The sequence below is a fragment of the Lonchura striata genome, chromosome 3, assembly GCF_046129695.1.
Source record: "Lonchura striata isolate bLonStr1 chromosome 3, bLonStr1.mat, whole genome shotgun sequence".
NCBI classification, from domain to species: Eukaryota; Metazoa; Chordata; class Aves; order Passeriformes; family Estrildidae; genus Lonchura; species Lonchura striata.
Genome location: NC_134605.1, coordinates 37,581,673 through 37,725,851, shown reverse-complemented (window position 1 = coordinate 37,725,851; position 144,179 = coordinate 37,581,673). Strand labels below are relative to the sequence as shown.

The 144,179-nt window shown below is 39.9% G+C and overlaps 3 long non-coding RNA genes across 4 annotated transcripts in view; all 3 read right to left on the bottom strand.

The window, feature by feature from the left end:
- Positions 1 to 7,632, bottom strand: part of LOC116183393 (uncharacterized) — an 18,706-nt gene extending 11,074 nt beyond the window's left edge. The window contains exon 1 of the long non-coding RNA XR_004148014.1: positions 7,529 to 7,632. This is a non-coding gene — a long non-coding RNA (uncharacterized LOC116183393). The remainder of the gene's footprint in view (positions 1 to 7,528) is intronic.
- Positions 7,633 to 40,229: 32,597 nt separating this feature from the next.
- Positions 40,230 to 139,611, bottom strand: LOC110477926 (uncharacterized). 2 transcript variants are annotated; one of them, XR_013339703.1, is made up of 6 exons: positions 139,522 to 139,611; positions 99,667 to 99,746; positions 76,505 to 76,735; positions 74,463 to 74,624; positions 62,332 to 62,534; positions 40,230 to 40,242 (listed from the first exon to the last, which is right to left on the bottom strand). It is a non-coding gene; the product is annotated as an uncharacterized LOC110477926 (long non-coding RNA). The 2 variants fall into 2 exon arrangements; XR_004148012.2 differs by lacking the exons at positions 40,230 to 40,242; positions 62,332 to 62,534 and adding an exon at positions 72,670 to 73,450.
- LOC116183392 (uncharacterized) lies at positions 114,946 to 121,517 on the bottom strand. Its single transcript, XR_004148013.2, has 3 exons — positions 121,495 to 121,517; positions 117,906 to 118,160; positions 114,946 to 115,618 (listed from the first exon to the last, which is right to left on the bottom strand). It is a non-coding gene; the product is annotated as an uncharacterized LOC116183392 (long non-coding RNA).
- Positions 139,612 to 144,179: the final 4,568 nt, after the last annotated feature.

Below are 144,179 nucleotides of genomic sequence, written 5' to 3'. Positions count from 1 at the left end.
AAAGAGCTCCTGACAAAAAGGCATAATTTTCACACAAACCAGAAAAATGAAGAGTTGCCTCTCGGATAGCTCTAGCTGACTACAGGGAACACCAAAGGTAGCAGCCTATTTATTATATTGCATCTGACATTATGAGAGCCTGTGTAATGTAATTATCCATAAAAGTCCCAACAGTCTGCCAATTGTTCCTCATAGGTACACTTGTTTTTAAGACAGCTTTTCTAGACATTCATTACTTACAGCTTTCTGCTTGCCTTTATCTGTTCTGTAAACATTATTTTGCCATGAATAACTGAATGAAAAAATTTTGAAACCACACAAAATCTACTGGTTTAAAAATATAGATGTATTGTTATAAATTTTTTTAATTTAACTATCTGTTTAGATAGGATACTTGATGTATATATAACCTATCCTCTTCATTGTTATGCTGGTATGGGAAAGTTCATTTGCAGGCAGTGGGCTTTTCTCTGGACCCAGAGAAACATGGGGGCCTGGCCTTTATTCTACTGGCCTCTGTAGCTTTACTGAGAAGTAGAAGGAGCTGTGCTTTTGCATGGAGAGAGGGATCTCACCCCACAAGGTTTGACAGTACACCTCCTTAGGGTTCTAGCTCTCTAATTCACAAAAGAGGACCATCACTCTTCAAAGATGAATACAAGGGAGAGGATTATGATCAACAACAGACTGAGACACTAAAGGCCCCAAATGGCACCCATTTAAAGAAGCTTTGGATGGTGAGGATGTTTTGAAATTTATGAGTAACCTGCTGTTGGTTTATAATATTTCAAACTGTCTTTTTTCTACATTTTATGAATTAAAAGACACCACCACTACCTCCTCTGTGTCATGTTCTCTTTGTTCAGGTCCTGCTTCCCCTTCAGTATGCTGCCTTTTGTGGATCTAATTCTTATGAAAGCCTTTATATCTTATAAGAAGCCCATATATTTAAATCGGAGTTATAATTCATTGTTGGCCACTGATAAAAGTATGCCTAAAATTGCACTATATTGCAACTGGTACTTAAGAGTTGTCCTTATGAGACCCACTGGATATCCACTGTGTGCTTGTACTAATCCAGCTGCCCCACATCCAAAACTGGATGGGCTTTTCAGATGCATAGGCCTTGCTACATATTAACAGTGCAGAAGTCATACAATCATAGAATGGTTTTTGGCTGGAAAGGACCTCAAATTTCATTTAGTTCCAATTCCCCTGCCATGAGCAGGGGTACCTTCCATTAGACCAAGAACCCATCCAACCTGGCTTAGTTGATCTTTGAATTCATTCTCTGCTTTCCAATTATGTTTCTGCTTTTAAGAGATATAGAGAGAGGACTCAGATGTTTTTTGCTTCACATATTGTTATGCCCTTGTAAACCACACCTGCTGTGTGAGCTGTGCTTTCCAACTGTAGGAGGACATTGGGTAAGATTACTTTCTGAACACAGCATTGGCACTAGCAAAGCCCCTCTTAGGACCGAAAGAAAATACAGCAAAACAAAAAGATATTGAGGGAGGAAATCTCCCAGCAGCAACTATGGGACCTGAAGCATGCTATTTCATAAGGCATATGCTTCTTTTGGTACGCTGTGTGCTAATCCCTACAAGTGTTCTATAAATGGAATGATAGCTAAACATGAGCAAATCTTAAGAATAATTCAACTGTTTCAGACTCTCATTACATTTTTAACTTGATTTCAGTCTTGTTCAAACTCCTTTCCAAAAAAGCCAATTCAAGGCTGCTGGCAGCCTTGAAAAACACTTAAAACCAGAAGAACATGGGAGACATATAACAAAAAATTGTTCCAAAAGGCAACATTTCATTCATCTATTTTATCCCCAAGTATTTCAGAGGCAGTTCTGTCTAGTGCTAGGAAGCCATAAACTCAAGTAGGAGCAGGGCTTGACTCAGCCACTTGGCAGTGCCTTCCCATAGCCAAATGACTCCATGGTTTACCTGTCCCACTCTATTTCAGACTCACCAACACAGACTGATAACCTTCTGGGGCTGGTACTGCCTATTTTCATGTACCTGTCTGTCACAGTGAGCTCATGCACACTCTATTTCCCCTTCCCCGGGACCCTGTGACTCTGATCAAGATAAACCTGGACCTCTCCTTCCTGCCCAGCGGGGTTGGCGGAGAGCCAGGGAAGCCCACCCTGCCCAAAGTCTATATAGACCCCTGATATTTCCTGTTCGTCCTCTTTTGCCCCACTCTCCACATGGACATCACAGAATAAAGAGAGCTGAACCAATATATATCAGGGTAAGAGCCTCTTTTGGAAATCTTTGCCTTCTCCTGATATTCCTCCCCTCAAAGCCTTGGATCTCTTGGCTAGCCTGATATTCAGGGGGCTCGAGGCGGGGAATGTCACCTGTCCTCTGTCCATAGGTGCATTCCTATGGATGTATGCACTGTTTTTCCTTATAAGACCTCTTGTTTCTCTCAGCTATGGAAAAGAGGAGCTAATGTAAGAACAGAGGAAATGTGAGATCCAAAAGGTATCCAGAAGAGTTACAGGAAGGGTAGCAGCTAATGTCACAAAGCCATAAGGCTGTGAGAAATAATTTGTTCCTAGTTTTCTGTAATTTGTTATGTAATAAAACAAGACCATAGGGAACAGAATTTCCAGGAAAAGACAGGAAAATAGGAACAGCCATTCTAGAAGACACACTGGTGATGATTAGCAGCTCAAAGCTGCTAATCTGTTAGATGGTATAGCAAGAAAGAAATTACGTACAAAGAAATCTATATGCAGACAACCTACCTAGTTTGGGAGATTACGAATCTGACATCTCTTAAACATCTACTGCTTTGAGCAACCCATATGTTTTATTTCACTAGGGTTTCTATCTTAGAAACCAAACCACTACAACCTATTTGTTAACTTAGTTTGTGTTCTGAGAAATTTCTTATGTCAAAAGTCCCTGAAGTTTGTAATTAACCACAACAGAGCTCATGCACTTGAAGATGGATGAAGCTGAAAGAAGAGACATAGCCACAGGGAGAAAAATATTGTACTGAAGGCAGTTAACAGGGAAAAATGCTGTCACTGTGAATAAAAGCCTGTATAAAAGCAAAGTTCAGGAAGGGATCCCTGTCTGGTGTCCCTTAGGCTTTGCAGGTAAGCTGTGTGAAAAGCCAACTTGAAGGGGCAGCTCTATCTTCTCCTGCCAAGGCCAGGAAATGCTGTTATAAAATCTAGTATTCTTCCTGGAATATTTATTAGGAGTTTGGAAAGATTGATTTGGCCACTGAGGATAGATATGTGAGCATCTGCTGTAATGGCAGTAAAAAGAATTAGACTCATCAGGAATAGTAATTCATAATGATAGTGGCGGTGTTTGCTCTTTGAATATAAAGAATCTCCTAGGCCCTTCAATCCAAGTGTAACTAACAGTACCATATGCAAGGAAATCCTCCTATTTTTTTTTCCCCACAGCAAGAGTTACAGTCAGAAAAGGGCCCAACACAGGAGTGAGACTGTTAATTGAGGTGTTTCCTTTTCTGATCACCTCATACAAACAGAAGGGCATGTCATCACATTTGCAAAGACACTTGAGAAACTATTACTGTCTGAAAAATTGTAGATGAAGGAATCTGATGTACAGATCTGGTAAAACTCAACACCATTTGCTGCAGTACTGACATAACTGGATTTTGGTTTCCTAAGGAAAGAGGAGACATGAAGTAGAAAAGGTGGATGCCTTCTCTTCTCCACCTGGGACCCAGGGAAAGGAAGCCTGAAGATGGTTTATTTCTTTGTATGCCATTAAGGAAATAAAAATCCTGTTCAAAATGCTATATTTCTATCCTTTCTGAAGTATGACCAGAAAGTCATCCTAACATCCTTAGTAAAGATGAATCACATTCATGAGGAAATCACTCAGACTGGGTGAACCTCTGCCCCCTCCACCTCTGTTACTCAGGTGAAGCCACAGTACACATTTTTTAAGAAGAATTCTCCATGCTTACTCTTAACAGTCTTTTACATTTACCAGGAATAAGGAGTCCTAAGGAAAGGTGCTATAGATCTTAGTAGAAATAAACCCAATATTGTATTGTTAAAATTAGAATTTAAAGTGATATTTAAAATGCTGAACCACAGATCTAATTCTCCATAAAATTCTACTCAAGATTTTGAATAAAACTGCAGAAAAGATTGCCTTTTTAACTGTAGAGAAATTTGCTGTAAATGGGTGCAATGGTGTACTTTAGAACCCTGGAGGCAGTTAATTGAGCCTTCCCTCCAATTTTAGCCTGCATATTCTTTGCTAAGCCCACGCACGCAGCTGAAAGAACAGCTCCTGGAGTACCAACCTGATCTAAAAATGAATTTCTGTGTGGTCATGCGCAATGATATAGCCAGGACAGAATGCTTGTGACAAGTGTTGTATACAGGATGTTTAAGAATACGGCTGCAAAAGATTAGCAGCAAGCAGGTTCTTGCTTAAAATCACATAGATGTGGGAAACAAATAACGTGGGAAACAAATGGAAAAGAAAGTCTTCAAAGACCATTGAAAAAACTCTTCACTCAAAGGAAACAGCCCACGTTACCAATTTAAAAAAAAGACCCATATTTATTTTGGTCATCATCGACAACCTTCTTCCGTTGTGTAGTAGTTTCCTTCTCAAATAGTCAGGTGCAGAACACAGTCCTACTCGTCAGGAGCAAAGTTGACAGAATCTGCCTCTCACTTTGGCACATTCAGCATTTCACAGACTTTATACTGTATATCTGGTGAGTCAAACACCCATTCTGCCAAGCCTCCATATGTAAATGCAGGCTTACCCCCATTGGAACAGCATAGGAGAAGATATTCCCAGACTTATTTATTATTTATTGAAGAAACATGTTTATTAAACAACCATGCTTCAAAACACAACTTTCTTTTTCTTTTCTCTCCTTTTTCCCTATAGCCTCCTAGGATCTCTCTGGCACAAAATTCCCCTGCAATTAAAGCCAACAACTGAAACTCAACCTGAAGTCCAGATATAGATTTCACACCCCTCTGGAGCAATCACTGAGAATTTCAGGGATTTAAGGAGTTTCAAGAACTGCCTGCAAAGAGCTAAATCTTATAGAAGTATTGCTCGTTCACCGCCTGACACATTGGGACTGTACTTTTTATTTTAACACTCATAAAACATGTACAAGGGCTGAGGTGTTTTTGACACATAAATCTCAGGTGCTGAAAGTTCACTCTTGTTCTGCTGCCTCTTACAGTTATTTGAGGCAATGCACCACTCCCAGTTTTTCTGGAAATGTAATGGCACACTTCCCCCTAAAAGCCCAGAGTATCACAATTATACTGACTTTGGAAGTTTAACTCCTTTTGTGGATTTTTGATCCTTTTCTTAAAGTTCAAATTTCACTTTCCTTGCCAGTCAGCCAAAAACCATATTGAAGAAACCCCAAAATTTTAGAGATACGGGCAGAAAAATGGACTGCATGTACAGCTAGTGCATATTCAGTGTGAGCTAATTTGTCCCAGGCACTGGCAAGGTTGCGTTCACTGTGTGACCATGTGCCCATTTGCAGAGGGTGAAACAGGTTCCTGGCTCCCTTCCTCCTGGCCCCTGAGGAAGAAATATCCAAGGACAGCTGCTCTGCTTAGTGGAGGTCTGAAGCCCCTCACCACTCATCTTCTGGGTCACCACGCTGAACATCTGCCAAATGTTTCTGTGGTTGTAGGAACATGCAGGAAAATGTAAGAATATTCCTTCCCTCTTCCATTTTCATATACAATAAGTTGTTTAACATAAAACAGTGAAAAAAATATACATCTGGCTTTTTATTTAGTGGTAGTTTCAGCCCATGAGCTCTGGTACCAATCCCTGGTGCAACTACATTGACTTCATCAGACTCAGCCAGAGGTCACAATGTGCTATTAAGAGTTGAAATAAGACAAGATATGCAGTCCTGTTTCTTTCCAGCCCATAAAACCAGTCTTCATTTTATCCAAGATCTATCAAGAATATTGAGTTCTATCTTTGTTTTTGCTGAAGGATTGCTGAAGTGGAAAAGTGCTTTCTTTAATTACAGGGAAAAGGGGCTTAATCTATAATAGAAAGACAGTATTTTCTACTTAGTTTCCACATATTTTAATTCAGTAGGTGCTAACCAAGAAAACCCAACATGTTCAGGATGTTTCAAAAAAAAAAAAAAAAAAAAAAGAAACCCTTCCATTCATATTTTCTTAAATTTAGCATTGTGTTACATTTTATTCAAGCACATGTGCCATACTTAGCACTATCATCATGACCTCTTTCCAGAAGTGTATCTGACAACACAATTAACATTTTTACGTGTTGTTTGAGTTTTTGCCTTCCTCAGGATAGGTTTATATGGAAGAATGTCTTATTTTCTCCTTTATTTGTTTTTAAAACATCTCTCTGTCTGAAAGAAGGGCAAATAAAAGAGGAACAATTTGCACTAGGTAAATGTGGTCGACTAAATGAACATAGCCCTGGAGCTTTTCCTTTAGAAGTGGTTGTCTTCTGGATGCTTATAACTCCTTGAATAGGAAGGGCCTAAGAGAGGGAAGATACTGCAGTCTTCCTCATTCTTCTTCCAAACTAGCATTAGTTAACAAAGACCTGCTACACTCTGTACATCAAACCCAGAGACAACCCAACTGTGACAGCATGACATTGCCTATGGCTGCTATTTTATAGCCCTTTGCAACATGGAGTAAAAAGTTGCTCAGTAATACTTTTCTAAGCATATTTTACAGAAGTTATTCATTAAGGTTATATATCTTTTGAGAATAGCTTAGCAACCCAAGTCACACAGGTGACTGGGAATTTCAATTTGGAAAAATAACACAGTTTATATAATGGTTGCCTGTCTTGTAATTGCCATGTAAACTTTTCCGTGCAGAAGCAAGCAACCAAATAACAAATGAAAAACATAATGCAACTCCACTGACGATCATTCTGCAATCTGAATTAGGTGTCACAGTATGTGTCAACTGACATCTACATTGGAGTGGCAATGGGCAGGGGAGGAAAAGTTGTCTCTGGTTTAGATTCCTGAGGCTAAATGCAATACAAATATGCCCTGAAGTCAACAGACTTTCATGTGTTATACATCTGCACTGAATTTGCTTTCCAATACCCTGCTTCCTCGATTTGATGTGGGCAGATGGTGGAAGAGATCTCCCTGGAAGCAGCATGTTCTCCCCGCAGAAGGAATGCCCTCATGTCTCTTGGACATGAACTGTCTGGCTGATTAATAAGCAGTGCTGTTTGGCTTAGGAGAAAGTTCAGATTTGCTTCTTTTGCCTGCAGAGCGGGACTTTACTGGTGCAAGGGTATTAAACTGGGACTGTCAGAGAAGTTTGGAGCAGGTGGTGAAAGTGAACAGAAGAAGTGGAAGGGAGCAAAGGAGGATGCTCTGTGCCCTGAGGGAACAGCCTGTTGCCTGTGGTGATTTTGTCTGGCATGGCACTGAGGATGCCAATGCCTGGAGCTGCAGAGATGCCCTGTCTTCTCAGCCCTCACTGCCTGCTAGGCTTACCAATGTGATGTGACCTCTCCAGGGCATCCAAAAGCCCCATGACTCCTGGCAGAGAACCTGGTGCAAAGTCGTGCTCTCTGAAAAGACTTCTTTCTTCCCCTGGATAAGGAAAATCCTTCTGCTCCTAAGGGAGACAAAAGTAACCATTCAGTTCAGAGCTGGGGCTATTTTCAAGGCTTCCAGCAAACACACTGTACTTCAGTACTGCTGATAAATGTATTAAATCAGAACACATGCTTTTAGAGGGCAAGTGGCTACTTTACCTAAATGCTATTTACATGTGAGTGTTAATCAAGAAATATGTTCTAATCCAATTCTACCACAATGTTATTTTTCCTTCCTTTCCCTGACCCAGCATCTATATGAACAAAGGGCATGAAATACAGAGCTGTCATTTGATTTATGCTACTAACTGTGTTTATCACTGACTGTCGATTTTCTTTAACTTTACATAAAATCAGTGTTTGGGACACTGTAAAGTTAGAGACTTTTAACACAGAACTGTTTACCGACTTCACTGACTTTACCAAACACACCAATAGAGAAGAACCAGAGAAACAACACAAAGTAATATATTCACACCAGAGAGAGAATTTAAAAAGTGGTAATGCAGGCTCTTCTGCAGCAGGACCTATCCCTGCATTTCCTACAGATACACAGGAAGCAAGGGACTGTGGTAAAGCCTAGCAGTCCTCCCCAACTCATGATGGACACAAGGATGGGACTGACTCATTTTTGGAAAAATCTCACAAGTGGCAAGATCTGAGAAGAGGGGGTTGAAAGGCCTCTTGGATAAAACCTAAGAGGTCCTAGTAAGTAAACTGGAGAAATGAGCTTTTTGGGGTATGTGTTGACAATAGCAAGTTGAGACAAAAATGCCCCAAATAAAATTCATTTTTTCTGTGGCTGCTTGAAGCCTGCAGTTAAAAATGCAAGCCTGAGACCAGTAGACTACATTAAAAGACTATGTGAAAACAACACAAGATTTCACAGGGCTGTACTGGCAACTTTGTTTCCACAGAGTCTTTACTCAGACCTGTCAGTATTTACAAGGATATTTCTGGATGCCTGCAGACCTCAGTGTATGACAAATGGTACAGAATGAGAACAATTAATTTCTTGGCTTTTTCTCAAGATACTGTAAAGGTATTAAAAAATTATTAGTAATATTAACTTGATATGCCTCAGAACATTAACTCAAGAGACATTTTTTTCAAACAGATTCACAATATTTATAATAACCCTTATGCTATGCTGCTTCTTGCCACCCACGTGAAGGAGCTGCCATACAATGTTGTCTTACATTATTTGCTTAGCTGCAGAAATTTTGGCATGGTATTGTATAGAAAATGAGAGGAATTAACTGTGTGCTGCTGATATATTTTCTCCTCCTGCAGCTTCATGTGGTTACAGCTCCCATGTTGCACCCCAGAGGCAACTTCATTACAGTAGGTGAATGCTTTCCTGTGTGTTTATAAAATATTCCTTGGAATTAAAGATACTGGGTGGATTTCTAAATTGGACATTTAGTACAGCTAGTTGGCACATTGGTGACAGCTTCATTTAATGTATACAGCTTAATTGGGTAGCTCATTTGCCATGCCCCAACTGGCAGCAACAAGCACCAGGTTCTGCACCTAGATGTCCACTTTTAACATCATCTTGAGACAACATCCAAAACCATAGAGAAACCAAATCAAACTGTGAGAACACAGTGAGCAATATATTTCCTGCTCACAAGGAGTGAATCAAAGAACACATTATTTGGGAGAGCATAAAAGCAAAGAGGAAAAGAACAGCACAGAGAAACAATAGGTCCCTTTGCTGTCTGCTTGAGTCCCTTCTACTCAAAGCAGATGAATAATAATTCATGCTTTCCTTGTTTTAGCATGATGCTTCTTATTGCTTTCCACAGCCAGACCCATCACTTCCTGACTATGTAGATACTGAATTGTCCTAATTTAGACCTTTTGAGAAAAATCTCAGCTTACTGTGAAGGAGCTAACATCTCCCCTTATAGCCTGCTCTGCTGCTGTTTCCACTTGTCACCAGGAGTTAAAAAAACCCAGACAGCCCATGAATACCTCACCTAAAGAAAGGAGCTTCCTTAAAAGTAGGGTCCTTTCATGCTTACCAAGTTTCTTTGGTCCAGTTCTTTCTTCTCCAGCATTAGATCTGGGCATCTGGTCAGGTTCAGTAATACTTCACTGGTTTCAAGGAAAATTCCATAAAACTGTCGTAGAGGTCAGGGTTAACAGTGTCTCTCAAAAAATTACTAGAGCTTATAGGAACAAGACCCAAAATTTGATCTAATCTTCAGTTGTCTTTGCTCTCTGGACACTTTTGCTTTTAGACCACTGAGTAAGTTCTGTGTCTTCTCATACTCCAACTAGCAAAGTTCATTGCTGAGAGAACAATCTCACTGTTGTGTACAGGATTTGCAGAATCACAATCTTCTCTCTTAATATTTTTCATTGATTCCAGTCCACATATTGATATTCTTATGGAATATGATATTTTGATCAGTATTAAACTGAGTTGTGTGGCATTTTTTGGAGATAAAAACACTGTAGAAGTGTTAATATGATTGGCTAATGTAACAGTAATGCCAAATGTGCAATTTAAACATCTCTTTCCTGAGATACGTTGCTTGCTCATATTCTTTAATTTTACAGAAAAACTTTTTTTTAAAATCTGTGTGGCTAGGTTGAAAAACATGGATATACAGCTTGGCCACATATTCTTTCAAAATAAAACCAACAATAAAATGTGTAGTTAAGACTGAAATAGATGATATACAGCAGACAGAGATGAAAGACATCTCCTGCTGAAAACAAAGGCAAATTTATAATTGATTTCATTTTAGTTGGGATGTCAGCCAAGGCATGTACATGTCTCAGACCTCAATCACAGGAAGGTCTATGTGTGCAACACCCCCTCCCCCCACTACACCTACTTCCATTTCTTGTCATGGTTTCTCCATCACCAAAATCCAATGTTTTGGATTATATGAGAGACCTGAGAGTCCATCCATTCCAAAAAGCAAGCTCCAAATAAAGGACAGCCTGATAACCGTTGCAGTTCTACTTTCCACTGACAAAAGTCACTGTTTCCAGCAGAAAACTATAATACCTAAATGCAGGTGGAAGTCAGATCTTTAGTAGAACAGTACAGCTTTATTAATGATGAATATGAATGACTACACTTATACCAGTAGCTCATCTGATTGATGAGTAGAGTCTCACCTTGCAAGACTGCAAGAGGGGAATGGAAGGAAGGGAAGCATTTTCCTGTGCTCCAATGTGGAGTTGCGTTATGTATATGTTTTATTATCCCTGTATTATGTATTGGTTTATTCCTTTGTACCCCCGTGTGCAACTTGGTTTATCCCCAGTTTTCCCGCCTTGTCCGCCCTTCCCGCCTTCCCAGTATCTATCCATCACCCTGAAAGAGGCATTTTACCCCCCCCGGGTGCCTTGTCTATCACTCGGTGCCCCTTCCCATCCATCCAGAAGCTTCTACTCAGGGCACCGGGTGATTGGGTGAGGACCTGGGGCTCCCCCCATATCCTTCCCCCATTGGACCCCACCATATCCCCCCATCCCGGAGCCACCCCCTATCCCTATCCCCATTGGTCGTTGGATACCCCTCCCTTACAGTTTATAAGCCAGTGCAAGCACCTTGTGCTTGTTCCTGTTGGCTGGCATCGTTTTAGGACATTTGGCCCCGTTGGGCTACAATAAACTCGGACTTAGCCCCCAGCAGGATCCGCTCTTCATTTACCATCGCGAGGCTTGCTAGCGCTGCCCGGAACCCACAAAGGCACTCTCCAAACCCCAGCTGGGAGCGGCGGAGGGTGCCTCCATCGCCCGCCCTCGCCCCAGGATGAGAGCTAGCCGGGGCTGAGACAAAGGGAACCGGGGCGGGAGCGCGGCACTCCAATAAGAAAGCAAAGAAAAAAATTGGTATTAAATGGACCATGGATGCTAATGTGTGATGCTGACTGTGGATGGAGGTTGCAGCACTTGTAACAACATTTTCTGAGCACCCAGATCAGTGGCAAGTTTTGAGGTCCATTTCTTTGGACTGTAATTTAGACCTGATTGAGAACACTTTATCTCAAAACTAGAAACCTCCTATATCTTAATTGAGCTCACCATACCATCAACTGGACTACAATTGAATTTAACGAGATGAGAGTTGAAATGGGAACAAATTCCTTTCCAAAGAAGTCAGCTATTGCAGAAATGATTCTGGGGTAGGCAGAACTGGCTTTCTGGTACTCAGATCTACTTACTCTATGAATGGGCTCTTTCAATTAAACTCCTTTCCTCGAGACATTCACAAACCTCTCTACTTAGACATGCAGATGCCAAACTAAACAGGAGGTACTGACTCCAAGATGCACTGTCTTCAACAGTGGTGAAGACTTATTTTGGTGGTGCCTGTGTGGGATGGAGCTATTAAGGAAACTATTTACTCTGAGAAGGAAATTAATACGACACAAAAAAAGAGGAAGGATCTTGTTTGTGAAATGCTTTTTCTTCTCTTTAACCAGAGGAAAGAAAACTCACCTAAAGAATGAGCCATTTAGAGGGTTTAAAATTTATTATGTGCAGAGAAATAACCTTGGCAAAACCTGTTTTCCTGTGTCAATACCTTGAGCAAGAGCAGATTCAGACAAATGTAGCAGGAAGTACTGAAGGAAGGAGAAAGATTTAAGAGCAGTGGGATGCTGCTGTCTTGTAATGCTGAGCTAATTCAATGTCCCATCAAACATCCTGGCACAAGCATACAGCTCTCTGCCCCATAATCCAGACGGCAAACAGAAGCAAAAGAAAACATTTCAATTAATATACCACTAATGGTGACAAGATAAGCTTGACTCGTCTGAATTTACCCTTTAGCAAAATACATATATAAATAAATAATTACTCTCATTTGTAGTCTTAATAAAACACATTGTGTTCTGTATGGCGAGATGAGACCTCTCCTTCCATAGTATTTTCCTCCTCCACATTTATCAATTTACTAACTCAACCATGTTTTCTCCATGACCCCAAAATTCAGTTCTATGTTATTTTGTTGCTGATGTTGATAATTAACCACATTTAAAAACTCCTCTGGCACTCTAGTTTAGTGCTCACGTTTTCAGGGCTGTTTTCAGGTATCATACCCATCTCCCGCAGACGGCATGCTTGTCCCAGCCTTGCTCAGTCTTTAGTCCTCTTTGGGCTGTCCTTAGACTAGCTATGGGTTCCATCAAAATCTTGAAATGTTGCCAGGATCCAATCCCAGATACACATCTTTCTTCACCCTGTAAGACTTGTGGCTGATCCAGTGTTTTAAAGGGAGTGAGATGTGCTCCAGAGTGCTGTGCACTTGAGTGTGTATTCAATGTGTCAATATCAGCAATATGCACAGCCAAATACTCCTTATAGAATTAATCTATTTTATCCACCAAAGGGTCGTAACTGTCAGCTACTAAAGACGTGTCCTAAAAGGTATAAGCCTAATCCTTTAGCATGCCAAAGAGATCTGTGTAAGCAAAAGTTGCTGATGCTCTTTAGATATGTCCAAAGCTAGATATATAGATGACTTGGCCTATTATTTTCTCTTCCACTCTCCAGGGAACTCATCGTGCTTATCTTGGTTAAGCCATCATTGAAGCTTATTTGGACTGGGACCCAAAACAATAGCAATGTCACTATAAGCTGTGTGATTTTTTGAAATATTCTCACATTTTCTATCTTCTTCCTTTGCTAAGGAAAAAATGACCTTGCACCTTATTTCCTTGTCTTCATTAAAGAAGGTGAAAAATTGCATTTCTCTCTTAGCCATTCAGAGAAAACTCTTTTAAAATCACAAACTAAACTGATGTCTACATAATCTTCACACTTAGATGTTTTCCCAGCAGGGATTCAAATGCTTCTGCCACTTCAATGTCTCAACAAGATCATGTGAAATATTGCCTTTCTGAAAGGAAGACTCCACAGGATACAGGGCCAACCAGTAAAAACATTTTGTCTGCACTTTGTTCTAGGATAGTAATTTAAATCTAATCTGCAAGCAACAGCTTCAGAGTGCTACAAGCACATCCCATGTCCATTAGCAGAATTTTCGAGGGGGAAGATCACAGGTCTCTGAACTCCTTAGCCAGCTTCTAAAAGGCAATTGTCCAACAGAGGAAGGTTTCTCTTGTCTTGCCCTCTCTCTTCTGATGAGTTTTCATCACAGGTGAGACTTAGAAAAACCTGCAGCCTGTCTTTATATTTCCATGGCCAAATTCCTTCCTCTCAGCCTTCTGAGAGCAATTTACTCTCAGTTCCTCACAGGACAGTCAAAATATCAGCTGGAGAATTAACAATTCTCCACCTGCACACACACCCACCCTCAGTGTACTACAGCATCTAACAGCATAGGAGAACATAACTAATGACACTCACAGTCCAGAAAAACAGAGGGAGATAGAAAACATAATGAGTTACCATGGAACAAAGCACTTATTCTTCTATTGAGGAAATGAGTCATGAGAGGTACGGTCAAGGCCTGGGGTTTTGTACAACTACATACTATTTCTGTCCATATTCATTTTAATTCAGCTGAATCCTTTATTTAAAATATTATTTTTAATTTTTGGTGTTTAGGAATAACTATTAAAATAGGCTGCTTTTTGCCTTTTTAATAAACTATACAGAAATCCAAATGTCCCATCATTCTCTAAAACTAAATTTCTAAAATAGTCATAACTCCTGACGCTGCATGGGAGAAAATGTGCATGAAATCAGAGTTTTATACACAGAGTTTATAACAAAACAATCTACATTTCCTACCACCTGCTATTAATGATCCAACTCAATATGTGCAACACAGCGAATAGATTTTCTCACATGGACTCAAAAACAAAACTATTTGAATATAGGTATAGTTGTTTGTGGTTTTTTTCTTTATACTGGGTTTCATTTGATTCCTAGCTTACGAAGATTTAGCCTTCAAAATTGTTTTATTCCTGTATTGTGATGTGATAGATCACAGCCCAGATCACAAATGGGGTTCTCCCCATTGTTCAAACAATTCCCAGTTTGCAGAGTAGTGCCCCCAGTATCTGGATATAGCAGCTCTGGGCAGTGGGTTTTTCTGACAAATAGCACTTCTCCTTCTGAAGCACTTTTCAAGTCACCCATCGCAGTCACTCAGGTCTGACAACCATTTCCCATGCCAGGGAGGAGAAAAAGACTTAACTGGCTACTTGCCCATTGCTGGCAGACTGATTTGTGCAGCTCAGCATGGCTCTATTAATCTCCTGAGCTGTTAGAGCCTGTTCTTTCCTCCCTCTTTCCTCCTGCTTGCTCCTCCTTCCTACCCCACAACTTTCAAGCCTTCTTGATCTTACTCTGTGACTCCTCCGCCAGCTGTCTGGCAGCTTCTTGCACTCTGCCAACACGACTTCATAGCCTTTGCTCTTGGGCAGGTCATCAGGAACTGTCCCCTCAGAGAACAAGGTTTCCTCAGAGATTCTGCCTCCGCCTCAAGCTTTGCTGCTCAGTCCTTCCCATCCTCTGGGCAACACCTCCAAATACAGCCAGATGTCGCACAGTTCATTATGGGTAGTTGAGAAATGAAGTTTAAATTGTAATCAATCACGTAAAAAAAAAAAAGAAATGCATGGGCTACATTTGAAAGAGTAAATGTAAATTATCATTGTATTTTTTTATCTCTATGAAATCAATTCTCAAATTCATCTTGTGATTTCACCAGCCATTTGATGCATTATTATCCTTTGTGGGATTATGTGAATATAGCCATTTCTTTGGGTGATTATTTTTAGTATTTTTACTTAGGCAATTTTGAAAGGCTCCATAAGACTATAGCTTTTAAGACAGCGTTTCTTTAGGAATGATTAAGCATAATCATGCAACTATAATCATGCATTGCAGAGAAAAGTAGAATTGATACAGTCTCAGTTGTGGTTGCTATGTAATTTTTCTTTTCATACTAATATTGAATTTTATGCATAAAAGAGTAACTGATTTTTAAAGATTGAGAGAGAAAGCCTTAACTCAGAATTTCCTGTCTATTCAGTGTCCGTTTATTTTTGGAAACTGCATTACATATGTCAACTACTATGTTATTAAATATTATTTTTCCCTGGAAATTAACTTTTGCTATAATCAGATGATACATTTTAATGACAACTAGCCTATTTATTATATACATATATTTGTATATCTGTATATCATATCAGATATATAACAGCCTGGGAGGAAAAAGTGATGGTGATACTTCATATATTGAAATAAAAATTTATAGGAGGGTATTTTCAAACAGAGCTTTCTTCCCTGTTTGAGGACCTAGAACCTGGATATTCATGTTGGAAATTACATAAAAGCTAAGAATAATTGTTCTCTGCCTCACCACTTCCTCCAGTATGCATCTAGGCTGTTGGTTCCAACTGGAAGAGTTTTATTATAACTAGTGTAATTGCACCAGTTTCTTTGACAGGGAACCTCATTATGAAATTGTTGTCTGTGATCTCGAAGGAAAAAGTTATAGCAACCTTTTCAAGTTAATTTTTCTGTTTTTCAGTGCATAACAATTAAGTATTTGTAACTTCTAATATTATCTAAATATTGAACACCTTACATTTCTTTTTCTTGTTTTATGCAAGAGTCTTCCCTTAAGCTTTCATTGTGTTAGTTGCACATCTAGTTAGTTGTATTGGAAACATGCATGGAAATGCACCTACAACAAAAAATTTATGCTGAGATCTCCACCAGCTAAAAAGCATTTGAGATGATACTGAATATACGATTTGAACATATACATAGCATGTTGGGAAAAAATGCATAAAAAAAGATTTTAGAGAATTTTGTAAAGCTTTGGGTGGGGCTAGACCCATTATTCCCAAGGAAGGAGTCATCCCTGCAAACATGTAAGAGTATTGCCTTTCTGTGAAAGTACTTCACTTTCTGTGAAGTATTAAAAGCTCCCAGAGTCCCTGCAAAAGCTAGCATGAGTTAGAGCTGCCATGCCACATTTTGCACAGAAAGTAGAAAAGTGCTTGTTATCACCTTGTTTGTTGTTTTCTGTGTATAAAAATAAAATAATTTGCTTTTTAAAATTACGCATGTGAATCTTGACATCCATCAAGGACCCTAAACATCTTTACAACATAATTGCACATCTTACAAATGCAAGCTATGTTGTATACTCTCATATTGCAACTCTCTACCTAATCTGTATACCTAGGGATACATCTTTTGCCAACTATGCAAGAGGAATTGATGAGTTCAATCACAGCCCAAACCTCTACTAAAGACAGCTCACCAGTTTGTAGTAGAACTCATCACAAAGTCACACAGGAGAAAGTCTCCCTCTTGCCTCCTTTACTCTCCCCCTTACCCAGTGTAGATGGTACATGTGGGACTGCCTTTGTCACTGGATTTGGAGGACCTATGGCTATTTACCTCTTCACAACAAACAGCTGGAAAGTTTTGCCTTTCTATTTCTACACCCTGGATATGGGACATCCCTGACAGCAGAGAACTGCTCATGTCACCCTCTCAGGTCTTGTCTTCAGAGAGGAACAGAGCTGTGTCCAGGGACTGTAATGTGAGTATGGCAGACCTTGAGTTTGACTGGGGGTTTAGGCAGCCCTCTGAAGTGTGTCAGAATATTGAAAACCTCAAGCAGAAGAGATATCTCTGCATTTCTTCTTCCTTCTCAACCTTCTTGCAAGCCAAGAAGAATAATAACTGAGAAGCAGGCTCACTGATGCCAGAAGTCCCTGCTACATTAGTGAAGACTGACACAAAGAAGAACTATTTAATTTAATGTTGCAGACTTCAAATTGCATTTTCCAACTTGAGAATTGCCAACCTGACTTGAGGCTTGACAGTTCTTAATAGTCAGTTTACAAATTAATAATTTTTTATCTAGTTGAGTGCACAGCATTTTGATAAATTGTCCATTTGCCTGTTTGCTTTATCCAGCCATGCCCTATTTCCTTTCTAAATCTAAGGAAACTCTGTCCATAAGTTGACTAATGGAAAAAGCTATTTAAAAATCCCAGAAACCCCAATGTTTTTTACATATTTTATTATAAGTATTTCTGAGTCTCTGAATAAAAATAACATTGTATGTATAGATAGTTTCCTCATTCTTTTTTGGTCTTTTTTCTCATGTTGTTAGAATCTTTAATTTTGTTCAACATCTTTATCTTACAAGTATCTTTCACTGCTATCCCTTGGCTCTTGTGGGGTATTTCAGTCCATCTCATATGTTCTAGAAAACCACTCTTACTGTGCCATCAGTAGCACAAACAAAGGAAGTTTTCAGTGACACATGAGAGACTTTCCCAAATAATGCTCTATCTTTTGGACAAAAAGCCTGGAATCATTAGCAGTTTGAGGTTAGAAAGCCATGATCCTTTCCTTTCCTCACCTCATTTTTTTTCCCCTGCAGCTATTTTTGCCTCATTTTCAGTCAACTATAAGGACCAGATCTTTTTCTGTGGAACGAATGCAGAGAAATTAATTTCCTACCTTGTACTAGTGTGGTTCATTATTTCTGTGCAATACTCTAAATGTAGCACTCCACACTTACTTTTAGTGACTTAATTGATTTTTTTTCTTTCTCAGACCATTTCTTCAATTTGTCATGATAAACTTGAGCTTTCATCCTCTACTCCACTGTGTTGCAGCTTCTCCCAAGCTTGTATCATCCCCATGTTTAATAAATTTAATCCATTCCATTCTCCATCTCATTAATGAGACTACTGAATAGGAGACACCTTGGTGGCACCAGCACAGGGAGCATAATTTCAAACTGACAGTGAGCCTTTAATAATTACTTCCTTTCAGTACCATCTTTGTGAAGGATGAGGTGCCTGGTGCAACGTGGAGCCTGGAGAAACATCTGCCCTCCGTGAGCTGCAGAGCTTCCTGCCTTCCAGGGCGGGCAAGCTGCATACTGCATAACAGGAGGTTTATTTTGCATTAGCAATTTAATGCACCTGCTCTAGCACTAAAGCCAGCTTTGCCCAGGAACAAGTACACTCTTGGCTAACCATAGGCATGTGCATATATGCTCCTGGTACAGAAGGTCCATCTTTCAGACCCAAGCCCACATGCATTTCCTGAGCTGAACCAACATGGCAGGTGCTACGTACCACTCGGTTTGCATTTCAGTTAATAGGTTTGAGGGAGAACTTTCTCTTCCTGATGTGCTGCTTCACAGTGTTTCTCAAGTGTGGCTCACAATGGAATAGTACAGCAGTCACAAGTGAGATGACTCACACTCATGAGCTATTTTCATCTGGCTTATATTGCTTCACTCGTAATGTTTTCCCTCTGTATTTAGAAGTCTTTTTCAGAGAAAATGAGGTCTGCTGCTATGAATCCACTGCTGCCAACCCCAGCTGGTAGCATAACTTCCTGACCTTCTCTGACCTTCTCTTTTCCTCAGTTTCTCCATTGTGAACACAAAATTCACCTAAAATTGTGAAATATTCTTCAATCACTTGTAGATGCAAATTAGCACCTATTAATTTCTATTTGTATTTTTATGGTGATTTTTCCCATAATGTCCTGGAGAAGAAAATCTGATGCTTTTCATCTTCAGACCACCATGGTATGTAATCATCCAGTGAGATTACCCAGTACCTATGTGTGACATTGGAGTCAACTTATTTCATAACATCTTTCTGCCTCTCTGACACATTTTCCTTACCTTTCATCTACTTAGCAGCAATAGAAAAGAATTTAGCAAGTGCAAGACAACGGGTAATCCCTCCCTTTTTGGGGAAGTTGAGGCTGACGACTTGGTTGAAGAATTCAGCAGTAGCAACTGTGCCAGAGGCAAAAGGAGGTTTTTCTTCCTCACCTCCTAAACATTTCTGAAATGACATCCTTTGTAGGTGTGTGTCCATGAAGGTTTCCACAAACCTGCCCAAGTCAGACATTTGTCTCCATTAAGTCATATGTGAAGATAAGGGCATTCCTGTAGTCAACAAGACGGCACATTATATTTTAAAATGAAGGATTCACAGGGGTGGCAGCTCATTTGCATGCAGCAATGTGAATCTCACGGAGGAGGTGGTGTAAATCACCAAAGAGCTCCTTGACAGTGCCACTCTGTGAGTCTGGTTCAGAATTATTAATTAGAGCAGGCTAAGGGTGGTTTGTTTGCATATCAGTTGCCTAAGCCATGTTGGAATCCCTGTAAATAATAAAACAGGCTGATTAGGCCTAGTCATTAATTAAGTGTCTTCACTGTGAATAAACAGTGAAATCTTTCAGTTTGCCAGGGACCTCTATGACACTGTGATAAATATGCAGTCACAAGAGCTTCTATAACATGGTTTGACATCTTCATCTATTAAATTGCAGCTTTCTCCCCAGTGACAATGGGTTCAAATCCCACAATGGATGATACATCTGCCTGATTTTGTTTGTTAAAATATATTACTTTGGAGATTTTGGATAACCAGGGTTGAGAACCTGATATGAAAAAAAGGAAGGAGAAAAAACTTGTTAATACTGTAAAATGCAGTGTTAAATCATTTGTATGTGTGACTTTTAATTGATGTAACAATGCAGAAGATGATATAAAATCTTGTTTTATTGTTACATGGATGTATAAGTCAACTTTTATTTGACTAAAATGGTATACATTTAAAACTTAATTAACTCCCCTCAGAAGTTGGTGTTTGAGCAGTGTTTGTGTTGCTACTGTCTACCAATTCTCAGTGTGGAGTAAAACCAAAGCTGAAATCATTTTTACAAGTATACTTTTTTAAACTACAAACAATGTTAAAATCAATTACATCTCATGCCCCTAGGCATGAAATGACCAGGTAGGTTATCAGCTAGCAGATTTTATCTCATTATGCAGTGCCACACAATTGGTGAGGCTCCATATTGTAGGGATCTTTCATCTTTGAAAAGTTTGAATATTGTCAATGTTTGCAGCCAGGACATTGGACTAAAAGACAGGTGAGTGTGCTGAGCAGACAGTGGCAAGTTCCATTTTGCTGTGTAACATACATGTGCTGCAGGTACTGGCTGAACATAATCTCCTGGAAAACAAGGCAATCTTTATTGGTTCAGCAGAAGGGCGGAGACCAACCCCATGCCTGTGAGAGCTGACGACCTTGTTCCCAAGCATCTCCCCTCTGCAGCATGCTCCCTGCTGCACTTGGCACAGCGAAGTGGTCTAGAACAGCCTTATTTAGAAAAAGGGATGCAGACATCATTTTGGTATTCTGGACATGAGGAAGAGCTTCCTGACTGTGAGGGTGACTGAGCAGTGGAACATGTTGCCCAGAGAAGTCATGGAGTCTCCTTGTATGGAGATATTCAAAAGTCATCTGAACACAATCCTGAGTAGTGTGCTCTAGGGATCCTGCTTGAGCAGGGAGGTTGGAATAGAAAACCTCCAGTGCTCCCTTCCAAACCTGAACCATTCTGCAACTGTGATTTTCTGATACTCATTCTGATACTCTGATACAATTCCCAATGTAAAGGTGCTGAGATAATTACAGTGCTGAGCACGAATATTTGAGTAGGTGGGAGACAGATGACTCAGTAAAATCAATTTATTGATCTCAACATTTTCTAAGTATTTAAGTGCCATGCAACAATTAAAGGTAGTTCTGAGTATACAGTAAATGGCTTTATTCTGACAAGCTCTTTTGTTTCTTTTATACATAATAGACAATGAGAATGTCATTGAACTTGGAATATCTTTTAGGAAGCAAGTGTTCAGCAGCCTGTTTGATCCTGACAGTTTTGTGCAGTGGTAAGCAATCAGCCAGGTGGCAGGAGATCACTGAATTTACTGCTGTGCAAAGTGGCAACTTCCTGAATCCTCAGGTTTACTTGGATGGGATCAAAGTTTATAGACCTCAAAAGGAAATTAATAGTGATATGAAAAGTTTGGAATATCTAGATTAACTCCCACTAAGTACAAAGAGACTGAATCCACAGTGGTTCCTTGAGGAGGATAGCCATGAGTATGAGGTTTGATTACTTATTCAGTCTCCCAGGAGTACATGGAATTGCTCTCTGAAGCTGTCGCCTTCATGCTCCAGCAGCACCCTAACAGGTAGCCATTGGCAGCGTTCCTCAGTCTACAGCGATTCCAGAGAAGTAACATGGGAAAGGCTGGTGATAATGTGTGCCAAGAGACCTGGCTTGTGCAGAGATTGGTAGCAATATTCAGTATGCTGATGTCACCCAGCTGGCACAAGGGAAGGGATTAGCCAATGTCTAGACACACTTGAGGCTTTCAGGGGAGCTGGCTATTTGCAAATGAGTGTGGAAGAGACTGAGACAACCTTGGTGGGATGAACAGAGGCAGGGAGAAATCTTGCCAAAATTTCCATCTCTGCTGCTTGCTGAGGGAGTGCACAACTGCTGTTGGTGAGGCAGAGAGAATTAGCTCAATTTAGGCTTGTGTTGAGACTGAACTTCTTCTCTTAGACATTGCCAAAAAATCTATTTTAGTTTTTGCGTGAGGAGTAGACACAGGTCTTCTCTTTTCTGTTAGATTTTCCTATTAGTATCAGCATCTCCTTTGTCTGGAGATGTGGCTATAATCCTGTCTCAAAACTCACTGCAGACTCTACAGCTGTTTTTATCCCTTGTTTCCACAGAGGGATCCTGTGCCCCAAGTTGCTATTAAATGGTTCCTTTGACCTAGAGCTCCTTTGTTACAAAAGCAGGAAACTGCTGAAGGAGTAGGCATCCTTGAGTTTGTCGTTTTTTTCTTCTTCAATGCCTTTGGGACTGTGACAGTAGTAAGTTATTAACCCTTTGTCTATGTCACAAACTATGTCCTTTTTTCCTGGATTTGCAGAACAAAGAGTCTGAGAACTGGAGAGGATGGAGTTTATTTTATTGTCTCCTTACCTTACCAACATGCTAGTCAGGTGAGATGAGCAGTCCTGTTTGTGGCTAGAAATGTGAGTTTCACACAGGGCAGACAGTGACCCCAAAGAACCTTTTGCAGAGCTATAGAAATATGCAATTTAGAAATCTTCTCCTTCCCCAAATAGGTCAGCTAAGCCTTTTTCATCTCTCATTAAAGCTGATGGAAATCCTCCTAGGTGCTTCAGTAGTATGGAATCAGGCCTATTAATTATTATACTTCACCCTTCCTGGGAATAAATATCTATGATGCACAGTCATCAAAAAAATATGCTACAGATGGCTGTGAGAGTTCATGATAACTTTATTTTGGTTGATGGAACAAAATGGCAATAAAGAGAAATTTCAAGGTGTCTTGCACAATATTACGGCAATTAGCATGGGATCACTTCAGCTTGATCCTCCTCCACGTGAAATCAAGACTTTCCACAGTGTCTCTGAATTTAACATTTCCACATTACTCATACACTAAAGATGTGGACTGGAGTTTGATTTCATATACAGCCAGAGCTTCCAAGTAAACAAGAAAGTGCCATGTCTTACAGGTAGCTTTCTCCAGAAAAGGAGAGCAGAGGACCATATTTCACTTTGTGCAATAGTGCACACATTTGGCACTCTAACAAAAGGAAAACATTCACTGCACTGCTGAAAACTCCACAAAAAGTGCAGCACTTCCTTTGTTCTCTAGATCAGCCTCCTCCTCTTCCAAGCTTAGTCTTTTTTAACAGAAAAGATCTCTAACTGTGAGAATAGATTTCCCAATGCACAAGACACACAGTTTTGCTGAATTTACATCCAAGCAGACAGAGGGAAAAATACACCTGGTGAGCCAGGTCTAAATCTCTCAAGCAATACTGAGAGTCCTATTGACTCTGGTCCTTGTTGAATCAAACTCTGGAAAAAAGTGTACCATTCCACAGTTGCCTTAACAGGGAGTAATTTTTCTGATGCCTAAGAACCATTTCTACACCTCAAACCACTGTAGAACACTACACAATGGCATACTAATCTCACTAATAGATGCCCATCCAGTGTGGCTGGCACATCCATTTAATTGTGTTTTGTCAAAGGTTTGGTATAGCCTAAGTTGAGGCAACAGAGGCACCTCTTTGTCAGTGTGTCCCTGATAGCTCTGCAAGGTTTGGGATAATTCTACCACCTCACCAGAGGTCTAATCCAGTGCTGGAGTATGTTCAGAAAAATAGAAGAACTTGGATGTCTTCCTGGAAAAAATCTAGGAGAGGTTCAGACCTGTGTGTTGGGAGTGGATTTTTTACTGTGGGCCAGGTGTTTTCCTAAGTGCTTGCTCTTGAGCTGAACTGCAGCATAAATAAGAACATGAGGCATGAGGGCACAACATGTGCACAGGGCATTTTAAGACAGGGACAGCTTGGACTTCCATCATCTGCTCTTTACAGTGTGTGTGCACTTTCATCAAGCCATCAATGGCCACAGAAGCAGGGGTCAGTCTAGAGTGAGGAACCAGCATCCCCATTCTGGTATCCCTTCAGACAGATATCCTAACTCCATACAGAAAATCCAGAAAGCAGCACTATGTCCTCAACCCCACTAAAGGAAACATTGTGTTCTTCAGTTTGGAATTATTTCTGGGACAGTGTTATTTCTCAGTTAACTCTCTTCAAAAAGATTTTAGCAAATAGAAACCAAAATGTGTACTTTAAAAATCAAGACATTTACATCAGTATAATTTTTAGAGTAGATTTTAATTTCTAATTTTGATTTGGATAAAGACTATTTCTCAAAATTCTCACCAACTTGGAAGTTTTCTGTTCGCTTTTATTTTGATTAATTTTTTAATCTCCATGAAAGGTCATTTAATCCAGTCCCCTACATGCAGACTACGTTTTTGTAAAGCTGTATGACTGCATCTCTGAGTGTGTATATGTGTGTGCATGAGTGACTATGTCTGTAACCACTGGCCTCAGAAACAATAAGACACTACTAAATTCAGAAAAATACAAAAAACTTTCTCTGAAGCCAAAGAGAGGGGGACAAGCAATCTGCTTTTTAGTACACTTGCAAAAATATTTATGCCAGAGTATAAGTATTATAAAACAGTCTAGTATATCTCTAAAATTTTTGTAAAAAAGCCCATTGAATTAAACAAAGCTCATTTCTGACTAACAGTTAGTAGTAAAATAAGATGTGCATTCTGGGTGCTGGAAAAGGAAATCAAGCACATTTGGAAAATCTAGGAGCAAGAAAAAAATCATTATGATTTTTTTCAAACTTCCCCGAGTCTCTAAGAGCTGGTGACTTTACTGAAATATGTATATTATAGGATGGTTTTATGAAGAAATACAAATTGTGATTTTATGGAAAAGAGAACCAGCCTGATGAATCACAGAAGCAGGTGGACTGACTCTGGTGTGAAATCCTAGATCAGTGCCAGTGGCATGCCATAATTTAAAATGACAATTTCCCCCAAACACTGGCCCTCTTTCCAATTGTGCCTAAACATGTGTTTACCTTGACATAGTTTGCTGTTTGCATCTCATCTCAGAGGCACCAATTACGAAGTATGATCAACACTGAAAAGTTTTTCCTGAGTTCTAAGAAATGCAATTTCAGTATATAAACTTTAAGTCTATAATTCCCCGGAAGAGAACTATTTGCCCTACATATGTTTGAGAACGTTGAGACCTCTTACTTGTTCATGGTGTTAAACAAAACATATACACATCTGCAGGTTGGTTGTACTTTTGCCTATGTTTGAGAACGTTGAGACCTCTTACTTGTTCATGGTGTTAAACAAAACATATACACATCTGCAGGTTGGTTGTACTTTTGCCTCTGTGGTTTGGGAAGCTGAATGGAGACAGGAATCTCACTAAGACAGCTTATTGCAAAAATGTGTCCAGCAGAGCCAAACTCCATCTTTACTGGCCACACTGACAAGATTTCAGGCATATGAAATTTTGTCAGAATACCTTCCACAGCATCCAGGTCTGATGGGGATGTCACCATCAATCTCCTTGCAAGCATATCAAGGTTGGTACAAATACCCCAACCCATGTCAAGGGAGAAGCCAGGTCTGTCTGTGGATGTGGAAGAGCCAAATCCTGGAGCAGATGAGGATGTTACAAGAAATGAACTAATGAAGCTCTCTCTGAAGCAGCAGACCAAAGTTCTTATCATTCTTGTAGGTGGAGTTTAGGAATGTTGTGAATATGATAATCTGCCTAACTACAGATTTAAGGTGCCCTTTCCCAATGTTATCCTGGACTACAGGCACATTCCAGAAACTGTATTATCTGCTGAACTATGAAAGACAGGCTTACTAGCAGCTCCCAGGTGTGAGGGGAAGGTAGTTCAGTGGAGAATCCTCTTGTTATAGTGGTTAAGTTCAAGGGTAGTAATTGTGCTCCTAAAGCTACTAAGCTACTTGACATACACCAAACTGATTCTAAGGAGAGGCATTATTCCATGGCTCAGGTGAAAACTGGTATCTGTGACTACAACGTAGTTTGTTGTTTTGTTTTTTAAGGTAGTTTGGAGAATATGTCCATGACTTTACCAGAATGAAAATCAGTGTCTATCTGAAGAACTGCTATATTTATCAACCTCTGGGCTGACAGTTACTCATGTATTTTCATAATTTCCCTAGAAGAATCTACCAGCTAAGGATGAGAATACTTTTTACTTTTCTTCTGAACTGGCTACTGGAGCCATGGTCTCCTGGAGCAATGGTCTCCTGGAGCTGATCTCCAGAACATTTTTGCATAAGTACAGATAATTCTGTTTTTCTCCCAGAGGTCCCTGCTGAGGCTGAGTTGACATCCTGGTTATATATCAAATGAAATAATTAGCCCATGTGCAGTTCTGTTAAACAGTTTGATGTATCCTGGAAAGCAACTTTGGAATATTTTCAATTTTCTGACACAATAACGCCATATGATGGTAGAGAAAGGTTTATCTTTATAATGCAAAATCTTACTGGACTTTCAGCAAACAGCAAAACATTACAATAAATAAAAATTACAGGCAAGTTAAAATGAAATCCTAACATTATCACAAGGATCACTCAGCATCAATGGTTTGTATGACAACAGAACTAAGACTGTTTCTAGGGTTTAGACATGATTCTACAAGATGCTGTGGACATCTTCCAAGATGCTAAACTCCTCCTGTCCACATTGAGGAAGATCGAAACCTTGCATAATGGCATCAGCACGTAATAAACACTAACATAGCCAGCAAGAGTAGAGCTTACAAACACAAGTGTTTTGAAAGGTAACAAAGCCATGAATCAGAAGACATTTCTGTCACTGGTTTCTGAAAACCTAGCAAGGATTTGAACTAGCTTCAACTAGAAACTCTACTGTAAAAGAAAACCCAAAAAACCCAACAAAAACAAAAAAAAAAATTACTTTTATTTTTAAGTTAGGTAGATTTGCTGCCCTGCTTGCATAAGGCAAACCCTAAGGTAAGGGTGGAGGGGAAAGAAGGAGGATTCATGGTGGAGTATAAGTTAGAAAATCATCACAGAAGTTGTGATCGTATTTAGAAGACTGTCAAGAACTGCACAAGCTTCCCTGAATATGCAAATTTGCACTTTAATTTTACAAAATGCTTATCTTTCAATGAAGGGAGAGACTTAGTGACACAATTTATTTTCAAATTAATGGAAAATAAAGACTTTCTACTTCAATGTAATGAATTAGATTACAGAGCTCTAACCTTTTACTCATAAAAATCACTGCCATTGAGAAGTCAAAAAAGGAAAGGGATTTATAAGAAAGGGTACAATATCATGTCACTGAAAAATTTTAAATAACTTAGTCATACAAAATGCTGTTTATGCACTGTGTGATGCAGATATACTTGTTTTACTGACTATTTAAAGTCACTGTAATCAACAATAAAACATAAAATTATGGCTCAGGAGCTGGAGGAAAAAAAAGGGTTATCTATAATTTTTATCACCCTGATTTACATATTTACATAAATATTTGGAGTTTATGCATAGAAAAGGTAGAAGTGGACTGCTAAAGCAAAAAAGAGTAGTGCTATTGATACATCTTGACTATCACACCTGTCTAACCTGCTATTAAGATCTGACCCATTCATCCACATTAGAAATACAAATACATAGTTTCCATGGTAAGGCCCATATGAAGTAAACTTTCTTCAAGATGTAATTTGAATTTAATGGTTTGCCCATGAAGTAAACAAAATGTCAATAAAAACATTTTTAATGATTTACAATGAATCAAGAAAATGTATGATGTGCCAAAGGACTCCAATCTTAACAGGATCCTGCCTATATTTTCTGTGACACGTAGAAAAGCCGAGCTCATCATGCTACCTTTTCAGTAAGACCATGATGTAGAATTTTAACTGGAACAATCAATTGTGATTGCTGCTCCCCACTGCTTCATACTGGACGGGGAAATATGTTTTGGTGGTGCAAATTACTTTGCATTATTTCCTTCTTCGCACTCTGCTTTGCAGAGTGATCTGTATCTCTTCTCTTCTTGCATGCTGAAAAGGAGTTCATCCTGCTTTTATTGGTTCAGGTGTAAATCTGTATTTCCCCAGAACAACTGAAAAAGTAGAATTTGTCCTGACTTGGGAAGACAAATACCTTTCTCTTATAATGCCCATGTTAGATATTCTCCCTAGCTTGTCTTAATACTAGACTCTGATGCTATCTCTAAAGTGAAATGAAAATAGTTTTTTTATTTCCCCTGCACTGTATGCCACATTAATTTCCATAGTGCAATATTTTTCTTTTTTTTTCTTTTTTTTTTTTTTTTTTTGTTTTGTTTTGTTTTGTACTATGGAGGAGCATAATTCAGACCTACTCAGATTTCTGACTTTGTTGTAAATTAATCTTGCCAGTGCATGACTAGCACTTGGAACTAAGCTTCCACTTCTTTGGTAGCCTGAATGACATCAAAATGCTACTCATGCTGTGCACTGCTGTTTTATCTAGTTTATGATGATATAAAGAAGATCAGAAGAAAAGGTAAAATACTAGAAAGTCACTCTGTGGTGTTTTCATAGCTTGTTGCTATCCTCCACCAACTCAAAAATCCATCTAAAAGAGCTCTTAGCTGTCATGGACTCTGAGGATGGGTGACAAGAAAATCTATTTGCCTTGGCTGAAATGACAGCTTAAAACTCTGGCTCTTTTAAAATATGAGCACTCTTATGGATATAATAGAACTGATTTTCCTCTCAGTTACCCGAGTATAAATCAGGATCACCTCCTTGAAATTGTACCAGCTTAAAGCAGAATCAGAACCATATTCCATATGTTGATCTGGTGAAAAACATGTCTTCAGTAGTTACAGTTCCAAGTATTAAATATTGTAGGTTAGATAGAAAACAGAAATAAGCTCCTGTGGGATCTAGTTTATCTTACTTCCAGAACTCTTGATCCATATGATCTTCAAAAATATACCCATTTCAAAATCAAAAGAGTGCTAGTGTGGTCATGCCAGAAAACTGCTTTCAGTTTTACTGTACTTTGAAGGCAAAACCTGGCTTCCATCTCTCTGCTAGCCTGAATCAACATAGCGACTCAGGGAGCTTGTACCAGCAGAGGAAAACCCTTTGTGAGCACACTAATGCTGAGATAACTCCAAAACTCCCCCAACACAGACTGTGGAGAGACTGTGGTCAGACAGAGGGAAAGTTTGTGTGTTCCTGTGCCCCAGGGAAACCCAGGAGCCACCAAATCTCCTTCAGGAAGCCCAGGCAACCATTAGCATTTTCATCTTAACTGTGCTTCAACAGTAAAGATGAAAAATAGTTTTCAGGATACCAGCGTAAGTAAACAGGAACTTAGAAAAATAAAGAGTGGCTTAAAATCACCTTTGCACAGATCTAATATCTGAATTCTGCTGAGCATTTCTTTGTACTAATATGGGACCTCTTCTACAGTATTCCTAGAAGATAGCTGTTCTAGGGAAGGTATTTTCAAGAATTTAATTGCAGCCCATTTAGTGTCAAGGCATCCACAATAAGTAAGAGAAAATATATGTTGCTAACAAAAAACCCAAAACATTTTTTGTGGGGCTGTGTGAAGGGAAAAGATAAAGATGTCAATGTCAATGTTGGCATTTTTCTTCTTTTTAATGCTTCACAAGAAAGTTTCCCCAATGGTGAACTTTTTAGAGGAAAAGTAGACTCGCTGCTGCAGAACAAATTAAAATTACTATTTATTTGTGCTCCCTTTTTATACAGCTACAAATAACTGTGAATGATGAGTCAAATGTCAGGCATGACGCTTGGAGCTATGGCTCTGCATTAATCTTCAACTTGGAAATTTTTTTCCCTTTCTTCCTTCAAATTTGTTTCATCTGAAGGGTTGTCCTCCTCAGCTGCTCAAGTGCAAGATTGGTTACCCAGTTTCAGCTTCTCTGTAATCCCTCTATTTAAAGGTGAGATAATCCACTTTTGTCTGGTTGACTTGGATCTAAGACAATCTCCGGCCTAAAGACAAAGAAGAGCCTACATGAAGAGAATGCAGTCTCTGCTTGCCTGCAGAGAGAGGAGGTGGCCTATTATGCTCTTTCCAACACCGAAAATTCTCATGCCCTGCAAACCCCAGCAGTATAACTTAGATCATTACCCACAGACAAATGTTCCTGTTAGGAAGTGAATATTATTTGGATAGCAGGCTCAAGAACGTGCCAGAATATTTGGCATGGATGATCATCCCAAGAGGGAGAGAATAAACTCTTTGTTCTTTCAAGTGATGGCACACAGTGCTGCTTGGGAAGCTACCTCCCAATTTCTGTTGATTGTCACTTTCCTTTGATAATTGTGTGTATTGTGGAAGAAAGACAGACCAACCTTCTTTCCTTTTTTTTTCCTTCTTTCCTTCTCTCTCTCTACACCTCCCCCAACATGCCTCTTCCTCCTGAATTTAAAGCTATGAAAAATCATGGACAGAAAAGTGGTGAGAACAAAGTGGTTCATAAACACTGAGGTTGTGGAGCCATCCAGGCTACCTCACCAGCATGTACCAAAATGTCTGAACAGTGGCTTGGCATTTAGGAAAAGGTATTCCTATATCCCTTCTGTTTCTCCTGTCAGAAGAAGCCCACAGAATTGTAAAATGCACACAGAGTTTAGGCTTTTCCCCACTACAGACTGTGATTCCTCAGGAGCTACATTTCAGCCAGAGATTCTGGGCCACAGGAAGGAAGAAAAATACAGGATATTGGAAAAAAATCCCCTCAAGGTGACAAGTGTCTTCAGAGACTGACTAAATGAACAGTTTTGTTATCTACAAACATATTTTACTCTGCAGTTCTATTTCATGCTTTTGATATTTCAGGGTTTGAGGTCTATCTGGGAGTAAACAAACCCTGCTGCATCAGAATTTCAGCAAGACAGCAATTCCCATTTTAGGACTAGGTTAGGGAAAGGATCTAAAGGAAGAATGTTTCTGTGTCATGTATTTCTCTAGGAAACTGATGGCATAAATGATTAGGGAACAAATAACTTTGTTCAAGCCCCTGGAGTAGGGTTCCAGATTCTGGCTGGGTCCAGTAGAAGTTGTCATACTCTTGCTCTTCACAGCATAAAATAGGTCCGTAACTCTGTAGCTGTGAGAGGCTAAGGGAAAATGCATCTGGAATTGGCAGAGAACTGGTAAGTGTTGCTAAACACATGCTAATGAACTCACTGAACAAAGCAACACAGGTCAGATCTGATCCTGTATGCAAGCTTCTAGAGGCTCGTCTGTAAGTGGACAGTATCAGGAAGAAATTCAGTAGACTCTCTGAAAAAGAGAGGCAGAAGAACAGTCCAATGTTCCCCCCCCCCCCCCCCCCCCCCCAGCGCAGGGACCTGCTGCAGATCAGATGTGGGAGCATGGAGCTGGTAAGGAGGTACATAGGAAGGGATTGCTTCCAAGGGGTAGGTGAGAGGGATGTGCCACACCCCCATTCATCGGAGTCTTATGATTTCACTATTACAGATTCAAACTTGGCATATGCAAAAGTTAAAGTTCCCATGGCAACAGTTACTTCTACCACAATTCATGCCTTGTATACTTATCATACACATTCAGCATCAAAGACATGACACATTTAACAACGTAAAATAGAAAAGAAAATACTCCAGCTGTAGAATGAAGCCAAGTTAAAGATTGCTAGAGAAACCTTGATTTTTGCACTACTTGACCTTTTCAATTTTAGCTGTAAAACTTTATGGTTACATTAACAAAGATTTGTACTTATTATCTGTTCACCTCATCCCACAAATGGTAAGAGCATTGTCCAAGCAGAAGAAATGTTCTATTCTCTAGATAAAAACTCAGTGCTTATTGTCACTTTCCACTGGCCAGATGAGCTTCATTTGTAGTCTTGCTGAGACAGAAATTAATAAATATACTAAGAGAAAAAGAATGGTGAAAAAAATCAACTGTGTGGTATCAGTTCAGGCAGCTGTTTGCTTTAGTCATTTTCTAGTGCCCTAATCTCTCAAAAAGATAAGCAGAATTGAAGTTATATGATTCTGGTATCCTAGTCTTGATGCAGAAATTGTATGTGAGGGGAAAGTGTTGGCCTTTCACCATATATATAGCAATGCACTTAACAGCTCAACCCAAAATTCAGCTCTTCCAGCCTCATGATATGAACAGCAATTGATAGCAAGTGTCTATGGAAGACTATACAAACAAGGAAAAGATAGAAAGAGACTTCACAGAAGTTTCTTTCAGCCTAAAGCAAATTTGGGAACATCATGAAACAGATATAGTTTGGGTTTTTTTTTAATCTCTTCCTACTCTAAACCTGTCAACTGATTAATTCATTTTATGCAAAATGCATCAGAAATAATAATGGGCTGAATTTATCCCTGAAAGAAAGAAGTGGGTATCATTCTACCCATTTCAATGGAAGTACTTCAGGGACAATATTTTGCTATTTGACCTAATTTTTTCCTGGTATCCTTGCAAATGCAAGCAATTTTACTGATACAGTAAAAAAGGAGGATAAGTAAAAGCAGAATCTGTTGGATGTTCAGGGCTTTCTGTCTCCATGCACTTGTGTCTTTGTTGACAGCTGCTCAACATCACTATATACCACTGTCAGAACAGATTGGCATTGCCTTGCACATTAAATCCACATTTCAATGGTGTAACCTGTCATTGCACTGTTCATGTGAATTGATGTGAACTGATTTGTTCTAACCAGAGCTTGGAGCAATTTGATGGCAGGGCCTGTTATTCCACAAAACACGAGGCAGTGCCAAACAGCACAAGCAGACAATCTAATTCAATTCCTCAATTCCACTAACTTCACTGTCACAGTAAGAGTGGGAAAGTAGGTTTTTACAGCTATTTTGACAGCACTGTGCTGTGGTTTCTTTGGAGTTTCACTAATTTCATGTCTGTAAAATATTATTTTCCCATATGGGAGTTTTGCAACACAACACATATATGCAGTACCTGCCACACACCTGCCATATACCCTACAGCCTGCCCTGCTGCCCAAGATGTGCAGTACATATGAAGATATGGGAGTGTATATATATGCAAGCTATACCAAACCATACAAATGTTTATTTACCTGTTCTTTACTCATGACTCCACTGAAAGTGAGATATAGACATTTCTCATACAAGAGACTTGCTGTTAGGCTGTTATGCTACTTGGAATTAAAAATTACACAACCACACTAACTACCAAGCCCCACAACAGCTGTTATACAAGCAAAAGGCATAGAAATACAACCCTAAATATCATCAATGCACTTTGTGAATAGATTCATAGTTCAGAGTTACAGTCATTGTATGCAACAGTTATAGTGCAGTTTATTTGAAAGATAAGTTTTGAAACAGCATCTCATTTAACGGGACCATCACATCTCTAAAGGAGAAATGTTGGAGTTATTTAATACCAAAAAAAGAACACAGATGTGTACCTGCCAATACGAAGATTGTTTTTGCCCTAAGGTTCTCATGGGTTAAGGACTCAGAGTGCCTGAAAAGCCTCACTAAATGAAAGCAGAGAAAATTTGTGACACTTAGCTTTTGACAATTAATTATCTTCATATACCTGCAGTAAAAAAAATACCTGAATTTCTCAGATAGCCAAATTTAACATACAGAGAGCTTCGACTCAGAGAAGAGAGTAATAAAAATGCTTAAGTGTAACAATTTGTGAAAATCTGATGTTTCAATTATAAAAATTTTCTTCTTGTAGTATCATATTTCTGACATCTTGGTCTATAGATTGGTAAATCATTTCTTTTCTCCCATCCTCAGTCAACAAGTATCTTTGCTGGTGGAGGGTCAATATTATCATTAAAATTGCCTGACATACACAAGAGGAATATCTGACAGCTCTGTCAAGTCTGAGGCATGCACAATATATGCCTGATGCCTGCTATTACTGCAGTTTCTAACCTAAGAAAGAGTTTCTTCCTTTCTCTTGAAGCCTGCTCACAAACACACAAAATCTCAACACAAGCCTGGCAATGGTCTCCTTGTCATAAAGGCCTATGCACCAACCTGTTCAGTCTGTACTCAAATTAAACTGTATTCCTGATCAGAGAACTTTTTCTAGTTGAAAGCTAGAAAGTTGGAACATAGGCTGGCTTCATCCCCATTCCTGTATCAAAATTAATTCAGAAAAGCATGGGTCCCAGCAGGGGCCCTGTGGGATTCAATCCAGCCCCATTTCTCCTCTTTGTAAGCATGTCAGTTTATCCTTAATCTTTGTTACTTTTCTTTTAGTCATGTATTAAACCATGTGATGGGACCTCCTTTTTATCCCATGACTGTTTAATTCCTTTAAGGACCTTTGGTAATGTGAATCACTATGTGGAAACCCAGGTCCACTGTATATCAGGCAGCATGCCCTTAGTCTGATTCTCATTAACTCCCCCAAAGGATGATAATGGATTTGTGAAGCATGTTTGCGCTCTAAAAAATGATGTGTTTACCAATTCTATTTTCTATGATCACTACCAATTTGTCTGTTACAGAAATCAATTTTACCGGTCAGTAGTTTTTCTGTTCTGCTCCTTAAACTTTTTTTTCCTTTTTAATAGCATCATATTTGCGACTTGCCATTTCTCCACTTTCAAGAGTGATTTCAGAAATTAGTAGTTTAGCAGTCTCATATTTTAGCTTCTTTAGAATGCTTGGTTTAATGCTACCTGGTCCTTGAGATTTGCTACTGCTCATTTTATTGAATTGCTCTGAAAATCTCCTCTGTTGACAGTTCGATTTCTGAGTGCTCTTCAGGCTTGTACCTGTAAAGAATGGCTCAGGTGTGGAAACCTTCATGACCTCTTCTGAAGAGAACATTGATGCAAATAATTCATTTAGCTTTCTCACCACAGCACTGCTTCCTGGAGTATCCTATTTGCACCTTAATCATCTCTCAGTCCATTGACTTTCCAAAAGGCTTCCTGTTTCTGAGAAACTTCTTATTAGTCACTTTTATGCCTGTAGGAAGTTGCTCTTCAAAATCTTTTTTTGGCTTGCCTCATTAGAGTTCTGTGTTCAACAGGATGAATTTAACTTGTCTTTTATTTTCCTCTTTTGGACAGGATTTCCACATTTAAACAGATGAGTATTTTACTTCTAACAGCCTTCTCTATTCTGTTGTTTTAACATGCTGCCTTTTAAGCATTTGATTATTTTCCTCTATTCTTCTATTTCTCTTCACTTTCAAGTTATTCTCCATTTTCATAGCTTTAACATGATCATCATTAACTTTTTCATATTTTTGGTACTGTTCAGATGATGTAAATACTTAAAGGTTGACACAGCACCCATTCACTGATCTGAGAAACTTTTTTCCCTGCTTTTGGGGTTTTGAGTTACTTGTTCCAACAACTAGCTATTTATTGACTCTTGGATTTGTACCTCCAACTCCGGGGACATTTCTACTACTGGAAGTGGGCTCAAATTTGAAATTTACTGTGTTGGAATTTTTCTTGGAAATAAAAATTGCTTTCCTGTATCTTTGACAAGGCAGTTGCAAAAAAAAGTAAAAAAAAAAAAATTAAAAAGGTTAAAATATTGTATGTCACTGTAAATCAGAACTTTCAAATCTAAATCATTAGGACAAGACACAAGGACAGTGGTGATTACCTAATATGTGGAAAATTGATAGCACTCATATCCTTAATCATCTACAATTATCTATGATGAGCAACAAATGAAGTAGACTGAATCTTGAAGGCAAGTCAGTCACTCTTAATAAGCCAATGCATTTAATGAATTCCCTTGTTTATCTCCTAGGTCCAGAAAGGGCTGTGAGGTTCATAATGATCTCTGCAGCAGCAAAGTGCTTTATCACCTGAACTGGCCAAATTTCATCTGGCTTAGCTCATCTCCTGTTGCTTAGGGATAATGTTTGCAAATTGGTGCCCTGGCAGGAGGAATGAGGTGGCCAGCACTGCTTCTGTCTGGAGGTCCTTGCACTTAGTGCAGAACCTGGGACAGAAGTCACACAGCCTCTCCTCCCCAGCACGTGGCTGGCAATATCCATTTGCACCATGCTGACTTCCCTCTTCATCCAGGGCTGGGAGGCTGAGCTTTGGATGCATCTCCATATTTCTCAGAGCACCAAATTCAAACGCAAGTAAATGCAAGCATGCTCAAGGGCAGCTGCTCATCTTGAACCTTCATAGCCAGATCAGTTCCCAACACACAGGACCCCTGACAGCAGCAGCTGGGGAAGGAAGTTTTCCCAAAATACTTAAGACTGCTTCTCATTGTGCTGCATTGAAGGGCCACTTTGAACTCTGTAACTATCACATTAGCAGTATTCCCATTGACTTAATCACCATGGTGTTACCACAGCTCCTTCAGGCCTTTCAAGGTGCCCTTAAAGGACCAGGTCTGACATGCCTTTCTGTAGCTCTGGCTGGTTCAGAGAAAAGTGTTGCACTTTTCCAGAGCTAAGAGATATGATCTCATAGATTTTTATGACCAGAAGAAAACAGAATGTTCATCTGTCACCCTCAAATACTATCCCTCTTAGCATCAGGCACAGATATGACCCTGACATTGAAGCTTATTAAGCTATGTTTATTCAGCTTATAATTTAAGTTATTTTCAAATCTTCTTCTCTACCAATGAGAAAAATTCTCAAGTCAAAACTCTTTTTCATTACATATTGCCTTATCAATATGTTTGGTTTTGGGGTGACAGGAAAGGTAACTCGGAATCTTGTATGTATAAATATTCATAGAGGTGAGAGGATTAAGCAGTTGGAGTATCGTTTGAAAGAAAATTTAGATCTCCTTTGCAAACATCATCATGGTGATAGAAAATCATTCTTTTCCCTGTAATAATCTACTTTAAAAACATCCTCTTTGCATTACTTCCAGCTATCAGAATCAGCTGGCAAAGCATAGCCTGAATTCTGATAAAGGGCAATTGCAGTAAATGGAGAAACAAGCATAAATTATACCACCAGTGAGCCCAAGAAAGAATTGCAGAGATAAGGGAAGATGAGCCTTACGAATAATTTCTTTTACCTTACATTCTCCTGGTAATAAAATAAAAATCATTAATTATAAATAATCATGTTTAAAAAGAACAAGTAATTGCTATGCCTTGTCCTTCCATCCTCATAGAAATTTCCCACCAGCCAGGAGCAGCAGTTGACTTCACACCAGCTCATCCACTGGACATATGACTGGATCTATCTCATGTGACTTTGGATCCCATTCAATTCCTAAAGTTCAGCTGTGTGTATCAGGAAAATCCCACCCTTTCTGCAAACAGTCTCACTTGAGGCTACTGAACTGTCTTCACAAACAAGGATCTGCACAATCACATTGTTAGTGGGTAAGCCACTGAACAAACTAGTATGGACAGCAGGGAAGTCACTGCATTCCCCAGAGCCAGCTGGGACTGCAGTTCCTGTACTTGGATCCATGCTTCCATGGTTTGTCTGTCCATTGACAGAAAGCATCTTTCATCAGTGGTCTCCACAGCACAAATCTTGCAAATCTTGTGCAAGCATTTTAAAAAGGGAGGCTTGGTGCATTTTTGTTTCTATGGGCGTGTTCATGGAGCCAAGAGTCATGATGCCAGCCAGCACAGACATCCTTGCACTAGAATTGAGGAAATCAGTTTGGGCAGTGGCAGCAGCGCAACGTGGTTCTGGGAGTTCGGGATAAATTGGACCGATCTGCCTGGAAATGGCAAGTGCATGCAGAGGTAGGTGCTATGTACTAAGAACCACATGCAGAGCATCCTTCTAGTGGCACCCCAAGGGCAGCAGTGTCTCTGCCCTTGCTGCAATGACACCTCTGATTTCAGTGTGGGCATTTTCTGCTGCTAGATACATCAGTGTGTTGAGACTGTGCTCCTCTAGGGACTTGATGCAATAGTAAATAAACATTTACCTATCAGTTTAAATAGGTAGTAATGGCCACTAATTATGTGAGTCAAATAAAATAAGTGGTATTTGAATTATTGACCTTTAATTTCTATAACTCAGGGATCATATATTTGCTACAATGTTCAAATATCAGTTGTTGCCACATGGCTAAACATGCTTTAATTTTTTAGCAAAGTTTATTATCATCTCTGAATTTTAACCTTATGATACAGGGCTGATGAGTGGGTGCTTTAGAGTGATTTCTTTTTTCTGTTTTTCTTTCAATTTTCCCAGGAGCCTGGTGTCTAGAAGAAGTTGTTTTATGAAAGAAGAGCAATTAAAATAATTATTTAAATAATTATAATAATATAAACAGTATAAAAATATGAAATTATATAAAATTTAATAAATATATATTTTAATATACATAAATTATGTTGTTGTTAAAATTATATAAAATATTAACATTAAATAAAAAAATCTATAAGCTATTTCATGGAACTTAAGGAAATTACTTATTTAAGGCACTGTGACTTTCAGCAACTAAAACTGCAGCTATTTTGCAGACATGAAATTCCTGCTGAGTAACAATTTACATCAACAAATTAATTTTATTTCAGAGTTGTTAACAACCTTGTCTATTAATTTATGTGTTCATTTAAAAACTACTAAATAGAAGAGCATTCCTGAATAAATTCTAATCTTACTTTTGGGGGTAAGTTGTCACTCAATATTTATTATAAAAAATACCACCAAAACTCCCACATTGTTTAAGGAAATAAAACCCAGACACTAGCATGATTGTAGAGAGGCTATTGACAGTCAGAACTAGGAGTGTTTTTTGCATTTCTGTCACCTGCATCAGCGTAAGTGCTTTCAGTTTTACCAGGTGGGCTGCCTTTGATTAGATAGAGGTCCAGCTCTTTGCCCAGTGGAGCCTTTGAGCAGGATAGCAATGCCAGTGGTATTGCCATAATTCTAAGATCAGTCACTTAATCCCCTTGGGAACTCTAGTAAAGATCCCCCACAATGTAATGCTCTATTCCCCTCCATATATTATAAACAGTTATTCAAGGGGTAGCACATCTTATTTTTTATGCTTTCTAGCTTACCTAGGTTTAGGTATTCACAGTACGAATGGCCAAACTTCTGTCAAGTTCAGGAGCCCAATGAGAGCTGTGTGAAGGACAGAGAAATACCAGAAATCTGCAGTTTTGGCTGCTTTTTCAATTGCTGTCATTCACATGCACTTCCACATCTCTAAAGCAGAAGCATCTAAAAGGTGGGAAAGTAGATCTTCAGGGAGAAAAGAATATAAGCCTTGGTTTAGCTCTGTCTGTGAATACAAATTTCATCTGTATGCACATAAACAGTAGAAAAGACTTTATTTTGAGAGCTAGATTAACAACTGGAAGAATGCTCCTTCAAAGACAGAACCATTACAAGGAGATACATGACCTTAAAATTTAGACAATTTAGAAAAAGTATCTTTCCATTTAATGAACAGCTGGTTGAATCAGAGAAGTATAGTAAATTTTCTTGGAAATGGATTTATAACTACTAATATTTTCATGCTAGCAGTATCTTCAAGCAAATGCGATGTGTTTTATGATGTATTGTTGTTTTATACACACATTTAATTCTTGTTATTCCTTGAAAATGAAAAAACCACAGTAAATAAGAACAAAAAATGTGGAGTGTAAAAATACTGGATTTATCTGAAATCCTAGTAATAATATGTCAGAAGATTAAAATTTAAAAATAAAAAGCCTTAAAGTGTAAACCTCTACTCAGTAAAGACACTGACTGAATGTAATAAACCATCTGAAAGCAGAACACTGAATTTGCATCCAGTCATTAACTGCCATACTTACATCTTTTGGGCAAATATAAAGCTCTCAAATACGACAAAAAATGGAAGTATTATGGCCTCACCATATAAAATAAAACCCCAGTGTAAGATAAAACATATTTCAATGACTGCAATTAATTGCAAAATAGAATAAATAACTATACAAATTCATCTGCATCAAATATCATAAAAAAAAGCCATTAACACACCAAAAGGAAACTGGCAGCTTGAAAACTTTATGACACTGAACAGACTGCAATGGTGTGATTCTCACTTCATTTAAGACAATGATAAAGCTTTCATTAATTTCAGCTAGTGAGAACAGGAGTGTCAATAATTTTTCATTTAATATAATGTATTTTTCTTCTGCAATGCAAAAGAAATTTACAACTCTAAAAAGTCTGAATATACTGACATTTGGGCTGGTTTACATATGCTTTACATACTTACAGAAATGAGCAGAATAATTTATTATATCAGGCTTGCAATGTCAAACAACTCTTGCACTACAAAATCCCGTTATGTTCATCTTTTCCTCAGATCAAGAAAGTGCATTAAAAACCCTCATGTTCTTCTTGGGTGGCTTGAGCCTGTAAAGCTAATATAAAAAGAGATATGACTTAGGAGAAGCTATTTTGTACTGTTAGTTTATCAAGTCCAATCTTTATAACGAGTGAAACGCAATCTAAAGTCAGGGGCAGTGGCTATTTCTCATGTTTATACAATTCTTGTTTTGAAAATGTTGTGCATAACAAAAGTAGAATTTATGCTGAGAGCAACATCCAAATGAAGAAGGAGAAGTGGGCACCCAGTGTCTGAACTACTGGTGCCTGGCAGGTGGACAGTGGGGCAACCTTCTGCTCTGCACTTCAGTGACAATGACAGTGATGGAAAACCCAGGGCCATCACTGTCCCATGGTGGGAAAGAACCAACAGCTCCATCCCCACTGGAGGACAGAGTCACAGGCTGCCTGAAAGACCAGATAGGAGAGCATTTCTGTCCTGAGCAAAAGGCAGGGAGTGGTTAGTGACTCTAAAACACAAGGAGTCCCATCTCTTACCCAAAACCCTCTGCCCATTCATTGTGAGCTGGCACACTGGAATGAAGGCAGAGACATTCCACTTTTCTGTGCTAGCTCCAGAAACAGGGGCTGGCTCACCATGGGCTTCCTAGGGCTCATTCTGCCACTCTGTGCATGGAGATGCTCACTGAAATGAAGAAGACACAGCCTGCTTTTCCCTTCCCTCTCCTGCTTACCACCATTTCCAAAATACACCATCACTGGCTCCTTGCCTAGTCCTGCACTCAACCCCTCCGCAGGAGCGAGGGCTAGCAAGGATCTCCTGGGGGATAACTAGTGAACAGAAGAGGAGGAGATGCTATTTGGTGGATAGGAGTGAGGGAAGGGGCGCTTCATGAATTATTACTGTCTCCTGAACTGAGTTTAATTTAGCCCCTAGGACCATAAGCTGCTTTTGAGCTACTGCTAGGCAGTGCTCTCTGTTTGTATGTGTCAAACACATGGCCCCTTCCCAACAAGGGCCCCAGGCAGAGGTTGGTGAGACAGTTGGAGTGAGCTAGCGTTGGGGAGCTGTTGCATGCCAACAGATGGGCTGGAATGAACATCTTATGTCAGAGATTGCTCTCCAGAGGCTATTTCTAGCCTCTTCAGGCCTTTTGTGTTGCTGGAGGGCAACGGAGCTACAACATAACACAGAATTAGGCCTGCTAGTTCTGAATGAGGAAGGTGTTTCCAGCATTTGTGAAGCAAGTGCAAGTCAGCAATCTCAGCATTGGAATGATAATTGTCTTGCAATTTGACTAATTACCATGTGTGGCAATATAGGTGCGCTGTGACAGCATTTTTTAATGTATCTATTAGTGTGCAGCTATGCCACACAGCAACAAGACCTCATCTGTTTCACCAACTTCTTAGAGTTTGTGAATAAAGTTAAGCACATCCCTCAGTTCCTTGCTGAGTCAGGGAGAGATTAGTTACAGCATTAACTCAGCTCTACCAAGGTGCATCTTTATTCCTCAGGGACTCCTTTAGCTAGCACAGGAATTGCTTATTTCGAATTATCTCCTCCCCATCCCTGCTTACCGACTGGCGGACAGCTTTTGGCATTTATTGGTGCCCTGCGCCACCGAAATTATCATAAGGTCAGAGAATTCATTGAACCCGAGCAGCACTTAAGCACTGTTAGACTCATTTGTGGCTATTCAGACCAAACAAGTTTTTCAGAGGGAGGCTATTGGCTCCGGGTAAAAAATTAATGCAAAAAGCACAAAGAGAAAGCTAGGCTGTTTTAATAAGCTGTCTTGCTGCTATAGCAGGGATGGGTGGGAGATAATTCGAAATAAGCAGCTTGCTGTGCCAGCTAAAGGAGTCCCTGGGAAGCTGATAGGAGATAATCAAAAAGGAAACACCCGCGCTACCTTTTTTTTTTTTTTTTTTTTTTTTTTTCTGCTGGCTTTCCTCTCTTTTCAGCTACTGTGTGTATCTTACTTGTCTCAAGCACTAGGCTGCAACAGCCACCTTTTTAATTTCGGTATCTTGAGGGAAGCATGACACCGAGTTGTTAATAACTTCATCTGTCTGTGCTAACACAACCATTGCCTTTTTCACTATCCCAGCGGCAGCAGGAAATCAGTAAAAATAAATAAATAAATAAATAAATAAACACAAAAAAAAAAAAAAAACAGCCTCACGTAGACCGTAGAAACATAACTCAGCTACTCCTGGAAGGTGATGTTGAAGCCCAGGATGTAAGAGGAGCCTCTCTAGGTTGCAGGAAGAGTGACCCGGACCTGGGAGACAGCCAGGATTGCCCCTTCTGCCCTGCTACTGGGGCAAAGGGGACAGGGAGGAGGAGGAGGCAGGGACGCCAAGGGAACAGGCAGTGGAGGATGGGATCCCTTTCCTCTGAGCCAAGGGACATGCACAGCTGTCAGTGCGAAGGTGGAGATAGGTAAAGGACAGGCTGGCTTCGCTCTCTTCCCAGAGCAACCGCAGCTGAGTCAAAACAAGCACAGCCAGAAACATGAAACCCTGAAACCCCGCCCCCGCGCACTCGCTCACATATATACACACATCATAATTCATGCTACATCAAAGCAGTGATTACCACAGCTTCCTGGCTGTCTATTTCTGTTTATTTATGTTGCACTACATATTTTAATGCTATTCTCATGCAGCGGCTCAGCTGCCACTGTTCTGCATTTGGGTGGGGAAGAAAACCAAACCAACAAATGGCTGTAACATACAGTATGTTGTCCCCTGGGAACAAAGGATAAACAAATGCTCAGCATCTTCCAGGGAGCAGTGATTCAGAGTTATTAATAGCATGACTCCCCCTCCCCATTTCAGTCTTGCTCATGGCTACACACCTCAGCAAGGAATGGGAGGGGTGGCAGTGGGTAGGGGAGAAGGGCTGGAGATGTTTCTGAAGTGACCTGTTAAGCCCAGCTGGCTTCAGAAGAGTCCTTACATCATCCTCTGTAATCATGTCTAGCTCTGGACTGCTGCAGAGTAGTAGATGGGAGGGGGAGGGCAAAGGTTTGACATCGGCCTGAGGACCACCAAATTCATGTCTTCCTTGAAGCTTGGTTCGAGCTAATGGTACGAGATCACCTACTAAAAACACTGCCTGCCACAAGGTCACAGCTCATTCCCTCTTCTCCCCGTCCTCATAAGGTAAGAACAGGGGGACTTGACTTTATTAATTTATTTAAGGAAATGACAGTCAGCTCAGACTAAGTTGAATGTACAAGATTTATTTCTCCTTGCTGTCAACCTTACTATCATTTCCCCTTGAAGCCTGAGTTCTCATTACCATTACTCTCCTTGCAAAATGCAAGTCATTTTGTTTATGCCATGGGAAAAATATATAATCTCTTTAAGTGCATTGACAGTATCAACATAAAACAAATAATACTGAACAGGCAGCAAAAACAGAAGCCATTGTGCCAACAGTCCCTGCTGTGAGAGACACACAGACCGCTGCTGTGCACCTCCTGCTGTACCCTACTGTGTAGGAGTGACACTTCTAAAAGGCTTTTTTTACATCCCTTAATAATCCAGCTATCCTTGTGAGCTCACTGCGGGCACCATGCTATAAGCAGAGCTTTTGCTGTAATAAACTGCTCTTTTATACACCCAGTGATAGTGTCCATGAAACATACTGCAAATATATCCAGGATCCCAAAGCCCTCACTGAACAGGGAAGGGAAAGTGAAGCTGTGCCCTTGGTGCCAGGTTACCTTGGCCCTTAACTACAAAAAAGAAAGAAATATCATCTTTCCTATACTCTGTTCACAAAATTTTTTCTAAAGGGGACTTCAGCTCAGAACAAAGGGTCTGACAGTTTGTGAGAGGTCTCTGTCCAGAAGAAATAACACAAATAAAAAACTGTTATTGATGGAATAAAGCTGCAGATGCTGCTGGAGGGAGTCACACCTCAACCAGAGAGCTGAGAATGAAGGGCCCCATACCTCATCATGAACTTCTTGTCACCCAGTCCCTCCGTCCACCCTGTTCACAGAAATTGTTGCAACAAGAAAGGATCGCCTGAAAGGGCTAAGACCTGCATCATTTTTTTTTTCCAAGCTACTACAGAGACATGTATGTTCCTAATTTTACAGAGTTGCTGAACTTCATTAGTTTATAAGCATCTATATGGCTACTTTTATACATATTTATACACATGCACACACAATGGCAAGGACATCACAAATTTTAACCTCATGCAGAGATATAAAAGGAACCTCTACTCATGCTAGTAAGACTCTAGATTTACAGGGTAAGGAGTGACAAAGTGTCTGGAGTGACAAAGTGTCTGGATGGGATAACCTACACAGAGTTAAGTTTCCTACACGTCCCCTGCTCTATCTCCACACTTCTGCCTCACCAAGTCCCCATCCCATTCCTCCAAAGATGTGAAAGGCTTCCAAAGAAAGAAGGAGAAAAGTCCTCATGCGAAAGTTTGTGTGACAGCACTAAGCAGGGGAACTACAACAGAGCTCAAATATCAGGGAGCCTGCAGGGAAAGTGGCTATGAGGACTGAGGAGAGGGACACTGATGGTCCCCTCTTGCCAAGTCTGGACTATACCTGAAGAGGGGAAGTAAAATAGATGGTGACCACTGTGTGGAACAAACCTCCAGAAGAAGCACTTGAGAGGAGCACTTCTGAGCCTTCCAAATGCCCTCAAGGGCAGCTCTGGAGTGTGGGTAGAATAGGGTTTGCACTGGTTCTTGCCAGGACTGAGTTTCATGGGCCAGTTAATCCCAGACGGCATGTGCTAGCTGAGGTGGGATGGTAACACAATCCACATGGAGGGATTTCATACAGAGAAAAAAATGTTGCTGCTATGCTGTAGCATTAGTAATGGGTATTTTTAGCCCCCAGGCTCGTTGCACATGGGCAGCAGCCACAGCAGTGAGGAGCATGTGGTAAGAGCCCCAAGGAAGCTGAGGCGACCAGGTCAGTAACGCAGGCCTTCAGCAACAAAAATAAAGTTCTTAGGGCTGTGTTTCGCTGGAAGAAGACAAGAGCTAAAAAGATTTGGTGGCCATAGGTAGTGCCTCTTGTTTCAGAAATTTAGTTGTAGACTATCTTTTTTTAATGTTCCATTTACAATCTGCAGGTATAGTTCTCATGTCAACAAAAGCTATGGGGCTGAGTAAGCTGTCCTTGTGTTTTTTCAACTGACCTGCACCCACTCACCAAAGAAATTAGAAGCATCTTAGGTAGCTCTTTTACTATGTTGACATGTTCTGCTGCTGCTGCAAAACAAAAAATGTTTCTTTCATCCTCAGGTTAAAGTTGAGGTGTATAAGAGATGGTTTTATTATTTTTGTTCTATTGACAAATCAGAAAAATACCATTCTGATTACAGTAAATTATTTTGAGTTTCCTGATGAGGTAATTCAGATCAAAATATTCAACCCAAAATGCTTCAATCTCCAGGTATTTAGTTCCCTTGTTAAACTTTGTTTCCTTCTCATTTAGGTTACTTTTGAAATGAAAAAATGCTATTTTGACAAAAAAGGTCCAAAAGTTTCATTTGGTAAATGTCAAAACAAAGCAATTTCATGGGCTATTTTTTACGTAGTATTCCATTAAAGACTGCTGAAACAAGAAGTTTCAAACTTTTTAAGATTGTTCCTTGTCATGACATTTTTGGGGGTTTTTTGATAGAAACTCCATTTCAGGAGAATTACATCTCCTAAGTACTTTTCTAATCCTAAATAGATTGTAAAGCAAATGGAAAGCAGAAGAACAAAATTAGAACATCAGTCCACTTCACCCAGCTAAGCTGTGGTCTTTTCTTGCCACATGAAAGGACCCCCTGAGAGCAAGCAATAGGGATTAGTTGTCCTTGACAGATATTGTTCTTTTTTGAAGAAAGGCAAGTTCTCAAGAAGAAGGGAACTATGCAAGGGCTGAATTGGTGAGGCTGGTCATATTACTTTGTAGGACAATCCTGAAATCAGCAGGAAAGTGCTGCATCTAGAAATATTTCTGTCCTTTATCCCCATGACCGATTACACAGGCTTTGCAGGCTGTGCAGGCAATGGCACTCCTGTCACAGGGAAGGTGTCTCCATTTTTACAGAGATTTGTTTGCTGTGTCAAGACCCTGCAGCACAATACGAGCTACCTCTCAAATCCAGACTTGCAGCACTTTACCGTAAGGAGTGAAGTAATCTGGAGTCCTGACATGACAATCCATATTCTGTACCCTGTACATAAAATGTTTTGTTGTTTACAGCAGGAGAAAATAGGTGTATGAACATTATCCTGTAGCCAAGACCTTTTAGTGACTTCCAGTGAGGAAAATTTATGATTAGAGATAATCATAAATGGCTGCCCGTTACTGAGTCCTCTCTCCTACCTGTCCCATTCTATCCCCACCTGACACACATCCCAGCAGTGATTAAACAATGGAAATTAATCACATCTCGTGAAAGAGAAGTGGGCCTGTAGTTTCCCCTTTCTGTCTGACAGAATTATACAATCAACTTCAGAAATAATTTGTGATTTCCCTTTTGACAAGCTTTTGGCCGAGTAAGCCACTGTTGCCATGCAGGCAAATCCAAAACTATTCCCTCGACTTCATCCTTCAGCTTCAAAGGTGCAGGCGATGCATTCCCTGAATGTGGCATATCACAAACTAATCCTGGGAAAAGTCACAGCGATTTCATCTTAGACGATCATGGATTTCTTGCTGACCTGAAAACCTGAGTAAGGACCCGTGTCTTTCACAATTCAGAAAATTTCACATCTTCAAGGAAGGGGGAAAAATGAAAATCCAGAGCGGCAAGAAGACACTTAAAAATTCTTCTGCAATAAAATTAACACTGATCAAAAAAAAAAAAAATCCCCATTCCACCCTCCCTCTCTCTACCCCCAGTGTCCCATTATGAGGCACTTATCCTTCATTTCAAGAAAATCTTTTTGGGGAAGGGTGCAGGGCGAGTGCCCCATTCTGGAGGTTGTGCCTGCATGGCAGCAGGGCTTGGCTTTGTATTTGCTCCCTAAAGCACCCCTGCAGCAGCCACCTCATCCATGCATCTCATTATGGCACAATTAATTAATGAATTAATTATGTGCTGCTAGCTACCGATCAGCATCGAGTGGGGTGTGCAAGCAGCTTGGGGGGCTCACAAAGTGGAAACATCTCCGTGTCTGCTCGCAACTCAGCCAGCATCTCACTCTTACAGCTATCCTGACTGCAGCAATGTCCTACAGCATGAAAACTTCCCTAGAAGTTACTGGCAAGATGAGAAAAAGAAGAAAAATAAAAGGAAGAAAAGAAAAAAAGAAAGAAGGGAAGGGAAGGGAAGGGAAGGGAAGGGAAGGGAAGGGAAGGGAAGGGAAGGGAAGGGAAGGGAAGGGAAGGGAAGGGAAGGGAAGGGAAGGGAAGGGAAGGGAAGGGAAGGGAAGGGAAGGGAAGGGAAGGGAAGGGAAGGGAAGGGAAGGGAAGGGAAGGGAAGGGAAGGGAAGGGAAGGGAAGGGAAGGGAAGGGAAGGGAAGGGAAGGGAAGGGAAGGGAAGGGAAGGGAAGGGAAGGGAAGGGAAGGGAAGGGAAGGGAAGGGAAGGGAAGGGAAGGGAAAAGAGAATCCCAAAAGCAAATGCAAAAGCTGATAACAAAGATGAGTTCATCTGGAATCCAATAAATAGGTGTAAATTAAACATTAAAACTTTTATGTAAGGAAATTTAAATAAAGTTTTTATTAATGGAAAAGACTGGAGTCCATTATTTCCCTAATGTCTATCAAACAAAATTAACTATCCCATTCTTTTCCCTTTAATGTGATTAGTAGGGGTTACTTTAAAGGTTAATTTTTTGCCCCTTTTCAGGTGGTTTACACAGAATAATCACAACTGCCATTTCACCATGGTGGCAGGCTCCTCACAGAGGCTGCCCTGAGAAATGTCCTTCTTTCCTCTGAGAAACAGAAGGATTCACAAACTATTAGTGCTCAGACTACCAGGTCAGAGTCATACTCTGCTGTCAATGTACTGTATGGTCTTTAGTAAGTAATTTATTATTGAAAATTTAGTATAAAATTGCCACTGGGATGTGTATTTCTCCTCTAAATCAGGTGTGGATGTGATGACTTACCTTCAAAACTTTCCTTTATAGCAGAAAAGTATTCAAACACTAATCCAAAAGATGCACAGGGAGAGGGAAGGAGGGGAGAGGATATAGGAGGGTAGAGGAGTGTAAAGGAGAGGCTCATCTTGTCCTCTCTTATAGAATCATGGCACAGTTTAGGTTGTATGGGGCTTGGAGGTCTCCAGTCCAAACTCCACTGAAGCATGGGTAAGTTTAAAGCAGGTTGCTGAGACCTGTCCAGTTGAATTTTGGCTGTCCCAGAACAGAAAGTGCACAGCCTTGGTGGGCACTTGCTTCACTGTTGAACTACTCTCACATTTCTCTTTTTATCCCCATACTCAGCCAGAAATTTCTTACTGTGACTTGATGCAAACACAACTATCACTTTTCTCTGAAGCAGCAGCAGCCACACAGCAAGGCAGCAAAGCCCCATGCTCTGATACTGTCTTTCCTGAACCGCCTCCCTAGATAACGTAAGCAAGCCCTTGGAAAGCCAGTGTGCTGAAGTATCATTTTGATCTGGATGGTTATGTGTGACAGCGAAGGCTGGTCCTTCAGAGAGGTTGGGGATTCACAATAATCCTCTCAGATCAGTTCCAAGAGAGCACCCAAAGGCTTATTTCCAACAAGGAACCTGAGGCAGGCAGACCCTATCCCAGGGTGCCACCTGCTTCCTCAGCCCTTTTGAGAATCCACTGGGCTCCTTGGCTAGAAGTCTCTTGGGAAAGAAACAGCATTACTTCATTCTCAAGAGGCTTGAACATTGTGCCTAGCTGTGGCCTTTATCAGCCACAGCTCTTTATAAAGTTATTGTTCACATACTGTAACTAATTCCCTTTGCTCAGTTTCGCAGCAAATACAGCTTCTTGAATACTTGTTATGTCAACTCTGTGGATGCACATAAGGGAAAAAAACACATGGATGGATGGTAGGTAAATTAAAAATGAGAGCTACTCAGCAGCTGCTCTGGACATGTGTAGGCATTTCTGTGTGGTGTCTGTTTTTGCTGGCAAAGTAGGAAACTGTCCTAACATACTAAACATACTAAAGGTTATGAAAATGCACATGGACAGGGGCATGATATTTTGAAGAGTGTCTTGACCCAAACCTGTGATTAAACAAAAAGGAAACAGCGCTTGAAAACCAAGTAAAGGATCACTAAGATATTCAGGAACTTGGAGGGAGAAATCTGCTTTCACTTTTCTGGGCATTTTGCCTGACAAATTATGAGCTTATTTGTGGTGCCAAATGCTTTGCTTGTGTCTCAAAAAAATACAGGAACTGCTGTTTTTTGTTTTGTTGTTTTTTTTTTCCAGTGGAAGAGAGAAATTGTTAATGATCCCAAAGGTTAAGAAATTGGCACAGTCAGAAGCCAGCATGCCTTTATTTATTCATCAACTGGGCTCTATGTGGGCTCCCAATATGCAGAATTCCCCACTTGACTGCTCACCTTCTCCAGAGGCTTCTCTGCATTTGCCTGTGTGTACACACAGGTGTCACCCTGTGTATAAAAGAATATTAGATTGCAGTCAGAGATACTAGGCCAAAACTATAATGTGGTTCAGCCATAGGCAGTTGTTCCAAACCAAGCATGTTTGTTTGTTTTTTTGTTTGAGCTAAACCAAACCCTGAATTGCACCACATACCCAAAGTACTTCAGAGTTGTTCAGTTTAAGCACAGGCTCTATGTTTATATATCTGTATCTCCTAGATCTGTATAGAGGTGGTGTGGTCAGTGCCAGTGGCCACCCAACCTGTGTTCCCCAATATGCCAGCAACTAATCCCAAGGGAGTGGAGTGAGAGACGGCTGCCCACAGTTGTCCTTACAGAGGACCTTGGGTCTCAGGGTCTTTTATGTCAGAGTTTATAGCACAAGGGATTCAGCTTCAGAAAGGACTGTATGAAACTCAAAATTGAAGACCTCCCTATTTAGCATTTTGCTGTCTATGAAGCCACAGGATGCCCCAGCGCACTTGGAAAACCTCTTTCCAGATCATCAGGACCAGCCCTGATCCTCCTAAAAAGCAAAGAGGAGTCCACTCCTGCTGCTCTTGTGTCACCTCTGTTTTGGCATGTGCAATGCCTGGAGCAGGTGGGAAGGCTCAGAAGAAGCACAGCTACTTTCTCCCTTTCTGCCCTGATTTTAATCTGCTGCTTCTGTTGAAGGGGGTCTCTCTGAAGCGTGAAAGTGTGCGCAGGAACCCTGTGGAGGAGCTTAACCTCAGTCCTCCCATACAAAATGGAGAAGACCTGCTGGACCAGGTCAACCATATATCTCCAGTTTTCAGAGATTTTGTTAGAGGGGAGGTGAGTGCATCAGTTTAGAAAATTCTATCTATTGAGAGCAGAAGGTATTACCTACTTAGCCAATTAGGTGTAATGAATTTTCCTCTACAGTGGTAACCAGAGAAATTAAGAATCAACTCTGCCTAATTTTCCATTCAAACTTCTCTCCAAGGAAGCACACAAGGGGAAAAATGGAAGAAATTACAATAAACTTTATCCTAAGCATTGTAAGCCTTGCCCCTACTATACTTGTCTACTTTCCATTTCTGTTTAATTTAAAGTATTCATCCTTCAAATTAAAAAAATAAAAAAATTAAAAGGGGATATGGAGAAAACTCATTAAAAATACACATGAAATTTCAGTCCTCGTTTGTGGAACCAAGTACAGAAAATGAAAAGGTGTTCTGGTAGAGAAAGAAATGCATTTATTGAGGTCTCATGCTGTAGCAGTGCACGAAGGCCTTTAATGAGAGCATGTCCCAGTATGCTAAGTAGTCCTTATCTACACAGTAAGTTATGTTTTGTGACACTTTCTGAAATCTAAACACACAGGGACAAAGCACAGTAGCTTTCCTTTTACCAGCAGGAAAAGTAATGCACCGAGATCAGGCCTCATACCTCAAAGCTGAGGGTGAAACAACTTTAAAACTCTTGTTTAGTCTGGCTTACCCCCGTTCTGCAGATCTAGGAGCCCAGTGCCCATCTCCTCAGGTACATGCCAGCACCTAATTAGATGCCAACTCACTCATCCTCTTGCATATATCACCTGTACACTATACACCAGGACACGGAGTTTGCTATCTGAAAAGCCTCTAGCATTCAGTTTGTGGTAGATAAGTAATAATAGCATTAATGGATTAAAATATTAACATAAAACACTAACTGCTGTAATTTCTTCTTTGTATGATTCCAGCTAATAGCATCTTCTTTTCTTGAAGGGAGACTGCTTTGAAAGGATCAAGAGCAAGCAGCTCTGCAAAAGTGGGAGGAAAGGACATTTATATAACAATAAGCCTTTTCCCTCTTAATTTTTTCAGTTGGCTGCACAGTCTTCTCTGATCTTTTGCTGACATCTCTTAATAAAAACATTAAAAGGATAAGCATAGGCAGCTCCATTTCCAGTGATAGGAAATAGTGATAGGTGGGTATGAGGCCAATGAGAAACTTCATTTCATAAAACCTCCCTGCTGAAATCTGCCCTACCTCAGCGTTTATCAGCTTCTCAGTATTTATTGTCTAGTTAAAATGGAAATAGCCAATCTTCAGCTCTTAGTTATCAAGCCATGTGGATGACAATGTCAACTGACACTGGTTTTCATAAGCTAAACAAGCTGCCCTGGGGGTAAGCAGCAATGAGACCAATCAGATTTGGTGATTAATATTTCCTGCTTCAGAAATTATAAAGACACACATGCAGTTGAAATTAAACTTCACTGGCAAAGATGAATTGAGAGAACAGCTGGACAAACATCACATTTCTGAATGAGGGACCAGTAGCTCAATTCTTAAGTGGTATTTTCCATCAAGTTTTCTGGTGGTGTTACAGAGACAGAGCGTTAAAAACTAGAAAACAGAACTGCCAAATCTATTCCCTGAGCCATTAAAAAAACCCCAGAGAACAAGAAGCAGGTCTTCTCTTAGTGTTTGCACAGTAATTGTTTGCATCACCTCCCGCCAAAAATTCTTCCTCTCTCCTTTCAGCTTGGATGTGTTCTTTAGGATTCCTGCAGCGTTCCCAGTGTGGCTCTGAGAAATATCACACTCTCTTATCCTGTATTTTTATTCCTGTCACCCACCAGCAGCTTTCATTTCACTTTGCTTGCCTGGCCACCTGAAGGAAATGCTTACAGTCTTTCAAACCAGGCGGCTCACAGTGTTTGACTGTGAAGGTGTTACATCACTGCTAAACCAGTGCACCATCAAAACAGAACAATCCAGCTAATGAACAAGCAAGCTCCACATGCTGGGTTCATGCCGGTGACTTTAGTATGCTAATGCTGGATATAACAGAGATTTTCACTTGCTTTACTTTTCCTTTATTCGTGTATAAAACTCTCTTAGCTTTTTTTTACTTGGTCCTTGTATAAATGAGAAGGAATGCTGTGGCTCTCAGTTTCAAGAACTATTGACACTAAGTCAAGGGTCCCCTTCCATTTCTGGCTCAGAGTCCATTTCTCTTAAGCTAGATGTAGAAAAGCCTGGGAAACCATTGAAGTCTGATGGAACAGCAGTGCCAGAAAAGTTAGTCTGTTCTTACAGCTCAGGTTCTGGGGCTCCATGCTGTCCCCAGGCCACAGATGGGTGGAGAAATATTGGATCTTGTCACACAGGAGTCTCATGGAAAGGCAAACCTGCAACCTCTCTGCTCCCAGGACAGACTGTCATAAGAACAGAGCTCTGAGTGACTGTTTGTTCTCCCCAGAGTTTTGGATTCCAAGGTAACTCTGTACAGTTCTAGGGCTGTAGAACATCGTTACCGGGAGATAAGATGGTCCTTCACAGGATGCTGAGGCTTTCTGAGTCAGAACTGTCTAATACAACAAAAAGCCAGGTGCAGCAGGAGAGGCTTGGAAACAAAGAAGTCTTTGAAGTGGGAGTGAGCAAGAACAAGTGAGACACAGTCCAGGTGCCAGAAGAGGATAAAGAATCCTGATAAATAATTAAAACTTTGAGAGTAAGAGGAAGGTCTGTCAGAGCAAAAGGAAAGAGAAACCAGACTTAGCAATAAGAAAAAAACAAGTCACCAAAAGCAGTTGTCAAAGTGTTAGGAGGCAAAAGGGGCTGGGTAGGGCACTGAATTAAACGAGACTGATTTATGGAACTTGAAAGCACAAGTAAAACATAAAAGTCCAGAGACATTCCATCCCAGGTAACTCCACAGATGAGGTTTTGAGGTTTCATGACACAGGGTGTAAAGTGTTTGACCTGGTTATCAAGAAATTTTAAAAAAATTCTCAGTCACTATCTTTCTCTAGAAGAAGTAATTTCTATCAGTTTGAAATACAGGAGAGCTACTGTATATTTTTCAGGGTTTATTTTGACTTTTTCCTGGTACTCTATGACACCCAAATTTGATGGTGTTTCTTCAATATTTTTTGGTGGGTAGATATCCTGTGAAGTGAGAGAATTAAACCATATTGCCTCTAGTTGAGGCATATAGCTGCTTGGAGTATTTACATTGCTCTGAAAGGGAGGAGATGATTAGAGAGTGATTGCATCATACAGACACATTCGACAAATTAATATATTAAGGGACATATTTTAAGTCCAGATCACAGGTTGTGACTTTCAAAAGTGCTTGGTCTGCATTTGGACATGTAAAAAAAGTGGACAGATTTTTTTACTGCTTCCAGCCATATCTCCAGAATGAGATGAAATGTTCATTTGTGAATGGTAAAGGTTTATGTTGAATCCTGAAGGTCACTGTACATTAGAAAGCTAGGTTCCTTTTCTCTTCATCATATGCTTTTAGTCCCTCTAATTTATACTCCCTCCCTGTAAAGGATTAGCAAATAGATTAATTTTATTTAAATGGCTTGTCAAAATGCAACACAGTCAGCTTCAGGTCACATGTTTCATCTCAAGAGTAGAAGCAGCCCATGCTGAGAGAAAGCCACACTAGCAGTAGATTAGAGCTTTCAGTCAGGACCATGGGGATAGCTTTGATGACTTTAGTTCACTATTAATAAAAGTCTCTGTAAAATGCCTCTCCTGCATCCCCACTCTCTCCCCTCTGCCTGCTACCTGTGGGCTCTGTCAATTCTGATATCTGACTGTTCTCACAATTCATCTGGATTAGGGAAAAGGAGAGTTTTTGGGGAGAGGTGGATGTATGTGTACCTATGTATGTGCACACAACATATGGGTCATGAGCCTCCACCCACCAATAGCAGCTTTTCTTTCTCAGCAAGATAAATCCACAGAGAAGCTCAGAAGTCATTGCTGGTAGACAGTAAAAGGGCCAGTTCAAATCTGTCACTCCATCAGAGCATGGTATTCCTCCCTGGTAAAGGTCACTCGGAGAGAAGATATGAAAGCAATTCAATACTTGAACTTAACCAAAAAGCCAAGCAACTTATTTACTATGCAGTGACCCTGCAGTGACCTCATCCACCACACATGCAGCTCCCACTGGCATAATTTGGTGTCATGAGTACAGATGAAGAAAAAGTAGTGCTGTGATAGGAGAATACATCAGGAACATTTCTGTGGTTTAGTTTTACAAAACCTGTACACATCTTTCAAACACCTTTTATAAAACTAATAAAGTGTTGTGTGGGACCTTGAAATATGTGCTTTTATTTCCATCCAGGTGTTTCTAATGCTATTTCTCAAGGCATAGCAAGTAAGGCACAGACACTAAAGACACGGAAGCATTGTTCAAGCTGTGCTGTCTTTTACTTTGGACAGGAATGGTCACAGTGATGCTCTGAAATAAATTCTACTCTGAGTGATCATTTGCTTAAAAGTGAGGAATGAGCAATTTTTCTTTTCCTTTTCTGAAGGCCAAAGGGACAATTTAGAACTCCTCTTACACTTGATTTTTTCAGTTATCAAGAAAGCAACTGGTTCAGAAGGTAAAGAAAAAAACTGATGATCCACATCTCTCAAAGAACCACTGCGTGAATCACTGTTTTGTGTCACTGCTTATACACAGCTGTGCTGTCACTGTGAAGAATTTTTCTGCACATCAACATCCAAATCTGGATTAAAAGGGAAACCCAAACAAATTCATCTATTTCCTTCATGATTCACTCACTTTTCACCATCATGCCTGCAGTGCAGGGACAGAGAAGAAAGAGAGGAAAAAATAAAACCAGCAACCACAAATTATGGAAAGCTGAGGTTGTTTCACAGATAGAAAACAATCATAATGTCTTGCTTGACTCTGGGGTTTGTAAAGTGAATTTTTAAAAATTATGATCCCTGGTTTTGCCTAAATGAAGTTTATATTTCTAGTACAAAATGACCAAACTGCCTGCCTGATATAAAAAGCTATTTTCCTTCTTTTCCCTCCTTTCCCCCCCAATCCCACATCATTTGACAGCACTTGCCTCCGGTGCCTCAACAGTAGCTATGACTGTGTCCTAATGAAAAAAGATGTATAAAATATTACCATAACCTCAGAGGCATGAGTAAAGCCCTTATTAGAATTCAGGACCTACAGCTGGAAGGGGGGCTTGGGCCGGCAGATAAAGTTAACTATTGTTAGCTCACAAGTGGCTCAGACTTCCTGGCAACTGCAGTGAATTACTCAGCCCTTTATGCAGGGTTTCAGAAACAGTTCACTGTTTCACAACAAAAAAGGCATTCAGGCTGGGAAAGATGGTCTCCCAGGGCTCTAGAAAGCTAGCTTTAAGCCAGTGAATGGACACTGGAGCCTCCTAAGTGAATGACCACTGTGGGAAAGGGTGGTGATGTCAGCCTGAATGCATTTCCAATGGTTTTGTCCCACTTTTCATTGCTTTTGCACTCTCCCTCACTCTTTTTCTCTGCCTCAAGCTGTCCCCTTCCTGTTCTTTTCAGGCCATTATATTAAAAGTTTAGACCTCGCATACACATGGAGGGGAGGGCCCGCTGCAGCACTGCTGCCATGGCAATGCTTCTCAGCACTTTTGTTTCATATTAAAAAAAAATATATTGGGGAGTATGGGCAGTGGGGGGAGCTGAAAAGCAGAAGCAAGAAGTGAGAGGTGGAGGGACAGAAAAAGAGGGAGTGTCAGCATCCTGCAGCTCAGAGCTGGGGCTATGAGACTGGGGTGAGGGGAGAAAACTGGGAGCACAAGGAGGGGAACTGATGAAAGCAGCAGGGATTTGGGGTCCTTTGAAAAACAAATTTGTAATCCTTCACACTGCACATGTTTGAAAAGATCGGCACTTTTGAAGGCCTAGAGAAGAATTGGAATAATGTTCTTAGCTAAGCCCTCGGAAAGAACAGAGACGTGCTTTGGAAAACATACCCAATTACATAAGTTTATCAAAAGCTTTCAAAGGCTCCTCTGTCTACAACCAAAAGGGGGAAAAATAGTGAAGAAGTGAAAGAGGGAGAAGGCTCTTAAGTGCATTTACCCATGGTAGCGGGTGAACAGCAGCTAAGCTGACATACTTCAAACCAATGTGGCCCACCATCCCAGATCTCCCTGTTGTCAGCAACATGCAAGATTCCAGCAACAAGCCCTGGAAAGTGCCTTTGCAAAAACCAGACTTGTGAGTAACAAGGGAATAGGGACTGAGGCACTCGATATTGCACTCGTTCCTTGTAAATGAAACCACGTCCCCTGGCCAGCAAACCCACCTGGTTTTCTTCCTGCTTTCCATGAAGTACTTGCTATTCACAGGGATAAATGTATGCAGGCTTGGCTAAGCCTGTCCTGAGGCAAAATTATAGGATAACAGCGTTGCGCAGAGTTCGAACATTACAGCTTAGCCTACACTAAGTTCTCAGTGTGCCAGGGCTTTTTGCTTTTAATGTGTCTAAGAATGCAGAGGTTTGTGCTGTACACGCAAGTGTGTGTTAGCAGCAATCCCCTCGTGCAGGCTTTCCTTCCCTCTCCCTGAGCTGCAGCCCTGTTGCACAGAGATTATTTTGTTGATGCATAATTGGCACAAATTCCCAATCCTGCTGCAATAATAACAGCAGAGACCAAGAGAGTTTGATTTCTCATGGAACAGGTGAGGAGAGACTTCTGGCTTCACCTAAACTGTCTTTTTATAGGTCCTCTCTGTTACCCACTCCCACCCAGGCAACATTCCTCTGCAGACAGAGGTAAAAGCATAGCACAGCCAATGTGCTGTAGTTTTGTCATAAGGTAGATTCACTAAGATCAGCCCTGTACCCACTATGAGGCTCACGTCAGTAAGTTTTCATCTGGTAAAACTTACGAACCTTATCTACACTGTGTTTTTATTGTATAATAATTCTTGTGTATGGTAAAAGACGCAGCTTTTTATGCTTAAAAAGGAAAGCTCTGTGGCTTTCTCTTACTAAATACAGTCTCCCTGTCTCAAGACAAGATTTAGCAGGGAGGTACTTTTACCACATTAGCTGTCATCTGGATAAAACCAAATCAAACCTTTATGCCACAGCTTAGGAGGGCAAACACAAACCCTAAGTTTTTCAAAACTACCAACACTTGCAGAACCACCTGCAGTGCAAGTTTCTGTCATGATGATCCACTAAGCATATTTCTAACCAATCTTATGAGATAAAGTGAGGAACATTTACTTCCCTGAGGCAGTATTTCCTCCTCCTTCCTTTGCTTAAAAAGACACCAACACCTCATCTAGTTCTGCTTCCATTTAGCAGAGGACCTCAGGTCTCAGATCTTGTCCATGTAGTAAAAACCAGAGACCAAGGAAAGCTTATGAGGCTGGGATTTCGTGGGTGGTTTAGGCCAGTCTGTGGTTAAACTGCTGCCAGTGGGGCACTCAGCCCTGCACATAAGTTGTGCCTTTGCTTGTGGAGGGTAAACTTATGATTCCTGATGGCAAGACAGGCTCTGATGAACCTCCCTTGATTATGAAATCCCCCCTTAGCCATCCTTTGCTTCCTGAGCCTGTGCAGGCTTTTGTGAATAACGTAAATACGAACATTACAGTTCATTATAAACCAACTCACTGGCTTCAATAAACTTACGCAGTGCCAACAGAAAGGTCCCTTTATACCGATTTAAGCCAAAATAAAAACCAGCAGGACTTACACCTGTATGGAATTTCAGTATCATCAATCAGGCGGACATGTCTTACTTAGAACTCCTACAGAAAAATATTCTGCTCTGTTTAGAAGGTCCTTCTCTGTCTGAACAGCTTTGGGTTTTCCACATAACTGCTGCAACAGTGATGATATTTCCACATAACAATTCCCTACCATGACACTTGGGAAAACCTCTCCTCTGTGAGGTGTCATCTGCAGCAGATGCACTGCTCTGCCTCAAGGGCTCCAGAGATATTAATTCCGTTTTGGAGGAAAATGTGTGACTAAGTAGAGGTTAATGTTTTGAAAATTTGAATTACAACAAAAATTTTCACAGAACTTTACTACTATATGAATTTTTAAATTTTTTATTTTTACTTTTTAGTCTTGGTTTTAGATGAAACAAGTGGAACTGTATCAAAAGTCTTCAGGACAGGACTCATTTGCTGCCAGCTCTGTTTGAAGGTTGTCTACAAGTCAGACTGTCCTGTCTGACACCAGGCTTTTAGTAAACAACCAGCATCACTGTTTTCTTTCACTTATCACAGAAAGGTTCATACCATTATGGAGTTCCAGTCATTTAAGATATTGGTCTAAGAAAGATGGAATATCTCAGCTAAATTTTAAACAGCTCAGTGAAATAGCCCCCGAAGTTTGAGTTGGATAAAAGTCATAGGAAATAAATAATTATGAAGGCAGAAGGCCAAAACAAGATTTAAAAGGCTTTTGAACCCTATCCAGACAAGATCAGGGGAAATTAAAATGATTTTCTGAGAGATGGATCCTGGCAGGTATATTTTAAAGTAGTGTCTCCTGAAACCTTCCTTCTATGCTTCGATCTCTCTCAGCTTTGCTGTGAATATGGTTAATGAGGTTTTGAAAAGAAAATCTTTAGGATTATAATCTACCTTCTTTCCTTATGCCAGATTCCTATCCCCTTGTATATAAATTCTTCACAGACACTGTTAAATTTATTCTGTCTCCCTCCCTTTCTCTCCCTCTGGGAGCCGAGGAAGCAGGCTTTTCTAATTTTCCATCAGGAGCTATTAAAACTCCTACTGGCAAAGATTAAGTCTCTGTCTCTTGTCTGCAGCTACCTTCACTCACAGAAGCCTTTTCTCCCTCTCCCCTTCCTGTTTTTGGCTGTGGTGGAAAAGTTTGATGTCTCCTCTAAGTCTTTCCTCCTTCCCTTTCTCATTCTTTATCCTCTACACAACACTCTATCTGATACTTCTTTTCACCTCAACCTTTCTTGCCATCTCATATCTCGCCTTGCCCTATGATTTTAACTCTGGATCCTCCTGGTTCTTTACATCTCAGTCTTTCATCTGGGATGTCAACCTCAGTATCAATGAGCTTTCTTGATCTGCAGCTTCATGTGTTGTTCCCTCATGTTTTTACCACATTTGTAGCTCCTTCAGAACTCCTCTTGCCCATGGAAAGGACCATCAACTTTACTTTCTCTTAGCCAAACACATCTCTCAGCCAAACACCGATGCCTTCCCGTGCTCTTACAGCTCATCTACCTGCCACAGATTCTTCACTTCATGACACAAACTCTTATAAGACCTTTCTGCAGCTTACTCCTCAGCAGCTTAGTCTCTTCTTACTCCTCTTTCACAGTAAGACTTAGGGAAAAAAAAAAAAAAAGAAAAAATAATCTTGGCTCTGCTTTTCCACTCCCTGCTTTCTGATTACCCTCTCCTTTTCCCTTTCAGCTTTATTGAATATGCTTTTTGCAGTAAGCATCAGAAGTCCTTTTCTCCACCTCCATGCTAGACTCTTTCAAATACCTCTATAGCAGTCCACAAAAAAAAAAAAAAAAAAAAAAAAAAAAGGACCTTAGTAATCTCATAATTGTAAAATATTTCACCCTTCTGGCTCTCTCAGGTGACTTCAACATACTTCAAATACTATTCTCCCTTGGCTTTTATGTCTCTTGTCTCCTCAGTCTTCCACTTTTTTCTTTAGAAACTTCTCATTTTTTAAAAACTTCAAATATCTGATACTATTCCTCAGATCACCTTCTTTCCTGCTTCTTACAAGTATACTCGGGTAATCCCAGACACATCAATTTTTACAGTATTTTATGTTGTTACTCAAAACAATTTGAGATGGAGATTTTTACTGTTATCATCATTGGTGCTGCTGTGTTGGTGCTTTAATGTAATTTAAACTATTTTGATAATCCAAATTCAGATTGATTTTCTGTGGTAATGCAATAATTATATAACTGAACTAAACCAGAAGTAATATTTCTCTTGATTTCTCGTTCTTCTTCTAATCATTGTCCACACAGACAATATTCTGGATGCTCAGAATTTCTTAATTAATTCCAGAATCAAGTTTATGCCTCTTTTCTTTCTATTGGTCTATTTTTCTACCTTGTATATGTCTGGGTCTCCGGAAATAACTCATTCCTTGTACAAATACCTCACTACCAAGTTAAGGTCATGCTCCTCCTTGATCTTTCCATGGCACCAGGAGTACCCCTGAAATGCTTGGCGGTTAATAGCTGATCATTGATTTAAGTGGGAAGTAAGAAACTGAATATTTTATCGGATCTGGGCCATGGTCTCCCCTCAGGGAGCTTTTATCCACATAAACTCAGAGTATCTGTGTAGAATGCAAAGGTATGGCTCTGCTTGAGAGATCTGCAATACAAGTACTGACAGACAATGTCTAGTTCCATGTTATATGAATAGACAAGGAGAAGTCAAGTCAATTCTGCTCTCTCAAGAGTTTCACATCATCTTGGAAGTAGAGCAAATACCAGACTTCCTCCCTTGCCCCAGGGTGACAGAGTGATGCAGTCCTTCTGATTCTGGAAAGCCCCTAACCAGTTGGCGCTGTCACTCCATGGAGCAGTCTCCACTGGTTAGAAACCCTAAATTCATCTGAAAACACAGCATCTCCAGCAGTACAAAATGCTATTTGTGTGATGGATGAGAGGCTGGAAGATGATGACTTTTCACTTTGCAATTGGCTGGGGAGCACCCTGACCACCAGGCTGTAGCCTAGCTTTGACTATGTGGGTAAAAAAGCACTGTCCATTGCTGCTCAAAATAAAATTGTGGCACTGTGCAAAAAGTAAATGAAGGGCAGGAGGGGAGCGGCTCATAGTTTGTTTTTCTTTTAGGGGTAGTACTAAATTAGGGAATCCTGGCCTGAGATGGGAGCAATTTTCTGGAAAGAGCAATGAGGTAAGAAAACTAACACTAACAGCAACATACTAGTCACAAAAATGTACAAAGAGAGGGTGATTTACATACAAAATGCCATACTAAACTTGGGATGATGGAAAAAAATGGTGGACAGACCCTTTTCCCTTTGACCATGCTTTCCCTTGACCATAAAGGAACGCCCTTTATTTCCTGAAAGCAAAATAGTCCCTTTCCCTCAGCTCCTGGCAATGACTTACGATGGTAAGGAATAATATTCAAGTCTTGGCCACACCCACACAGCTCCAGGCTCTGCCTCCACATAACTACAAAAATTAACCTGCCTTTCGCCAAAACCAGACCCTCTTTTGTTTAATCTTTTATGTCTGATTTTTATTCTGTTAGTTTTATCACTCCCTTATTGTACAATAAATGCATTTTATATTTTGATTGGTAACAACATTCAACATTTTTTATTTGTTATATTTATTTGTGTTTTTTTCATGGAAGTTGTAAAAAGTTTAAACATTAAAGAAAATCAGGCAAACCCTTACTCTATGTTTCACTGCTGAGAGTGGGGTTTTGCAGTGGTAAATGCATTAGAAGCATCCAGAGAAAGAACTTGGTCTCATTCTCTAGGTATTGGAGTTTCTTTAATTCTATGTCATTTGCTGATGACCTGGAAACACCAAGAGCTGAGGTTTCAAATACGTGTTGCTTGAGTTACACATTTCAGGACTTAGGTGACTTTCTCAGTTAGTTCGGTCCCTTGAGTATCAAAACTGTAAATGAAGCCAGTTAGACCTTTTGATGATCATCAGCTCTGAAACTATTGCATCATTTACACTTCAAATGTCATGTCACATTCAAATTGAAAAAAAAAAAAAACTTAGAAACAAAACTTACTCCTGTGACAGAACCATATTCATCGTCAGAGAACCTTCCCAGGGAAAGATTCAGGGGTCATAAAACATGGTTCCACAAGGGATGGATAAGATCCCAAATTCCCTTTACATATGCAGAGAAGAAACTATTCTATCCTTATATTTTAAAAATGCAGATCTTTTTCTTCATCTCAGAAAGTGTGGTCACCCGTCTCTTTCTCTCCACATCCTTTGTATTCCTGCAAAAATCAGAGAAAAGCAAGAGAAGCAAAGACTGGAAAGAATGTATCCTGAGAGGGGGACAGAAGGGTGGGAGGTAAAACCAGGCAGGTATGACTTATTTAATCTCTGGCGTATTAATCAGCTGCCAATTCAAGAAGACACACAGAAATGAAAAATCCTGAGGAAATTGCTATCAATAGATTGCCACAGAACTATTTGCAATCAACAGGACCATGAACTATATTGGACTTTCATGGGCACTGCAAGAAGGGTAAGCATCCACATTCTGCACAGCACTACCTACCACATTTGACTGACAAACCCTCTCAGTAGAGTGACAATATCATGTCATTTACATGCTCATAGCAACCTTTTCAAACGGGGCAATATAAATAATTGTGGCAAAAAATAGATGCATGGATAGACAGACAAATGAATGCCTCGTCTATATAATTAATTACAAATTTGGATAAAGAAGCATTGCCTGTACAGTTGAGTTCATAGCCAGCTTGTGGGATGGAGAAAACTTTTCCTTGCTGCTTGCTGAAAGCCCCCCACTAAACCAATTAAGCAAACAAACAGAAAAACCCCACTTTTTAATTATTCCTTAAGGAACACATAAAGCCAGCTTCTGATTAGAGGCAAGCCAAATGCAGTTAAGCAAGCTGTATAATATGAAGAAAAAAATGTTCTTCTCTTTATGTTGACATAATTAACATTGCTATTAACAAGAACAGAAATATATTCAGGAAAAAATGAGGCAGAATCTTTTATACAACAAATAACAACTTGTGAAAATGAGCCACAGGTGAGATAGGAGAAAACAAAATCCAAGCTGTGACTATAATATTGAATACTCAAATTTACATCTTACAGTGTTGGAAAAACCATTACAGTTATTAGTGTGAAGAGCCCAAGGAAGACAATAACAGCAATGACACATGACCCTCATGAGTCCCATGCTAAGGTTTGAAATTTAATGCTTCAGAACACACACTTGCTTGAGACTCAAGGAATCTATAAACTGGAAATGGAGTTTTATGTGATGAAAGACAAGTAGACCAGTCATGGTTTATGAAGAAGCACAGGGAGCAGAAATGCATTTCGTGGACATCTGATAAAAGCCTTCACTTTAAATCCTTCAAACAATGGAGCAGAGAAAGTCCCTTGGCTGGTGTGAGCAAAGAATTGGTGGTGCCGAGGATGTGAAGTAGCCATTCATCACCATGGCATGGGAGAAGTTGTATGAAGGATGAGAAAAGCCCTCCCAAGCACCCCGAGCCCAGGCGGTAATTACGTCAGGCATTTGACCCACTGGAACCACTGTTAGCTTCTAACAGAGGCACGGTTGTACAGCCAAACATTCACAATCTTAGTCATGTTTAAACAGCTTCCAGTAAAGATGACACAGATCTATTAGAAGAATTTGCACATTCCCTTGGGAATTGATTGGTTTCTTTTGAGTCTTTATCCTCAGCCTTGGCTGCCAACTTCATCTTTACAGTTCTTACCCCTTATTTCACCTAAGAACCTAATAAATGGAATATTAGCCCTAGAGATATTATTTTTGCTACTAGAGAAAATATCATTTAGTGAGGATTGATTGGCTTATGCTACAAATTTCCTAAATTGAATATGTATATTTGATACATATATATTGATTTGAATATGTATATTTAAGAATGTTGCCATAAACCTTAGTTTATGTTTAGAAAGTTTAGAAAGTTTAGAAAGGAAACACTGTTCTCCAATTTTTCCTTTAAAAAATTAGTAACTGTCATACAAAATGCATCACCAATCCCAAAGACCTGATGTATCATGTTCTCTTTCCTTTAGCATTTCTTTTTCCAACTCCTTGTATATGATCCAGGGATGCTGGGAGAATAAAATTGTTCTTTCTCACACAGGAACCAATCCTGTTAGGTCAGGCATTCTTTCTGGCTCTGAAGCTGCCTGATGCCAATGAAATCAATAGAGTTATCAACATTTGCAGCAATGGCAGGCAGCATCAGGTCCTTCTCTTCTTTGGCAGTCTGCAGCTCTGGCTCAAAACCATAAATAAAGTGCCTGATCCTATGGGCAGTGAACTAGCACTGCTGCTGGAACCAGCTGGAACCCAGACAGGCTGGAAGGAGTTAACTCAGGGACATCCCCCCACCACTTCCCCTCCCTCTCTCACACACACAGACCAGAAAAAGGTGACAAAGGCATTGTTGTCAGTCCATTGATTGGATCATTTTAATTCTTAAGATCCGGAACCACAAAATTGAATTATTTAAAATCAAAAAGGATCCATAAGACTTTTACAAGATTTTTTTTAAAAATTACTCCTCTATCATCACCAAATAACTTCACAGTATTTAGCCAAAATCAGTGGAATTATGGCAGCATGAAATGTAAGTTATCTGGTGGTGAATCAAGTCCTTCAGGAATAAAGCTCAAAACCAGGGGTGTAGGAGATACCACCTATCTGACTTAACAGGAATGGACCAGAGACAGAAGTAAACACAGCCATTGTAATTTTCTAGGTGAAGGCATAGTGGTAACTGTGGTAGCAGTTTATCCTTCTCCATTTCATACTCATGTATTTTGTAACAAAATGAAACTAATTAAATTAGTCACTAACTATGTTCCTAGTATTTTTTAGAAGTAAGTTCTGTTTACAATCTTTAACTGACATCAGAGACCTTTCAAGGTGTTTCAAACAAGATTTCAATCAGGTAGACTGATTTTGCTCCTTCCCCTTCTCAGGCTTTAGCACTCTTATTGTGGCAGTATCTTTTTATTTTCTAGTAGAATTCAAGCAAATGCTGCTTACAAAAGCATACTGGAAATTAGTCCACCTTATATATATTTTGATGAAACCAAGCTTACTCTGTATCATCTACTTGATCCTACGCCTAGTCTTTACTGGTCACCTGAATTGTGCCCTGGGTACACACGAGTAGAAAAGAGTCACATTTTTCCTGCAATACTGCATTGCATTCAGAATAATATTGTGTCCAGATCCCCAAAGACATCTTTATGATGTTTTAATTAAATCCTGACCCTGCATCCGTGAGGTGCTGATGAGAAGTTCTGTTATGCAACAGAAGAGTTACAACTGTGGCACTGTGGGAGCAACACTACCAGTACATCAGCTGTCCTTTGGCAGCCAAATGCAGGTTCTAGGCAGAAAAATTGTGGAAAGCCTATCAGGTAAGATCTCCACTTTTAAAATGACCAGTCCATGCAGCCATGGTGAGTGGTCTTCTCCTAAGTGTTTTCCTGAGACTAGTGGTTTAACCTAACCATTGCCAACCCAACCTCTTCCCCTGGCAGAGCCAGTGTTTTGCTCCTAGTTTCCTTCATACAAGCTGACCATTACCACTGAACAAGAGTCAGGAAAATTGAAGACTTCTATCTATCTATTCCCTAGCTCAATGCTTAACTAAAGCCTTCTGTTATCCCTGCTCTCACTCTTTCTCTACAACCATAGAGTATACAGCATTGAAGGCAGAGATCATGCAGACAGAGCTTTAAACCAGAGAGCTCGTATACCCTAAAGGGTGAAGTTGATACAGCATGGAACTGTGACATCTACTTCAGCACCTCCAGCCTAAGTTGCAAACCATGCCTTGCTGCATTCTGCTGCAGCTGCAGTGAGCATCCCTCAAGCTTGGTACTGCAATGCTAGTTTTTCTGTGCCACCTATGGTAGCAAGGTAAATGACTACTAATAAATGTGGTATGCTCGTGTAGGGACATGGTTAGGCATAGATTTGGTAGTGTTGTGTTTATGTTTCGGCTCAATGTTCTTTAGACTCTTTTCCAACATAAAAGACTCTATCTTATGAAGAAGCCACGAGGCATAAACCAGTCTTCACATTTCTCTGCATGCCCCTTTTCACCAGCATCATAAATCCCATTGCTCACTCTATCTTGTGGTGCTGAAGCATCCTCAGCAACTTATCTGCCCTGGAAGATGTGTAGCAGACCCCAGCTAGAGACTGATGAAAGATCTGAGTTCAGCAACAAGATCTTCAAAACAAGCAAAGAAGGTGCTGATATCATGGGCTGGGATTTTACAAAAGGCTCTGAGCAATTCATGAATGCTAAATTTTATTGTATCCTGTGAGAAAAGCACCAGGAGGGAAAGAACTTGGTAAAATGTCAAGCATGAGCAGAGACCTGATACGACTCCTTCTATAAAATTAATTTGGAATAACTTTTGGTTTCATTTCAGTGCAGAAAGAAGATTAGGGTCAGGGGTTTTTTATCTTCTTCTAAAGTGATGCTGTTATTCTTTCTTACATTTCTATAATAAACTTCTATGAATTGCAATCAAATGATCACCTGCAGGATTCAGTTTTATTACCTAAGTCAAATGCATTATCTTTACTCCAATTTTGGAGAGCATTACAGCCATGTGCAGTAGTCCAGACCTGCTTAAAAAATAATAATAATAAAAAAGGCACTCATTTAACTTAACAGCAAGGGTTTTTTCCATCAAAAGGCTAGATAAATCACCATTATCAAGGTCAGTCCTAATTACAGCATATGGCACAAAAAATTCTATAAATACTAATGCATATACTGAGCTTGGAATTTGCTATCTCCCATTGGCTGTATGTACCTCAAAAAAAGAATCTATTACCAACTGGAAGACGAACTAGAACATTATCACACCTCAGGCACAGTCCTTTCCTTAGGATGCTTATCCAGGAAGTGAGTTCCAGTTTGATGTCCAAAAGGGTCTAAAAGGGTTCAACCTCACAGCTCCCTCTTCTCAGGAAAGACACTTAACCATCTTATCTACTATTAAGTTTATGTGCAAGCCTATGTTATGAAGACCACCAGAATGTCACTTAGGTATAAAGTGTCTTTTGAGGCGAAGCCATGAACTTCACCATTAACACTGTCATAGTCATCATATGTATTCTACACATGAATGGAGAAAGTAGGGTAAAATGAATGAGGTTTTAATTTTTATTCCTGCTGGAAAGTTTTCTCCCTTGATTTACCATCACACATATCAAAACAGTTTTGAAGGAAGAAACACTAAATAGTGTTTTGTATTACCATGTAAGATAAAAGCCCTTAAGAGGTAGTTTGAAGATTTGAGGCAGGTGTGCAGTTCCCTTGCTTCTGGCTCTCAGGCTCAAATCAAGTTCACAATGGTCAAAGTCTGTGCCCTTGTGAGGTGCTCTAAGTGAAGGTCCTAACTACCTTTAGGTCCAGCAGGGAGGGCCTCCAGGGCCAGCTTTTGCATGTGGAAAAAGTATACTGTAATATCTGGGCCATTCACTTAAGAGCTGGACTGGATGATTCTTGGGATCCTTTCCAGCTCAGAACATTCTGTGATCCTAATTGATTCTGTGATCTATGCATTGATCAAGTGGCTCCTCCACTCTGACACACAGATGTAATAGTTTCCTGAGAGTGTCAACAAGGGCTCCACATGTGTTTAGCAGCACCCAGACTAAATGCCCAACACCTTTCATCCCTGTTCCATCTGACTTTGTGTGGGACAGGCTCTCTGTCTTGTTGAAGCCTACAAACATAGTGCAGTGTGTTTAGACCATAGTCATTCACTCAGTGCACACACCTAATACTGTAACATTAGGTGGGAATGGAACATTGCAATGGGAATGGAAGAAGTCTGATGCAATAACCCTGTTCCTGCTTTGTAGGAGAAAGATCTTAATGCTTCCTGTTCTGAAATGCTCACAGAGCCCTGAGGACAAAGCATCAGATGTCATCAAGAGGAACACAGGCTGCCATGCACAATTTCAATATCTAACATTTATTCAATTTTTTTCTTTATTTTCTTTTGCCTTGCAGGCACTTTTTTTTTTTTTTTCTATTAATAAACTGTGGTTTTTTCACTTTCACCCCTTGGTATCCATTACTCTCATTGGTGAAAGAAAAGGGAATTATTGAAGCCCTTTTTGCTTAGAGGAAATGCTCATTCCAGGGCATTTTCTCCTGAAACTTGTCTCAAAACCAAGACACACGCTTTATGCAGTACCCTGACTTTACTAAATCTGCCAGTAGTGCCTCTAGCACCACTGTAGAAATTGCCTCTGCAAACAGAAAGCCCATGTTATATTGGCTATTCTAAGTTGGTAACTTTCAAGGTTTGTCCATATTTCCAGCACTGGACAGGGGGGCATATCTTGCTTATATATCATTCAAACCTTCATGAGGCAGTTCTTTTTATACTGCTTCTGTTCAGAATTAGTTTGGTGCTTTCAAAGTTGGGCATTAATTTTTTCTTAATAAGATATCATCATAAAACATGCAATTTAGTGCTTCGTCTCTTCCAATTTCCATACAGAAATCCAACTCTGTTAAATTTGAGTTTCAATCCCCCTGGCCCTTCATGTAACTCGTGCTATAGACTGTGAAGGGTTACCGACCCATAACAAATAAATTAATAAGCTTGCATAATTATATTTGGGTCATTTTATTTCAGACCGTGAAATCAAAATCTCTGTTCACATTAGTGCAGGAATTGCTCTAACTAGCCATTGGGGCTCCCTTGATATACCATCTGCAAATGCAGCAGTCTGGCACCTGCTGGAACAAAGAATCCATGCTCATAGATTGCATGCATGTTTTTTTCTCATTACCTTTTCTGGGCATCATGTTTGAATCCTATTTCTAGCCATTTCCTGTCTCAAAAGAGTAACTCTGCTTTACAGCTTGATCTTTGTCTTTTGTAGTCAACAGTTGCTGAAAAGTGTCACATGACTACCAGGTAGGTCAGATTACCTGCCTCCAGCTGTTCTGGGGTGCAGAGCAGAATGTATTGGCATAGGCACCAGAGAGGACTCTTAGAAAGCCTGGGAAGCAGGGCTGTGCTTCTGATAGGAAAATGTGTCATAGCGCTGTTGCTTATCCAACTTCTCTTGGCCTCATCTGCTAAATGCATCATCTGCTAAAAGGACATTGTCTTTATGACAGCTTGAGTTTTGGAGGTTCTTACTTGGCTCTTCTTGGCTCCATTTGACCTCATGATCACTTTAAATTGAGGCTTGAGAAAGATCTGCATCTTGGATTGCTGCCGTTCCCAGGAATCTAACTGAGCTTGAAAAATAGTTATAGCTTCTATACCTTATAATGTGGTCACAGAGGATAAGGCTGGTAAGGTTAACATCTAAGTTACTGTGGTCATTGCTATAGGCACCTTAGGATCCATCACAGAGACATGTCCATTACACACAGCATTGAGTCATGAAGAGGGATCTTCCTGCTCCTGCTGTGTGTTTAAAAGGGCAAAACAGAACCATCATTCCATGTATTTCCCCACTGCAGAGACTGACAGAAAACTATTTTTGCCTATAACAAACAACAATATGGGCAGCCTGTCAGTGACTGACCACCTGACATCTCTTGAAAAAACAGCTGCATAGAGCTGTCTTGTGAGGTGGGCCAGCTGCCATCCACAGCTGGATGTAAATTGCCCATGCACACCATGGTGAGGAGGAGGAGGAGGAGCATGAGAGGATTTTAGTTGAGAAAATAGAATTGGAATGTGCTCCAGAATGGGAGATTAGTTCACTGCATTACTTATGATATATTAGTCAAATAACAGTAGAGAGAAGTATCTAGAACTTCATGAAGTTCAAAGCTAGTGAGCTACTGGCAAATATCTACAAGTAACAGGGCAACTTTTAGACAGAGTTAGTTCATTGGTGGCTATAAAAGTGACAGACCTTATTCAGCCTCTGCATGATAGGTCTCAAAAACGGTGGCTTCTGGATGGTAAGAGGATGCACCAAAGGAAAGATCATGCTGTATGTGCCCTGTGCTGATGTACTTTTCCTAAGCATCTGCTGGTAGCCCTGTCAGCTTTGTACACTGAGTAAGATTCCCTCTAATCTAGGAAGAGAGCTCTCAGGTTTTTCTAAAGGAGGATCTGTGGGGAGAGAGGTTATGGTAGCAGGAAAATAACATCTTTCCCAGCTCCTTTACAGCAGAAATGCCTCAGTTCTCCCCTCAGTAAGCTTGTTGAAGTCCCCACCCATCGCAGTACAACTTGTATATGAATAGCTGAGGGTAGAACTTCTGGAATTCACGTTTCTATATATTTAATATAACATGAGAAGAGCTTACCTGTCTGGAATTTTTGATGCAGCTATTTCATACAAGGGTGATTTCTAGCAGATGTAGCCATTTTATACTTATAAAGTTAGCAACGATTTTGGCATTTGTGTGCAAGAAAGCCACTGAAAGAAAATATGAATCAGAAATTAAAGTAAGTCTAAGCAGAAATGAAAGCAGCTGCCAGCTTCCAGAATAGCATTTCAAAAGTTTAATTGTGTAGTCATCACCCTTTTAAACTTAAACCATACAGAGTTTGGCAAGAGAAAAAACAGAAACAACAACTAAAGAAAACCCCACCACAACACTTTTTGTCACATTAAGGGACACACAAAAAGATGATTTTGTAATTTTAGCGATGACTTCCTTTGAAAATCCTTTTCATTTGTGTCCAGCACATGGGGGATGCCAGGTCCATTGCCGATGAGGTGGACCAGCCAACAGGGGGCAGGCAGAGGACAGAAATGAGCATCAGAGACCGACACCCCTTCATTGGAGAGCCCAGAAAAGCAACAGTCAGTCACCCTACCAGCAGACCTAGCTGGTCTCCAGACTGATTCATTAGACAGACACCTCCCTCCCTGCCTCATCATTTCGTTATGACACAGGAAGATGTCAGCCTTTCATGGGACAAAAGGACATTCTCAGGAATGCAAAGGACTGAAATATCATCTCATACCCTGGCATGCTTCCAGGACACCAAGGATGTGCAGTCTCCTTAATCACAAGTCCTTTTTTGGTCCTGCTGCATTTTAAGAGACTAGTCTGACTCAAAGACGATATCAAGTTCGCCTAAAGTAGCCTGGAGGATTTGCATTTGAAAGCCATCCAGTAGAAGCCTTACCAAACTAGCTTTTCTGAAATTAAAAACATAAAGGAGGGTCTTGCTTGACAGTGCTTTTTTTTTTTTTTTTTTTTTTTTTTTTTAATTATTATTATTATTCTCAGTTTTGCCCTTGGGAGAGAACAGATTTCTGCCTCCATTATAACAGTTTTGGAAGGTATGGTATTTTTATTTGGGTGAGGTCATTAAGCAGAACACCAAAAGGACAGACAGAAGGTATTTTGGAAGGCTGTGTTTTCACTCTGCAGATGTAGTCATACAAGTGCACCTCTGCTTCACAGCACTGTTCCTACACCAAAAGCCAGTGTTCAAGAAGATCAAATTAAAATGGGCAGTTTGGCATTGTAACTGGGTTGGTTGCTGGGTCTTAAAGGAGTTTATTGCTATGGCATAAGGTTGCCAGAGCATAAAATTAGAGGCTTGACAAGTAAGCATTTCTCATAGGATCCTATACTTCTGGTGGACTCTGGGGCCAAACATAACCAGCTCTGACTTTCATCTCAGATATGGGATAGTTATAAATAAATGAGAGATTACCCTCCTCCCTGTGAAACAAGAGAAGTGAGGAAAGGAATATTACCCAATGAAATCACTACAGCCTAATCTTTTCAAAACACTGCTACTGAATTCACACTACTGTCAGTTCTTCTTTGCTGCCTCGACTTTCTAGAGCCCTTTTTCAATTATTTCCTAGTCTTGAATTTTAAACTCAAGTCTTCTATCTCTGTTTATGATGTATGGTGAAATTTTTCTCACATACACAGGACCTCCTTTCCTCAACAGTTGCATCCATCCCCATTGTTCCTTTCAAGGTACTTTATCTATTCATCTATTCTTGTCTACTTCTCTTTTATCAGCCCCAATTTTCATGTAATTTTGCATTCTTAAGCAAAAAGATCTTTCCATTTATTTTTTTCTTAGGCTCAATGTCAAAAGCTCACTCCTTCCCCATAACACACTCCACTGCTGCACATTTCTTGTCATCTTCTAGCTCCAATATTTGCTAGCAGACATGACAAAGACTGGGAGCCACAGACACATTCAGAAACATAGTAACTGGAATAGAACAATTTAAGACAGTGGCATTTCAACATGGATGTCACTTCAGTTCTGTCCCCATCATTAATTCTAAAGGATTCTTTCATCTCTACATTATTGTATTTTAAAGCTCTATAAAGGAAGTTTCTCAAAATTCTTAAGCAATTCAGAGCACATATCCTAGTCAGAAAGCAATCATGTGTTGTTTGGTTTTTTTTTTTTTAAGCTGGTGGATAAATCATATTTGCAGGGTGGTTTCCTATATTCATTGTTCAAATTGCTCCATGATAGCTGGGCCATGGGGAAATGTCAGCTTCTCAGAAACTTTCTTTATAAGCAAGTACCATTACCTGCCTAAAAACTGCTCAGTTAGCAAAAGCCTTTGTTCGACTTTTTTCTTTCTCTAGGGGACACAGCTGGCCCTCTCCTATGCTCCCTCAAACACCTTGGATTTGTGAATGGCTACAAAGAGGCATTCTCACCAGATTCTAGAGGTGTTTGTTAGCAACACTGAGCAAGAACAAGATGCTCAAGGTCTGCCAACAAATGTGAAAGGTGTGTGTGTCAAGCCCAAGATAAGCAAAATACATGTTTCTTTACACATTATTGCTCCAAGTCAGCCCCAATATATTGTCCATCAAAGCCAGACAGTCTATACAACTCACTGGACCACACTGGGACCCAGGTAACATATTTCACAAATTCTCCTGAGAAAGAGCAGGAGCATTAGCAAAGCAGCACATGAATTAAAGCAGGCTTGATCCTCTTTAGTGTACACTCTGAGCCTGGGGCCCACTAAGAACCTTCTGATCACTTAATCTGCCTATCTGGAGGATCTGTATATGTATGAGATAATCCTGGTAATCAAGAGTGTAGATAATAGCAGTATTATTTTATTCCCATAAACATTTAAAAATAAATGTTTTGTTCTCCAGTGCAATCTGTTACGTAAAATTCACACACACTGAAAAAGAAAACAAACATGTCAGAAAACTGTGGAAATGTAACAGGAATAAAAGCAAGGATTAAGTATCTCAGAAGGCAAAACACACTAAGTAAAAACATTTTGACTGGATACATGTTTTCCAATCAGAAATTACTGATAAACAACATAGAGCTGATACTGTATTATGGGAGGTGTCGGGAAGTATAATCTATTTACATACTGTAGTTGTGTACCCAGAACCCTTGGACCATGACAGGCAGGAGCAGGAGACAAAAGGAGACTGATGTGTGTGGCTAAGGCAGAGGCTGACAACTCCTTCTATCCAAGGGATGGAGAGCTGGGAATATTGGGGCAGTGGGGGACAAGAGAAAGCCCATAGCCAAGAAGGGTAGTCCAGGCCTGGCTTGCTGGTGAGTGATCACAGCAGTTGCAGTCCTATTCTGGTGCCCCCCTTAGAAATGTAGTCTCTGCTTGAGTCCTGCTTAGCCCATTATGTCACCACTAAAGCCAAAGAAAAATGTTGACAATTCAGAGACAGGACTGAAGGATGAATGTCACCGATATGGCTCAGTTGGTAAGAGCGGAAAGTCCAGTCCTCTCTCAGGGCTGTAACCACAGTAGAGCAGGAGCAAATCCTGTTAATGGCGTTTTCCTAGCCTTTGCATCTCTGAAAAAATGGACTCTTGATCTTTCCTGGTAGAATTTCTTCTGATGAGAATTTCCTTCTGATCCTAAGGGAATTGTAGCAAGGACCAGAGGTCACTGCTATGACAAATCATAGGTTCAGGAGCAGCAGTTATTGACAAGCTTCTGTTCAGTGAGCACCAGAATAATCCCCTAAATCATCAGGGGAAACTCAGGTCACCTTCCATTCCACACACCTCTAACTGTGGTTTATTAATAGACTGAATAAATTTGCAATTTCTACATAAGGTTAGTCTGTTCTATTGAATTTGTTTTGCATTTGTTTTGTTGGGGTTTTTTGGGATATTTTCTGGAGGGGGGTGACTCTAAGATGAACAATACTTACTTTGTATCACTCTCCTTGAGAAAAATCTCTGCAGTCTCACCAGTTTCCCAAACTTCTGCAGCCTTCACTCACATGGTGTAGGATGGAGAAGAACTTTCTCTACAGCCAGGCACTCCTGTTTCTCATTGGTTTTAACTTGCAAATTTATAATGAGAGATACATCTAGGAAGGGATGGGATGTATTTGAAATTTAACAGTGGAATCTGGTTTCTTAGATTTCTAGCTAGTATACTACAGCAAAACATTTTGTGATAAACCACAGCACTACACTTTAAAATTGGACTTGAAAAATCATCTACATCATATACCATCTGCAGAGCAGGAATTACTCACCAGGAGCTCTTGAGCAACAACAAAATAAATTTATACGTTTCTGCCAGAAGGATTGTGCCAAAAAGAGCAGACTAACCAAGAAATAGTTTTTGCTACACAGTACTTACACAATTCTGATTATTGCTGTGACCCCCAAGTGACTCAGTTTGTCTATCTTCTGGAAAAGTATGCAGGATACCAATATGATTCATTATTCTTATTGCATTCATGGCAAAGTTTTTGTTGGTTTTTTTTTTTTTTTTTACGTTATGATTTTGGTTTGATCCACAACAAAGAGGCTCTTTGCAAAATCTGGATTGATTTTGCCTTTCAAATTCTCATTACATTCAATGAAAGCTTAATCCAGCACTATTGAAGATTGAAGTCAGTGAAAGTTTTGCCAATGGCTTCAACTGGGAGTAAGAATTTAATTATGCACTAGTGAGAACTGTCAGCATTTGATTCCAGTACTTGCAAATGCAGAATATGAGCCTAAACAGATTACAGTTTTTCCCCAAATGGCAGTACCATGGACTGAACCCAATTCTTGTTTGGTTTTCTGGTTTGTTTGTTGGTGGTGTTTTTTTTTTTTTTTGGGTTGTTTTTTTTTTTTTTTTTTTTTTGGTTTTTTTTTCGAAAGGGGAATTTGTTCCTAGAATCCAAACCCCAGGAAACTTGCCTTCTGTTTCCAAAGTGTTTCCTTGATCTATAGGAGATTAATAGCTCATCTTCCTTTTTCTGTAGGAGCATTTTTTATGAATAAATTTTTCACAGATTCACAGAATATTCTGAGTTGGAAGGAGGTCAAGAGTATCATCAAGCCCAACTCTTCAGTAAATGGCCTATACAGGGATTGAACCCACAGCCTTGGTGTTATTAGAAGTGTCCTCTGATCAGTGGAGCTAAGTCCAGGCCACTGACTTCACTGGATGAAATAAAAAGTTGTAATTGTTCTTCTGTGTGATTCCTCCCAAGCCTGCAGTCCCTTCCTCCCCAGCACCAAAGAAGGATTGGTCTTATGCATGCTCTTCCTTCCCTAAGGAACCTCCACAAGCTTTATTCAGATATGTTAGGTTTTTTTTATTAGGAGATCAAGTCTTCCTTAAATGTCAAGAGATTGTCTGGAGTCTTTTTTGTTTTTTCAAAAAAGGATGTTTACATTTCACCAAATTTTCCAGGTTATCAAGATTTCTGTCAGGATATTAATTTTTTTCTGCTCCCTGCTCTCCACACAATTATCTGAAGTACTTTGTGTTTTCCCACACAGGGGCCACTTCTAATCTCCTCCAAAAAGGTTTTAATCTGCCTGCTTTAATGGAGTTACTTCTGATTTAGTTCACTTTGGCGAGGAATCACTCCATGATCATTCACAGAGCTGTATTGGCCATCAACTTTCAAACTGTGCTGCATAATGCTTTTATTTTCTTTACGGGACCTCCTAGCCCCAAATCCACACCTCAGCAAAAGTCCCACCATGAGTCAGTCTTCACATCACAGCCTGAAGGAGAACAAAGGAACAGAGCATTGGGACCACAAGAGGAGGATACATCATGGGCTCTTACCCTCCACTCCATTTTTCCTGTCGTCTGTGCAAGAATAAGAAGACAAAGGAGTTTTTCCCCAAACCCATTTCTGCTGATGCTAACACCAAGTTGAGACATTTTAATCTGTCCTGTCCACAATAACTCTGCTCATCCGATCTGAGTCTTTCACAGAAAGAAAAATCTCACCTGCTCTAGAGGTATCTGCTGGTTTGTTAGAGAACAATCAAATCTAGTAAAGAGATTAAAGGGGCAGTTCCAGAGACAGATGAGATACGTGGAATGGTTTCTCCTGGATGCATCAATCTTGCATCTAGTTACAGTAAATCAGCACCACAATGAACTCAATCCATTCCATGAACACATGGGCTAAGGGTTCATTTTTCAGCTGAGAGCAGTTTATTCCCAGAAGTCAATGCCCTGCAAAAGAAGATGAAGCAGATGAAAGATACCAAACTGAAAGTCAAATCTCTGTGTATATGTTCTGTATTAAAGATTTTTTGAATATTTGCATCTTGTAAGCCTTAAGTGAGAATAGATATTTTGGCTAAATAAATTAAAAATTAAACATAGATACCCTATTACTAAAATCTGTATACTTAATATTTGAGACAACCACTGAGGTTTCTTCTTTCTGTTTGTCGATTTACAAGATATGTGGTTAGTTTTACAATCCAGCCTCTAAAACAATGCACACATTTTACTAGCAGCATAAAAATCTCCTGATATCAGTATCATAAAATATTTGACTTTCAAGTTTTGCTAAAGCAAGGAGCAAAATGCAGCACATACATAACCATTCCTAGTTCAATCCGCCACCCGAACAATGATTACATATTAGAGATATTTGACAAAATAACAGTGAATGTTTTTGAAAGGAAGAATAACAGGTTCAACTATCTGAAAATCCATTCAGATAATGTAGTGAATGAAATATTCCAGAGTTTTCCTTAAAAACATCTTGTCTAAGAAGTGTTGCTAAAACTTCTTAATGAGAAATTACTAGTGAAGGAATTCTATCTACAAGGCAGCTGAGATAAAGTCCATAAAGAGATATATTCAAAGCCCTCCTCTGAAGGCAGGGCAGTTTATTTTGAACCCAATTTCTGCTTTTGAGTAGACAGAGGCAGATCAGTATTTTTGTCCATCGGCTCTCAAGAACTGACTCCACATCCACCTATGTAATCTGCAGAAACAGATTCATTGACAATATCCAAATGAAAACTCAGGTTAAATTTCACACTCTATCAAAAAAAAAAAAAAAAACAAACAAAAAAAAAAACCCCAAAAAGTATATATCTTTTAATGCAGTGGAGGCTTGGAATCAGTATCATCCATTATTGACTTTGAAGCTAACTAATGGCTTTGCATAATATTAGCATTACTAGTATATGAATATAGCTAATGGATATTAACACACTGTGAAAAAGTGGTCATTAAAACACTGTAAATGCATTTGGTTAATAATTAGCACCTTTGAAAGCTTCACTTCTTAACTAATGCATTTATTTCATAATTTATAATTGCAAAATCAAATGTACTCATTTTTATAAATTATAGTTTCAAAAGAAATGTGCTCAGTGTAATTCTAATATACGTTTTTATGCTTCCTTTCTTTTTCTTTTGCACGTTATAGAAAGTACAAAAGAAGAAGATTTCAGCAGTAATTCAGTTATGGCAAACTAAGCAGATGGAGCTCCTGCGAAAAGCATTCCCCAGACAAAAAAGCAAAATGCCACATGGAAGTGCAATGCTCCTGAGTAGACACCAAAGTGCCTGGTCCTCTCTGTCCCAAGTGTTCTCTCTTCGAGCTGCCACTTAATTTATTGATACACTCAGGATCTGCTGGATGAGCATCTTGCATCAGTGATCTTCTTCAAAAGTTGAGTTTTAACACAAAGTCTTCAACAACAACAAAAAAAAAAGTGCTTCCATTCCCAAACACTATCATGGTAGAGATCCAGTTTCCTGATGCAAGGAATCTGTAAGAAAAGTGGTTGAATTTATCACATGCTAGAGGGGGAACTCAAACAAATAACACCCTGAATAGCCCTCAAAATAAATAACAACAACAACAACAAAAACCTGGATGAGGTAAGCATAAAAAACAGAACAGAAGGAGTGTGGAGGAGAGTAAAGAGATGACATTCCCTCAGCAAAATCCCCACTACAGAAAAAAGAAAATATTTCAAAAAATATCTCCTATTGTATGTATATTGTGAGCACAGAGACCCCCTCAGTTGGAGGTTTTCCCTTCTTTTTCACAACATCCTTTAAACCACTCTTCAGGTTCCTGTGGAAAAAAAAAAATCTTCTCAATCCCATACTGTGTTCATTTGAAATTCCAAAACTAATGAAGCTTTTGTCTCTCTCTTAACCTAAGAGCTACTGTTACCTCTAAAAATAAAAGATAATCTGTTAAAGAGCTAAAAATACTGAGCTCTGAGAGCCTTTTCAGACCTTTACATAGAAGATGATTGACACCCTTGCACCTTTAGTCTTCACAAAGAAAATGGTGAGGCAGTAGCTCCTATGCCCACCTCACAGCAACTCTTTCATCAGCTGTCTGCCAGTTGTTCTCCCATAGCTCAAATAAATCCAGCACAGTCTCGGTAGAAGGTTAGTGGTCAGAAAGTGGTATTCATGAAGAATCTAAAACAATCACCCAAAGGTGCTTGGCAACACTGTTTTAGGAAAGAGTTCTATATTTTTTTTAAGTAGGAAAAGCAGGGAGCGCTTTCAGATAGGAACGCCAAGAAGTCCAGCTATGTTCCACCTGCCCAAATCCCCATAGCTGCAGGACTAACAAAAGCTCTCCTGGAACACAGCAAGACAAGGGGTGCAGGCTGGGTGAGTCACTGCATGCTTTGAATTGAACGGGACAGTTAAAACAATTAGATCTAGTTACCAATAGAACAAAAAGCTCTCCTGTTTACCATAAAGTCTTGTCACAGAGAAGTATAGCCACAGTGTAGTGAGCAAAACTGTTCATTTTCCAAAGCTAACTGGCAAGAACAGACAAACATTTGCCTCACTTTCCTAACTTCAAAGTTGTGTTGAGGATCCACAGCAAGTTGTTGGCAAAGACAGGATTACAGAGATGAGTCTGATCCAAGAGATGAGGAGATGACCCATGGCAGACACAGCCAGCTCTAGCTGGTTCCACCAGACCCACTGCAGGACACAGACAAGTTCAGAATGTGCCTCTGTGATAAGGTAACACAGAGAGAGGAGAACTAAAAGCAATGAGAAACACCAGAGGGAACATCAAGGTCAGAGTAGGAGCAGGTACAACTGAAGGAACTGCAGCCCATGAAGAGCCCAGGAAGAAATAGATATTTCCCGAGATACTGAAGACAGGAAGGAGAATCTGCATGAAAGCACAGGAAAAGTGTGAGAGGAAAAGAGCAGGAGAGAGAAATCACCAAACCTCTGGGTTCTGCCACTAACTGCCCTCCGACACCACTTGGGGACCATGTACAGGAGTCTGGAGAGAAGAAGGGAGGGGAGAGAAGAGAAGGGGATGGGAGGATATATCTTTGTATCTGCTTGTGTCTTACTGCTAGATTCTATTCTAATTGGCAATAAATTAAATTAACTTTCTCCAAGTCAAGCTTGTATTGCCTACAACAGTAATTGGTGAGCAATTTCCCTGTCTTTATGTTGACCAATGAGCTTTCTTATCCTATTTTCTCCTAGGCCTCGTGGAGAAGGGTTATGAGTGAGCAGCTGGATGGAAATTTGGGTGTTTGTCAAAACTAACCCACCACAAAAGTGAACCCATCACTCAGTAGCACATGGACTTTCTCAGCCTCGAGTCTCTGCAAGAGGATGTAATTGGTTTCAATCAAAGGGAGTACTGGGAAAGGTAAAAGCTATTTCACAGAGTTCTTCTACAGATGTAGTAAAAAATACATAAATAAAAAGATTATTCCCTGAGGAAAATACCAGTTTCAGCTTTTGCTAATGATTTGGAGGAAGAGGAGACATCTGAATGGTCCCAGAATCCCCAGTCCTGCTGTCCTTTCTCTTAGAAATAAAAAGTAGAGTGGAGGACAGTTGAAGATTCTCCAGTAATGACACCATATAGAGGTTCTTTTTGATTCTAAAAATACCCTGTTTAGTTCAAGCTGTTCTTTCAAACAAAAGATGCAAACCTGCTTCCAAGTCCTGATTTAATTTCAATTTGGCATCTAAGGAAATGTTTTCCTGATTCTAACTACCATGGGACATTTTGGGCATTTTGGTCACTTGTCCCAGCAGATGCATAAACCTAAACCTTCCTTCTATAGCTAGCTGCATTTAGCCATTTTTTAGCCTACAATCTCTTAAATGTGAACCAGTCTTTTTCCTGGTTCTGAATTCTTATTATGACATGTTATCCATAACTTTCAGTATACAGAGGATTGTCCTACAACTTCTTCAACCTCTTTGACAATAAAAAGGCTGCAATGGGGAAGACAGCAAAGGAAGAAAGATTCCTTCCCCTAAACACTCATTTTGGGAAGTGAGGATGGGCTGAGAGGACATTTTTACTGTCCAGCAGATTGCTTGTACTATGGAACTATTTCAAACACATAGAATTCCCCAAGCTTGCACAAGGTGCCATGAATTAATCTCTAACTCATTTGTACTCTAGAATGTTTCCATACATTTAGGCTATCAAGGGATTTTCTGTGCTTCCAATGTGTCATTATAAAGTCCTTTAAAATATTTCAATTCTGCTTTAAACTCTTCAAAGAACTTTAACTGTGCAGTATAAATTTATGAAGACCATATGAAAGATGTCAAGCTCATGATAAAAGTAAGAGATAATCTAGAAAAAAAAACTGGACTACAAATTAATCTTCAATGTTCATGTCTGTTTCCACAAGAAGAAATATCTCTAGCAATGCCTCCAGGACATATCTCCTGACAGAAGTCAGCCAACCTACCTCACATGTCTGTGAATATTCTGAAGTCAATGGTCACTTCCACAAAATCCTGCATTAAAGCCTTTTCAACATGATCCTGTCAAGTTTTACAAGATGCACAGGGTTTGGTCAAAGACCAAACTTGTCTTTGAAAAGCTCGGCTGTTTCTGCAGGTTGTGTTCTAACTGGAGGAGTTCTGCTGCCACTGTCCTCCATAGCCCAGACTAGTTCTGTGATGCCCCAGGGCCAGTGGCAAGAGTGGGAACTGGCCAGGCTGGGGTCCTGCCTGAGCGACAGCCTCTGAGCAAGATGCCCAGCTGCAGAGACTCCTTGAAGGAGCAACAAGGACTGAGTAAAGGAGAGAGGGGAGGCTCTTCTGCAGTGCAAAGTCCAGCAAATTTATTGGAAAAGGCAAGGGAAAGGAGCACAGCAGTTAAACACCAGACAGGAACACAAGCAAAAACATCCTCCAGCACACCTGTGCCCAGGATTTTAAAGTCTTTCAAAACAGGGGGTGGACATACAACCAATGGGCACCTTCCAGGGTGGAACTTTCCAGAAAAAAGGGTTTGGGGTAATGGACCGGGTAAAGAGGCTGGCTTGCCTTGACCAACAAGGAAGAATGAGGAAAGTAGGGAGGGGATTCTATGAAGGACAGTTGGGTAGGTGGGCATAACATGGGGAAAAACCACCTGGAATAACTTGGGGGGCACTCGAACATACCATAAAATGACAGAACATTCAAGACAATAAATTTACACACTACAACACCCTGCCTTTTTGACCAATGCTGACTCAATGGCAAATCTTATCTGAGGCTGGGCACCAGAGCTGTGCTTTTTTATGACACAAATTAAAACCAAGTTTTGTTGTTCTCAGTTGACAGAGACTGTGTAGCACTCATGCAGGAGTTGTGACATGCCAGCTGGGACTTCCTGTTTAAAGAGTACTTTGGGTAGCTGTACTCCAGCTAGTCATGCTCTTTATGATCTCAAATCAACAAAATAATCTCTACACTTGGGGGCACTGTTGTGGGTTGACAAAAGAAATGTTCTGGCTGCCTGACATACACAAAAGAGAACATTTACAAATTCTTTAAAAGTGCACTGTATTGGTCAGTATAATTATTTCCAAAACTAGTATCAGCAATATTTCTAGTTCTATTGTGCTAGCAGAATTTTAATAAAAATTAAATCACTCACCCAAGTTTCACTTTACTAACATTGTAACCTGGGCCTTGTAATCAAAGGGAAAAAAATTAATTCTGGCTTGCTTCTTGTATCCTCAATCTCATGATAATTCAGGGAAAAAACTTCAGTTCTATAGAATAGGAATGCATTTCCCCAAACTTGCTACTTCTCTCCCAAATCAAATATTTGTTCTCATTCTCATAGATGAATCATGCAAATCCATTTTTTTTTTTCTGATTCATTCCCTCTGGACTTCTCTCCATTAAAGGAATGTTAAAGGAGGTGGACAGGACATCTATGGTACCTATAGAGCAGCAGAGCAGGAGTTTTTCGTCACTTTGTGTGTTTACTGAAATTTCCATGAGTTTGTCCTCTAATATCAGGTCTGTTGAACGTGAATTGATATGCATCCTGTAGTGTCACCCTTTACAGCTGTCCTGAGTTTTCTAGGACATTCTTTGCTGGACTTCAAATCCTCTTCAGGACCTGAATTTGCAGGCTGGCATCTGAGGAATGTTATTCTTTCTTTCTCTAACTTATGAGTTTTAAGGCTATCCATTTCACTTTGCATTTGACACAAAGGTAAGGAAGTACATTTTTAAAATCACTTACTGGGAAAGTAATAAAAGCCTTGAGCCATTAAATTCATACACGTTTTTCTTAGCCCTTGCCAAGTTATGCACAATAAAACAATTTGACTGTCCTTGACCACTCTTGATTGTTGACTATCAGAGTAGCGTAAGATATCCCTCAGACAGTCTGATTACATTATACAGTGAGATTATATTAAATGTGTCCTACATTTTTGGCTGGGACAAAGGCTAACCATGAAGATAGTGAGGCCTTTGCTTGTGACATATTTCTTTCCTCCATCCTACTTAAGAGTAAGATCTTCTGCAAATTCTTAATAAGATCTTCTGACAGCTCACATTTATTGTTTTCTTCAACCTACATTTGTGTGTAGTTTATGTGAGCAAACCTGCCCCAGAGTGACCCGTTCTCCAAAACAAACTCCATTTAAACATCATGCTGCTGGCTCTGTGAAACAGAGTCATTTCAGTAGGCTTGCTCAGTGACAAAAATCCATTTCATGTCTTCACTGGCCAAAGTCTTTTTCATTTAATCACTCAACAGAGTACAAAGGGCTTATATGATTCATTCTGAGGAAAGGAACATATACTTATACCCTGCTTTATTTTTATTTTTTAAATGCTTTTATAAAAATAAGACAACACAGCTATAACAAAAAGATCTTTCATTTGACATTCATCATTCACATTCATTTGTCATTAAACTATAACATTGAGAATCTCTGGCTCACAAAATAAAGTAAAAATCACCTTAATAACATCTGCAGGAAAATTGTATCCCTGCTGTAATGTCTACATGTGTGTTCAACTATGTGACCCAAACCGTAGAAGACATGGTTATACTTCTGATTTTTAAAGACAGAAAAACAAAATTATCCTCTCCTGCTGATGAAAAACTCAGTGAATTTTTTTGGTTCTTTAAGGGTTTTTTTTGAGCTACGGCCTTCAGGTAATCTGGGAATCTTCATTCATAACCAGCAAAAGAAAAATAGTGGTAATGCTAAAAATGCACACAGAAATTTGCAAAGGCTGAGCCAGATTCACCTTGGAGTTTTCTAGAGATGTCCTCTGATAAAGGCCATCATAACATTAACACAGCATTATGACAAAGAAGAGTTTATGGGGGCAAAAAGTAACTCTCCCCCCATTCCTGCCCCACACACCTTCCTCAAATCACACTCACAGACATCTAAAAGGGCCAGGACATTCTGGAGTGTGGGCAGGGTCTGCTGAACAGAGAGTCCAAGGTAGAAACAACATATCAAGAATATAAATTCAGTCCATTCCTCTACAGAAACTTGCCATTAAACTTTGAGAAAAACAGTGCTCCCGAGAAGATGTGACAGGACAACTACATCTTTGCTTCCCAGAGAATATCCAAAGTAATCCATCGGTCTAATTTGGACAAGAAAACTTATTTTACAGCTTCCCATACTGACAATGTGACCTGACCTACTGGAATGACTGAAAATTTTCCTGCTGATCCCAGCATGCACCAAAGTTCCTCTTCTCTTCAGTGACATATTCCTGTTAATAAAGCTTGCAAGTTCAGGATTATTTTCATTTTACCAAGAAAAAACTCAAAGGGAGGTCAAAAGACCTACTGTCAATGTATATAGTATAGAGAGTGTCCTTGCCAGAGCAAGACTTTAGAAGCTTAGTTACTCTTCAGCTCATCCTCAAGCAAGATAAAGCTGTTTTCTCATCAACTTTTCTAAAGCAAAATGTACCAGGAGACATCTCTCTTTACAGCACCCACTTCAGCAATGGATGTATTGATAGCAAAAAACACAAAACAAAACAAAACAAAAAAAAACAACAACAACAAAAAAAAAATCCTTCTAAGTCCATTCATCTCTGGTGTGTCTTCTGCACTTTCTTGCCTGGACTTCAGTCTTGTAAGTGCAAATTGAATTCATAAGTTTAAGATATCCAGCATAAATGGTTGCTCAGCTGTTCACATTTCAACTAGAAGTGATTGCCATGTCTTTGATGCCATGTCTGAGAATCAGTTGCAAAGATAGGGAGAATTTTCTGCGCACTGACACCTGATCATGCAGTTTTGAATTGCTGAATAGGAGCTGAAACCTGACAATTCATACAGTCCCAATGTCCAAATTATATAAAGAAAGGAGTTTGCAGTAAGAGTGGGGTTGAGACACACAAATGGTACATGTTGAGCACTATGCTGAAAGGGCATGCAGCTCATAAAATAAAAGTATCTTGTTGAAGTAGCAGGCAACACTTTGTGTATCTGCTCTGTTTTACTCATGCACATTTTAAATGAGATTGTACCATTTTCAGCATTTTTTTTCTCTCTCAAAAACTCATTATTACCATAAATTGTTCCACAAAAAAATCAAATATTCACTAATGTTTTTCTTATCAGAATGACAGGGGGGAATACTATTTTAGCATCACAGCAAATTCCATTAAGTAGAAGAGGAGTTTAAAGTCTTGTGCTTCTCAAGCTCCCCTTTTTAATTAGATCTCTTGTATCCTTATTTTCCATTGGGGGTGGGAATCCTTCAGAGCCCAACACATCAGTAAAAAGCACAAACTCACTCAGAGGCTATGGCTTTATTTTATTAATACAGAATAAATACATATCATTGTGGCTATAATGCAGCATCTGGACAGTTTTTCAGTCTCTTTGACTGTTGTTTCTCCCTTTAGGACTAAGAAATAACATTTTCCTTTTTGACTCTTCGTCTAAAGTGTTGTGTACATCCAAACACCATCATCTCCCCCTCACCAAGCTCTCCAAAATAAAGCTGCTTTTGAACTGCAGGCCCAGTACACAGAAGTGTGCAGAGATAAATTTTAATTTTATTTCTGTTCTACTGGTGATGGGAGCTGCATTTATCAAAGTTGAAACACACAAAAAGTACTTTTCAGTGATTACATGACATAAATTTTGATTACAAAAATAAAAAGAGGGTATTATTTAGCCTTGCAGAAGGAGAGTGAAAAGGCTAGCTAGAGTAACTACTGAGAGATTGCAGTGCAGCAGAAGCTTTTATGTAATGTCTTGAATCAGCAATGCTTTTTGTGGCAAAGGCCAAGATACTTAGCATGCCTTTGCATTTAACCATTTCACTGTCCAGCACATCTTTCAAAACTGTTTTAAAGAGATATCTGACAAACAAACAAACCACCAGAAAAAAAAAAAAAAAACGCAAATACATAGCACTTTCATCAGTACTTTATTTCCAGTTGTTATGTGAAATCTGATAAATCACCTCAGCATTTTGGAGAAGATGATGCCAGTGACCAAGTGACTAGGTCTTGCACTGTCCAGTGCTAATGATTCAGTGACCTCAGGACCCAAGCTAAGACAACACAGCATCATGTTGTATCTGAAAGGTATTGCAGTGCCTCAGGAAGCACTGAGTTATCATCACTGCATGGAGCAAGCATACTTCTGGAGAGCATGAACATGGAGAGCAATGGAGACTGTCGGGATGAAGCACAAGCCAAGCAGAAAGTCATCGAATTTAATAGGCAGCCAGAAACAGTAAAGTAACTGCAAGCCCTGCTTTGCCTGCATCAGAGACCTGGAAATCTGTGGTCTTGGTATGAACAGAAGGGAAGGCCAGAACAACTATGATGGCAATTGATACTGTGTTGGCTGGGTGGGAAGGATCAGCTCTTTCCTTCTGCTGCCAGCAGCTGTAGTAGCATCACCAAACCAGTTTCAGGAGGGTTGCATGGCCCTCTGTTGTTCAACAAGCTTGCCTCAGTCTGTCTCCTCAGAACAGAAGATAACCCAGGCCACATTCTTTGCTAGAGAAAGATGATAATTGAGTTTTTCCCAGACAGCAGAACTTGAGCAGAACACAACCAGTCCATCCCCTTTCAAATCCTGTTTCTACCACAGGAGATATTACTTTGGCCCACCTGGAATAGGAGACACAAAATTCTGCTCCTGGAAAGCACAGACGTTGGTGTGTCTGTGCATGTGGGAATTGGAACTTGGTAGTTTTGTCCTTTGTGGCATTATCTTGAACAAGATAACAAATAACTTAGGTCTTAAAACAACTGAGGTAGAAATAGAGTGAGGAAGAAGTTATTAGAATAACGAATATATAGTTATTGGAATAAAAGTTCAAGGTTCAAGTCTGAAGGAGTAAAGGGATCAGAATCAAACTGGAATATTCCTGACTGTAAGGAGTCGCAATCCAGACATCCTCTCTTTTCATTGGAGACTTATGTTACGGTGACTGTTGCAGTGCTGCAGCCTCTTAAGCCTCTCTGTTCTGTACATAGTTACAAACCAATTTGATTTTTTTTCTTATGTTATTCTATGGACTGGCTAAAGGCTGTTTTGTGTCATGCAGGGAACCAGGAGTCTAGTTAAGCATGTGAAGCCATTCACACTTACACTGAAGACCTGATCCCCTCATATTTGCCATATACGAACTTAAATGATTGAAAAAGAAATCTACCTTCAGCTCAATTGCTCCAAATTACAATTTGCTTGGCATTGTCAAGGAACATGCTGAGGATCACCTGGAAAAAATAATAATTACCTCACTGTAAGCAGTGCTTTCAGAGCTCTCTGCCATGTGGTTATTTTGTCTTATTTGGTGTGCATGATTTTGATCTCAAATAATTTCTAAAAATACAGTTATTGCCTTTGGCTTTCCTTCTGCTCAAACTACCACATAATGCTGCACATGGACTGTTTTCCTTTATTATCCCTGGCCACCCTGAGCTACAGAGCATGCATTAACACTATACCTCCTATAACGTCACACATCTAAGCCAAGGATTAGAACACAGGATCCAGCATGCCAGCAATCGAGCCACATCTGCATTTGTATGCTTGGCCACACTGATGCCGGGGACAGGGTAAAGAGAAGCTGTCACTTGACTCAGTCTCTCTAAATAAATGAAGGCAAAAATACTTGATAAATGTGTGATAATCAACACAGGTGTATAGTGAAAGAATTATGGCAGGGAGGGTTAGGGGGAAACAGACATGTCTATTTGTAAAATGCCATCCTAACAAGGAGAGAGCAAGAGTTATAAGATCACTCACCTAAATACCTCCCAGGATGTCTTCTCTGATTAAGGATTTGTGAGAGTTATTGAGTTTTGAATTAGATGCACTTTAATAAAACAGTAGAATGTTCTTATCTGATTGCACCTGTATTGATTGTGTTAAAAAGGTCTATCCTCAGATCAAGGTCAATGATTTTACATAAACTCACTAGCTAGATGGAATTGTTAGCAGTACTTAGGACTCCCATAGTGTGTGCACCTTACAACATATGATACCTACCTGTGAAACCTAGAACTGGAATGAACTTAATGCTCTTTCCATATTCTCTCTGTCTTCTAGCAGTACAGTACTTATTCTAATTAAAGTGTAAAATTAATTTGGAAAAGACCACTCATGCTAGTAAACTCCCTAGCAACTGTCTTACCAGCTATGAAAGGAAATTTTACACGTATATTTAAACAACAATGTTTCACAGACTTAAAAGCACCCTTGACCATTTTGAAATGCTGTATTTCATGTAAATATCCTTCTTTACCCAAGGAAAATGGCACATTAATCTGATTCATTGTTCCATTGCCTTCAGTAGAGCTGATGCAGCTTTCTGCAGTGGTGTTATAATTTGGATGCTTTCTGAGTGATATGCTTATAGTTCTCCTCAGTAACTATACACAAATATTTTATATATGTATGTAACTATATACATATATAAATATATAGTACATATAATTACGAACATGTATAAAATTTAAAATTGCACATACCCACAAACTGCTTTTAGTCTGTTAGCTTACCCTGCTTGGGACCCTAAGTGCAGATCAAGGAGCACAGCTAGTCAAGACTTCCTTCCAGTCCCCAGATTAATTTTGGAGCAGATAAGCTCTTCAGAGCTTAGCTAGACCAGGAAGCTACCACACTGAGTAAAGGTGCCAGCAGGCTGTTCAGGTTAGCAGTAGTGCATGAGTGTGCAGTTGTATCTCATGGGGTGACCTCAGCTTCACCATCAGCCCTGAGAAGAGATCAGCAGTGCTGTTCCAGAGGTAGCAGAACTTCCTCCTAGCCACCCTCATCTGAATTTGCAGAGGATGAAGAGGAGGAAGATGGATTATCACACATTTATCAATGTTCAGCAGGTTTGTTGTTGATGGAGGTGCTCAGCAAAGCAGAGGTGATCCTGGAGCTGAGGGTAAGATGTATGGACATAGTGTGGCTGTACTGTAGCTGAGGAGGGAAAGAGGCAGTCCTAAGCTACCCCATTCAAAACTCAGACTGAATTCTGGTGAGTTTTGAAGTGACGTCTTGCTCCCATGAGCAGGTGGGGAGACTTCCAGGTAAATCTGTGCTTCCTCAAATGTTGCAGGAACATTCCCCACTTTGTGGCAAGTAATGGAAACTGAGAAAATAGAGAAGTGTCCTGTCATGTTTATAGGCTGGAAAAAGGACTGAACAGGATGACTCTGCTGACAGACTGAGGCAGAGAATCTAAAGGGGTCAGCTGCAGGGGAAGTGTGGGAATCCAGGACATCTCTCTGGCTGCCCTGGCTGTCCCAAGACCCTGGCAGAGGGCTTGGAGACCTTGGCATGAAGTCAAAAACAACTGTGGCTTCGATTTTAGCCTGTGGAAAAAACTGCCAACTTTGTGTGAGGAACTACAAGCCACAAGGTTTTGAGTACTGTTGAATTAACACAGGGTGAAAAAGTGGAATTTTGGGGTTCTTAGAATGGGGTTCAAGGGGACAAGATGGAGGGATTTGGGTGTGTCCTGACCCTCTTCTCCTTCTTGTCCTCCATGTCTTGGTATGATGGTGACACTTTTCTATTGGTTTAAGCCAGAGACACACTGTCTAACATAAATGATAGATATTGGCACATTACTGTAAACATACTACATGTAGATTTTAGTATAAAATGTAAACACTGCCCTGGAGGGCAGACAGAATGCCACGGCTGACTTGATAGATAGAGCTCAGCAGGTCAGAGAAAGAATATTATAGATAAATAATCAACCTTGAGAAGCCGACCCTACATATTCCAGACTCCTTCTTTGGCTGCACAGGCTGGGAGAACAAGGATTTTTACAATCTCGGGGTCACCTCGATATCACAGACCCCAAGAGGGAAGAGATGGGCTTACTGTTTAGAAAGGCAAGGGTGCATCAGTGGTGCAGGTGTTGAGGCTGCTGGAGACCCAGATGGCAAGAGATTTCCTGAGTAAGATTTCCAAACGCCACAACTGAAACACATGAAGAGGAAAGGGATCCCAATACCCGTTAAAAGCAAGTTTTGCTCATGACAACATGAAGTCTGTCAGCAAGGCAAAGAAAAGCTGCCACCCCAACTCCAGATGGAAATACATCTTGTCCACATAAAATACAGCTCAAAAGCCTGTTAGATTTTTCTTAACTATCCTGATAGTTTTTCTGTGAAAATTTCAGCCCCAGCCACAGACACAGCAGGAAAGCAGGATTTAGGAGAAACAAGTTTGCCAAGGGCATCTGGAGCTCTCTCTGGAAAGTCTCATGCTTCTGCATGTCCCAGGCTTCAAAGACCACCTGGCCAAGATGACAAGCACTCAAAGAAGGAAAAAAGCAAAGCCCTCACTGCTATATTTGAGCCAAAAAAATTCACATTTGCTATCTATGGCAAAGGACACCAATAAGAATCCTGTCTCCTCTTCAGCTGGCACATTTTCATGAAGGGTGGGATTTCATTTGGATGATACATTGACTCCCATCTGTTTGCCATATTTTCCTGGTATTGCTAAGTGCTGGGGAGGAGTGAGTGTGCTCATTTTTGAGTTTCCTACTCCCTGAATCAGCCAGTTAGAGTAAGAGCAGAAGGGAATTAGATGGTGCTTCTCAGCCAGTAGGATATGGTTCAGACAGGACAGGCTTGAGCACTAACTGGTCGCACCAATTTCCCTGGATTATCGGTTATCATGTTTGCCTCAGCAGCTGAATGTTCTCTATCCATCAGCCGGTAAAACACACAGTGAATTTTACACAAAATTGAAACAAGGGTAAAACACTTATTTCTTATCACTGACAAGATGGATTCCTTTTCCTTGCAATTCCACTGAGCTACTAAGATACAAGATATGTAATCCTTTTCTTTCATGCACCAGCTTCTTGTTTCATTTCTCACTAATTAACTTAATGCAAGAAAGAATTCATAGGCTTTTGAACAGGCTCAGCTACTTGTTTCCCTGCTGTAGGACTTATATGGTCTAATACAGAAGGAGTTCCTGAAGCAATTCCAGGCAGCAACATTGCTCTTTTACTGCTGCTCAGCATGGACTTTGATTTTCTTTCATTTGGCAGGAATGAGCAGAGATCTTCCAATAGACAGGTAGTGTGATGAGAAAGGTCTAAATTCTGGGGCTTAGAGTGAGGAAGGAAAAAATAAATGAGCAAGAGGAAGTGGCTTCACAGGAGCACAAGCCATCAGATCAAGTCATTAAATGAAGTAGAGCAAGCTTGTTGCTTTAAAAGATTTGTACCAAAGCAACCACAAATTTTTAGGGCTTCAAGTACGATGTTTGCCATTTCTCCTAGCCTCATTTTCACTTCTAGGAGCTGTAGCAAAGAGGTAAGAGGTAAAAAAAAAAAAAAAAACCAAAAAAAAACACTGAAGAATGACTGTGTTCTCATCCTGTGAGACAGAGCCCTGCAGTTTTGGGAATCTTCAATGATTTTGAGAACTTGGCCATACTGCCTTTAAATGAGGAGGCATGGGGCAATACATCAGAGACCCCCACAAACGCTTAGGCAATGTGCAAGAGAGGCCAGAAGTAAACTCCTGGGTAATCACCTGTGCTGAGTGTCCTGCTACAGGAGTAGCACTGCCACTGCTACCCATGCTCCAGGATTTTACCCTGGCCCACTTTTACTTGTACAAACTACCTTCCTTTTCAAAGCAGTCAAACCCTGCAGTGTCTTAAGGAAAGTCAGAACAGCAGCCCAGTATGTCAGGCAAGAGATTGCAATGCTGAAGGACTGGAACAGACTCTTTGATTAAGTTTCTGTAATGACAGAAGCAAGATCTTTAGTGCCAGCAGATAATCATACTTGTCCTTCACCCCTGGTCTACTGAGACAATGGGACATGAGCAGGGCCTTTTTCTACTAGGAAAAAAATCTGGGCTGCCAGAGAAACTCACAGGGACTCTTGTGCTCTAGACATGCAAATATAAACTAAATCTCCTTGTTTCTTCTTTGGACAAGGCTCAAGGAAACTATCCCAAACCTGCTAAATCCAGGGGTCAAAAGGAATTTGTCTGTCTGGACAGAAATAAGGGAGTGTGAGCAGGGGATGTCAGATGCAATTTTGCTATAGAGTCAGCAGAGTTTTGAATTCAGATTGGGTGTCCTTCAGGGTTTCACTTCAGCATTCTCCTGCTAGTTTAACCCAAAAAACTTGCAGTTACTCTTCTTTTGCAGCCTTTTCAGCACAGTTCTGCACATTAGTGTTGTGGGTACCTCAGTGTATGACAAAGAAGTCAGGGTGAATAAATGATGACATTTTAGAACTCACAGTGACACACTTTCAGTCTCATCAAACAGTCTGCATTAGGTATTTGTGTCTGTCTTCACAAGTACTAGGGCTGGATACATGCCTTTTTTTCTCCTTTTTAAATGAAAGGGAAGACAGTTATCCCTCAGGATGTCTGTCTGCAATCAATAGAGATACAGCAGTAGGCACTGTGATTGCAATAAACCAGAACTAGGAATAACAAACCAACTCAAATCAAATATCTGTCAAGTCTTCCCTAAACTAGGAATGTAAATGTCTCCAGTTTCTATAAGCACACATTGGAAGCAATCACCATATGTGGTTAAAAAAGAATAGTCTGAAGCCAGCCAAAGAAAGTTCAATGTATGCGCATAAAAGGAAAGACCCCAGATCTCTCCTTGAAGAGCTTTCAGGTGTGAAAACATACAGCATGCTTTCACATCCAAAGCACTAAATTCCCATTCCAAAAACAAGCATCATCTATGATGTGCTCTAAGCAGCCCAGCTGAAGGGGAAAATGGACTAGAGGCCATGTCAAGGACACACGGTGCTTGCCTGGTGCTTGCCTGCCCAAAGGATGCCTCGTCTGGCCTCCCACACTGCCATGCTGTCTGTATCCACGGAGCTCTTGTCTCCCAGCAGCTGTTAAATGGGTTGACACCTTTTGTTGGCAGAGACTTCAACATGAAAAAATCAAAACACACTCAAAAAGAAAAATAGAGGAAACTGCAAAGCACATTAAACTCCAATGGGACAGCAAAACATAAATTGGGTGGGGGAGGAAGAAATAGAAGCTGCTGCTAATGTAGGAAACAGCAAATGCTTCCAGGGCCACATGATTTACCTCTGCTGCTGCAGACTTGCCTAAGGTCAGGGAAAAAAACCTTATAAATAAGAGTTATACACAGAGATGTGCATAGTTTGCTGTGCTTCTCCTTTGCTAGTATGTTTACACTTTCCCTTTCCTATTTTTAGGCATTGTTGTGTTCTTCCATACACAAACAGGCAGAACTGGATTCATTATAGGCAGATAAGGCAGGGGCCTGGGACCCAGTCCTCTAGCTACTCTACATCTTTACAACTCTTGGACATAGCTTTATGCAATGAGCCACCTCTCCTACCCTCCTACCTCATTTTTGGAGTTAGGAGAAAGGAGGAAGAGAAGCACTTCCCAAAGGTTGACTGACGTTTGGCAAGGATAATCAAACCGGGGTTTTCTATAGTTACAAGGGAGAGACAGAAATCCTCTAAAGTAGGATTTTGGAATGGGAGCCCAGCTTAGCTGTTTTAAATCAATTCTCCATGTTTCAAGGCTGATTCCCCTTCCTGCCATGTGGCCTGTGGGAGAAAATTGAATTTTGAATGAGACCCCAACCAGGAGGTAGAAGAGAGAGAGCCAGGAGGGAAAGCTACAGAGTCATCATCACTGGGAGCCTCCAGCTGCTCCTGGAGCCTTTTATACAGTTTTGACTGGGTTGTCAATTTGTGCTAGTGGGCTGCTTCCTCCAGCCTGCATCACAGTTTCTTGGAGCATACATCTTTCTCAGCTTCTCTTTCTCACTTCACTTTCCCTCCTTTTCCATTTAAGCTTCTCTTCTTGGGAAACCTCCCATGTTCAGCCCTCCAGCAGCCTCAGTGCCAGCACACTGGCTGCTGCGACCACGCTGTTGTCTCCCACTGTGAGCTCCACGTCTCCCTTCTGCTGCTTGTGGCCAGGCCAACACCATGGCTCAGGCTGCTGCGCAGAGAGCAGGACCTGCCTGCTGGCTTAACTGTGCAGCACCTGGGACAGTAGAGTCTGTTCTTGGCCACTTGGAAGGCAAGACTGAAGCAAACAGGATGTCCCAAGAGAGACATATGCAGAAACCCACACAGTCTTCCACTCAAATATATGATTGTGCCAGCCCTCAGAGTCCTAAGTGGATGCCTAGAGAGTCTGGGGAAGGAGACGTGAGCATTGAACCTTTTCAACTTCACATTGTACATGTTTGCTTTAGGAAAACCACGCACACACACCCCCCAATCAATTGTTTTGGTTTTTTTTTCATGAGACTCAGATAAACAGGAGGTGATGTTGCTTTAAGTCAGCAGGAGTGAATAAGAGAGAGAACAAAGGCAACAGGATAAGGAAGCCCACATCAATAAGATGAGAGCATACTTTTTCTATCTTCTGGAGCTTTCTCACTTTAAATGTCTTGCTTTCATTTTGTGCATGTGTTAATAATTATAAATCAAGAAACTAACACACCCAGTCTCTGTGCCAAGTTAGCTCCTTAGGTGTGCATTTAATAAAACAAAACCATTGAAGTTATACTAATACAGATAGGGAGAGACTGTGGTCAAACCATGACACTGATCTGCATTTGTGCTATCAAACAAGATGAGCATAACTTCCTGATAATAGCACAATTGCATTGTACTAGGGTTTATATACTGCTTTCAATATACTACTTTCAAGGCTATATTTAAAGCAGTATGAGCACTGCATGTAGGCAAACCCTTGGGAGTATATTTTTGCTCTTCAAACAATTGTAATCAAAGGAGAAGTACTGACCCCACTGCAGTCAGTGGGAGTTTCACTAGACATTGTTTTCAGAAGTTCTTTCAGCTCCTGAAAAAATTTCTGTTAAGTTAGAAGGCTTTCATAGTGCAAACAGCTTTTTGAGGTTAGAAAAAAAAAAAAAAAAAAAGGAAATAAAAAGGGAAATAACACCGACTGATCAAAGGCAAATCCATGTTTTCGACGCCTACATACACATTAACACCTCATTAACACTACTTGTACCTACAGAAGTCAAGCACGGGAATGGCTCTAGCACAAAGGAAACATATCCTCGGCAGAAATACTGCTTTTTTCTTCTGATAGTACCAGAAATAGTGGGTCCTAGACTGCAGTAGCTTTATTCTTACAATTTATGAGAACAGAAATGAAAGAGTCCAACATTCAGTGATAAGAGTGCCTATATGAGAACTCATAACAATCATGATAAAAACAACAGCAGCAAATTGAAGAGAATGAGAAGGGGTTTTTTTAAACATAATATCTATTTAGAGTATGGTAAAATATCAGAATAATCATTTGGAGAAATAAGCTTCAAAAGTGTCATAAAACCTTGCAAATGTTTCATAGCCCTGAAGGCAAGACATCATTAGAAACTGTCACAGCTAAAAAATCTCTGTTGGTAATTCTCAGTTCTCCTGGGATTTCCATTTTCACAATATAGTGCCACACTTCTGCCAAGAAGCAGAGCTGCTACTTCCCCTTCCTACCTCCACCTGCTCCCAGCCACTTTCCTTGCCATACCTCCAGCTCAGCCATCTTTGCAAACCTCTTGAAAACACTAAACTAGCTGAAAACAAATGCATTAAAAGCACATAGTGGAAGACCAATATGGTTTGCAGCCTCATTGGCCTAGAGGGCTGTAGCCTAGGAAGGCTGAGTCAGCAAGTTCTTAACTTGCATGTCGCTTGCTGCTCCCAAAGCTCCTCCACTGACCAGTGCAGTCAGGATGAGGATGTGCTTGTGCATGTGAGTGCAAGTTGCTGAGGAGAGAGTCCTTCATTAAGGCAACCATCATTATCTGCCATTCTGTATGTTTTATTTTGCCAGGTTTTAAGACTGGGATAGGATCTGCTGAGGCCATGCAGGATCTGGCGTTGTACTGGGATATCCTGTACCTGATCATTAGCAGGCAAAAAGAGAAAGCAAGCCTTCTTTGGGCTCATGTTGAATCGGCACCCATTTCACTTCTCTAAAACCAATTTTGTTAAACCAGATCAGATGTTCTTGTACTGACTTAGCTAAAATCAATTCCTAATTGATTAAAGCTAACTTGAAATAAAATTGCCTAGGCTATAATAAAGGGTGACCGTAGCAATTTAACTGACTGGATTTAAAATAACCCCATCAATTAGGCGGCTACAACTGTCGAGCTTTTCATGGCAGAATTTGCTTCCTCCTCTATTCTCAGGAAGCATTAAGTGCAATGGGGACCTAATCTCAATTAGTGCAGCAGAGCACTGCTGTGGGAAAACTGTAACCAATCCAAAGTGAAACTCATCATGCACGGCACTGGGCTGGAGAACCGGGTTCTGCTTTCAGCTTTCCAGTTAGCCGCTTGCAATGCCTCAGGCAGGATATCCTCCCTCCTTGCAGGTTATGAGCAGAGAAGGCAAATTCCTGGAGACAGAAGCTGTCTCATACCTTGGATTTGCAGGGCACTTTGCACCAAAGGGCTAAGTCTTGTCCAGATCCTTGGAATGCGGGTATTAACCAAACAGTTGTCTTTGCAAACTGAAGAACATCAGCCTTGCATTTTCTCAACAACTCAGTCAATTTTTTTTTTAATTTATATATGTTCATAGGTGAGACAAACTTAAGCCAAAGTTTGATTTTTCTCCCTTTTATTATGTTGTGTCCTGCTCTAAAGTCACATCCATATGGAAAAAATTACACACATAAAAATCTGCTTCAGCCACAAATCTGCTGATGAAATTTGGCTCCTGTGATTTGGTGAGCTAACACACACAAATATACTCTCATTGGAAGGGTCTGCAGCACAGCAAAGGTTTAGCACAAGCTCATAAACAAGGATTCGGGGAGGCATATAACACTTGACTGCTTTCTCTGTTTTTCCCATGTCCATCTGAGCCATTCCTGCCAAGCTGGAACCAGCACCAGGTTCAGACCACCCCGAGCAGACAGCTCTATTATGCTCCTAAATTATATAAACCTCTGTAAACAGGTGTTTGAAGCACTGAGCGCTGCACAATTTCTGTCTGTGAGACCAGCACCTTCTACCTGGTACACCAGTCTGTACTGGGAATGAGAGTGGCTGAATGCTGCAGCCTTCAGGGAGGTGCATCCATGCAGGCCAGCAAAAGTTAAATAATTTCTTTCAGTCCTCTGTACTGCATATCTTTTCTCTGCCAGCCCACAGAGAACTGAAAAATACCCAAACTTCTTAACTGCTTATTCAGAACAGACATAAGCCAAAGCTGTATTGGGTTATGCAAACTATCCTGAAGACTGGATTTGCTGGTAAAAAAGGATTCAAATCCAGGCCACCCTGGCTTTGTTTCTGCAGAACCAGAAGTCAGACAATGATTTTCTCCAAAACAACCAGAATGGTTCTATGTCTACTTTATTTCCACATTTTGATTCCCTGTTTTGCCATCCATCCCACGCCAATCACTACTTCACACTTCCAAAATTTATTTAACTTTTATTAGCCATATAAAGAGGGCTTTCTTCATTTCATGGTCCTACTCAAACTGAAATCTATACTGACCTCCATATAGAACAATGATAAGGAAATAATAAACATTTAAAATACCCTACTTACATTTATGTCTAAAATCTAGTTCATGGCCAATGAGAGAAATTGTCAAAAAAAAAAGAAACTGATTCCTTTGTTTTGGTTTGGGTTTTTTTCCCTATCAGTAATTATTTAGCTACTCAAGAAACTATTTTAAAACTTCTAAAATTAGAATTCTCTTTAAGGAAGTAAACACTGATGGAATTCCTGTGAAAAATATATAAGTCACTTACTGTTTCCAAGTATGAGTCTAAAGCAAGACATGTACATTTGTGTGGTTATGTATCAACATATATATGTTGTGCCTCTTTGTGTACACACACACATATACATGTGGATTTACACTCTGCACACAGAATTATGTACTTGAAATAGATTTAAGTTGCACAATTCAGTCAAAATCAAGTTTGAATCTTCACAAGTTTCTGAGGTATTTGGATCTAAGCCTGGTTTTCAACACATAAAAAAATGGGTCCTATTCAAATTTAAGAATCCATTTAAGGCTCAAACATTTCTCACCAGTAACCTTTCCCAGAGTGGCAATGAAATTTGAGCTTTGCAGATGAGACAAGGTCACATGAAAAACACAGGAACATTATGTCTCTACCAAGATGGCATAGGAAGATGGCATTCGAATTAGCAATTAGGACTTCTGCTAGCGTAAATTAGCATACCTTTATGGCAATCAAGATACCACAAAAAGGAACATAATTATTTCAAACTCACATTTTTATCCTTTGTTATGAAAGGGAATACTAAGTCAATAAAGTAAAATGACAACTCTTTTAATTTGATTTCTTTAAGCATTGACAGGAATTTCACTTTTTCCTCTGTGTAATCAATGAGCTGCCTTTGTGTAGGTTTTTCACACAGTAACGAAGGACTGTGCACATGGATGTGAATAAATTATGAGAAATAGTCATGAAAAATCAGGAATAAGAAGAAGGAAGCCTATAAACGAGTGCTATATTAGAGACATATTTTATTTTTGCAATTGACCACATTCCAAGTTGAAGTTGCCCCTTTCTTATCAGCCTTAATATAGATTTCTCCTAGCGGCAGCTCCAGCACTTAAACACAATAAACTATTATGCTCACATGTTAAAGCATACTTGTATTAAATGTGCTGCTGAAGGCAATTAAATCCTTGTGAAAGTATACTGTTTTTTTCTAGCTCTAGCCAAGGCCTGGGCAAACCTGAGTACCAAGGAGGCTGAATTGTCCTCACACCTCATCACATAGGGGCAATAGCAGCCACAGCACCAGCATCTCTACAGCACTTGGTGTGACAGTCAGCCCTTTGCCTCTATCAGCTTGATTTGCAGTTTATCACAAGGAACTGCAATAGTTTGCACTTGAATAATAAATACATAAATAAACTGGCATGAATAACACTCCTGGGAAATCAGCAAGGAATTTCCAGGTCTATTTCTTACTAGGAAAAAAAAAAAAGAGAGAGAGAGACAGAAAGGGAGAAGATAGATTACTGGGAGAGAATTATGCTCCAAACCTTTCCTAGTCACAGAGTATTGACAGAAAAAGAAGTGCTGAACTGTGGGCTATTTGGAGATCCATTTGTCAGTCGGTGCGCAACTTCCCCAAAATCTGTACTTTGTATTTGCTTAATGATATTAGAGATGGGAAAGACTTTTAGAAAACCGAGAGATGAAAATTATATCTGAAATTAGTATTTCTGACTGTTTTTCCTTCCTCCAGGTTATTTCTACAAATCAGATATTGTGAATTCTTATCTTGTTTCCAAATCAAATAACTCCAGTGAGTGGGAAAGGCAAGGTTTGAAAGAGAAATCTCCAATGGTCTGTACCTCAGAGCTGCAGTTTATTCTCTTCCTCCTCAACTTTGAGGCTGCTTCATTAACTTGGACTTACATTCCAGCCTCGGCTCCTGTTGTAGAGAGGAAAAAAAAAAAAGGATTAAAGAAAACTTCATCATGATCCAGCCAGACCTTGAAAAATTAGACCCACTGAAGAAAAGAATACAATTGGAACTCGCAAAGACTTTTTTTTTTTTTATTGGCCTTGTAATTTCCTCACTAAACACTCTTTTAGCAGCATACCCCTCTCAGAATCTTAATTATCTGTCGGCCCCTCATAATGGCCCCATTCATGGTTCTTCAGAGCAAAAGCACAGTGATATCACAAACACAGGAACTCAGGAGATACAGTATGTTCCTGAGGAAGGGCTGCACACCCACAGATAGCAGGCAGAGGGAATTTGCTACTTGGAGAACATAATATAATACAAATATGTATATTTTTTCCCCTTCTTTCATTTTTTCCTTTTTTTTTCCTGAAGCAAGAAAGAAAAGATTATGTGCCTGAGTCATGCATAAAGGAGGAAAAAAAAAAAGAAAAAAAAAAGCAACCCTCTGATATACAGTTCTGAAAGAACGTAAATATTATAGGCTTTCCATCTCTCTCCTCCATCTTTTCTGACTGATCATTGACTACCATAAATTAATATGACTTGATATATTGTAAGGGCTGGAGACATTTTATGAGCTTCTGAAATCTTTTTCCAACAGGAAATGTGAAGCATCATTTATGGTTCAAGATTTTTTTTTTTTTTATTTGTTTGGAAATGAACCACATGCTGAAAATATTTCATTTAAATCAAAACTAAGAATACCAAGTTGGTCAGTATTCTTGAGAACTGGACATTTTTAGTGATTCAAGTATGTACTTCTACAGGCCCTTTCTATGATAAAAGAAAGAAGAAAAATATTGTATCACTAGCTCTGACAGTCTGCTATTTCTCAAGTTCCCACTGATTAATGCTCTCCAAATACTTTTTGTAATCAGTTTTACTTCTTAAATTCAGTCTGACATTGTCTAAGAAAAAAAAAATTAAAAATAAAGTAAGAAAAAATAACAGAACACCCTCCCCACAAAAAAAAACCACAACTTTGAAAGAAATCACACTGTATGCAAAACACAGTCCAGAAAATTAAATTAAATCACATTAAATAAAAATCTTACCAAAAATCTGTAACAACTTCTGTAATAAGTAGTCTAAGAATTTTACCAAAATATTCACTGTTCAGGGGAAATATCAACTTTGTAAATCCATACTTGTCTTGTCATTACAGTTTAATTTGATATTCCAACAGAAATGGTCCCTCTTACTTCTGCTGCCTCAGGTCTACTTATTAAAGATTGACCAAGGTTCAAGGGGTAACTTTAGGAATAGCTACCAATTTTTATTTCAGCAAATGTGCTCCCTCCAGAACTGATGGTCTAGCCAAACACCATGAGCCATATTCCTATCTGGAATCGCAAGATAAAAATGATCCCAGAACAATGATAAGAATGATGTGTGGCAGAAAAAAAGAGGGGGGGAAAAGTCCATGCAGAAGCCTTGCAAAGTAAGTTTTAATTTGAATCCAGTTCATCATACCTAAAATTTGTATTTTAATATTAAACCTGTTGTATCTAGTATGTATAGATGTGATCCAGGTCAATTTGCATATCAGAAATATCCAAATTAAAAACAAAGCAAGCAAAAATAAAAAACCCACCCACAAACAAGAATACATAGAGGCATTTGGACCTTTGAGGGTGAGTATGTATAGATAACACCACCCTGAAGACCTGCAAGCACTAAGACACAGAAAATCATTGCAAAATTTGGTTTGGGGGCAGGACTCCTTCTCAGAGTCCTGTTTTTAACCTCCAGGGAGGCCACCTCAGAGGGAACTGAAAGCCAGAGGCTCCTTACATGTATCCAGCAGCCTGTGCATGAGCTGCCTTAGGGATCAGCTTCAGGCTGGTTGTGCTCCAGAACCTCATGACATGAACGTGTGCCATCCCAGCACCACTACACTGGCATCTTGCGAGCAAGACAAAGGAACATAAGAGAAAGAAACAGATGTTTTCAGTCATCTGGAAAATGTGTCCTCCAGAAGATGGTGAAGAGCAGAGTGTGTTCGTGCCAGGCTACCCAACTGCACCTGCTCTAGACAGGAGTACTGGTACAGTAGCATGTCTCCACATTTCATGAATAATAAATTCCTATGTTAAAGGAAGGGATCACTAGAGAGAGTAGATTGAAGGATAGCGCAAGTTAAACAATGAGAAATTCACCTAATACTTGCATTTACCAACTGAAGCCCAGAGTTTTGCATCTCTAGGCAGAAAGAACAAATTGACCTCTTCACAGAAGTGGTGCACTGAAGATGTTTAATAAATTGCTTCAGAAGCAGAATCAGTTCTGAACTTAGCACAGGTGTCTCAGGGAAGAAAAACGCACATAAAAGCACTGTGCAAACTGCTGACAGCACTAGCTATGTGAGAGACAATCAAGGTACTTAAGGTTTTAAAACACATGCCCTGCATAATAACTAACACTTCCAGAAGCCTCTGTCACTCTTCCAAGCACTGAATTAAGAGAAGTGTCACTGTACCAGGATCATAAAAGATATCCTTTAAGCCTCTTGCATAAATGCATGTGTTCTGAGATGGAGAAATGTGAACTCATATTCTTCATGTATCCAGGGGCTATTTTCCCCCGAGAAGTTGAGGGGAAAGGGAGAACGGGCCACTACACTATTGATTTTCTACAAATACATTTAACTTTTAGCAGCTACTGTCAGCATTTCCAGTGCTAATACCAACAGTGAACAAAGCAGCTGGAGGAGTGCAGAGAGCTTGCTTCAGAGGTGAGCCTTAGGAAATCAGAGATTCCTCTCTCAGCCCAGCATGAATTGCTTTAATGGCCATACTGGAGAGGGCATGGATGCAGGAGAGAATGGGGGAGGAGAGAAGGAAGGTGTTCCCACAAGTTCAGGCAGTATTTCCTGAAAATGCAACAGGAACCTGATCAGTAATTTCCCTGAGCCATTGCATCTGAGTCAACTAATAATAGACACATCTAAAATGTGTTTGAATCTTCCTGTGAACATTTCCTTCAATGAGTGCTGTGCAGCATCAAAGAAACAGTGCTTAGGCCACAGGGTTCCCACTGCCCAGCTTCCAGGCCTGGCAAAGGCCAATGGAAGCAGGGTGACAGGAGTTCTGCAAGAAGCAGTAGTTTAAAAGGCAGGCAATAGCTTCTGTAGCCCTTCATTTCTAGGTCACTAGGTTGAATGCAGAAGCACACAAAAGTCAGCTTTATCTCCCTCACAGCCACACGAAGCCTACATGAAGGGAGGCAGTGCTTTCAGCCTACCTCCTCCCAAGGCACTTCTTGCTCCTCGTCATGAGCCCAGGCTGACTCCCTCTGGCTCAGTCTCCCAAGGAACACATAACCTCAAATCAGCATATAGCTGGTACTGCTTCCTGACACCTAAAAGCCTGATTTATGTTAGGCAGGTGATGTGTCCTCATCACAGTAAATTGCTATTTTCTTTCATTCTTGACCAGTTTACCCATTACATGGGGCACTCAGGCCATTAATGTACCTCCACCGGGCATTCCTCACACACCCCACTGCTGCAGCTGCTCTCTGCGAAAGCAAACCAAGCGAGCAGCAGCACGAAGCCTCGCCATGTCCCACACAAATGCACAATGCACACTCCTCAGCAAAGCAGGTCCTGACGCAAACACAGCACGCCCCTGTCATAGCCCAGAGATGGGCAAGGGCTGAGCCCCCTCACCAGAGCACCCATGCACAGCACTTGCTCCCCTCTCACTTGGTAGCGGGGGCTGAGCCCTGGTATCGTAGACTCACAACTGAGTTTTCTAAAATGTACTGGTTGCTATTTTTTTGTTGCTATTACCTCCTCCAACACAGTTTGGGCTTGCAATATTAAGACAGCTTGGGTTTACATACAGAGAGACTACAAATAGCTTTCCTGCTAAATAAGTGGTGCAAACACATCATTCGACGGTGCTGCGTGGCTCGCAGGATTTATGGTCTCGCGTTTGGGATGAACAGTGCAGTTCTCTTGTGCTGTTTCCATTATGAATAATGCGGCCACGCTAAACTCACACTAATAAAACCTGAATGTATCACTGCATTGTTTAGCACTCTGTATAGGAGAAACCCATCCATTAGTGAGGCGGCACTGAAAACTCTTTGTGACAGGAGCAGCACAGGGACAGCTTCACAGCAGCTATTCAGAACCACTTTACAGCTTCCTGAGCAGAGCCCAGGCCGGGCTGTGTGCCAGCAGTGTGGAAAATGGCTGGCAGAGGGTCTGGCCACTGATTTGTAAGTCACGTGAATCCCCAGGGGAAAAGGGAGCAGGTAGTGAGAGCACCTGTTAGAGGGTGCTTGATGCATGTCACTGCCCATCTCTAACATTTGCTTCAGCCCACCTATTGATGATTCCTCTGAGAAGGCAAAATGACTGAGACTCTGCAAACTGAGCAATGACCTCACTGCTTCAGCTGCTACACAACTACTGGTGGCCACCAGAGTCTGCATGGGCAGCAGAAATGTTCCAAAAAAAGCAAAGCAGGCAGCCACACCAGTGAGAGGGACAGTGCAGGCTGCTGAGGCAGTGTGCCCAGAGGGGTGTTCTCTCTCAGCGAGAGTGAAGGCACCACAGACTTTCTGCTGTCTCCAGCCCAGTAGCCAGGGCAGAGCCAATGACCACAAAACTTACAACTGCATACCCAGGCCAGAGTTGAAAGCAAAAGCAGTAAGAGCACGTACTAGCAATAGTGTCTACTTCACAGCCAGCACTCTCCTGCCTTCCTTGATAATGGCTGACATATGCTGCTTCCTGCATGTCCCATCACTAGGCTGGCCAGCCTCCTGTGTCCTGCTCCAAACCACTTTCATTTTATGAATCCTTTAACCCTGGGGAGTTACCCAAGAATGTACTGACACCATCCCTTACATTTCTTCTTTATGAAACTCCTAACAAATGTCTCCCTAAGTTGAACAGCCTTCCTTTAAAGAAACTCATGACTTTGCTACTAGATTTGCCTTTCCTCTAAGCAGTGGTATTTAGCCATGCAAAACAGCCCTGTGAGTTCACCCTACTGCTGTGCCACAAAGAGAGCCCTGATGAGAAAGTTTAAATTGAACATCTTTGAGCAGATGACATACCTTGGCCTGCCTGAAGCCTTTGAAAGGCCAAAATGCAATGCAAATTAAAGTTCAAGGAGCTTAGAAGAAAACTATTTTAGCTTTAGGCTTTCAACCAAGCAAAGAAGAGTTAAAATTATATTTTGAACAGCATTTCAATCATTCACTTTCCCAGTATTAATGAACGCCTCCTGCATGTTTACCTAGATAAGGCTGTGATTCATGTAGCAGGCATACCCCAGAAACTTAAAAGGTCAAAAAGATGGCAACAAAGCATTCTGTTAATATTACCTAGAATCCACTCTGTTCCTTTGGCTATTTTAGTATCAGTAAATAACTCTCTACGTTTTCTGACCTAAGCATTTCCATTTAAGAAGCTTCCCAGGCTAGATGTTTCTAAAATGTTACCAAATGATTAAACACAAATCCTCAAGTGAAGAGAGCAGGTTTTATTAAATATCCCAGAGCAGTGCTGTCTGCCCACACTTGTGCCCATGTCTGGCTGCTGGCTGATAAACGCCTTGGCTTTAAGATATTACTTATTAGCATGCCTGTATATTTCCACCTCACACAGTCACCCAAGGGTGATTGCTATCTGTTAATTGAATTCCGTGCCAGCAACTGTCTTTGTGTGCCTGCCATTATAATTTCGAGGATTGTGACTTCATTTCCTATTTACAAGTGATGAAAACGTGTTTTAATTTATATATAAATGAGCTCAACATTTTTGTAGGTATATGGCAGGAGGCGGGTAGACGTCACATGTGAAATGCATAGGTGTGTCCTGTTTTTTGCTTTCCTTTTTCTCTTTCTTTTTAAAGGCATTCTGCTTTCCACCTGAAACAGAGCTGGTGTGATGGAATATAACTCCAGTGATAGAAGAGGGGGTCAGGGGAACACAATGAGAGTCTTTAGAGCAGAGCAAGCTGAGACTTTAGAATTGCTTGGGTTGGTGCCTTCCAAGCAGTGGACTCTGTGGTGCAGCCTTACTGCAGTAATGATTGGCACACCTACCATACTTTAATCAAGCATCATTGCCTTCATCAGAGTGGTTTATGCAATGTTTTGCCTATTGTTTTAGATGCGAAAATGTGATGTGCACATTACTTGGCTCTCCCAAGACTACTTTGTGAGTCTGAGGTGGGAGCAGGAGGAGAAGGAATCCAGCAGAAGAGGCAGGACCTCAAAAGTTGGTCTGAGTTCTGGCCCTGGATTTCAGCAGCAGCAACCTACACCTCAGATAGCTTTTGCTGGCCTCCAGAAAGGAGCTGAAGCTTTTGAGAAGACATTGGTCCTTTTGAGTTTGGACAAACTTGCTTCAGCAAACAAAAAGAAACTCCTGAGCCACCAATCACGGTTGGCTGCTGCTGCAGAAAACATGGTCTATAACCCCTTTCATAAACAGTCAGAGATCCACCTCATAATCCCTCTTGGCTTTCTTGCCTCTCAGTATGTCTGTAGGAATGTTGTTCAAAAATCTCAGTCCCTGCAAGATTAGAAGCCGATTTCTCTATTAGGATCCCCAACAAGCAGCTAGTAGAAAATTACATGTAAAAAAGCTTGGATGGTGTTGTAGCCACCTCAGGCTAAGGGTCTGTGGAAAACCAGGATGATCTCTTTTTGCCCAGCTAATGCTTAGCATAAAAAGCAGTCAAGCCTACAGCCAAACAAGGGCCTGTTACAGTGCACTGTATGGAGGTAGATTTCTTACTACTCACATTACAGTTGTGAGCACACCTGCTGTGAGCACTATTTCCAAATGTCTCCAAAGAGAGCAAGTGAGTAATGAAATGAAGAATCCTGATCTGTTATGTAAAATACTACCCAAACACTGTTTATGTAGCATTAAATGCTATGAAAGCATTTATTTTTAATAAAACTCTTAACATTTCCTGATAGTTGTCTACACTAGTCTCCTTCATCACTGCTTTGCATTTACCTTTTTCCATAATCAGAATGAATACGCATGTCAATTAATATAAATACCCATGAAGTTACAAAATGTTTTGTGAACTGGAAATAAAGGATTTGTGATCAGATTAATTTAATTATCGTGAGAAATCTTTATCCAAATGATATTACTGTAGTCAAACCTGTCTCCAGTTTAAGATAACTTCTGTTTAGTCTGGTTTTATTAGGACATTATCAATATGCAGAATGCATACTGATATAAATTAGCTTTAGGAAATTTTAACTACAGGCAAGTGTATACATCATATTAATCACTGATTCAGATAACACTAAGAAAAACCTGGCTTCAAGTATCTTCTTTGTGCTACAAATTCTCTATAAATCATATTTAAAAAATTAAATACTGTTTTCAGAGTAATTTCCAAGGACAAATTGTTTTCAGTGTAGTAGATGGAATAAAAGTTGCCATCTATTATTGAGATCACTCAATTTTTAGATTTATTTTGGCTGCTTTTAACTTGCGAAAACTTTATCCACTTAAAAAGTTGGTTTTTTTCAGATTGGATGCCATCCTCATAGCATTTATAAATTCTGTTGAAACTAAGTTTCTGAATTTTTCTTGTTTTCTTAAAATATAGGAAAGCCCTGTGCATGCAGAAGGGCTGATAATACATAACTGTTAAAACCCAAAATTATTGAAGCCTTCTAATAATCAAATTGGTCAATGTCAGAATTAACACAATTGAAATGTTCCAAGGGCTTTTTGCAGGAGATTTCATAATATTTAACTCATATTATATAATATATTATATAATATATATAATATATTATATAATATAAATAATATATGCTCTGAAACCAAAAGAAATTAAATCAGGCCTACATAGAAACAACCAACAGTGGTAAGAAATTTCTTCAGAATTTGACTTGCTCACATTTTTTTCTGTCAAAAAATATCACCACAAACAAAACGTTCCTATGAAGTATTTAAATTCTGACAAAGCAGCATTTCCTGGTGGAAGATATTCTGGTCAGGAAAACCCTTCAACACAATTACTTCAGTCTGTCTTTGATTATATGAGAACACAGTGCTCTTTCAAATGTCTCAAATGCAAAATTAGTCTTGCTTGGTGTATGGCTCCAGCCAGAGAGGTGAATTAGTACAGTGTGTTCTCTTTCTTCAAGCTCTTGTATTGGAGTGGGAAAATCAGAAACATGCACGCTGAGCCAGGTCAGTTGCTTAGGTGACCAAATCCAGGAAAAAGTCCTTTCCTGGGTAACATTATAAATTTGCCGTAGTCTGATCCCAAGGCTTGGCTGGAGCCTTGGTCAGAGCCTTGGATTGTGACAGTGTGGGACACACCCCCATCGCAGCTGAAGGCAACCAGAACATGGCTAGTGAAGGCCATGGTATAGGGCACATGCGCATTATTGGGGGTTGAAATAGGATTGCACCTTACCTCTGATACTCCATAAATTTTGCTGCTTGCCTTTGAAAGGGTAATATTTTTTGAATCTGTTATTTTTGTGGTATAACTGTATATAGTACATAATTACTCATAATACATTACTGCACATGAGACTCTACAGACAATGCTTAGACATTAAATCTTAGCTCAGTGATTGAATAGAGGGTACAGTAAAAATAAATATCCATGTATTTTGTAAATATTTGCATAATGAGCTATTTAAATGCAAGAGATTCTAACATATGTAAACAATTGGAAATACTCTGTGTGTGTAAGTCTAAAGTGGATGTAAAAATATACACAACATCCTTTAAAATTATATGATTTAGTAGTCAGACATTGTGTATTTTTTAAGGCTTTATGTATAACTATTGCAGATTGTAAATACCCATTGTGTTGAAAACACATTGCTTGGTACAATTAGTCAGTAAACTGTATGACTGAAAGCTTTGGATGACAAGGACAGTGCAGTAAATGGACATCAGTGACTGTCCAGTTACAGTGAAAGCTCTTTGTGGTCTGCAGACTTTAAATACCCAGAGGGCTACAGGACTCAGCGTAATCAATCCCTGTCCAACAAGAAGCAGAGGACATAATTTCCCTCTTGTTAAAAAGCTATCATGTAATGTGCTGTGGTATGTCTCCCACAAAACTTTCTCCCAGCTCACTGTACATCTGTGCCATGGGAACTGGGAGGCTACCTCCACCTCCACTGCTTGCTTTTCTGGTCTTGGTTCAGTCTGAGACTTCTGAACCACTGTGCCAAAGTGGTACCTTAAAGAGGCCCCACAAGCTTAGTCACAGTTTAATGTGACTCAGCACGGTTTTTGCAAAGGAAATGTAGCAGTGGAGGATGGAGGGAACAAAATTACTTTCAAAGTGAAAGCTTTTTTTGTGTTAATAACCAGCCTGAGCTAGCTGTCAAGGAGAGAAACAATGAGCATTGTACTTGGTAGCTAGGCTGCCTTCTGACTAATTACTGTTCCTGCAGAAAGGACCAGCGCTCTCTGCCTCAGCACTAAGGACCTAGGCAGCTAGTTCATATCCACAGCCATGCCTCTTCACTCACACCTGATTAAAGAAAGCAGTGGATTGTTGATGCCATCTCCTCAGGCTTTATGACTCAAAGGGACACTGCTACAAGATGCATCTCACCACCTGTAAAGCACTCTGTGTCTCTCTGGTGTAGGGGATGAGCAGAACATCCCCTGCTTCAGGAGACAGAGCCCTGCTGCTAGGTGGTGCCCCTTCTGCCTCTGCCATGATTCACAGCCACCATCAGTGTCCTAAACAATAGGACAAACAGCAATAAAGGCCTGGGAGCTTCCTAACACAATGAACTCTAGGTTCCAGAGCAGTTAATAAATGTTTGAGTCACTAAAGAGCTAATTTAAGAGAGTCTGCAACAACAGGGTGTGACAAATAATTGGCAGACTGAAGGAATGGAAGATAATATGAAATGCCTGGGTGTAGGAGTTTATGTGAGCAGTTTTTTGACTCAGAGCTGGGCCAGATTTAAGGCTTTGGAAACTTCAGTATAAGTTTTGGGGAGGGAAGAAGTTAATTTCATTCTGTTCTATGGGACATTTAGTTTTAACATTAAACTCAAACACATTTTCATTAGTAATGCTCACAGTCCTCAGGCAGCTCTGAATTTTTAAAACCTCCCTTTCAAACTCCTACATTGCATTCCAAAGAGGTTGTGTCCAACTCATGACAAGCCCTGCACAAAAAAAAAAAAAAAAAAAAATATTTTCTGCACAGGCATTCCACATGCCTGGAGGCAGAAAAAGGGGGGTTCTGAAATGCCACACAGGAAAACCATTTGGGTTGTGGGGGAAAGTCTCTCAGTGTGCAAACCACAATCATAGTCATATTTCTTACACCTTCCAACAATCAACCCACAGAGATAACACTCCTCAGAAACGCTTTTCAGAGATTCTTCTCCTCACCTGGAATAAAGATAACATTTACACTGCTCTTTCTCATTGAGCAGCTATTCTTAAAACCAAGATGTGTTCTTGACTAACCTATCTCCAAGGGAACTTGGACAGCTAAAACCCATATCTTCTACAGACCAAGGAAAAAGGACAGTCAGTATTCCACTCCTTTCTCGGTCTCCATAATATGAAATGTAATTTTAAAAATTTATTGGTAAAATAAAATTTAATTTATATACTGTAATGTTGTGGATAATAAAATCTCCCTTTTCTTCACCCCCCAAAAAGGCTGTGAAATTAAATTAAATTAAGAAATTAAAAGGCTCTGTTAGAGGAAAGCATCCCAGATCTTCATCACAGACGTGTGAGCAGGAAGTGCATTTGACAAAGCTTGCATAACAAAGAAATTCCATATATAAGACTTTTTCCAGACTTCTCTCTCACTGTCCTTACTTGTATGAGTAGTATCTGCCTCAAACCAATTCTCTTTTAAGAACAAAAGGCTGAAGTAGACTCAGCTTATGTCTGAATGCAGGGAAGATGTCTATGTCCTAACAAAGGGTGGTTAAAACTCAAGGGCTCTCAGATATCTCCTCCCATCCATGTTCTTCTCATGCATTCCACCATGTCAGAACCCATCCCCGTACACGCCACCAATTGTTGGTGTCGGGGCTTGGCACCACTCAGCAGTGGATGGGAACTGTCACTGTTAGTTTATTATCCTGCTGTAAGACTTTCATACCTTCTCTCTGTGAGTTCCCACAGGCAGCTCCTCACACCACTGACTCCTTTCCTTTCTTCCACAAAGCTGCCTGACTTCTTCCTTCCCTAACACAAACACCTGAGCCTTTCTGTCCCTAGCAGCACATACAAACCCCTACTGTCCCTAACAGGAACACCCAGCCCTTTCTGTCCCTAGCAGCACACACAAACTTTTACTGTCCCTAACGTGAACACCTGACCCTTTCTGTCCCTAGCAGCACACACAAACCTTTACTGTCCCTAACGTGAACACCTGACCCTTTCTGTCCATAGTAGCACACACTAACTCCTACTGTCCCTAACACAAACACCTGACCCTTTCTGTCCCTAGCAGCACACACTAACCCCTACTGTCCCTAACACAAATACCTGACCCTTACTCCCCACAGCAGCACAGCCAACAGACTACAGCTCTCCCCTCCACGAGCTACCCCACTCTTTTATAACACCCATCCTTCCTGGACCATCCTTATTGGACACAGCTGTGCCCTATTAAAGGCAAGGCTGTTCCTACTCTTTGGTAATTTGTACAGCTGCAGTTCCTCAGGGGTAAGATTGCCTTCAGCATTGTCTCTATTCTCCTACACCACCACAGCACTACATTTGCAGGTGTGTAGCTGAACTTGTGCACTCATGGTACACTGCACAAGTTAAAAATTCTGAGCAAACAAAGTCCCTCTCATCCCACAAGCTTCTTCCAAAGTACAGCTCCCCAGAAATATACATGAGGGATGAAGCTATTGCTGCAGTTTGCACCTTCACCCACACCACTGGGACTTAAAATCATTCAACAAACTTTGTGTCTGGGTGGAGCAGTGTTGATCTCCACAGGATGGATGCAGAAAATGGACTGTGACATGTCCGAATCTTGGGGGACTGGCTTCAAGCAAGCATGTGTCCTCATGCTCATAAGACAAGTTTAAGAGAGGCTAAAAGCAATCAGACATGGCTTCTTGTTCAGCAGGTAGGGACAGGCACCTTGCTTGTGGAGTCTGAAGAAGTAAAGGTTGTGCATTTTAGAGGTAAACGATCTAGGTCTGCACTAGCAGCCCTTTATACTCCAGCAATGAAAGGTCTAATTGAGGTTGTATAATTATCTCCTTACAATGTAAAATGAAATGTGCACTCCCTTGGTGGATATAATTGATGAAAAGCCAGTTCAGGGAAAGGCTGAGATATATGGCAGGATCAATTTTATTTCTAATGGTTTTTAACATTTCATCTATACATTTAACAGGCTGAAGCAGGGGGAAATAAATATTATGTTAGTGACTCTGTCATGGAATGAGGCTTTTCTTTTCATTAAAAATATAAAGGGAAAAGAACCATCACCATTTTATGGCTATCATAACTTGTTTCACATACATTTTTTTCAATACTAAAGTGTACTAAAATATTTAACTGGAAAAAAAATACCTATAGGCTTGTAAAGAGATCTTCAAATCTCCTGGACAAAGACTTGAAGAAAGTGGGTTTATGTTAATTGTCTTGTATTACTTATATGAGTCAATATTAAGAAGATATATACATATATATAGTAACATATACAATTATCTCTTTATCTATGCATCAATTCCATATAGCAAAAATGCACAAAAAATATTGAACTTGAACATAATTTTACAGTGCCCTGTTTTTTGTTTTATTGTTATTAACAATATTTGCCTTCACATGAAGTCTATTGTGTTGATTTTCTTACTACATGATGCAAACTGAAATCACAAACCAAGATACAAATTTGGGTTCAGACATCAGCCCTAAATTATCCTCCTATAGAATAGTGCTTAAAGAACTAGAAAGATAAAGGCTTGATTAATGCATTTTTTTCCTTTTAATATATGGAATACATGCATCTATCTGGAGGCAAGAGTACAACATCTTTTATATGATAGCATATCGCTAGATCTCTAAAACATGAGACATCAATACCATTAATGTGTAAATAAATAAATAAAACAAGAGGAAGTAAAAATCTGACATGCATCATGTCTAGGGGTCTTGGTTTTATTTTGAACCTATCAACCTCGGGTAAGGATCAAGACTTTTCTACTGAGGATTTTACCCTGTGGATGTTTATTTTTCTGCTATGTAATTTGATGCTGCTGTTGGTTTTGGCATTAATACATTAAATTTATGTCAGCTCAAACAGATCAACTATTAGATGTTGCTATTAACTTTGACATCAAAATCATTAAGAAATTGCCATAATGTAAATTAATTATCAGAATTGTATTGGCATGAATGCATAATGATATTACTCATGGAAATAATTAAAGAAAATGCACAGTGAAAAATGCATTAGAATAATGGCACAAAATGTCATTACTCTGGCTTCTTGACAAGTAAATGCTATTAGTTTTCGGTGCAGTGAACTTTAAGGTTAACTGAAATAGTCAGGGAAGTCCACTGCAGAGCTCAAGCTGCTTTTATTTGTGCCTTTATTTATTCAGTATATGAGACTGAATAAATATGAGTGAAAACTAACTTTTTTGAACTTGTCAAATAAAGCTTTTATCAGTCTAGGAGAGATTACAACAAAACAAACAGACAAAACCTAAATCAAAACAAATACAAAGCAGCAGAATTACTTATAACACTGTTGTCCAAATATATATGTTCTTTAGTTGTTGCCAATGTCAGGTCTCAGGGGACCTGAGGCATAGCAAAGTTGTTAAAATTTTAGGATTTTCCAGAGCACAGAGGAGTCATAATTAACACAAAACTATTTAGGCTATCACCTTCCACCTCCTGTCTAAAAGGTCACTATTACTGATCAGTGCTCAGGGAGAGAGAGTTGTGATTATGGAGCATGTGTATGTTCCCTTAATTTAATGTGTAATGGACAGAGATATTTTGGGTTTTTTTATCAACAGTAAAACAAAGTCCACTCTAATAGAATAAACTAACAACTCAGTGATGCATGCCAGCTTACTCATCAGCTGGACACATTTCTTTTCAATGTCTCTCTCCATTCCCTCTCAAGTCAATGGAAAAATTCTCTCTACCATGGTTTTGTACTTGATCCAGAAATTATATTATAGAAATAATGAAAAAAAGACAGTAATTTCTGGACTTCTTGCCTTCCATCTTTATTAGACTCAGCACACTCCACTACCCATCTAACAAAGAAGTTCACATCCTAAAAATAAATTTCAATGTTTTAAACAATAAAGTATGGAGAGAAGAAGCCTTATTTACCATGCTAGACAGTTAATCCTAATGACACTCAGAAAAAATTGAATATTTCCAGGATATATGTGGAGGGCTAGGAAACGGGACATCTCTGAGCTGTTTATGGCTCTATCCTTGTTTTTCTACATAACTTCAGGCAAGTCACTTAAATGACTTACCTTAATTTTCTCCCTGTTGCCAAAGTGCTAACACAAAGAGAACACAAAAAGATGTGGCAAAGAATCCACAGTTAAAATGCCAAAACCCACTCCATAAGTAAAAACTAGTCAAGCTACCTAACCATGCTCAAATAAACAAACCCTACAAAATGTCTCTGAAAATTTGCAGAAGAGTCATTTGTGACCTAATGTACAAAGTCTTCAGCTCGATGTGCCAGCATAGACTCCTGATGTCTGAGGAGTCACTTGTAAATCTCTGGAGCCTCGTCACTGCACTCTCCAGTCTTGACATAATGAATCTCAACTCAGAAATGGGACACAACAGGCAGGCAATCTACATGTCACTGATATCAAAGGTTTGGGTGTCTAGACCTCCTGACAGTTCAGAGTTTATTTTCTCTGGTTTGCTTTGGGGGACTGGGAGAGACACAGATCAAAAATTTTTAGGGTGGCCAAAGTTTCTGGGAGAAATTTGGATGGTAATTAATATGAGAGCAATGGAAAAAATAATTTTTAAAAAATACTTGAGAGCTATTCATGGATATCTTTAAACTTTCTAAGTTGCCTTGGGGACAAGCTAGCTTTTCAGGTATGCTTTGACTTTTTATGGTGAAATACAGACATTTTACTTGAAACAGTTTGTTTAATGATGCCCTGAGCCTTTTAATTCTGTTTAACAGTCTAAGCTTTGTTTCTAATCCATCAATAGATAGGTCAAACTTGTACCCATAATTTAAAGTTATGTTAATAAGATCTATGACATGTCTTGCAACATTTTATTGATAATATGTAATGCATTATAAGTATCATGAGCTGGCAGAGCTGCTGTCACTCAGGGCTTTTGCATATAAGGTATTAAATCTCCAAAGCATGCTGCTGCAGTGAAAAAAAAAGACTTTAAATAAATAGGCTGGCACAATTCTGCCTTCAAAGAGACAGTCTATAAATTCACGAAAAAGATTTACTGCGTAATTCAAGCCTGAATCAACACAGGCCTTACACTTTGTAACTAAGAAGGGACACACCATGTGGTAGGGTGTTTATAGTGGGTACAATATTGTAATGCAGAGGTTGTTTTTCAGGCACATCTTTTCTAATTACATTGATTGACACCTCCCACTTTTAGTCACATACCCGCACTGAGATTAGCTGCAATAATTGCTACATGATACATTTATTTAAGGAAAATTTTGAGTGTTTATTTAGTGTTTTGTAATGTAATTTAGCAGCTGGGGAAAAACAATATATTGGAAACAATACCATCATGTGACTTCATTAATTCTCCATGCAACATGGCAAAGCAGCTTCTGCACTATGTGTGTGAGGCCTTGGAGATACAGTAGCTGCATCTGGAATAGAATGAACATCTGTAAATTTGCTAGCATACTTATAGTTTATAGCCACATTTACTTGTGTGAGTTTACTATGTCCTACAGATGATATGTTTCACTCCCCTGCTGTTTGTTGATGGTATAAAATCTTCCTGGTAAAGGGCAGACAGTACATTACTTAGGGAGCAATAAAACTCTGCAGAGACAGTCTTTGTGACATAATCTGAACATGTAATTCACTCAAGAAGATGCTTCTTCTCCACCCAAAATTAAGCAACACAATCTACTAAGAATCAGCTTGCTTTGTTCATATATATATATACTAAAAATACTTAAAATTATAAATAATGCAGGATACATTTACCCAGTCAATTCTAGTTTTATAAGGGCTAGAATCTGCAAAAATACAACTCCCTCCAAAGAATTAATCCATGTCTGTCTTATGGCACCAGTATTTGTTGTTATTATATGATCAACAAAAGTCCTGGCTCTTGTCACCCACTCTCAGAGTTATACCTGACTTTCAGAGGTCAAGATCATGTTACCTCTCATCTTCTCCTAGATGAGTGAAGGAAACGTGTTCTTGCCAGCTCCTTTGATCTCTGCCTACAGAGCTGCTGTTTGACAAGTAAGGGTGTATTAAGAATGTGATCCACTAACCACAGATACAGCAAAATCAAATGTTATACCCTGCAAGCTGGAGTTGCAATTCATTGTTCCTCTTTAAGACCAGAACAGAAACACACAGCTCAGTGTTTAGGCAGGTGGAAGAAAAAGATGCATAGTGTGTCTATCCTTGAGAAATACTTCCTGCAGTTTTAGCCAGTGTAACTGTAAGACTTCTGACCTGGGTTCGTTTGGAGAGCAACCTGCAGTTGCCTTCCTAAGAGGCAATGTTACATATTATCCTTTGCTACTAACTGAGAAGAAGAGATTATGGACAAGTGTTAGGAGTAGCCTCTTAAGGACTGCAACTCCTCGGTCCTCCTGCCTGCTCAGCTATGCATCTTAAGTCTTTGAGCAAATAATTTTAACCCTTCTGCACCTGAGACTACAAACCTGCAAAGCAGTCGCTCTCACAGGAGTGCTGAGTCTAAATATATATTTTTAAAGAGCTTTTCTATTTGCAGGCACAGGTTACTCTAAAACAGATGATATCTTCTGGCCAGGCTCATTGGCCATGAGATAGGAAGGAAAACAGCTAATGCTGAAGAGCCAGCAAAGCTCTGTCTGTAGTTTTGGGGACTCCTATAATTACAGTTTGCTCTTTCAATTAACCTCTCCAAACACATAGAAGGTGTCACATGTTCTCGTTGCTCTTTCTGTGCTTATGCTGTCCCAATGTGACCAGTGATCTCAAGTGAGAGCCTGGCTGCCTCAAGGTGAGCCAGACAGGTTCACAGTGGGGGCCAAAGCCTTTATGATGTTTTGTGTGAAACAGGGATGGAAGCAGCCTGTGGACTGTTAGAAGAGACTACTGGGATTTCGAGCTGCTTTCTTTACTATGATATTTTTCTGTGCAAACCTACTTTATCTCCCCAGTTCATATTGCATGAGTGATACCCAATTCGAGCAGGTTTTGAAGTGTACTTGAAGTGATGAGCTTGGCTGTGCTGCAGAGTAAGTAGGCCAAAGCCCTCTAGCCCCTCTCATCTCCCCTTGTGCCACAGCACAAAAGTGAGTTAACAGACCCCCAAAAATGGTGACTTCATCCATCTCACAGCTCCTCTCACCAAAGCCATGATGCTTGCTTAGTCCTTCACCTCGGCCCTCCTCGGCCTGATTTCAACACTGGAGCAACATATGCCACATGAATCCAGGAATGTCTGGCTGCCTGGCCATGCTGAAGAAATGGCATGGCATGGGATGGAAGGGGATGGAAAGCAGTGTACCCAAGCAGAAAAGGTCCCCTCATTTTAGACAGAAGGATCCTACTTTACATAATCAGAGACAAAAGCATAATCAACCCTGTTCTGATTAATTGCAGTGGAAATGGTAAGAAGCTATCAGTGCAGCAGCCAGGAGAGCTTAAAACTAAATATAACCTGCAGGAGGGGATGGGAGGATGAGCCTTTGAAAGCACTTTTCTGAAGTGAAACAGGAATCTAGGGAAGGTTTTACTCTCTTCTCCCCAATCTCTGTCTGTGCAGTGAAATGGGAGTTCCTGCCTTCCCTCTCAGATAGAAGTGCCACTCACATCCTTGGGATGAACAGCTGGGTCCATCCTGCTATCACCTCCCTGCGCTTCCTCACCACTTTAAAATTAGCACTGCTGTGATCAGGCAGCAGCGGAAGAAATGCTCACCCACTGCTTGCCACGGCGTTCAGAGCTGATCACTAAAGCAGCACCTGCCTCCAGGAGCCAGGGAGTTTGCAACACCCCATATCTCCAGCAGCTCGGGGCTGGGACTTGCTGTGCGAGCAGAAGGTTTCACCCACCAGAGAGCTCCTGCTGCTGCTGGCACCTCTCGCGTCTGCCGGGGCTGGCTCCGCGCTCCGTGTGAAGCAGCCGGGGAGGCAGAAGTGACTCCGCAGTCATAAATAGCAGAGCCGCTTGGAGCTGAGGAAGATGATTCAATGAGATATTTTGGTTGCATTTTTACTAAGGCAGCAAGACTATCTAGAGAAGTTATTTTTAGTGGGTTGAGCCCCATGATACTCATCAGTAGTCACACACACTGCCAGTGCAGGAAACATGTAGAGTAAAACCAGCCTGAGGGTGCATCCAGACTAGGTGGTAAGTGCAAGTCAGAGAAGAGCTTCCTGTAAATTCTGAGCTCCAGAAACTTCACGGAGCAGATTTCACAAAAAGAGCTCAGCAACACGAAAGGTCCATTCAGCCCTTCCTGGTTCATCCTGATAAATGCTTCGTTTCTGGTTTAACAGCAAATTGAAATTGATTAAGCCAGCATCGATATTGTCCTACAAGGTACAGAGAAGTAAACTCATTTGGGATAAATCCCAAGAAAGAGAAACATTCATGCAAGCAAACAGACACACACCATTTAAAATAGATTCATCTGGGATGCATAAAACCTGAAAAACATTCATTAGGACTGGAAAAGGAAACACTATTAATCAGCTCTAGGCTTCTTTTTACTCGGTGGAAGAAAACTTCAGTCAGATAATTTTTTAAACACACATAAACTCTAAAAATTCTCATTGGAAGAATTAGCCAGCTAACTTGCTGTTAATATGAGGAGGTGAGAAAAGAAGCAAATTAAAGGGGTTGGGGACGAGATTATTTTTATTTTTTAATTTGCATTCAACAGGAAAAAGATTTATGCATGAGATGCAAATTGCTATGTGTTATTTACACATCTGAAGAAAAACAAATCTTGAATGTAAATGCTTAGAGGGCATATTTTTAAATATGAAAGCGGTAACATTAATATAATGTTTATAACTTCCACACTGTTTAAAGGAGATTAAATTGGGGAAAAATTAGCCCTTTTTATTTAAATTATAGAGTTCTCACTAAATATTAGGGCAGAAATCAAATATGAACATCTGTGTGTTTCCATTCTTGAGCAATTTTAGAGTTTTAGAGCAATTTGTTCACCTTGCAGTTGGTCCTATCCAGAATATCCCAGTGGGTTAGCAACTGGAGAGGGCAACAGCCAATTACAGCATTTCTGTTTCCATTGTGAAATACTATGCATGTCTTCAGGCAATTAAGAAACAGAAGCACCATTTAAAAACAAGTCCACTCCATAAGCAGTCCAGATTCGGTAGTAGGATATATATACCCTGTAGCTGAACACTCTCCTTAGAATGAGATGAATAGCACTGAAGTCTGCAATGAATGAGCAAACAAAGCAAAAAACCAGGAAGAAAACAACAAGAATGTGAAAAAGATGAGATAAGAGCAAGTGATGGCACCTAGAAGACACAGCATTGCGTAGCTGATCCATATCACTGGACTGTGCATTTTCCAATTCTCTTTGGAAAATTTAAAGGACTTCTTTTGTATTAGAACTGCTCAATCTTCCATGTATTCATTTCTGGAAGCAGAAAGCTATTATGCATGTTTTTACTGTGAGAAAATCAAGGTAATAAGACCTGAGATATCAAATCCATATATGCTTGACTCCTGTCAGCTTCTAAAATCTTTGATTATCTGCACCACAGACTTATTAAAAAGCAAAGAGGTTTGTGTCCCTTCATGTGCTTACCACTTTTGAAAACGTGACTCACAATGCTGCCAATTTGAGGGGCTCAAATGTCATGAGATCAGACTGCATAAACCAAAAAATAACTATGGAATTGCCACTTTAGCTTGCTTTTTGACTTTGTGCGACCTGGATGGAGTTGTTCTTTTCCTTCAATTTCCCTATTTGAGCTGGACTTTAGAGTCACCTTTCCTTCATCAGAGCATATCTCACCATTGAGCATGCTAGCATAAGACCTGAGTACACTAAAACAAGTGTTCTTGTAGCACAGAGCAGTGACTGCCCACAGCAACTACTCTCAGATAGCTCTGCCCACTGCAGAAAGAAATCAGTGCAAGTCTAGACTGTGTCCTGCAGGACGTGGAGCCTTGCAAGCACACGTTTCACAAACTGAACCAAAACGCCCATATAGAACACCAAAATTTAGAAGAAGGCTTGGAAAAGGAATGAGGGACATTCCCTATCCTACTTCCTATTAAATCAGATGAGATAAAGCAGATGTGATAAAGAGTGGTCAAAATGAAAGGAAACCAAATCATTAGTCATGACCAGTCACTTTTTGAATGTCAGTTCATAAACACATTAAAACTGAGTGAGAAAGCACCCACATTCACAGCCAAAGATGTGGAGGAGGGTTTTGTGTTTGTGTTTTTTATGGGTATCCACGTGGCTAATTCACATCATATTTTTGTTGATCTTTTAATATTTATGTCCAGATGCCCCTGTGAGCTTCCAGATGTTTTTGCACAGACATCAAATATGTTTGCATAGCAATTACCAAAATAAAGTTTGAGGCATTTCAAAGGCCTGAGAATAAAAAAAGACAAAGTGGCTTTTATCACTTAAAGATTAAATTAAATCTTTTTCTGCTCTATTTTTTATTTTATTATTACTATTTTTTCTTTTTGTTATTATTATTATTTCTTTATAAACCATTTGTCAGCCTGGAACCCAGTCCCATCTACTCTGAGTGTCCTGTTTAAGTGTGGCCTCTGAAAATGTTAGGTTTCTGTTGTCAGATGACTCCTACATTTTCTAGCAAGAAAATTTACAAATAACTAAATTCCTTCACAGGTGATCTATCTGTATAATTTAATGACCAATTCAATCTTCACTCTGTTCCTGAGGCTTAAGCCCAAAATATTCCTCTGCAAAAGAAAAGAGACTGAAAGAGCAGGAGCTACAGTGTGCCTGCTGAAGTCCTGAAGCAGTGGCCTCTGCCTTCCTGCCATGGTCCTTCAGGAAGCTTCACAGACACCCCTGGGGAAGGAGGTGGAAGTGAGCTGCCTGTTCATCGCTGCTTTCACTGCACCACAGCTCTAGCTCACAGGAAAACCTTGCTGCCCCAGAGAAACTGCTTCCAATAATAGATATGCAACTAAAACAGAGCCCTCACAGTAAATTCAGGCTAATTAGGAAATTATCTAACACTTGTAAGTGTCTGCAGGGAAAGGACTCCTACGAAGTCAGTGCTGGACAGTAGACAGGGATTCTAGATGAGATGCAGACTGTATGGGTTGGAGTTAGGTGTGCTTAAATTCTTCAAGTTATGTGTTCTGACAATATCATGCTTCCATTTGTTTCTGTATTTTGTTGGGGAAAAAATTCCAAACACCTAAAACCAAATGTAATCTAAGTGCCAAGTGTGGAGGAAAAGAAACAAAACCTATCTTAATGCTGGTAATTATACCATATGATAGAACAACACAATGAAAAAAAGACCTGTGTTCCTGTAGAGTGAGAAGATATCACAGGAGGTGATTTGTTTAGCGCCAATGCTCAAAGTGACAGTCCAGATGCCAAGTTCAGTGGCTTCTGTAAGAGAAAACAGGCAGTCTTCTTGTTTATGTGCTGAGTGCTCACTGTAGTACATATTTTGGTCCCTAAAACAGTCAACAAGAGTTTTGCCAGTGAGTTCAATTGGGCAAGGATTTTTTCTTTGGCCAGCAGCAGCAGCAGCTTCACTGCTCATGTGGACTGGTGTGCTCCTGGATTTGCCCACACAGCTGCACAGAGACAGAGGAGGGTGGCAAACACATTTGCATGACTTATATTTGTATTTATTCAGCTACAAGTGAAATTACACCATAATGTACTTAGGAAAGAATTTTTCACTGAGAAACAAATATTAAAGTATGTGAATATTTGTCAGTATTTTCTATTAATTTACTAAGGATTGAAATAATATATCTACATTCCAGACAGCAGTATGAGGTGGAGATAGCCAACCACTCTAAACTGGCTTAGATACCAGAAGAAATGTGTCTGCAGCAGCATTATTTCAAACTCCCACTCAGTTAGAGCTAGCTCAGGCATCTCCTCCCATTACCTTTTAACCTGCAGTATATTCTAATGCTATGACATAGAGAGAATTTTCAGAGAGCAAACAGCTGGGAAACCATAAGATAAATTTTAAGTTATTTTTCAGAAAAATATATCAGAACTTGCTGGAGCAATTATTTCCTATGCACATCTTCCCTATTCTCAGTTCACCTCTTTAGCTGAAAAATTATGTTAAAAAGAAAAAGGATTAATCTGATTAGCATCAGAAAATCCATGCAGACATTATTCCACATTGCTACTAACAAATGTCTTCTTAAGTCCATAAAATCAAACACAAAAACCTCTAAATGCAATCTGTGACCTTTAAAAGGCAAAACAAAACAAAACCTCTTCTTCAAACTGTGGGTCAGGTGTTCAGCTGTTGAGAAACACTGTGGTTTCCTTGAGCACACTGAAGCAAAGTTCCCACATATCAACAACAAAAAGCTGTAATGAGTTGCACCAGTTATAGTATTCACTGAAACAAAGGGAACTCCTCACAAGCCTCCCTGGAGTTGGTGATTCTCAGGCAATTCGTGTGTCTTACCTAAATGATCTACCCCCAGAATTTATGGATTTCATCTTACAAACACAGCCAGCCCTGGAAGCTGCACTTACTGTAGCTATTGTTAACACTGACCATGAAACTAAATTTTATTATTCTCAGCAGCAGAACCACCTATTCACCTTTTGTTGCTTGGCATTTGCTAATGATTCGTCCAGAGTCAAAAGAACATTTTTTCCCATAGCACTGGCTTGAAGCATTTTTGTCTCTATTTATTACAATTATTTTTTTATCTTTCCTTGTAACATCAGGCTTTGATCACTGTCAGGGACTGATTAATGAGCAAGATGGACATCAGATGTCCTCTGGGAAGGCAATTCTTATGATTCATTTACAGTGGTGACATCTGTTTGCATCCTACTTTAAGGGCCCATTTCATCATCCAGTAGTGGCCAAGAGGCATGTCCCTGGAAATCTATATTTGTCATATGGGAAGCAAGACAAAACTTTACCTAGTCAGACTGCTGAGGTAAGTGATGGAGCTTAATCGTGAACAGGGTGGTACACCTGGGTTGACAGTTGCACTAGATGATCTTAAAGGTCTTCTCAAACTTTGACAAATCTATGACTCTATTTATGAGTGCTGTCTGCTTTTGTCTTGCCCAGTGCTCTCGACTTGTCATGGCAAGCACTTTAACCAAGGCTCAAAATGAAGGGCATATGCACATGCCAAAAGCCTACAAACTCATGTGAGTGGTTCATTTACTAATTTTCCATCCTTTTTTTTTATAGTGATTTGATAACAAAGAGTGTTTAGCCGTGAAAAATAAGTTTCACTATAATATCAGTAGCCACAGCATTAAAATTACTGAAGCTCCTTTAAATAAAGGACACCAAGGAGGTGTGGGGTCATCTGTAGCTGCGCACCAAAATTACCCTAGTTCTTCCCCCGCTTTGCCACTTCTAGTCAGGCAGGAGGTAATAAAAGAGGCCAAGGTGTACATGATCTAGTAGGATAAAGCTGCCTGCACAGACACATAAAGAAGGGAGCCTCATCTCTAGACTGCAGTTGATAATCATGTCTCTTTTAACCAGGAGTCTGTCTTGGTATCACAGCATCAGGGGCTTTCTTCTGTGCCATGACCCTCAGGAGCCTTTCACCCATGTCAAGCCCTGGCAGCACAGCTCAGGAGAGGGATCAGCAGGGTTCTGTGTAAACACTGGATGTGTAGTCCAGGGTATAGCAGGTCAAGGGGGAAGAGCTATGCAGCCCTCTGTTACAGCCCAGAATGGTTTATCTCTTATTTTCTTACAAGTCTAAAAAGGTATTTTAAGACTTTCAAACAGGGAGGAAAAAAAAAAAAAGGATAAAAAATAACTCTAATTGCAAATAGTGGCAAAAAACCTGTGCTGTTCAGTCAGCCTTTTTCTACCAGATAGTAGCTTAACTGTCTGTTTTTAAAAACTATTGCCTTGCCCTGTTAGATTCAATATCTTTCACATGATTAATGTGCTGGTGTCTTATTAACTGCTGTGTTAGAGGAGCTTCTGTACTCACCACCACCCCCCTTCTTTCACTCCTTTTGTAAAAACCTCAGTGCAATCCAGCTGCTCTGACTGGAGGGTACTGCACCTTCCGACAAAACATCATAAAGAGCAAAGAATTACCATTTCCAAGTAATCCATCCCATAAATCAACCCTCACATTTTGTTCGGAGGATGGGTGAGAGACTGTGAGTTCTCTGTTCACATTCACATGACTGTTTGTCTTCAGGAAAAAGAATAAGGAAAGAAAGGGTATGGGGGAGAAATCAGAAATTGCTAAATCATTCCAGCATCTGATTGATCTTATCTGGACCTCCCTGGCTGCAACAATAATTTGAGACTGTTGAAAATTGACACCTTATCTGATTGGTGGTCTTACCAGCTGGATGAGAAAAGCAGGACGTGGCATGACCTTGGTATCTCAGCGCCTGACCTCAATATCTAATCAGTCGGATGTCTCGCTGAGGCTGCCTTGGGATGCTGTGCATGTCTCTTCTGGCACCAATCCATTCAAACGACGTTTGCTTCACACCAGAGTTAGCCCCCAGCACATACACACAAAGCACCTCCCAGCACATCACTGCCCTGCCTGATGATGTTGCAGCACCTGAGGTTTAAGAGGCTTTTCAGTAAAGCTTTGGTAGCCTTTCTCCCAAAAAGCTTACTTTGCAGGACTGCACACAGTCAGCAACATGTCAGGATCCTGCTGGCACGGCAGCTAAGGCAAAGCAAGTCCTCCACTTGGTTTATAGTGTTTTTGATAACAAAAATGAGTCCTCCACACTCATTTCATTGGCTTTGTGTGAGCTGTATAGTAACGTCCATCAGCACAGGGAATGGCACTGGCAGAGCGGTGGACCACAGACACTGCCACGTGCACTGTAATAGGGAGAAACTGAGTCTTGCTTCAGACTGGAAATTGAAGGGAAAGGTTTTTACCCTAGCTCTAATTAACTGCATATCTGGGGAAGGCATTCCACACCTCTGTGCTCAGAACAAGACAGAATTTCATTTGTGAGGATCCCACCAAGGCAAGGTTATAACGTCTGTTAACCCCAGGACTCTCCCTCAATGCCGAAGAGGAGAAATTACCCTTCCATTCCATTGGCGGAGCAGGGTTTCTGCACAGCACCTGTGATCCTCTACCCATAGGAACAGACCTTCACCAACCCTTCTCTTCCTTTTCTCCTTGCTGTCTCTGCAGAAGAGCCTCCAACCTGGCAAGATCCCGCAGGAAGATATATTCTCTGGGGCAGGTCCCTGGGACATGGTCATCTTCTGTCCTAGCTCCTTGATCTTCCACAGTGGTAGATGCTGCTTGTGAAATTACCTCTCAAAACAGCAGTCATTGCTCTGTGCTGCCCTGCTTAACAAGTACAGTATGAACAGCATGTTGGGGGAAAAATCTGGGCTTAATCCACCTGAGGTATCATAGACCAACAAGGGAAAATGTTGCAATAAGGGAAACCTGGAGCACAGAAAAATTAACCATCCAAGGAAAATCACAATTATATAGTATGCCATTTCTAAAAAAGAAGATTAATAATTTCTCCTTCAATTTATGGCTTTTAATTCCTTTATAAGTGTACATTTATTACACAGTATTTTTTTAAAAGGTTGAAATTAGAATCAAAGATTTTGATTCTCTTAAGCCTTTGGTATGACCCTATTTTTTTCCCCCTGGAAATTACTATGGGTTTCTTTGTTCCTGTACCATTTAACAGAATTTAATGTGGAATTTCTCATAAAACAGCAGCTTCCTTCCCAATTATCTCCATCCATCACATCTGCTGCATGTTAATAGTAGTCTTAGATATGCTCTTTTCACATCAGTACTATGCACAAACCCTGGTGTTTCTGCATACGGGAAATGTAAGAAAAAGGTGTCCATTTTATACCAAAAGAAATCTCTCACAAGGTCTTGTTCTGGGGGTAAATTTCCCTGTGCAGTGAGTAGGGATTATAGCAGGAGAGCCCATCAGGCAAAATAAAGGAGAAGAGCATTCTTTGGCCATGTCTTGGTTAGCTGTTGCTGTTCCAAAGTGCCAGAACATTGCAATCCATTATGCCCATGGCAGTCTTGGAATTTAAAGTTCAGAAACCTATGCAAGTCTTTGCAGGAGGTGCAAAGTTTATTTTTAATGCTGCTATAATTTTTTCCCTTGTCTGAAGAAGAAGATTATAATGATGATAAGAATTTCCTATATATTTTTTTGTTCCATTTGGGCTTTACTTCCACTGTGGCTGAGCAGTCATGGGGTTTGCTGTCTCCTAAAGCCAGATTTAAATGCCTTTAAGGTAGAACAGTTGCAAAATAATCATTACTTTATTTTGACAAATATAGAAGATTTAGTGTGTTTGGAGTCTGGTTGTTTACTAAAAGAAGCAGAGTGTGACAACACTTGTGGTTTGCAATAGCAATCTTATCAAGCAGGGCTGCCTGCTGTCCCCTGACTGCACACAGACCATAACCCTGGACAACATTCCTGCACTTGTGAGGACATTGCAGCAAATTCCAGTCCAAATAAAGCTACAGAGCAGATAAGCAATTCCACCTCAACACACACAGAAGCATATGCGCAAAAATGTCCCCATATCAGGACCTAGATAATAAACCCAAGGATGCAGCCAAGTGCATCTTACTTGACCGACAATACGCAACAGATTGCCTTAGTGTGTTCTTTAGGAGAAGCAAAGCATACAATTAAATAAAACTTGTTCTTGAAAGTAACCCCCTCCCCCTCCACCCCAAAATAGATGTCAAGCTCTGACTAGATAAATGTGGTATTTCAGGTGGAAAATTGAATGGACTTAACAGGAGTAATATGAACAGTTGGTCCTGGAAGAGCTTATAGACTGTAAATATTGTTCATTGCTGATGCTAACACAATGATGAATGTATCAAAATATTAGTATCAAAAGACTGCTGGAATAGATTTGCAATGTTGTGGAAAGCATGAAGGGAGGTAGCTGTCCTTCCCATAGCTTTATATTAATCTGTGTACTGGCTGATAGCAGGGGCCATGAGCACTATAATTAGATTTTGGAAATGTATATAGGGAGGAGGAAATGGAATAATTAAGGTAAGCTATCAGATGCCTGTCCTCATCCTTTTTAAACAAGCCAGAAATATACCCTGCACTCGTTCAGCATGCAACCTTCAAGGGGAAAGGTGTCAGACACTGTAATTGGTAGAACTTGAATGCTGCTGTACTGGTGTCCCTTTTTTAAGGAAACCTATTTTCCACACCAAAATTGATCCGGCAAGGTTGTTATCTCATAATGCATACCTAGAGAGGTACTATGAGGCCTGAGGGTCGGAAATAGCAGGACATTTCACAGGCTCTGTGCTGCACCCTCTCTGGGGAAACTCACTGCTGAGGCAACATGCTATGTGGAGAAATTATAGGTATAGGTATGGTGAGAGTCTGGGATTTCCTTAAAAATGCATGGATGAGGCATAAAAAGTGCTAATGGATCTGGCTGGATCTGACAGCTGAACCAGGTGAGCATTTCCTTTCCCTTCTGGGGTGCTGCTAGGTGAGAAAGCGCCTGAAGGGCACACTGACTTTTATTTAATTATCCTACCCTCTTTAAACAAGAGAGAAAAGCCAAGGAACCTCAACAAACACAAAAAAAGAAAATAATTTTGGTGTGGAAAATTATTTGACATTATTCTTAAATATTTAAAGGACACTGCCTGCTGGTTTGGAAATCCAGTGAATAATTTAATACTGTTTGACAGAATCTCTTTGGGTCAATTATTCAGTAAGTGGATTAATATATTCTGACTAAAACAAAGCACATTGCATTTTGGCGGGCATATCTCATTACATCACATATTCCATGTCACATTGCATTGCAGAGGATGCCAGCATGATAAAATGGGGCAACTTGCATTAGACAATGGAATCAGAATAATTTCCAAATATTTTTCCAAACCTTTCTGTTCCTGACTGTTTCTCTACCTGATCTATCTATATTTCTCTGTTGAAGAAGGGAAATAAGCAAGAGATCTGATCAACTTATTTTTAAAAAATCTCATTGGAAACTGCCAGCAACTCTTGATCTCATTATAACCCTAAGTATCTTATCTATACCAAACACTTTAATTTTAGAATAGCATCTTTAAAGCCTCAGGGGGAGAGAAAGAGCATCCCTTGATGCTTGACAGCAATTCTCTAACACTGACATGGTCCAAAACAGATATTCTTATCAAATCATTGTGAGGAAAATAGCTGTAATATAGGATCTCAAGGGCAGTAGAGATACAATATAGGTTAAAAAAAGAAGGACCCTTGGGATTTTGAGAGATAAGTAAAAGGCTTCAGATGCAACAGCTGTCTCACACCAGGAAGGGTTTTATAGATAAAATTGGAGTGGAGGGTCCTGCTTATGTTTCAAACCACCAACAGGCATACCTCCCTCTCCTGTACTTCCACTTCTCATTCTTCCACAAAAATGCTCTGAAGAAAGAGGTGGGACTTTATTTCCATATTTCCAAAATCACATAGTGCTAGGTGTGGATGACATTTATGTTAGTAAAGCTAATTAAAAATTGGAATTTTTATTTTGTGGGGAATTCTCATATTATTCAATATTCCTTCAAGTAGAATGAGGATAAAAAATCAAAAATTTCATACCTTTAGTGTGAAATAGAATATTCCAAAAGCAATTCTATAGCTATGCATTTTTTATAATTGTAATATGAATATTGCAACATGGTGTAAAACCCAAAACTGTGCTGTAGAGGACAAATCCTCAACTTTGTGGGAGTGATCTAAGTATAACGTGGTATTTACTTCATTAAAGTGAGATATTTCTGAAAAAATGTTTCAATTTCCTGCAGTCAGCATGTTCTGACCAAATCCCTTTACCAGCTCAAAATTGTAAAGACAGATATGCAAATATGCACATCTGAAGGTCTGAGTAAAATCAGAATAAAAATCATTACAAAAATAAAAAGATGCCTGTTCCTCTGCTCTCACAGGTGCATTCAGCAAAATCTACTACTTAGAAAGGCTTGCATGGAACTTGGCCTTTCCCAGCTGCTTTAGAAGAGCAAAGGGCACATCTAGGGGGAAAAAAAATATTAGTTTTCTTCTAAACATATCCTTAGGGTGACTCAACATTAATTTTTCTTACTATACTTATGAATGGGAGCAGGGATGAGGTCAGGATAAAGCCCCAGAGAAGCTTGTATGATTAATTGTGAGGAGTCCCTGGTCCCCAGCACTAAATGTCCCTGCACTCATATGCATCTTTGCCAGACAATCTAAACAATATCTTCTCCAGAGAAGGATGGGAATCTGTCTTCTTCTGGTCTCCAACATGAGGCCAGAAGTCCTTCCTGCAGTCCCATTGCCTGACACTGCTAAGGCCACAAGCAAATTGGCCTTCACACATTCTGCAGGATCATGTAAAGAGAGGGTCAAAGACCATTCAAGAGAATACCAAAAAAAAAAAAAGAAAAAAAAAAAATTCAAACCAACCTTCAATGCCCAAACAAGCTGGGATGGGAAAATGGTCAGGTTTTTAGTCTAGTCCAGTTTTCTTACCCAATTCTTTGTGGTTTTTGTTAGGGGTCACAGTACAGCACAGCGGTGATTCCTGGTGGTCATTTTGAATGTCCAAAATTGTTTTTCCCATTCTACTAATTGGAAAATGGAGGCAAAGGGAAAATCATCATTCTGAGAGCTTAGGGGTTAGTGTCACAAACTACACAGAGGTTCCAGCTTTAGCTGTTGGCAAGGTTTGAGGTTGGAGTGGCTGACATGAAGCCCTCAGATCTGCACTGACAGATGGCAGTGCTTCCACAAACAAACTTCCACATTTCAGACACCCCCAAAGGAGCTCCTTTGCAGCAAGGTAACTAGCACTGATGAAAAGGTACAGCCTGAGTTCTCCTTCAGACTATTCAGTAATAAACATTAATATTGAAAACCCCATAACCACCTAAGAATGCATAACATCAAGGCCTCCTATCCTTGACTTTTATGCACATAACTTCACTCCGAGTCAGCCTCATTAAGCCTAGCTGAATAATTTGAATTCTCAAGTGTTTGGAGGTTTGAGAATTGAATAAACATAGCAGAAAGCTCACACATCCTCCTTACATTTTTAAAACATGCACTTCCAAAGAGATGTCGCAAGAAATATATTAAAGACAATAGTTCAATAGACTGAGATGAGAAAACATGTGCTACCAGGAACCTCGCCTGATGTATGGGGCTATTAAAGGACAGGGAAATACAGTTGAACTCATTTCTAAATTCTAAAAACTTTTCTAAATTCTATCATGTCACGCTGAAAGGAGACAGAAATTTATTACACAAAGGGTTAAAATATACATGCGTACATGTACATACACACATGCACACAGATATATTTACCTTGAATGGCTCCTGTAGGCAGAGGCAGAAAGTCTTGCATGGTCCCCTGACTCATGGAAGGACAGAGGCTGGGATGTGGGTCTGGGGGAGCTTAGGGGGCTTGTTCTGGATCTGCAGCACTGTTCAGGGGCATTTTAGGCAGGGCAGAAAGTACAATGATCACTGGCTGCAGCACAAGACAGCCTGAAACAGGATGGTCTGGGCTCTGTCCCAACATGAATGTTCTGACATAGAAAGGAAAGCACTACCAAGAAATAAAAAAAAAAAAAAAAATTAAAAAAATATATATGCAGAAATTGTTTCAGAGTTTTTGGAAACCTCACAAGTTTCCATTGTTTTAGAAACACAGACACTCTCCAACCATTTCACACAGGCAGCAAAGTCTTTTTGCAAAGACAGGAGAGCCAGAGGGAGAAGGAAGGGTCAGAATCAAAAATGAAAGTGATCAGGTTAGATCCAGATAGAGCTGTTTAAAATGCCAGCTATGGCTGATGGTGTTAGTTTTTAAAATTATCTTTTTAGGAATTATTGCTTTTAAAATCTCTGAAAGAAAACACAGAGATGAGGCCAATTTCAGTTTGAATTTCAGTGGTGCAGAGAAAGAAAGCAGTGACTAGATCCAGCCTCCTGGGGAGCACAAGGAAATGGTCTCTCTAGTAATGTGTGCTTTAGAGTCTCATCTTCCATTTCAGCTGCAGAACATCAGTTAGAAAGGGTTGCTGTCCTGACAAAGGGTATATCAGTTCTGCAGAAAATTATTAAGTATCTGGTTGTTCTTCAGTATATCTGATTTTTTTTATCATGAATTTTTCCAGATAGAGAAGTGAGTATTTTCTATATAAGTGAATATTTTCTATATTCCTAATTTGGGAAACAGTGCTTTCTCAAATAGGGGATGGATTTGAAGCACTCATTGAAGGGCTATTCATAAATAGGGATCTTGTTTCTGAACAAGAAATGAAAGATGAAAGGAAGACCAAAACTATTTTGTGGATAAGGTTCAACACAGAGTAACCTGCTGAAATGAGGGGAGTCATTTCCGTTTTTCACTGATGCACCAGAAGAATTTGGGCTTCAGGTTTACTGAAAACAAAACAAATGCTGCTTTACTTGAAAGCAGAGTTACACAGGAAAAACCCTTAGGAAAAATTCCAATTAAAAATATCTAGGAAAGATCAAAGAAATACTCGTGGCTTAACTGACACCTGTAGCTCTCTCTCTAGTTACGAGGAAAGGGTTACATGAACAGGAGCATATTCCCAGAGGGAGGAAATGTGGCATTTGACAGGTGCAAGACACCAATAAATGATGGGATATGTGGAACAGAAGGGGTCATCTATTTCATTGAAAGTTGTCAAGGTTCAGTCTGCAGAAGATCAGAAAGAGATCCTTAAGATAAAAGTTAAAGATGAAAATGCTTTTTTTTCAGGAGGAGGATAAGAAGGGAGAGGATATCAGTCAGAAAAGTAACTGAGTTGGAATATAAATCGAAATCTGCAATTCAGTGCTATAAAAGTATGGTGGGACATTCTGTCTTCATGTTAATCATGTAAATTAGTTCAGGACTGAATTCTGCTCTTACAACCAGAAATGTCTATAATATAATATAATATTGCACATGTTCTGAACACTGTGGGTTGTATAGTCTGCTGGAGTTGTCTGAAAAGACAAACTTTCTTGTGCTCAAATTTTACCATCTCTTCCACAGAGGAGGAAGAAATAGCCAGCAGCCAGTGAATGCATGAAGAACTGATAGCAGCAGCCTCACAAGACTACACCCTGATGCGCAGGTGCCCAGCAATCAGTGTTGCTGAGCACAGCACTCATAGCCCTGGCCAGGAGAGAAGCTCTCGTCCTTGCTCTTGGTTTGAATCTGGTTTCTCCTTCTGCTTCTGCTGTTCAAGGGAAGTGTTGTGATGGGATAAGCAGAAATACTTCATTGTCTCTTTTGCCGTAGGCAAGTGTGGCTGAGTGCAAGTGTATTCCCATTAAGTCATGGGCATTAATTGTGTATTACAAGTAGGGAACTAGGAAACTGCTACACAGTCACCAAATTGTTTTATTTCTTTCCTCCCATCCTCCCCTTGGAAGGAATGGATTAGGAGCGTAGACTCTTTGCTTTTTCCCTTCTAAAAAGGGGAGGAAATGGCAGCTTGAAGCTAAGAGCAAGACTTCCCCATAATATAAAACAGTGCACTGCCCCTGATGTGAAAGGAGCTATGCTAATTTACATCCACAAAGACTGTGGCTCTCTAGCATACTGAGTATCCCCTGCTAGTGCTGCACCGGGTTTTCAGCTGAGGTACACAACTGCCCAGTGCTGACAGTACTGTGGGGAATTGGCTCTCAAAAAATAAAATAGAAGCAGGCATAGAAATGCCTTGTCTTTCATTATGTGGATCTCACAGTGAAGACAAAACCAACATTCCTGTCAATGTCAACAGGATCAGAATATGGTCCTCAGAGAATATTTCATATTGTTATATGCTTTCATGACTCAAACAAAATTTCCTTCCTGGGTAACAGCCCTGGTTTATGATAGGAAATAAGTGCTCTGTCACACCCTGATAATTAGTACATCACAGACAGAATGTAAAACCAGGCAGTAAAATGGCATTAAGTTTCTGGCAGAACTTTGAGCCACATATAAACCATAAACAAGAAGACACAGACAAGATGTGGTTGTACTCCTTTTCAGAGAGGCTGGTAATAGAAAGGTCATCGCCTCAGGATAAAAGAGAATACTGAAAATGAGCTCACTCTGCAAAGCAGTTACAATGCCATTGCCCTGCTTCATAGTCACACAGAAAAAAAATCTCAGCACAAGAAGCTTTGGCTGTGTGCCCTTCTTAGCATATAAGGAACTTCTTAAACACACTGGGAGCTGAAGGGATCACAGTGAGGTAACGATCACTGACTATATGTGATGGAGATAGAGAAGGAAGAATCTGCTGTGAAATGCTGTGAAATGTGGTGGGGTTTTAAGGATTTTTTTAACAGAGGTTATCATTTCAGTGTTCTGAAAAAGAAATGCAATTTATTAAGCACTGTTCTGAGAAAGAGAAAGGAGGGAAGAGAGGATCTACAGCAAGAAAACACCATGCAGGTAAAAGTTAAGACCCTAGACAGCAGTGAAGAAGTGGAGACCCAGGTTTCTACCCACTGCAGCAGAAAACATTTCTCATACTCCTCATCCATGAATCATTATCTAGAAAGAAATAACAAAACTTTAAAAGAGTAAATTAAAAAAACAATTTAAGGACTGCAGATTGATTCATTAAACCAAATTGAGACTCATATATTCAGGAGGAGAAGAACATGCAGGTCTTTTCAAAGACTTTTTTTTTTTAAATGTCATGGAAATTAATTACTCGGTACCAGGAGTTGAAATCCACTGCAAACTGCTGATTTGAGTGCAGATCCCAAATATGCAGAAGGCCAGGGGAAACCCAGATTAATGGATGTGTGGTCTCTATCCCTTTCCAGTGAGCAGGTGTCCACACCCCAAAAATACAGTGGGTAAACCAAGAAGCAGTGAGGCTCTTGGCCATGCCAAAGACTCTGCTGTGACCATTCACCCACACAGCAGCTGGAGGAAGGGTTTTTTGCCAACAGGGTCCAGGAGAAAGTTTACAGCAAAAGTGCAATGGGAGCAATGCACCAGACTGCCTTTGGCCATACACAGCTTCAGTGCCACACTGCATTCCCCCAGTGGTGGCTCCAATCCACAAGTTATTGCTAATATTAACTTTTTAGCTGAGTTTCCTAAGGAAATGAGGCTTAGGCAATCATTTTTTCTGGCTGGTTTCCCCAATAATTTTGAGCCTACTGGCTGATGTCAGCCAAGTGGAATAGACGGACAGACATTATGTTTTTATAAATTTTACAGAAACAGATGTCTGGAGAGGAGAAATTTATTCCCTGCTAAAGGAAAGGCTGCAGCATGAGATCATCAGTTAGGTATCAGAGGATCCACACAGAAGAGATCCTCCTTTGAATGGAAAAATTATTCTGTAGATGCTTATGATACCAAAAATTCACTGGGCACTGACAATTTTAGAGACATCAGACTCAATTGGCCCAGGTGGAAGCCTGCAGAAGCACTTGTGCCCCATCTAAGCACTGATTCATGCTGACTCACACTGGACATTTCCCATATGATGCTGTATCCTATGGCATTTCCTGTTCTCAGAAGCCCTCCTCGCAAGAAGCCGAACACAAAGGATTTCTTTCTGATTTCTGAGACTATCTTCCTTACTTATTAAAAGTTGGTTGATCATTCTTGTGCTTTTCAGCCCACCTTTCATTTTTTTGACATCAGTCAATAGTTGCAACACCTTATAACACTGATACCATCAACAACATCGCTGTAACATTCCTTTTGAATTTGTTCTCTACTTAGAGTAGGCATTAAAACGACCCACATCTGCTACATTAAATGGATACTGCAACCTCTGTGTATTTCCTGTGTATGTAATCCATTGCTACACCTACATCAGTATCCAAACCTCAACACTAAAAAAAGCAGACCTGAGTATCTGTACTGGGTGGTGCCACAATACTTCTGGTGGATTTCTTTGAGCTCACTTACACTTTCTCTCCTGAGGAGTTAAAATCCAACACGTGAGGGCAGACTTACAACACCAGTTTTGCATCCCCCTTTTTCAAGAAAGTTTATGTTCAATTTAAACAAAACAAAAGAAAAAAAAAAAGAGAAAGAAACAAAACCTCATCAACATCTTGACTAGCTCCTATTGAAAAATACATCTCTTTGAGAAATCCAGGACATTCCTCTTTGCATTAATTGACACCTTATTAGTGGAATGAATGTTGCCAGTCTTTTCTCAAGCTGCTTGGAGGTGAAGAGACTCTTTCTTTCCCTTTACCAAAAACAACAACAAAACATCCCAAGAGAGAAGAAAAGAGAAAAGAGGAAAGGGAGCTGCTGAGAGCCAGGCTACTTATTCATCTTTGAACATTGGTTTCCATGGGAATAAGTTTGGTTCTTTGTGGAGGCTGAACAACCCCATGCAGTCTAATGCTTCCAGCATTACATTTGTGTGGTCAATTTTCCTTTGGCATCCCCTTGTCTCCGTCCTCCTCATTCCTGCTCAGCAACAAGACTGGTGCAACAAAAATGAAGAAGTCATTCAATAAATTGGCTGAATTGGGTTTGAATCAAAGCCTGCTGAAGCCATTCTACTGCCACCAGTAAAACTTGGATGAAGCCCTCACAGCCTAAAGCACAGTGGCTTCCAGTCAGCCTTTCAAAACTATTACTCAGCCTTTGTCTGCCTCAACTTTTCTATTTTGATGGTTTCTGTCTCAATTTTTATCATTATATTTAGGTGTTTGGTTATGGAGTTTTTTTTGTTTCTGCAGCTCGTCACAGTTCCTTAGTTTTGACAGATTACGTAGAACATACAACTCTGGTCATATTAATGTGTAAAAGTGAATGATTGCCTGTAGATCAGGAAGGGCACAGTTCACCAACAGCAGCAAAAAGGACTAAATAAACAGAAAAGTGATTTGGGATGAAATCTCACTTAAATCATGAAGAATTTTTTGTACGTTAGACTCTTGAGATAGTCACTCACTATACTCTGTTTTAAACCAAGGAGGTGAACAAAAGCAACATGACATTCCTGTCAGAGAGGGAAGCAGATGAAGACTGGGTGATCTCAGTCAGAATGCAGCAGATATTACAGAAAAAACTCATGGACTGTGTATTCTGTTTGATCTGACTACAATAATTTCCTAGTCTTCTTGTAATCTATTTTGACATACTTTCTTTTTAAAAGAAACTGTTTATAAATACATTACTCAGAGGCTGCCATGCCTCATACATTAATCCTCATCATTTTGCTAACTGTCATGATTTTTTTCTATTAAAGGAATAAAGGAAAGCATGTTATCGCAAATCACTAATAAAATATTTAGCACTTCCTATTGCTCCACTTAAAAAACTTCTCCTTCTTAAAAGCTTCTAGAGTCCAAAGTTTTTTTGAAAAAATGAACAAAAGAAAAATATATTAGAAATTCATGAAAGCCATTCACACACAGAATGCCAGGACTACAGGAGTTTTCTATTATGAGGATATTTTTTCCTTACAAAGGATTTTGTATTTTCAGATTTTGAAATGTATTTTCTTTGCAAGACAGATATGCTGATGGGTTTTCAATTTTTAAGTCTAAGATTATGTCTAATTGCCTAATTTACTTTACTTACCCCTTAGAAAACTTAGCTGAAACTGCAGCATTTTATACAGCAAATCAGGATGAAAGTAGCTATTGAAGCACAGAGAAATTGATCAATCATTTGATTGTCGATTCACACATAAGTGAATGACAGGTAGAACCATTTTAGTCTTATCATTTCTATAAGGATGTTAGCAATTCAGGCCAATGGAGATCCATTGTGATAATGGAAGTAATAAAGAAAGCTGTAGCTTAGACCATGCACTAGCATTCATGGCAGTAAATCTTCTCTCCTTATTCACAATCAGATTAAATAAGACAGTTGTTAGAAACCCACAAAAATAAAGCTGCCAAAAAACTACCTTCTGTGGATCCAGATTTTAATGGTACATGTGCATTTCTTTTTTTCTCTTTAGTTTCAACTCAGCTGAGGCCTTCTCCTACCTTCCTACTGCATTTCAGTCTGGGGCAGAAGAAAAGCAACTGTGTGATACATGTATTCTTTACATACAGATATATGTTTCAGGAAATAAAATACACCAGGTTATTTCTCCAAACAAAAGGGAAATGCAAAACTAACATTCAGAATTTGCCAAATCTTCCCTAAACTATTGCACACACCACTAAAAAAGTGGGAGTGCACAGCATTACTGAAGCAAACTATCAAATGTCAGGAGAGACAGTTTACCCAAACTGAGTAAGTTTAAGCAAAACATGAAAAAATAGTCCAGCTTTAAAGAGAAGTCCAACTTTTCATTCTTAAGTACACCTGGCATGGAAATGTTTGTTGATATGTATCCTTTAAGCCAGGGAGAAGACCCAATTTTCATCAAATTATACTTCTAAGACAAAGTGAATTGATGCCTTGAAGACATTTTAGCATAATAACTAAAATGCAGAGAATAAGCACAAATTTAAAGGGCAATTCACACTCCTGATATTCCTTGTCCTTCAACATATAACCATCCAAACCTGAGAAGCATGAACATTACGTAAAGAGAGAGGCATCAACACATGAGTCTCAGTTCAGCATAGACTGGTAAATTATAACAGGAGTTAATATGGTCTGGTATGGGAAAGCTATAAAACCTAACTAAAATCCATAACCTTCAGAACATGAATTGTGATGAGAAACCATCATTGGAGACTGAAACAAAAGTTAGAAGTCTAATAGAGAACTTTTTTTTTTTTTTTTTTTGGTGGGGCTATTAAATTATTAGGAAAATACGTGTATAGCGAACATCAGATATCTAGCAAAGCGAAACTGTTTTGGTCTGAGTTCCACTTCTTTTCCAGAAACTTTCAATTGAGAAAAAACTTAAAAAATAGTTGCTCAGCACAACTGGAGCCAGAAGATAGCATGTGCCCCTGCCCTACTTCAAGCACTGCCTTCCCAACAGAGAAGTTCCTTCAGAAGATCGTGTGGGGATGGGTTCCTCTTATGAGGAAGGTTACAAGGAGGTAGAACCATGACTTCCTGAAACAACCTGGATGGAAGGAGGAGCAGGTGAGTGTTCCTGGATTTAAACAGAGGCTACCTTTCCAAAAAGAGCAAAGAGGAGTTGGATAGTGTGATACTTGTTCTTGGACTGCTACTTAGCGATGTGAGGGTTGGGCTGTTACCCCGGAACAGGAGACTTCCATGTGGCTCCTTATTCTGTTGCATTGGACACAAACTACTAGAATCAATGGAGAGAAAAAAAACCCCATGATTATGCCTATATTTCTACAGCCTTGTCATCAGGGCATTTACCTGAAAGACTGAATACCTAGGGTCTAGTCCATGGCTGAATGACAACTCAAGGTAAGTCCTGACACTTTTTCACCATGGCAAAAGTATCCTTTTGCAGTGAATAAGTAGGACTATCCATCAATGAGCTTGTTAACTTTTTTTTTCCTGTTTTTATAAATAATTCCAGTTCCTAATGTGTCCTGTAGAAGTCATAAATTGGGAAGGACAGAGTCTCACACTCATTTTTCAAAAGGACAAATACTATTTCCAAGGAGGTAAAATACAGAAGAAACTCTGTAATTTGAAGCTTCTAATGCCTGTGCAAATTTATGTCACAGAGGAAAAGATCTGGACTCTCTACAAGTTAGAGTTAAAATTTTAATACTTAGGGTTTTTACTTTGATAATAGTGTCTTGATTAATCATATTTTCTCTCTGCAAATACCTTGTAAGCTAGAAATTTCTCTAAGCCTGTCAGCTTTTTCAAATAAAATTTTTTTTAATCTTACTGATTTGTTTTCTGGAAGTATTTTCCCTTCTTCCTAATGTTTAATTTATCTAACAGTGTTCACAGTTTTATCCCTGGAAACCTTTTCATTTGCTTTTTGTCGCTGTTTGTTTGGGTTTTTTCCTTTTGTGTTTTTCTGCAGAAAAACAGCTTGCATTTCAATGACAATACTTTATATAGCTGAATATCCCAAAGTGCTTTACATTTAGTTACACCCATAGCAAAGAGTAAGACAAATGTGGCCTTTGGGATCTCCAGAAAAGGGAAGGAAGGCAAATCTTTCACAATCAGACCATCGTGAACTCACATGTGGCACTCTTCTTGTAAATGAGCACCACTGCAGATTTGTTATGGGATGCACAGGAGACAATTGTAAGGAAATGGAAAAAAGAATGGAAAACCCCCACATTTCTTGTTTTTCCAAATTAAGACCAAGTAGCATCTGGAATTCAGTGTCTTATCCTAATTCCCATGAAGAAATGTAGCATATTTCTTTCTACCCAAAGTAATAGAGAAAAAGGCATGTAATAAAAAGCATGCATAGATACCTTGTATTTATTTTGTTCAATTTACAGCATGTGCTGTTCTATTTCCTTCTTCATCCTTTCATATGTGTTATTTTCTTCTGTGGCAGTTTGCAGAATATTTTGCTGCTCACTAAATGATGAACAAGAAAACAATCCATAAAATTTTTGCCACATAAAAAAAATCAAACTCTAGTTTTAATACTAAAATTATGTCATTTTATTCTCATAGCTTTTACTTACTGAAAACAATAAATGAGGAATGTAACTAAGATGCATAATTTTTTATGACTGCTTCAGAAATTTTCAGTTATCATGAAGTCAGTAAAAGATATCTTTGGTCATATGATAGTTTGGGCAACCACTTGTTCAATAATTTAAACAAATTATTTAATTTCTCATCCAGGGACATTCAACAGTCTAGAATGTACCAGTCAATTTATATTAGGTGTGCAATGTAATCCCTTTCATATATTTAGTCAGGTTTTTTTAAAGTTTTTTTTAAATAATTGAAGAAGATAAAAAAATAATCTGAAACGTTAGTAAATACAAGTAATATTCATGGATTTATCCCAGGCGGATAATGTGGGATTATCATATTCATTTTACAGATAGAAAAGTCCTGGATAAGTGTTCTGGTTAATTTTCTTGGACAAATTGATGTAGAAATTCTACAGCCATGCCTGGATTAAACCCCAGTCCAGTGCTTTATCTATCACATTACTGTTTCTCAATGGTGGATTGCAAGTGTTCTTGATTTTTACATGATTAAATGAAATAAAATCTAGTTTCCCCTTTCCATTATGTTTAGAGGTCACATATCGTTAGTAACTATTCAAAACACACATTCACACCAAAAACCTGTAGCTACTATGAACATCCTTAGCCATGAGTTTTGGTTTGATTTGGTTTTTTTCCTGACTTGTAAATAAAACCAAAGAGTCAGGATCACAAAATTGCTTTTTCCTGAGACTGAATGTTGCTATATTGAACAGAACAACAAAACACTTCATTGGGACCTAGTCTTCCTTCCCAAATAGTTTGTCTTGTTGGAGAAAGCTGAGAAACACAAGTTCCTTTCACAGAAGCTCTATAGCAAAAATGAACCCAAAAACCCAACCCACAGTATCCCCCAGCTGCACTACAATTGTACACACATGTGATGCAGAGTCCTGAGCAGCTGGACTGTATGCTGACCATGACCAGTTTCTATACATTTCTCCATGCCTCAATACTGCTCACAAACGTGTCTTGGGCCTCTGAAAGCTGACCAGACAAAAGACTGCAGGAAAATTGTTACAAAAACACCAAAGATTCTTTTCAAGCTAAAAAGAAACAGTAAAATGGGTTTTCAAATTCACAGCTGAGCTCAAGTCTGTTCACTATTTTTAGTATCATTCTCTATTGTTAGTGTTTTATTTCTTTTTAATATTACAGTCTTTTCACCCACAATCCATCCTCAGGCCCAATCTGTGATGCCCTATGCAACAGCTTTGGCCTTCACTGTAGTTGATGTCTTCCACCCCTACAGCAACTTGCTAACATTGTACTAAGACAGTGAGAAGAAAAATGTCTATAAGCACAGGAGAATGGAGTTACTTCATATCCCTCCCACCTTTAAAAAGTTACAGTTTTGACACAAAATATTGTCCAAGAAATCAAACATTACTTCACAGGATAACATGGTTTTAATCATAGACCACAGTGGAACACCAAGGCATGTGAATGTAAGCCAACATCCTTACAAGTGGATGGGTCCTTTGAAAGTCCCTGACTTCGCACAGTGAGTGGATACCCTGAACAAATTTACACAGAACAAAATGTAGAAGTGGCTATGGGACTCAGGCATTTATTATGCTCTCAATTTTAAAGCTGAACTTGGGCATACTTTTACATTCACTGTGAATGGTATCCCACCATGAAGGACCATTTCTCAAGGCTGTATTTCATCTTTGGACACTTGTAAACCTAAACTAAACCAATCTTCCACTCAGGTCTTGTAACTACAAACTTCCAGGGCAGTGGGAGCCCTGTAGTCAATGCCCTGGAGCTGGGAGAGAGGAACTTGGCGCAGCAGCTGATGGCCATCTCGGAATAGGAGAGGCCAATTACAAACCTGTAACTCACAACAATAGGCAGTCAGTGGCCAGCTGGACATTTACCAGGTACTTTGGTCTCACCATCTCAATGAAGAGAGAGTCTTCCTTTTTCACTTCCACCCTTCTCTGTGGCACCTCTCTGCCAATTTCATGCAAGTACATTCTCTCTCTGACTTGTGGTCCATAGACACAAAAATTCAACATTTGTAGTTTTTGATTAGTTTGACCCCACTGTTTCCTCTTCTGGTAACTGTAATTTCCTCCTTTTTTCAACTTAAACTATAATTTCTGCTTCAGTTCATGGCCAGTTTACAGCTGCTCTTTTCTTCTAGTTATTTTTCCTGTCTACTCTCCAGTGAGGAGTCACACATGTATATTTGTCCCCCATGTACAAACACTATTCAAAAAGAGTTATCCAATTTCTTTATATTTTTTTTTCTGATCAAGGTGCAGAGCCAAAATATTACATTTAACAGACAGAACAATATTTTACTGAGCTTTTACTTTTGCACTGTAAGCTACTGCAGAAAAAAAATTGCTTTGCTAAGTGAATGCAAGACTGAGTTTTTCTGGCTTATTCTAGTATAAGAAAGCTGCAATGAAGAGAAGAAAGATTATATATTCCAAATCATCTTAGCTACCCTCTTTATCATTATTATTGCCTCCATTTTCTACTGCATTTTAGAATATATTCTAAATGGAATAGTAATATTAATTTCTTTCTTCTTCATGAGAGTTCAGATAATTTGGGATAATTAAGGGAGAGAGGCTAGGAGAATCTATTGTGGGGTTATAAATCTCCAAGGAATGTGTTAGTTTTGCATTTTAGTTCTGCTGAAAAATGTAAATGCTTCAATTAGTGTAAAAATCAGAGGCTGCCTCACTCATTAACATTGAGGCCTCTAACCTCTCACCTTGCCCATATATGAATCAGAGGATTCTGAAATGGAAAAGTTGGCCCATTTTCCTAAATACAGAAATTACCCTTAAAAAAAGTAACTAGAAAATATCCTCCTCAGTGTCCTGGCATTAACAAGCTAATTCATTTGCAGGAAAGGCCTATCTGGAGAAGTCAGTGTCCTATTGCATATGATGGGGAAGCTGGTGTGTTGGCAGATAGCATTAGAGTAGACTCGAAATTAAGATAACAGGGCTGGGCATCTGCAGTACTGGAATGAATCTCCTCAATCTAAATATTCCATGTTTCATAACAAACCTGTCAATAAGGGATGTGAGGGCAGTTTTGCTGCTGTGCTGTGCTATCCTACAGTTAACACAGCCTGAAATCTCCTAAAGGCTGATTGAAATCGATTCATACGCAGGTGGAATGCTACAGATCTCCCTTCTCAGCCTTTATAAAGGGAGATTTAGTGGGAGACTTTTTATTTATTGAGAGATTCCTATTATACCAAGTTCAATATTCCTCCAGTCCACAGTTACCCAGAAAGATACACTTAAACAAATGCCTGATGTATTCAGCGTGTATGGAACCAAATAAATCAGAGAGAAAGAATATAGCTACTACCACATACATCCATTCTGCACACATTTATTTCTAAGCTAGCGTCTGGGAGGCAAGGAGAAAAGCACTGCCTGGACTGATGATTACATTTCCTCAGTGAATAAAGCCTACATGTGTGAAACAGTAATGCAAAATTACCTGCTCCTTTTGCATAAAAAAAGTTCATCCAAATCAATGATTTGGTTAATTGAAGGATTAGCCTTTTGCTACAATTTTGACCTGAGGTTCTTCTGCTAATTTTCCTAGAGGATCTTCTAAGCAGTATGGCACAAATAATATAGCATTGCAGGACTCTGGTATATTTTCAAGATCTTTGGCACTACGCACAACTTTTACTCCTTCATTTCTCTCATGCATTCGTCCATTAACATTTTCTGAGGTTTGAATCTTTTTTTAGTATATGAACTCCTTCAGACAGGGCCCAGTTGTCCAAATGCCTTCAAGATGTTGACCCAGTTTACACAGAGGCAGCTTTGTTTGCATGAACAAATTAGTATGTAGAAAGATCATATTATATCCTCATGCCACACCATCCAACCAAAATATTCCTTGATTACTCTTCAAATCCACTCTAAGTGCTCCTACCAAAAATTACCTCCCCGGTCCATTATTTCCTCTCCTCTGCTTGTTCTCAATACTGCCTGAAGTCACTCTATGGTATCTTACTGACCCCAGCCCTGTTCCTCCAGTGATACTAGACTAAGTCATTCCATCTCCACACCACTACCCTCTTTCCTGATAAATTTCATTACACTTGAATACTTCAAAATATATTCTTAAAACTCTTCTACAATTTTGCCTTCAAATCAATCCCACAGTAGTACATATACATGAGCTGTCTCCTTATCACCTTAAAATCTTTTCATCTCAGTATTTCAAAATACTCTGTTTCATGACTGTAAAGACTATGTAGGTTCTGGTTCAAACGTTCATAGAAAAACCACCATTGAAAAGCAATGATCACAACATACTTAGATCAAATATACTCTTTGGAGCATCAAAGATCAAAAAGTCACCACAACTGGGCTAAACATCAAGAAATTGAAGTATATTAAAATGAG